The sequence below is a fragment of the Chionomys nivalis genome, chromosome 18 (genome assembly GCF_950005125.1).
Source record: "Chionomys nivalis chromosome 18, mChiNiv1.1, whole genome shotgun sequence".
Lineage (NCBI taxonomy): Eukaryota > Metazoa > Chordata > Mammalia > Rodentia > Cricetidae > Chionomys > Chionomys nivalis.
In genome coordinates this window covers 8,633,545-8,762,716 of record NC_080103.1, presented here as the reverse complement: position 1 = coordinate 8,762,716, position 129,172 = coordinate 8,633,545, and the positions used below count along the sequence as shown (strand labels likewise).

Below are 129,172 nucleotides of genomic sequence, written 5' to 3'. Positions count from 1 at the left end.
CTGGCTCACTCTCTAACCTCAGTGTGTCCTTTCTTGAAAGTCCATACCCCTCTGAACTCCAGGTGGGGTGGTGTTGTTGACTAAAGTCCCTTTCGGTTAAGAGTTTTGTGAGCCAATTGGGACTCTGCACCTCCAGGTTGAAACCAGCAGAGGGCAGCATGCCCTTGAGCACCTGGGCAGGTGATCCCTGTGAGCCCTGTAGAACAAACCGGAGGTCTCAGGAGCTTCCATGCTGTAAATACCTAATTTAATTTTTTATATTTTATTTTTAAGCAAAGGGCAGCAGTTGAATTAGGATTAAATGAGGGTTTTTTTTTTTTTTTTTTTTTTTTTTTTTTTTTTTTTTTTTTTTTTCAAATTAGGTCCAGCACCAGAAGAACAAAGGCCAGGCCTGAGAAGAAATTGGATTATAAGAGAGTAAATATCGTTTACAAACTGAACAAGTCTCACTGCCCTTGGTTTGAATGCTTATTTGTGTCACCAGAGGTACACCTCTGGAACATTCTTGAGGCTGGTAAACATTTCAGTAAAATGAAAGCTGATTTTAAGATCTCCTTTATAGCTAGACAGGATGAGACAGGCCTGTAGCCCTAGCACCAGGTGGGTTGTTGAGTCAGAGGCAGGAGGACATGCAATTCAAGGACACCCCCAGCTATGTAGCAGGTCTGAAGACAGCTGGGTTATATGATACCCTGTCTCAAAAGAGCAACTAAAAGATATCATATACGCCGGGCGGTGGTGACACACGCCTGTAATTCCAGCACTTAGAAGGCAGAGGCGAGTTCCAAGGCAGCTAAGGCTACACAGTAGGAAAAAAAAGAAAAGAAAAATCTCTTTTATAAGGCTTGATGTTTAATCTCCTTCTCTTAGAGATTCTGGAGGAATGTCATTTCATTTGATCACGTTAAATAAGTTCTTGGTTGCTGGGCGGTGGTGGCGCATGCCTTTGATCCTAGCACTCAAGAGGCAGAGGCAGGCAGATCTCTGAGTTCGAGGCCAGCCTGTTCTACAAGAGCTAGTTCCAGGACAGGCCCCAAAGCTACAGAGAAACCCTGTCTTGAAAAACCAAAACCAAACAAAAAAAGTCTTGCTCAGGAAAGACTCTTTTGGAGTTTTCCAGAAAGCTCTGTCAAGCCACATGTTCTCCCCTTTTCTCTAGAGAGGATGATGTGGCCGAGATTCTCATGTGCTCACCGGATGAAGATCACCAGCCCGAGCATGCTCAGGGGGAATCTCAGCGTGGGTGCTAAGGAGGGCTGGGTGTTGGCGTGGCTCACCCGGGGATGTGGGTCAGCCATTTCACTAACTGAACCCTAGGTTCCGATTCTCTCAAATAGCAGGTTGTCTGAGTTCCAGTCACCAACTATCACATTTTGTATAATCACAAGTGGCCTGAGGATTCAAGCGGGATGTGGTGGCACCGTGGCACACACATAATTGTAACACTTGCACTAGCACAGGAGGGAGTGAAGGTCAGAGGATCGAGAGATTAAGGTTGGGGGCTGGAGAGGTGACCCAGAGGTTCAGAGCATCCATGTAGGGTGGCTCACAACTGCCTGTAACTCCAGCGCTAGGGGATCCAACACCTTCTAGTGGCCTCCATGGGCAGTCACACTCATGTGTGCAAACACACATGCACACACACACACATACCCAAAAAACACACATAAAAATAAAATACTTTTTTTTTTTAAGCCGGGTGGTATCAGTACATAGTTTTAATCCCAGCACTCAGGAGGCAAAGGCAGGTGGATCTCTGTGAATTCAAGGCCAGTCTGGTTTACATAATAAGTTCCAGGACAGCCACGGTTACACAGAGAAACTCCATCTTAAAAAAAAACAAAACTACATTTTTTTTGAAAAGGGAGGTTCAGGTTGGGCTAGCGGGTCAAATCACAAATGCCCTCCACATGTGCATGTCCCCTCCCAAATAAAGGAAGAAATCATAAGCACCTGTTCAAAACCACCTGTGTTCAATGCCTGGCACCCATGTGAAAGCAGAGAGATTCACCTCCACGAAGTTGTCCACGGCTACACGGCCTTGGGATTTCGTAGAGACCCACAGAATGACAGCTGTATAGAGAGATAGTGTTGCTCACTCAACAACAGGGCTGAGTGTCACCCCCCAGGCCGTGGAGATGCGACAGCTGAGATTAAGCCTCACTGGCTCTGGTTTCTGGACTACTGTACAGGCTGTTTTAGGAGACACCATATACCTCCCCTCACTTTTTTCTGCCATTTGTTTTTTGTCTCTTCCAACCCATAATCAGAGGCCAGGAGAGGTGGTTCAGGGTTGGGGTGGGGGTAGGGTGAGAAATCTGTGGCCAAGGCTAGTGACCTGAGTGTGATCCCGGGGACCCTTATGATGGACAGAACCGACTCTGAAAGTCGACCTTTAACCTCCACACTCACGCTATAAATCAAAACAAGCGGGCAAAACCCTGGGCCAGCAAGGCAGCTAGCAGGGCAAGTGCTGCCAAGCCTGGCAACTTGGGCTCAGTTCCTGGGACCCAGATGGTAGAGAGAAGCGATTCTCAAACGTTGCCTTCTGACCTCCACAGATGCACATGGCAGGAATACCCCCTACCAAGTGAGTAATGTTAAAAACAAACAATCCTACTCAATAATGGTGTATGCCTGTAATCCCAGCACTTGAGAAGCGAAGGCAGTAGGATCGGGATTTCATGGTGAGCCTTGGCTACGTACTAAGTTGGAGGCTAGCTTCCCTGTCTCAGAAAACAAGGGCTGTGGATGCAGTTCAACTGAGACGAGAGAGTGCTTGCCTAGCACGCACAAAGCTCTGGGTTCAGTTCCTAGTACTGCATAAAGCCAAGCTCCGTGAGAAGTTTGATGCTGGCCTGATATATGTGAGACTTTGTGGGTGAATCCCCGCCCCAACCCCCGAGTCGGCCGGACAGTGCTAATCATCCTCTTCAATGCTCCCTCAGCCTGGTATCCAGTCTCCCACTCTGGGTCCCTGTTTGCCTCTGGCCTAGGCCGAGAAGTCCTAAACGGCAGGGGCTATTAGTCTCCTCGTCCCAGCACTGGTCCACACCTAGCGGCCGGTGGAGGAACTGCAGTGAACTCGTCTGGACTAGCAGGATGTTTTACAAGGTGGCTGTCCTGGATCACTGAAGAAAAGATAATCACTCCTGGAGTGAACCCTGGGGCACTTGCCTGGCACCCGGAGCTGAATGGAGAGAACTGGGTGCTGATATTTAGTGTCTGCACTGGAGGGCACATGTCATTTAGAAATGACAGAGCTGGGTAGGGTGTCCTATAATCCCAGGCAGCTGGGAGACGCATTGGTTATGAGTTCCGAGTCAGCCTTCGCTACGTAGTAAGAATCTGTCTCACGAACAGAAGCCAAGCGCTGGATTAGTGATGACATAGTGATTTCCGGGCCAGCCAGGGCCACATGGCCTCAGAAAACCAAACAAGCTAATTGAAACCTATTTCAGCTCCAGAAGAGGGCTGAATGAACTTTCAGGGGGCTGCAGAGATGGCTCGGTGGTTAAAAGCACTGGTTGCACTTCCTAAAGACCTGCATTCAATGTCCAGAACCCATGAGGTGGCTCACAACCAAAAACTGGGCAGTAGAGGTGCATGCCTTTAATCTTAGCACTTGAGAGGCAGAGGCAGGCGGATCTCTGTGAGTTTGAGGCTAGCATGAACTACAAAGTGCGTTCCAGGACAGCCAGGGCTGCACAGAGAAACCCTGTCTCAAAAAACAAACAAACAAACAACAACAAAAAGAACTTAGTGAGCTCCTGGGCTTGGGTTTGAGGGGTTGGGGAGGACTTAGTCAATGGTATTTTCTAGGAAAATTGCCTGGAATTACTGGATTGAAGTAAATAGACAATCTCTAATTCCGGGTTTATAGACTGGAGCCAGATAGGGCTTTTGCTCAGCCCTGGGTATGGGGCACAGGCTGGTTTCAGTAGTGTTGTCTGGAGTGTTCTCAAGGTCCCTGAGTGTGTCGGGTCAGATCCTCACTGCTATTCGAAGTGTGGCTCACAGCTGATGCAGGTGGGTCTTCTGTCTATGTGTTACTTTCATTGGTTAATAAAGAAACTGCCTTGGCCCTTTGATAGGAAAGAAAATTAGGTAGGCAGAGTAGGCAGAACAGAATGCTGGGAGGAGGAATGCAGTGAGGTAGACGCCATAACTCTCCTCTCCAAGATGGATGCAGGTTAAGATCCTTCTCAGTAAGCCACCACCTCGTGGTGCTACACTCATTATTAGAAATGGGTTAATCAAGATGTGAGAATTAGCCAGTAAGAGGCTAGAGCTAATGGGCCAAGCGGTGTTTAAAAGAATACAATTTGTGTGTAATTATCTCGGAGCATAAGCTAGCCAGGCAGCTGGGAGCCGAGCCGGAATGCCGCCTGCCGCTCCATCTACACACAGCTTTGCCTCATGCACACACTTCTAAGGGACTGTAAACATTAGTACATATATGTTGTCAGTAAATAGACTTTTCCAGAGTTGCGAACAGCCACCAGGCTTTGTGCCTGGGCTTCTCTGTGGCTCCGAGACTTCCTCTCTGCCTCCCTGTCCCAAAGGCTTTTTGGCATAGATATGAAGTGAGCCAGCCAGCTGTGTTGAAAGAGGACAAAAAAGAAAGGAATAAGTGAGCAGGTGATCTTCAAGGGGGATTTGATTCCATTCTGCATACAACATTCTCTTACAGTGCTTTTATTATTGTTGTTGTTGTTTTTTTTTTAATTTAGGGGTGGTTCTTGAATTGCATTTTAGTCAAAACAACTTTGGAAATGTAACTGGGTATGTTATCACTCACTGGTAATCCCAGCACCTGGGAGGCTGAGGCAGGAGGACGATACCAGCCTAAGAATGTGAAGCCATTGAGAACCCATCTCAAATAAGATTAACAACAACAACAATAATAATAAACAACCCTAGGGCTGGAGAGATGGCTCAGTGGTTAAGAATGCATACTGCTCTTCTAGAGGACCTGGATTCAATTCCTACCACTCACGTCATGTGACTCACAATCACTTGTAACTCTAGCTGCAGGGATATTTAATGCCTCTGGTCTCTGTTAGCACTGTATCCATGCATATAGTCACACAGAGATTCACACAAATATACATAAGTCAAAATAGAATAAATGTATAATAATAATAATACACCACATGTCTTAGTTACTTTTCTACTGTTATGACAAAACACCATGACAAAGACAACTCATAAAAGAGAGAATTTATTTGATGCTTACGTTTTCAAAGGATTGGAGTCCATGACCATCATAGTGGAGAACATGACAGCAGGCAGGCAGGCATGGCACTGTGTTACAAGGAGAGAGGGCCTGCTTTTGGTCCCAACCACCCTGCTAGCTTACACCCAAAATAAGCATACAGAAATTGTATTGATTAAATCACTACCTGACCCATTATCTCTAGCCTCTTGTTGGCTAACTCTCACATCTTGATTTAACCCATTTCTATTAATCTGTATATTACCATGAGGTTGTGGGTTACCGAGAAAGATTCAGCATGTCTGACCTGGTGGCTCCATGTTGGCTCTCTGTCTGCCCTTCTTCCCAGCATTCAGTTCTGTCTACTCTGCCTACCTAAGTTCTGCCCTATCAATAGGCCAAGGCAGTTTCTTTATTCAACCAATGAAAGCAACACATAAACAGAAAGATCTCCTACACCAGCACTGGTACAATAGCTGAGAGCTTACATCTTGTTTTTTGTTTCATTTTTTTGAGATAGGGTTTCTCTGTGTAGCCCTGACTGCCCTGGAACTCTCTCTGTAGACCAGAATGGCCTTGAACTCACAGAGACCCTCCTATCTCTGCCTCCCGAGTGTTGGGATTAAAGGCATGCACCACCACCATCCAGTGAGCACTATTGAGACACAATCTCAAGGCAGAGAGAGAACTAGGAACTACATAGCCTTTTAAAATCTCAAAGCCCACCCCCAGTGACTCACTTCCTCTAACAAAGCCACACCTCCTAATCTTTCCCAAACAGTTCCACCAACTGTGGACCAAGTATTTAAACATATGAGTTTCTGGGGACCATTCTCATTCAAACCACCACGTCCTAGCACTCAAGAGGCAGAGGATCTGAGTTTGAGATCAACCTGGTCTACACAGTCAGTTCCAGGCCAGCCAGGTCTAAACAGAGAAACTCTGCCAGTAAATACATTAAAAGAACAAATAAGGCTGGGCATGGTAGCACAAGTCTTTAATTCTAGCACTTAGGAGGCAGAGGCAGGTGGGTCTCTGTGAGTTTGAGGCCAACTTGGTCTACAGAGTGAGTTCTAGAACAGCAAGAGCTGTTTCACAGAGAAATCATGTCTGGAAAACCAATAAATAAATAAATAAATAAATAAGACATTAGAAAGCCCATGAAACCCAACTGAGGATCTTAGTAAAGGGGAAGATGGCACAAGGTGGAAAACAAGCAATGGTTGATGCTGGTAGATAGTTATCTCAGATAAAGGTGGGTGAAATTCAGCATAAATGGCTGTTAGAAACAACCATGAACTAACACAGTTTTCAAGTTTAGCAAATTTTTTTTTTTTTTTTTTTGCTTTAGATCTGGTAGCCCAGGTTGTCCTGAATTTTGCTATGTAGACTAGGCTGATTCAAACTTACTGAGCTCCACCAGCCTCTGCCTTCTGATAAAGGCTCTCTAATTTTATTTACTTGTTTGTTTTTGAAGACAGAGTTTCTCTGGGTGGCTTTGGAGCCTGTCCTGGAACACACTTCTTTCCCTTGATCTGGCTCCACTTCCTGTTAGCAGCTCTCCTCGGCAGGTATCCCAGGATGGGAATATCTAACATCTTAGGTTCTCCCAGGAGATCCAGGCTTCACCTTCACAGTTTCACAAATGGCCTCTCTGCTAGGCCTTCATTCAAGGATACAACTGAGAGGTGCCTGGCCTCAGGGGCTTTATTCCATAACTCCTTTCTCTGTCTTTAAGTCAGAACCACATGGCTGAAGCTGCCAAGTTCTACTGCTTGCTGGGGCTGTTTAGCTATATCTTCACAGCTTTCTGTTGCCCTTCACTGCCTAAGCTTGGCTGTCCTTGAACTTGCTATTTAGACCAGGCAGTCCTCAAACTCAGAGATCTGTCAGCCTCTGCCTTCCTAGTGCTGGGATTAAAGGTGTGCCAACACACCTGGCACTGAACTCTTCTGTATTCCATTCCACAAGTTAGAAGTTTACCTGGGTGGGATCTGGCCTTTAGGCCACCATTCCCTGTATTTCATTTCATCTGTTTATCTCCTTGAACCATTCTACTTTTTCACCTTAAAATTTACATCTTGTAATTTACCCTGCTCAGCTGGCTCTCCTTAGTTAGAGTTACCACTAAAACCACACAACAGAGTTTATACTGGGTTGTTTTTAGATTTCTTCTGCCATGGGAATTAATCTAAAACTCTTCACGTTAGCCACAGGCAGACTTTTTGTACAAGGGCAAAAGGCAGTCATTGTCGTCACCAAAATATCACAAAAACAATTTCTAGGCAACATACTAAAATTCTCCTCTGAAACCTCTTGAGCCAGCTCCTGACATTTCAAATCATTATCAGCGCCACTGTCTTCCATGCTCCTACTAGTATGGCCCATTAAGCAGCACTTAAAGCATTCCACTACTTTCCCAAAAGTACCAAAATCCAAATTCTACACACATGGTCAGGCCTATCACAGCTGTACCCCACTTCTGGTACTAATTTCTGTGAAGAGACACCATGACCTTGGCAACTCTTATAAAGGAAACATTTAATTGGGGTGGCTTGCTTACAGTTTCAGAGGCTCAGTCCATTATCATCACATCAGGGAGCATCGCAGCATGCAGGCAGATGTGGTGCTGGAGCTGACAGTCCTTACATCTTGACTCAGAGGCAACAGGAAGTCAACTGAGGGAAGCTTGAGCAAAGCTACCCTGTTGTAGCTTGTACTTTAAAAATTAAGCTATTTTTTGTTAAGTGTCCGGTACATTCTTTTTGTTTCTTGAAGCTTCTACATGAAGATGAGGTGGCACCATGTGGCAGCTTACCCAAACCCACCCTTCTTGCCATCAGCCTTTGTGTTTGCAGAGCTTCTATTCGACTCTGGTATTCACTGGAAGCTGTACATACAGTGCCAGGTCTTCTCTAAGTCCCAGAAGAAAGTCTTGACTAAAACTAGTTGTGGTAAAGCTGGGTGATGGTGGTGCACGCCTCTAATCCCAGCACTTGGGAGGCAGAGGCAGGGGGATCTTTGCAAGTTTGAGGCCAGCCTGGTCTACAGAGCAAGTTCCAGGACAGGTTCCAAAGCTACACAGATAAACCCTATCTCAAAACACCAAACAACCAAACAAACCCCAAGAAACAAAAACCTCAAAAAGCCTAGTCATGGTAGTTGTTTTTGTGTGTTTGTTTGCTTTGTTTTGTCAACGGTTGGGTTGGCATATTAGGTGTGAGACAGGAGAATGCTAAAGAAAGCTTGCTCGCTTTCCTTCCTGTATCTGAGATTCTCCTGTAGGTCTGTCTGTACAGCACTCTCATGTCTGGAGCCCTGGGATGTCAGAAGAAGGTGTGGGATCCTCTGGAACTGGGGTTATAGATGGTTATGGGGCACTATGTGGGTGCTGGCAATCAAACCCGGGTCCTCTGCAAGAACAAATGCTCTGACCACACAGGGCCAGTTCATTGCTTCCCAGAAGCCTACCTTCGGTTTGGGAAGGTAGAGCACAGCCAAATACTTGCTGTTGTGTCCTAAACCGAGTTGGGCTGGCCATAAATGCAGTAGGGGTTAGATTGATTTTTCTTTTGCTGTGTAACGAGTTACTACAGATTCAGCAGCTTAAAGCACATGGGCCCTCTGAGACTCAGATCTCACTCGGTTATAGTCAAGGTTGCTTTGTGGAGCTTGGATCTTCTTCTATGTGTTCGTGTGCTCGTTAGCAGACTTTCACGAGCGTATAAGATGGAGGGGCCTACTTATTTATTTATTTATTTACTTATTTGTGCTGTCCCCAAGAGCCACTCGGGTCCCGAAGTTCTCCGAGGCTTCACATGTGTGGCTTTCCCCCTAGGTGGCTCTCAGCCTTCCAAAAGCCAGAAGGGCCAGTCTTGCTAAGAAGGGACATTACACAACTCAACAGAACCATGGGTGTGGCACAACCGTCACCTTTGGCGTATTTTATTGCCCAGAAGCAAGTCACAGGTTCTACTCACCTCTGAGGGAGGGGGTTACACAAGCGCGTGACTCATCAGGAGTCCTCTGGAACTGCGCTGGCCTCAGGAATTTAGAAAAGGGAAATGTTAGTTCTAGCTGGAATCTTCAGGGACACTAGAGGAAGGCTCCAGCTGAGGGCTTGGACAGGAGAATTCAGAGCAGCGAAAAGCTTAGCTTTTCACAAGACCGAATGGCTGTGCGAGCAGAGGTGCAGAGGGGCTTCCCACCTAAGTATGCTGCCTCTGGGGTTCTGGGAACCGCTGCCTCTGCAGGGGCCCAGAAGGTAGGGAAAACTTGATGGACAGAGGAAAGAGAGGGGCCTGGCTTTGGTCAGAACGTTTGGGTTCAAGGTTCAATTCTTGGGTTAATTAGCAGTGAGTCAGTAGTCTGCTGTTATCTGAGCCTTGTTTCTTGGGATGATTTCTGTTTACACTGTTATTGTGAGCGTAAACTGAGCTCTGAGATGGGCCGTACTCTGCAAATAATGAATGGCCCAAGTGCGATGCCGAAGACGGCTTCACCGACTACCCAGGCTCCACTCCTTCTAGGTGCCCCAAGTCTCTGACTTCTCTTAGCTGTTCACTGCTCTCTTTCCTCTTTGAGCCTGCTACTTCAAGGGTGGATTTCCTGGGCTCTGCTATCAGCACTCAGCTCACTGGACGCTCTTCCTTCGTCGGTGATTTGTCGCCACCCAGAGCCAAAGGGTCGCAAACCTGTGCTGTGGCAGTGTCCAAACAAAGGCTAGACAGCTCCTCTTGGACATATCATAGGCCTCTCAAGTCTACCTGGCTCCAAGAAAACTGTCTCCTGCACACCCCCACTTCCTTGTGCCAGGTCTCAGGGGACTGCGAACCATCGCTTCCTCCCTGTTCCAGGGCACCCGATATCCTCCCAGGCTCCGAGCCTTTCCTCTCCCGTGTCCCCTTCCTTCTATCCCCACTGCTACTGCCCTAGTTTGAATCCCATTAATTCTCCTGCATTCCTGCAATTGCTTCTGAATGATCTACCCAGTTCGTTTTTTTCTTTCTTTCTTTTTTTTTTTGATTTTTCGAGACAGGGTTTCTCCATAGCTTTTGGTTCCTGTCCTGGCACTAGCTATTGTAGACCAGGCTGGCCTCGAACTCGCAGAGATCCGCCTGCCTCTGCCTCCCGAGTGCTGGGATTAAAGGCGTGCGCCACCACCGCCTGGCCCCAGTTCGTTTCTTGTAAGTCCTGCAGCATGAACGTCCTGAAGGACAAGTGGGAAAACGTTTGGATAATCTGCTCAAAGAGGCATTCGAAGACCCCCTATGTTCCGAGGACTGAAACTCCAGTTCCCAGGCACAAACAATACCCAGTCTCCAGAGCGCCCCCCCCAGATCTGACTCTCCTGTCCCCCTGCCCTGTGCGCTCTGCTCCAGTCCTACTGAGTTGCACATTCTCACCCCACACTGATGGTCTTGCAGACCTCGGTGTCCCCCACCATCATACTCTGTGTTGCGAACTCATCTGGTGAATAGCCACATCTCCCCTATGTCCTCACCTCCAGGTGCTTGACGGCTTCTCCTAGCAGCTTGTGCAGGCCTCTGGCTCATCTCTCATTGTGATTTAATTGTTAGTATTGTTTTGTCTTTGTCTTGACTGTTAGACTATGAGTGTTGGAGAAATTTTTTTCATGTAGCCCAGGTTGGCCCTGAACTTAGTATGCAGCTGAGGCTGACCTTGAAACCCTTCATCTACTTCTTCAGTGTTTGGAACACAGGCATGCACCATTGCATGGGCTTGGCAACTTATTTTCATACACACACATACACACACACACACACACACTTTTGTCATGTTGAGACAGGATTTCTCTGTGTAGCCCTGAAACTCACTCTGCAGACCAGGCTGGTCTTGATCTATTCACCTCAGTCTCCTGAGTGCTGAGATTAAATGTGTGCACCGCCACTGCCTGGCTGGAAATATGTTTATATTGCATTTATTTCTGTGTTTGTGTGTCAGTCAGAGGACAACTTGGGAGGTGACTCCTTGGACTGACCTTGGGCTCCTTTATCCACGGGGCCATCTTCTCTGCCCTTACTTTCTAGTTTGTGTGATCTGAGGACCTCTTTTTTCAGTTTAAACTTTTCTAAAATTAATTATCCTTTTTTGAAGCAAGATCTCACCCTGGGTCTGTGGTGCTCCTCTTGCTTCACCTTTTTGAGTGCTGGGATTACAGGTGTAAGCCACCACTCCTTGTAGTAGTGATGAGAGCGGGCAGGCCTGCTTTTCATCCGGCCTGGCTCCCACAGGCCTGGCCCATTTAAACACTGCCTGGCCCATTAGCTCTAGCCTCTTATTGGCTAATTCTCACATCTTGATTAACCCATTTCTAATAATCTGTGTAGCACCACGAGATGGTGCCTTACCGGGAAAGACTCGGCATGTGTGACCTGGCGGCTGACTCTGTGGCAGCTGACCTGGAGAGGAGAGGCATGGCATCTGCCTAACTTCCCTTCTTCCCAGCATTCTGTTCTGTTTACTCCACCCACCTATGTCCTGACCTATCAGACCAAGCAGTTTCTTTATTAATTAACCAATGAAAGCAACAGATAGACAAATGACCTTCCCACATCAACTCCTAGCTCATTTAATTAATGAATTAGCTTTTATAAGACAGGGTCTTTACGCCAGACCGTCTTTTTTTTTTTTTTTAAATATTTATTTATTTATTATGTATACAATATTCTGTCTGTGTGTATGCCTGCAGGCCAGAAGAGGGCACCAGACGTCGTTACAGATGGTTGTGAGCCACCATGTGGTTGCTGGGAATTGAACTCAGGACCTTTGGAAGAGCAGGCAATGCTCTTAACCTCTGAGCCATCTCTCCAGCCCAAAGATTTATTTACTTATTGATTTTTTTTTTTTCTGAAGCTGAGGACTGAACCCAGGGCCTTGTGCTTGCTAGGCAAGCGCTCTACCACTGAGCTAAATCCCCAATCCCTGCCAGACCGTCTTAAATTTGCTTTGCAGCCTAGATCCCCTTGAGCCTCAGATTCCCTGCCTCTACCTGCCCAGTGCTGAGATGATCAGAGGTGTGAAGCTGGAACCAGGGCTTCTTGGATGCTCAACGAGCCCTGTGCCAACTAAGCTACAACCCCTCACTGGTTTTCTGAGTAGGTGACACATTCACTCTACTGAAAATCTGGAAGTTAGAGATGAGCTAATGGGGAGGCAAAATGTGTAGAGTCTCGCTCCTACTTCCCCAGCCCTGCCCTCTCATCTCCCTTCCTAGTGGCAATCCATGCTATCAACTTCCTGTGAATATTTCTAAAGATACAGTTATATGGCTGCTCTTTTATACACGAGTGATATCATGTTCTACAGTCTGTGTTTTGTCTCGTTCTCACGTAACTGCACAATCTCTGCGAGCGCATTTCATGCCATAAAGAGCTTCCTTGTTCCTTTTGTTTAAAGTGATTCAGTTTTCCATTGCGAGTATCATAATCTAATCAGCGACTATTATTAGGCTGTTTCCAAACTACATTTACTACAAACAATACTGAAATGACTTTCTTCATAAAAGTGTTATTTCCCAGGTGTGCGAGTGGAAACGGGAACAGCTGTGTGAGGGGCAGGTGCAGTTTTATGTTTGACTATACACTATTGATTTTCTTGGAGTCGTTTATCTATGCATCCCTCATCTCTGTTATAAAGCCTAGAACAGAATGTACACTCAGTGTACACACAGTATACACTCAGTATACACACATACACACACACATTGAGAAAGGGTCTCTTATAGAGCTGGCTAGCCTTGAACTTGGTGCATAGCTGAGGGTGACGACCTTGAACTTTTGATTTTCCCCGAGGCCTCTATTGTTCTGAGTGCTGGGAGTGTATCACATCTTATGTGTTACTAGGGATTTAAGCAGAGGCTTCCTGCATGCTAGGCAGGTGGTCTACCCACTGGCTGACATCATTAGTCCCATTTGGTACATATTTTTTTAAAAAAGTTTATTTATTTATGTATATGAGTGATCTATTTGCATGTATACCTGCATGACAGAAGAGGGTATCAGCTCATTATAAGATGGTTGTGAGCCACCATGTGATTGCCGGGAATTGAGCTCAGGACCTCTGGAAGAGCAGCCAGTCTCTTAACCACTAAGCCCCCACTCAGTATAGACACACACACACACATATATGCACAATACAAACACATATACATACATATATACATGCTCTGGAACTTGCTCTGTAGACCAGGTTGGCCTCAAACTCACAGAGATCCTCTTACCTCTGCCTCCTGCGTACTGGGGTTAAAGGTGTGCACCACCACCACCCAGCATATATTTTTAATAAATAAACAAAGACTAAAAGACTACTAGATTTTTGTTTTTTGTTTTTTGTTTTTTTTTTAAAGATGGTCTCACCATGTAGCCCCCTGGCTGTCTTGGAACTCTCTATGTATACCAGGCTGGTCGCAACTCACAGAGATCAGCTAGCCTCTACCTCCTGAATGCTGGGCGTAAAGGCGTGGGCTTGGCAGAAACAACTAGTTCTTCTAGCAACACGTTCTTTACATGCAGTGTTCAATTCAAGCCAAATGATTCATGTTCAAACCAAATTCCAACAATATATTGGAGCAAAACTCATTGCCCCTTTTTTATTTCAGTATTTGAAAACTAATCAATTAGCTTTGTTTGTTGTAAAATAAGATCACCTTTATTCGTTTTGTTTATAATTCAAATCATTTTTTTTAACCTTCATATGCAGGCTCTAACAGTAATGACTTTGTGTCTCCAGTATTTTTCACAATCTCTTAATCCCTTCATTTTTTCCCCTACCTAACCTGTGATCCTAAGAACTCGGCATAGCCCATAAACGTTCTCAGAAGGGTGTTTGCTGCTTTCAGAAATCATCCGCCTCTTTGGTGTTCATTGTTTCAGTTGTGTGGCCTCTCAAGCCCCTTTATTCCTCCACATAGGGACTGAGATGGCGCTGGAGGTGGTTGGCGAGCTGTAGATGTAAGTGTTTGGCACATGGTAACGTTGAGAAAGAGTTCTTCCGCTCATCGTCTGCTGTGTGCCGAGAGTGCGGACTCCTGGCTGGTTACTCCAGCGGGGTTATTGCTCTGAGTTGTGGAGTTGTGCTAGCATGTGGCTTTGAAAGATGAAGAAATGTATCCCCTTAGGACAAAGAACACTAAGAACAAGTAAGTTCCCTTCCTTCCTTCCTTCTTTTTTTTTTTTTTTAAATTTTGAGACAGGGTTTCTCCGTAGCTTTTTGGTTCCTGTCCTGGAACTAGCTCTTGTAGACCAGGCTGGCCTTGAACTCACAGAGATCCGCCTGCCTCTGCCTCCCGAGTGCTGGGATTAAAGGCGTGCGCCATCACTGCCCGGCCCTCCTTCCTTTTTTTTTTTTTTTTTTCTTATTTTGTTTGTTTGTTGAGACAGGGTTTCCATGTGTAGCCCTGGCTGGCCTGGAACTCTCTCTGTGGTGCAGACTGGCTTTGAACTCAGAAATCCGCCTGCCCCTGCCTTCTGCATGCTGGGACAGGCCACTAGTTGATGTTCGTGATTCACTGCAGCCTTAAATTGTTCATTCATTTGTATATTCATCTTGGGCGATGACCTAGCAATCGAGACTTCGGTTCCTTATTTCATGTATTGGGAAACGGAACCTTAGCATGGCAAAAGTCAGCAATTATGTAACACAATCTAAAGCTCAGTTATTTTTGCACTTTTTTTCATGTATTGCAACTTTACGTAAGCTAAATACAGACATACAGAAAGCGTGTGTGGAAGAAAATAACAGTCTCCATGATTTAGAACTGGATATTAGAGTGGTCAATAATTTCAATTTAGCAATAGTTTTGAAGTTGTCTTTATCTCATTTATTTCTCCCAATAGCACCAGAGAATTCTTTGAAAACACAGCAATGGACGTTTTTGGCTACCTACCAAAATATAAACTGATGCTGGTCACAGCAAGGGGAGTAAGAACAGAAATAATGAAAATAGAAATCTGAGCAACTCCAGTCTGGTGTCTGATTTTACCCGACTGATAAGGTCCCAAGTTAATCTGCTACTGTTTAGTAGATGTTGTGGGACATCTAGGAGTCTACAAATCAAAGACAAAGGGAACACAATTAGCTTCAGCATGTTAGTTCTGACCCACCAAAGCAACATGTAACAGCTCTGATGAGTGTTATTTCCTTAAAGGATCAGGGACTAAGACACTCTTACTTGGAAATGTTGCATTCTACAGAAAGGAATAAAGTAAGCCAGGCGGTGGTTGCAGATGCTTTTAATTCCAGCACTTGGGAGGTAAAGGCAGGAGGATCTCCAAATTCGAGGCCAGCCTGGTCTACACAGTCAGGGCTACACATGGAAGCCCTGTCTCTAAAAACAAAAAAACAAAACAAAGCAAAAGATGTTCACCATCCAACCAAGAAAACACCTACCAGAATCCAAAGCCCAATAAACCACAACTCCCAGAAGGCTTTGTTCCCGGATGTGTCATGCACCCCCTCCCCCGAACTACATCTCCCAGGAAGCCCCACAGCACCCAACCGTCCACTTCCCCCGCCCCTGCTCCCCTTTCCCCCGCAGCGCGGTGGCCGGCTAGCTCCAGCGGTCGGCGGAGCGGGCGCGCGCCGGGGTCGCGCGGCTGCCGAAGGGGGCGGGCGCGCGCAGGAGTAGAGGCGTAGGGGGGCGGGGGACGGCTCGCTTGCTCGCTCGCAAGATGGCGGACGAGGACGGGGAAGGGATTCACCCCTCAGCCCCTCACAGGAATGGAGGCGGCGGCGGAGGGTCTGGGCTCCACTGCGCCGGGAACGGCGGCGGGGGAGGCGGCGGCCCGCGGGTCGTGCGCATCGTCAAGTCCGAGTCCGGCTACGGCTTCAACGTGCGGGGCCAAGTGAGCGAGGGCGGGCAACTGCGGAGCATCAACGGGGAGCTGTACGCGCCGCTGCAGCATGTGAGCGCCGTGCTGCCCGGGGGGGCGGCCGACCGGGCCGGGGTGCGCAAGGGGGACCGCATCCTGGAGGTGTGAGTATCGCGGCCGCCACGCCCCGTCCCCTTACCCTTCTCCTGTCCTGACCCCCCACCCTGTCACTCAGGCCGCACCTCCCCCAGCTCGCGAGCCTGCCGCGACCCTCGCCCCCGGCGGGCCTTCGCGGCTCGGCTTGGAGCCTTCTTCCTGGCGTCTCCAGTGTGTGCCCTTGCCCCACCATCCCAGTGCTCTCCCCGCTGTCCCCATGCCTTTGGCTGCTCGCAAACCCTTTGCCTTCTCCTGTGGCATGCTGCTTTCTGCTCTGTACTGACCCAGCCAGTATCCTCCCCAAGTTCTCATCTTTAGCATCACAGTTTCCTGGTGTCTGCCACTCCCCTCAGACCCTGTGGACTGTCCCTTCTGCCCTCTAGACCCAGTAGGACCTGTGGTCAGCTGCTTTTCCTCTGGAGGTATCGTCTCTTCCCCTACCTTAAGCCCCCCCTTTCTTTTCTTAGTTACTCCCTCGTTATGGTAAAGCAAACCGACATTTTTGTATCCACCGCTTGGCCTTTTCTTCCCTCTTTGTAGTCATACCATCTCGAGTATACCGTATCATCGCATGCGTTTTTTGGGGGTGGGGTTGACACTAGTTTTTCTTCCTATCCTGATAGTGCAACCTAATTTCCAATCTGATTTCTCCATGGCCATATTTCTCTGAGTGCGCCCCTTTTCTGGCTTCCTGTCTTCCCACGTGCACACTCCTTACACTTCGGTAGTGCTTTCCAGCTCCGACTCCCCCTCCCCCCCACTGCAATCGCCTTAGGTCTTTGCCTTCTCCATTTTCCTCCTGCTCTGTGCTGTTGCAATCCTACACTTTATCTCACTTGTTCCTCCAGAGATAGCTTTCCCTTCTCTTTGTAAGGCCTCTTCTGCTCTGGCAACTACCTTCTGCTGCAGCGGCTGCCTTCACCATACTCCTTTAGGTGGCTCACCGTCACCACCACAGCTCTTAAAGCTCCCTGGATATTGTCTTGTCTTGGCAGTTTCAACCCAGACCTCCACTGCTCTAAGCTGTGTTGTGCTAAAATTGTATAGTGGTTGTTGGTTGGCTTGTAGGTGCTGTATGCATTCATTGTCTCCATCCTCCTTCAACCCCGAATTCCTCTACTGCATCTATATTGTATCCCCCCCCCCTCAATACACACATGACACATGGGCTTACCCCTTCCATGATGGGATTTTCCCACATAAATCTTTTTAAACATTTCATTTTAATTACAAGTTTCACAGCTGCCTGTTTTCATTTTGCGAAGCCGATTCGCCTAAGGTCTGTACTGACTGTATCTTCCAGAGGAGTCGGTTCCCTTCCTCCACTTCTGTGAAATCATTCCTTCTGCTTCCTCATCTTTCCACTCCAAGAAGGAGCAGCTCACTGACGCGTGCGTTTGGAGCTTTTGTACATTTCCTCTGACCTTTCTGGAAATAGATGCTTGCTTTTTTTATTACTGTATTACAGACTATTTTCTAATATTCTCTGGCAGTGTATTCTTAGTCTTTGTGGGAGCTTTAAGATACTGAATGAAGTAATGACTTTTGATGCTCTGTACCTGAGTACCCAGGTATTTATTTTCTAGACAACCCCAGATCTGTGACTGATGATTTCTTTCCTTAGAAACTTTTAGAGTTATTTTGCTTTCCCTTTGGAAATTAACTCTGATTCACCCTTTTATTTTTAGATTTGCAATATATAAAAGTTGTAAGTGTATTAAAGTTCTAGGTCATTTGCAGCTAATGTCATCTACCATGAGTGCATAAGCCAAGAGATACAGTTGGTGGCTTTTTGCCTTTATTGCAGTCGGTAACAGAGAGCCCAGCTGTAAAGGAGTCATTGCAGCGAAGATATGAGTGATCCTGTGGACCCCTGGGAGAGGGCTTTGCCCACAATACAGGCCAGGAACCTGGAAGTAGGAGCTGATGTTTGGTACTGTCCTTGGGTGAGAGTAGTTTTTGTCATTTTAGGTGGCAGGGGAAAGAAACACTGCCTGGAGAAATTCTCTCTGGAAGGCCGATGGTGATAGAAAATCTTCATGGTATTGCTTTGTCCCCTTCCAGCTGCTGGTGTTCTGATCTCCAGAGCCTTTGAAACTTCTATGGTACTGTTGTAGAAGTAGTAGTAGTGACAATTCTAAGCTGGTCGATAACTTCTGGGACCTCAGTATGTCTCTCCCTCCCTTCCCTTATGTTTTCAAGTTAGAGGAGAGAAATCAGGTACTAATTTAGCTTTAGAGACTTATTTATTTGAGGCAGGGTCTCATGTAGCCCAGGCAGACCTCACACTCACTACGTAGCTTAGAATGACCTTGAATTTTTGGTCGTCCTGCCTCCACCTCCTTAGTGCTGAGATTGATTACAGGTGTGTGCCATTTTGTTGGCTTCATGTGGTGCTGGGATGGAACCCAGGGATGCAGGGCTTCCAGCTTGGTAGGCAAGCACTCTACCAACTCAGCTATATTCCCAGCCTGAGCTCTTTAATTTGTCTTCTTACTCAAGTTCTTAACCTCTCCGTTGTCTTGGGAAAGCGGTGGAGTCTGAGTTAGGCATAGCTGGATTATTACTGTGTACCTTTAGGATTATACACCAAGACACAGGCGGGTGTCTGGACCTTGATAACGGAGCTTGGAGAGTTCTCCCTATTTTTAAACTCTTCCCGATGCACAGCTTTTACTCCAGCCTTCGTGTTGCAGTTTGGACAGGTGGTAGAGGTGTGAGAGAAGAGTGCCTGAGATTGAAGTGGGCACAGACCTGAACGTTAGTAAGAGGACCCATTTCCTTGTGCTGCTCCTAGTCTGCTCATCAAGGCTCGAGTCCTGGGGTAGTTGTCAGCTGGAGCCAGTATTGGCTCGCCTTCTGCTTTTCCCTTTGGAGGCTGACTATATTGTGACTGGTTTAAGAGAGAATCATGTTCCAGGACTTGAGTGTGAAGAAGCCTGCTGGGCTCTAGATTTTATTACAGATGGGAGGTTTTCTTGACTAACAATGTTAGTCTCCACCTTATAGTTTTCCCAGTCCAATGTGTACTAAATGTCTTCCCTTTGATGTGCACATACCTTGAGGCCAGTGTGTGAAAGATGCTTTCAAAAGCAGAACCAAAATCTTTGCACTAATTATATAGTATGTGAAGTAACTAGCTTCAGGTTAATTTCTGTAAGGTTAGAATAGGTGTAAAGACACTTGATTGGTTTCTTGACAGTTTCTTTTTGGAGAGTTGCAGTATGTAGTGGATTTGGAGCTGCCTATTATGTACTCAAGGCTGCATTTGAGATTATGTTTTTGGCCAGGTACTGGGATCTTTGTGTGTGTGCACATACAAATGCACAAGGCACACTTTGAGGGCTTCTAAATGTTGGGGCAAATTTTCATGTCTCTACTTCCTATCTCCTCATGGGGTGGCTGGGGTTACAGACATTTTCACAGTGTGTCCAACCTTGAGGTGGGTTCCAGGAATCAAACTCAGGTGGTCAGACTTGCACAGCATGCACACTGCCAAACCTGATCTGGGGAGTGTGCATTTCAAGCACGGACCCTTAGGGTTGCCTTGTAGGCATTCAAAGTCATGATGCAGGTGAGAATATGTCAGAGAGTATGTGCCTTCCTCCTTAATAGATACCTGGTAATGTACCATCAGCCTTTCCTTATTAAGGTAAAGCATAAGATAAATTATGTTGTATGTGACAATTTGTTTATTTAGGGATTTTTTTCCTGTTCCATGTGAACGTTTGAAAATCATTGAACAAAGAGTTTGATGCAATAAGTATTTTTACAGTTGAGTGAGTCATGAAACATTAAGACCCTTTTAAAAAATTGATTTCTCTTTGGCTCAGATATTCCAGGTAGACTTGGGTAATAATGCTTGAAATGATTGTCGAGCAAAGGGAATGATGATGGCAAAGTTCTCACACTTTGGTATCACAAGAATCACCGGGGGCAGTCGGAAGCACAGGTTTGCAGGGACACTTCTTCGCCTGGTATAGGGAATGGAGCTCACATGCTAAGCCACATTCTCAGAACAACACGGTAGTTATGGACTGTTCTAGACTGTTCTCAGCTCATTGTGCTTTATCATTATGGTTATACTGGTAGTCAGTAGCTAGGACTTGGCTAATAAATAGTAACTTATGAAGCGCGGAACTCCAGAGTAAAGGGAAGCCAGTTCCTCAGCAAGTGGTCTGTACAGTTGTGCTTACTTCCGTGGAACTTGCTATTGTCCTGCCGCAAAGGTGCACAGTTAAGAGACAGAACAAAGGATGCTGATCGCTGTGTCAGCTTGCAGTGTCTGCTGTGTTACAGTTTGCAGTGTGGTGCCTATACATTGGAACTTCAGCCTCTTGTAGGGAGCTTCAGAGCTCCTCAGGGCAGGGACTGTGTTGACTGTTGTGTGTATTGAATCCCTAGCCAAAAGTGCAGTGGTACCTTGCCTTTCTTCTGTGAGTATTTGCTGAATGGATAGGAGTAAATTAGCCCTGTTTTGTGAGGAGAAAGGGTACTGCTTTGAGTGACAGCCAGAATTAAATCCAGCTCTTAAGTTTCCTTCCCATTTTTTTTTAAACTATTTATTTATTATGTATACAATATTCTGTCTGCATGTATGCCTGCAGGCCAGATGAGGGCACCAGACCTCATTACAGATGGTTATGAGCCACCATGTGGTTGCTGGGAATTGAACTCAGGACCTTTGGAAGAGCAGGCAATGCTCTTAACCTCTGAGCCATCTCTCCAGCCCCCCTTTCCTTCCCATTTTTAAAATATGTTTTGGTTATTGACTGCTAATAGTCAAGTTCCTTAATTTTTATTCTTTAGAAGTTACACAGATCTATACAGTATATCTTGATCACATCTATCTCAACTTCTCCCAACTCTACTTAGGAACCTCTCATGACATCTCCTTCCCAACTTCATGTCCTTCTATAGTTAATTAATTATATAATTTTAAAAAATTTATTTTTTTATATGCATTAGTGTTTCACCTGCATGTATGTCTGTGAGGGTGTTGATTCCCCTGGAACTTGAGTTACAAACAGTTTTGAGCTACCATTTCGATGCTAGGAGTTGAGCCTGGGTCCTTTGGAAGAAGAGTCAGAGTTCTTACCCACTGAGCCATCTCTCCAACCCCCTAATTTTTTAAAATTTTTAAAAAATTTTTTATTTTTTTCTGGAGACAGGGTTTCTCTGTGTAGCTTTGGAGCCTGTCCTAGAGCTCACTCTGTAGATCAGGCTGGCCTCGTACTCACAGAGATCTGCCTGCTTGTGCCTCCCGAGTACTGGGGTTAAAGGTGTGCGCCATTACCGCCTGCCCCCCTCTAATTATTTTTAACCCACTCAGTCCAATTAGTGCTGTGCATATGGGCATGGATGTAGGTCATCCGCTGGAGCACCAGGGACTCTCCCAGTGGTAGTGTTCCTGGCTGTATTTTTTTTTTTTTTTTGGTTTTTCGAGACAGGGTTTCTCTGTGGTTTTGGAGCCTGTCCTGGAACTAGCTCTTGTAGACCAGGCTGGTCTCGAACTCACAGAGATCCGCCTGCCTCTGCCTCCCAAGTGCTGGGATTAAAGGCGTGTGCCACCACCGCCCGGCTGGCTGTATTCTTTTTTTTTTTTTTTTTTTTAAATTTTTATGGTTTATTTAACTTTATTTTATGTGCATTGGTGTGAAGGTGTCAGATCCCCTGGAACTGGATTTTCAGACAGTTGTGAGCTGCCATGTGGGTGCTGGGAATTGAACCCGGGTCCTTGAGAAGAGCAGTCAGTGCTCTTAACCGCTGAGCCATCTCTCCAGCCCCCCTGGCTGTATTTTTTTTTTTTGTTTTGTTTTTTTGTTTTTTTGTTTTTCGAGACAGGGTTTCTCTGTGGTTTTGGAGCCTATCCTGGAACTATCTCTTGTAGACCAGGCTGGTCTCGAACCTGGCTGTATTCTTAAAGTAAGTTCCTCCCCCAGTCATCAGCTGCCTGTAGCTCCACAGCTGGGGTGGGGACTTTGGATAGTACACTATTCTTGATGGCAACTAGCCACTTAAAATCAAGTTACTTTCCTGTAAAAATGGATAGCAGTTGAACTTTGTTTCTATTTGTGAAATGTGACTTATGTTTTTATTTATCCTTTATATCATGTTGTTAATTTGGATGAGAGGCGGGGTCTAAAGCAGCTTTCTTTGCCCTTGCTATTGCTGCTTTTCTCTGTTCCTAGCAAAGGAGACATGACAGCCATCCTTGTTACTTCAGAAATACGTCTCGTCTCCTGAGTGAGGCTGCAGACAAGCGGTAGTGACCGAGAGTGCTCTTCAGAAATACGTCTCGTCTCCTGAGTGAGGCTGCAAACAAGTAGAAGTGACTGAGAATGCTCTTACCTTCCCTTGGAAATCACTTGTGTCGATTGCTGGACCAAGACAAGGACTTTCAGGCAGTGGTCGCGTTCGCCTTTAGTCCCAGAACTCAAGAGGCAGAGGCAGGCGGGTCTCTGTGAGTTCGAGGCCAGCCTGGTCTAATAGTGAATTTGAGGCCAACCAGGGCTACATAGAGAAACCCCATCTAAACTCTTCTACCCCACCTTTGAAAAGAGAGACTTTGATTAGTAGCATAAGAGCTAGTTTTTAATTTGTGGTGGACTTTTCAGCCATCACTATTAACCACTAATAGTTAATTTTGGTTTGTTTTAGGTGAGGGCTTTATTACCATGCTGTCTTGGATAAGTATTTTAGAAGCTGAGCCTCAGTGGGAATAATTCTTATGAAATGGTAGATAAACAGAGAGAGTTAACTGACAAGCAAACATTTTAATTTATGTTCACAGCAAAGTGCTTTAAGAACATAATCTGCCGGGCGGTGGTGGCGCACGCCTTTAATCCCAGCACTTGGGAGGCAGAGGCAGGCGAATCTCTGTGAGTTCGAGACCAGCCTGGTCTACAAGAGCTAGTTCCAGGACAGGCTCCAAAACCACAGAGAAACCCTGTCTCAACAAAACCAAAAAAAAGAAAAAAAAAAGAACATAATCTGTGGTAAGATTATTCATTGGTCCTCTAGGCGGTGGACCTTTCATTCACGCCTTTATCCCAGCACTCTGAAGGCAGAGGTAGGTGATCTATGTGAGTTCAAGGCCAGCCTGGTCTACAAAGTGAGTTCCAGGACAGCCAGGGCTGTTACAAGAGAAACCCTGTCCCAAAAACCAAAATAAATAAATAAAAATTATTCAATGGATGATGGCATTACTAACAAAAGGTGTATTAGTAGTGTGCATATGTGTGAATAGTGAATACACGCACACATGTATGGGTATTCATGTGTGCAACAACATATGTTATGATGGTTAGAAGATAATTTTGGAGTCCACTTCCTTTCCTTTCACCTTTATGTGGATACAGGGAAGAGAACTCGGGACAAGCCTTCCAGGCAAGATCATTTCCCAGTGAGCCATCTTGCCAGCCCGCTGTTTGGGTTTTGTTTGAGGGCTTGTTGGGTCATGTCCATCCTCTGACAAAACTGACTAGTTCATCCTGAGGCTGCTAGGCTGTATGCGTGCTAGGCAGGTGGTCCACCACTGTAAGTGTATTTTTTTTCTCATGTCGGCCCACTTCATGTCAGCTGGTTCCACTGTTAGGCACAAACTGTGTGTCAAGTATCACTAGGCTTGTGAGTCAGTAGTCTGGCTCTCTGCCCTTGAGAAGCTTGCTTTGCAGTGGGGGAGGTACTAGAAATAGTTTACTCTGTGAAAAGCAAAATAAAGTAATGGAGGTGAATGAGGAACGCAATGGGAATTCAGAGGAAAGAGTGGATATGCTTAAGATTGATAAGGGGTTAGATGGTTCACAGAAGGCTTTTATACAGTTAAAATTGTGTGTTGTGATCATGCGGCAGACACAGTGCTGTGTGTAGGTCAGAGGACATCTTTATCAGGAGTAAGTTCTCTCCTCCCACCGTGGCTTCCTGGGGTTGAACTTCTGAGGCAAGCGCTTTTTCCCATTAAGTCTTCCTCCCGTTGGCTCCTTCAGAGGCTTTTTTAAAAGGGAAACTGAGGGACAAGTGTAATCTCAGTAGTAGAGAAAGAGGAAGGGTTTCATAGGCTGAGGGTCTATGGGAGGAAGATGCAAGAAGTTCTTAAGATAGCAAAGGTCCTCAAGCTGCTGTTTGCAGGCTGGTGCCATAGAAACTGGAAAGGAAGGTTAAAATGAAATACAAAAAAGGCCTTGAAAGCAGTGCCAACAAGTTGCTTCCCTCTCTCCCCCACCAGACAGAGTTTCTCTATGTAGCCCAGGCAGGCCTGGAACTCAATCTATAGACTCAGGGATCTGCCTGCCTCTGCTGGGATTAAAGGTGTGAGCAACCATGCCTGGCTATAAGTTTGGATTTTGTTCTTATGTACTGAGAATACAGTTGTGTATATATTTGTACCCATAGTTTCCTGTACATTTTGCTTTTATTTGGTTGAATACATTTCCGTGGCTGGAGAGGAAAATTTGCTATTAGAATTAAAAGAATTTCAGACCATTTTTCCCTCTTGGACTGTCTAGGACTGTATAAGGATGGTAGCTGAGAAGAAGGAAGCTCTGAAACCCAGTGCTAGGAGCAGCTGATGAGAGGCTGCCTTTCATTTGATTCCACTTTCCTGCCTAGTGCGCCCAGCTTCTGAAATGTCTGTTTCCTGTCACTTTATGTTGTAAGTGACTGCGCCTATATTTATCACTGCATTGACAGCGTCTTCATCCTCATGTGCTGCGGGGGCCCTGCCTCTCATGCCTTGTTGTAGCTATGCTTTTCTCTGTCTCTTACTGCAAGATGCTACGTGGATTTAAATCCTTTTCATTGACGGTGCTGGGGAGATGACTCAGGGGTTAAGAGCAGTCACTTCTTTCCTACAGGGCCAGAGTTCAGTCCCCAGCACCCAGATGGCAACTACAGCCATCCCCTCCAGCTCCAGGGGTCTGATACCTACGTCTGGTTTCTGGGCACCTTTGTTGACCCTCATTTGTGTGAGCACACAGAGACGTACATAAAAATAAATCTTAAATCTTTTGTTTTGCCGTAGCCTGTTGGGAGTTGAGGTGACTAAAGATAAGAAGTTGATATGATATTAAAATATATACCTAAAGTTTGTCTTCAGGTGAATTTCTGCTGGGTCAGGAATGTGTTTGTGAAATGCTCTTAGTTAAACTTCAGGCACTCCACTGCGAGTCATGTCTTACTACTGCCTCTGCCGGCCCAAGAAGGCTCCCCCTGGAGCTGTTCCCAGCACTGGGTATTTGAGTTGCTAAATGAGGCCTAAATTGCTAAATGTGTTTGAGCATCCTTACGTTCATCCTCAGTGAACTTCTCTTATTGTGAAACTACTTACTTAGTAGAAGTGGTCTAGAACTCTTGATCTTCTCACTTGCATATTACCACATGCAACTTTGTTTTATTAGGTTGCTCAGACTTGCTGTGTAGCAGGTAGCCTGCCCTCGATGTTCTTCCATCTCTACCTGTTGAGCCATCACACCCAGTGGAGAAACATGTATGGTGATTTTTGTTTGTTTGGTTTTTGGTTTTTTGAGATAGGGTTTCTTTGTATAGTCCTGTCTCTCTTTAAATATGCTCTGTAGACTAGGCTGGTCTCTAACTCAGAGATCAGCCTGCTTCTGCCTCCTAAGTGCTGGGATTAAAGGCATAGGCTACCACCAATCAGCGAGAAACATCTTTTAAAAAAATGTTTTGTTTTTACTTAAGCTATCAAAAACTTGTTTTGGTGTGTGTGTTAGAGTTAAACCTAGGGTCTATGTATGCCAAAACACTTTTTTTTTAAGTCAAGATTGTTTTTCTTAATAATTTATTTTATTTTATGTATATTAGTGTATTTCCTGCATGTATGTCTGGGTGAGGGTGTTGGATCCCCTGGAACAAGTTTACAGACAGTTATTAGCTGCCATAGGTGCTGGGAATTGAACCCGATCCTTTGGAAGAGAAGTCAGTCCTCTTAACCCACTGAGGCATCTCTCTAGCCCCTCATTTTTTTTTTTTTTTTTTTAAAACTTTCTTTTTATTTACTCTTGGTGTCAGGGCCAACTCTTTCACCTGCCCGAGGTGTTGATGGAGGGGACACCCCCACCCCCGTGCCCATGCCTCCACATGACAGATGAGTAATGGGAAACAGCTCTTTCATGCTCACAACATCAGGGCTGGCTCGCTCACACCTCTGCCAGCAGGGTCGGCTCTACCGTGCTTGCTGCCCAGGCGAGTGTTGCAACTGATGAGGGGGTCAGGCGGCAGAGTAGGGGGTGCATCTTTCCTTGCCCTCACCACCACATGGCAGACAAGGGATGTGGCCAGCTCTTCCACTCTCACCCTCAGGGCTATCTCACTTAGATCTCTTCCAACACATCAGCTCTACTGAAAAACACTCATTCTATTGAACTCTACCCCCAACTTTTTCCTAAATGTGATAGATTTGAATGCCAGACCACAGATCAAGACTGAACTAATAGATCTTTGTATTCTATGGACTCCATATATAAGTGATTTGCTTATTTCCTTTTGAAAAGAGTGGACCCGTCTACTTTTAGGCTGGTTATTACAGAACCTTTCAATGAAAATAAGGAAATTGCTCCTTGATCCAGCAGAAGTTTCTTAAGTCTGTCTAGGTTTTAGTTAGTGTATTTTTTTTTAATGTGTTACTTTTTTTTTGTTGTTAGTTTATTTTAAAATTGGGAAATGGACTGAGTATTTGGAGCTTATGGAAGATGTGATAACCTTGGGAAGTTTGGAAATGCTCTTCTTTTGCTAGTTTTCTCATTTACAAAATGTGCAAGGTGTTTGTCTATTGAACATACTATGAGGGTTATTATGTATGTATGTATGTATGTATGTATGTATGTATGTATATTAAAAGATGCTATTAATTGCAAGAGCCATAAGCCCTGGGGGCTGGAGAGATGATTCAATGGTTAAGAACACTTGCTACTCTTGAGGATACAGGTTCAGTTTCCAGCACCCACATTGCAAGGGCTCAAACTCCAGGGCATCCATTGCTCTCTTCTATAACTTGTGGACACACATACTCAACATGCATATACATAAATCTTCAAGCTGGGTGAGGCTTGAATTTTGGCACTCAGTAGGCAGAGGCAAGTGGATCTTCAACTTTGAGGCCAGCCTGGTCTGCATAGCAAGTTCTAGGACATCTACAGTTTATATAGACAGACCCTGTCTCAAAACAAACAAACAAAAAAGAATAAGCCTGGAATTTTACGTTCTAGTGGGAGTGAAATGAATCAGTTTGGTTTTACTATTGATAACAAATTTTGGTTTCACAGGTAATTGCCAAACTTTTTCTTTCTGAATAACTTGATTATATTTGTATAGTAAAAAAAAAAAAAATCTTTTTTTTTTTTTTTTTTTTTTGGTTTTTTCGAGACAGGGTTTCTCTGTGGTTTTGGAGCCTGTCCTGGAACTAGCTCTTGTAGACCAGGCTGGTCTTGAACTCACAGAGATCCGCCTGCCTCTGCCTCCCGAGTGCTGGGATTAAAGGCGTGCGCCACCACCGCCCGGCAAAAAAAACTTTTAATCCCAGCACTCGGGAGGCAGAGGCAGGCGGATCTCTGAGTTCGAGGCCAGCCTGGTTTACAAGAGCTAGTTCCAGGACAGGAACCAAAAGCTACGGAGAAACCCTGTCTCGAAAAATCAAAAAAAAAACCAAAAAACTTAGAGCCTTATACTTATTTTCCTGAATGACAAATAGATTCATTTTCCAGAAATTTATATGCCTGAGTAGATTGTATTTGCAAATTGATTGCCTTGTAATTACAGATTTAAGGAACTTTTTATTCTTTCCTAAGCAATAAACCCTTGTTTGTTCTGCTGGAGGTGTTCATTTGGAGAACTGGTAAGCTTTCTGTCCTTCCCTTGCCTCAGGCAGGTGCTGTGGGAGAGCAGGCAGCCAAAGGCAAAGTCCTTGTGTAGCACATTCTTCTCCAGCTTGGGAGCGTCAGGTGCTGACCCACACAGTTCATTGGCTTTGCCAGGGCCAGTTTTTACTGTTGCTAAAATTCTCTTTGCCCAGTGTCAATTTTCTGCATGGAAATACTTTTTATTGTTTTTGCTTTGTTTTGTGTTTAGAGACAGGGCCTCTCTATGTAGTCCTTGGCTACCCTGGAACTCACTATACAGACCAGGTTGGCCTCGAACTCAGAGATCTACCTGCCTTTGGCCCCTGGAGTGCTGCTATTAAAGGTGTGTATCACCACACCTGGCTGGAAATGCTTTAAAAATATTGGTAAGGACTGGAGAGATGACTCAGTGATTAAGAGCACTTGATTTGCAACCAAGAGAACCAGAGTTTAGATCTTTTTTTCTTTTTCTTTTGGTATTTCTAGACAGGGTTTCTCTAAAGCAAGGTGTCCTGTAAAAGCTGTAACTCCAGCCTCTAGGGATTCGATGTCTTTGGATATGTCTCTACAATTACACGTATACATTTACAAACAAAAATATTGTTAAACCAGGCGTAGTGGGATACTCAACACATAGGAGACTAAGGATTGCCATGAGGCCAGACCAGTCTGGGTTATGTGGTGAAACTCAAGAACAAAAGGGAAATTTTTCTTTTGATACTTAAAAGACAAGGGAGAGCCAGTGCAGCCCAGTGAGGATCAGGGTCTCCAGTTTGAAGCCAGCCTCATCAAAGCAAAGCAGCAGAGGATCTGTAAAAGGCTGAGAGTGTGCGACTTGATCTGTATGCAGATAGCATTTGTTTTGTCCTCCTTTATCAAAGATGACACCTAATTAGATTAAGATGGGTGTTTTGGCCGGGCGGTGGTGGCGCACGCCTTTAATCCCAGCACTCGGGAGGCAGAGGCAGGCGGATCTCTGTGAGTTCGAGACCAGCCTGGTCTACAAGAGCTAGTTCCAGGACAGGCTCCACAACCACAGAGAAACCCTGTCTCGAAAAACCAAAAAAAAAAAAAAAAAGATGGGTGTTTTGTATTTGTACTGGTTATGTAGAATTTATTTTTGGTGGTTGTAGTTTGAATCAAGGTACCTTTTCTTTTTTGAGGCAGGGTCATTGTATAGCTCAGGCTAGCTTGCCTCTTCGAACAGTGAGAAACTTGGTTTCTCTTACCTGCTATATATTTTCTTGTCCTCTTTGTTTTTGTTAACAATTTTTTAAAAAATCATTCTATTCAAGTATATAGATATATTACAGTATTTAGATATACAATAGCTGAATTGTTGACTCGCACCCCTTGAAGAAGCAAGCAACTTTCCTGTGCTTCTTTTGATTTTAGGCTTATAGACTTCATTTCTGCTTATTTAGTTCCATGTCTTTTTCTCCACCCTATTTGAAGACCCTGGGTTTGTATAAAATATTCTGAGATAAAAGTAGGTTATTTTGTCATTGTCTGGAGTTCTTCTGGTTTTCAAAAATTATGTACGTTAAGATTCATTCTATTAAATAGCTTTGTGTCATGTGTGCAGTTGACGTAAGCTGCCGTGTGGGTGGTAGGAACTGAACCTGTGTTCTCTGCTGGAGCAGAGCAGTCAGTACTCCAGCCCCAGTAGCATATTTCTTTATTTCAGCAATCAGTAGTTAATTGTGTGGATGTCCCACAGTTTGCTAATTCATCCACCCCTTGAAGGACATCCTAATTACTTCTAGTTTGGGGCCGTTATGATGAAAGGTGCTCTAAGCATCTGTGTAGAGTCTTTTGTGTTGGATATGAATTTTTCTGTACACTTGGATCAACACATAGGAACTTGATTCTTTCTTTCTGTTTTTTTGGGGGGGGGGGCTTTTTCGAGACGCAGTTTCTCTGTAGCTTGGAGCATATCCTGGAACTAGCTCTTGTAGGCCAGGCTGGCCTCGAACTCACAGAGATCCGCCTGCCTCTGCCTCCTGAGTGCTGGGATTAAAGGCGAGCATGATTGTTTTTATTGCTATGAAAAGATACCATGACCAAGGCAACTCTTATAAAAGAAAGATTCAACTGAGGGCTTGTTTACAGTTTCAGAAAGTTATAGTCCATCATCATCATCATGACAGGGAGCATGGTAGCAGACAGGCAGACATGGTGCTGGAGAGGTAGCTGAGAGCTTTACATCATGATCCTCAGGCAGCAGTCAGAGAGAGAGAGAGAGACAGAGAGACAGACAGATGAGACGTGCTGGTCTTGGCATGGGCTTTTGAACCCTCAAAGTCCACTTGTAGTGGTACACCTCCTTCAGCAAGGCCATGCCTCTTTTGTGTGTGTGTGTGTGTGGGGGTTCCACAGAAGGTTTCTCTGTAGCTTTGGAGCCTGTCCTGGAACTAGCTCTTGTAGACCAGGCTGGCCTTAACTCACAGAGATCCGCCTGCCTCTGCCTCCCGAGTGCTGGGATTAAAGGTGTGTGCCACCACTGCCTGGCAAGGCCATACTTTTTTTTTTTTTTTTAAATATTTATTTATTATGTATACAATATTCTGTCTGTGTGTATGCCTACAGGCCAGAAGAGGGCACCAGATCCCATTACAGATGGTTGTGAGCCGCCATGTGGTTGCTGGGAATTGAACTCAGGACCTTTGGAAGAACAGGCAGTGCTCTTAACCTCTGAGCCATCTCTCCAGCCCAAGGCCATACTTCTTAATCCTCCCCAACAGTTTATTAACTAGAGACTAAGCATGTAAATATACGAGCCTGTAGGAGCTATTCTCATTCAAACCACCACACAAAGTGACTATGCCGTTTTATATTCTTACAGCAAGAATTGTATTTGTTCCACGTCCTCACTAGTACTTGGTATTTGACATAATCAATTTTGGCTTTTAGCTGTATTTAATGCCATACTATTGTTTTGATTTGGGATTCCATTCATTAGAATGTTGAATTTCTTTAGTAGATGTCTGTCTGTCCAGATATTTTGTTCTTTTTTAATTAGAGTTGTGGGACCAATAAGAAGGCTCAGCTGATAAAGGCACTTGCCACCAAACCCTAACCTTAGTTTGATCCGGGGGCCAATGTGGTAGAAGGAGAGAATTGACTGACTTCTGTGTGCACACAATGTCATATGTCATATATATCTATCAAGTCAGGGCTGGCCTCGAACTCACAGAGATCCTTCTGGTTCTGCCTCCCAAGTGCTGGGATTAAAGGCATGCACCACCTGGCTCATTCTTTAAGTTGTCTTTTATAGAGGCGTTTTTAATTTTAGGTAAGTTTAGCTTGTTACATTTTTTTTTTCATTTGTGGACCATGTCTTTAGTGTTAGATCTGAAGTCTCATTTTCAAACACCAAATCACATAGATTTTTCTACTTTTTGTTTTTCAAGAAGTTTTATAATTTTTGGAGACGGTCCTACTATGTATCTGAGGCTGGTTTTCTTAGTTAGGGTTTCTATTGCTGTGAAGGGACACCATGACCACAGCAACTCTTATAAAGGAAACCATGTAATTGTAGTGGCTGTCTTATAGTTCAGAGGTTTGGTCCATTGTTGTCATGGTGAGAAGCAAGGCATCATGCAGGGTAGACATGGTGCTAGAGAGGACTGAGAGTTTGCTGTAGAATAATCCTCTTATACAATCTAAAGATTTGTCACTTGAATTGGTTTAACAAAACACTCATTGACCGGTAGCCAGGCAGGAAGTATAGGTAGGGTGACCAAACTAAGGTTGATAGGAAGGAGCAGGGAGGAGTCAGGGGACACCAGCCAGATGCAGAGAGAGCAGGATGGGCACACTTGCCTGAGTGTACTGAGAAAAGATACTGCCAGGTGGGCGAGAGTAAATAAGGAAGGAATATGAGTTAACTTAAAATGTAAGAGCTAGTTAATAATAAGCTTGAACTATTGGTTGAACATTTATAAGTAATATTAAGCCTCTGTGTGGTAATTTGGGAAGTGGCTGCTGGATATTTGGGGCTGAGCAATTCTGAGACAGGAAACTTCTGCCTACAAGAGTTCTTATATCTTAACTCAATAGGCAATAGGAAGTGGTCTGAGACACTGGGAATGTTTTGGGCATATATGAGATCTCAAAGCCCGCCTCCACAGTGACACACTTCCTCCAACAAGGCCATACCTACTCCAGAAAAAACATACCTCCTAATAGTGCCACTTTCTTTAGGGACCAGTTTCTTTCAAACCACACCACATTATACTCCCTGGTCCCCAAAGGCTTATAGCCATATCATAATGCAGAAATGCATTCAATCCAACTTCAAAAGTTTTCGTAGTTTATAACAGTCTCAAACTTATTTAAGAGTCTAAAGCTCAAAGTCTCTCCTGAGATTCATATAATCTCTTAACTGTAATCCCCTGTAAAATCAAAATAAAAAAGCAGATCACATACTCCAACATATAATGGCTCAGGATATGCATTGCCATTCCAAAATGTGGGGAAGGGAAGTAGTAAGGAAATGCTGAACCAAAGCAAGACTGAAAACTAGCTGGGCAACTCCACACTCTGTATCTCTCTGTCTGATGTCTAAATGCTCTTCAGATCTCCAACTCCTTTCAGCTTGTTGACTGCAACATACATTTCTCTCTCGACATGGTTCTACTTCCTGTTAGCAGCTCTCCTTGGCAGGTATCCCACTCCTCTCTAGCATCTTGGTGTCTTCAGGGCAGTCCAGCTTCAACTTTTCAGCTTCATGCAAGGACCTCTCTAAGCTTCCATTCGGGATACTTCTGATATGTGCCTGGTCTTAGCAACTCTCTTTAGCCTCGGAAGCAAATTCCATAGCTCCTTTCTTCTATCCTTACTCTAAAGCCAGAACCAGTTAACTGAAGCTGCCAAGTTCTGCTGCTTACCAAAGCTAGAGCATGACCCTCTTGTTCAATTACATCTTCACCAGCTTTCTGTTTTCATGGTTTCCTTCACTTCCTAAGCTTGGCTGTCCTTAAACTGAATCTGTAGGCAAGGCTGGCTGGCCACAAATTCAGAGATCTGCTCGCCTTTGCTTCAGAGTGCTGGCGTACATGCAACACCACACACAACTCTAAACTTTTCTTTAATTTCTTTTTATTTGGAAATTTAGCTGGGTGGGATCTTGTCATGAGGTCACCATACCTTTTATTCCATTTCTTATTCTGTTTATCACCTTGAACACAGGGTTTAGCTCTATTCTACTTCCTGGTAGGCCTTTTTTCTCAGATTTTACATTTTGTTATTTACCTTGCTCAGCTTGCTCCTTTTCATTATAAATCTTCATTAGAGTTACTACTAATAACCATGGGACAGAGTCTATACTAGGCTGTTATAAGATTTCCTTTTGCAGACTCTTCGGACCAGGGTATATTCTTCACTAATATATCACAAGAATGATCTCTAGGCCACATATTAATATTCTCCCCTGGAAGCTCTTGATCCAGGCACACAGTTCAAATCACACTCAGCACCACTGTCTTCCATGCTCCTACTAGGATGACCCATTAAGCAGCACTTAAAGCATTCAACTGTTTTTCTAATCCATAGTCCCAAGGGCCATATTTCTTTTTTTTTTTTTTTTTTTTTGGTTTTTTGAGACAGGGTTTCTCTGTAGCTTTGGTGCTGGTCCCGGAACTAGCTCTTGTAGACCAGGCTGGTCTCGAACTCCCAGAGATCCGCCTGCCTCTTCCTCCCGAGTGCTGGGATTACAGGCGTGCACCACCACCGCCCGGCTTTTCCATATTTCTTAAGAAAAAAAAAAGCATGGTCAGGCCTATCCCTGGTACCAAGTTGTGTCTTAGTTAGGGTTTCTATTGCTGTGAAGAGATAGCATGACCATGGCAACTATTATTATTATTGTTATTATTTTGGATTTTCGAGACAGGGTTTCTCTGTAGTTTTTGGTGCCTGTTCTGGAACTAGCTCTTGGCCTCGAACTCACAGGGATCCGCCTGCCTGTGCCTTCGGAGTGCTGGGATTAAAGGCGTGTACCACCACCACCCAGCCACGGCAACTCTTATAAAGGAAAACATTTAGTTGTGGTGACTTGCTTACCTAAGGTTCAGAGGTTTAGTCCATTATTGTCGTGGTGGCAAGCAAGGCAGCATGTAGGCAGACATGGTGTTAGAGAAAGAATTGAGAATTCCTAACTCATCTGTCTATATTTTGCTTATTCTGTCTTTTAAACAAAAGCTACTTTATTTCACATATATAAATTATTTTATTTCATAGGCATTGGTGTTTTACCTACGTGTATGTCTGTATGAGGGTGTTGGATCCCTTACATACAGCTTACATACAGTTGGAGTTACAGACAGCTGTGAGCTGCTGTGTTGGTGCTAGGGATTGAACCCGGGCCCTTTGGAAGATCAGCCAGTGCTCATAATTTCTAAGTCAGCTCTCCAGCTTCCTACTCTGCCATTGTTTGTTTGTTTGTTTGTTTGTTTTGAGACAGGGTCTCTTATCCCTGGCTGACCTATAACTCTCTGTATAGATCACTACACAACTCACAGAGATCCCCCAGCCTCTGCCTCCTGAGTGCTGGGGTTAAAGGTGTGCGCTACCATGCCCAACTTGTTAGTTATGCCTTTTTATGGTAAAAAAAATTGATGTTTATAATCATGGTGAATAGTATTTTTAATTTTAAATGGTATAAGAAACAAAGATCTATTTTTTTGCATTTTTTTTTTTTCCGAGACAGGGTTTCTCTGTGGTTTTGGAGCCTGTCCTGGAACTAGCTCTTGTAGACCAGGCTGGTCTCAAACTCACAGAGATCTGCCTGCCTCTGCCTCCCAAGTGCTTGGATTAAAGGCGTGCGCCACCACCGCCCGGCTTTTTTGCATTTATAGTAAGTTTTTCTCATGTTTACATATCATCTTAAATATTTTTTTTAAATTAATTTACTCTTATTTATGTGTGTGAGTATTCTGCATATATGTATGTTTACCATGTACATGCCTTCTGCCATGGAATCCAGAAGGCATCAGATCCCTAGGAACTGGAGTTACAAATGTTTGTGAGCCTCTATGTGGGTGGCTGGGAATTGACCTGGGGGGTCCTCTGCAAGAGCGCCAAGTCCTTTTAACTGCTGAGCTACTTCTCCAGCCCCTACCTTCAACTTTTTGTTAGAAATTTAGGCTGTTTTTAATTTTGGAATATTGTAAATAAAGCCACAATGAACTGTTGAGCTATAGTTATTTGTATAGCATATTTTCATTTCTCGTGGTTAAACAGAAGAGTGGAATTGATAGATTGTGTTGTAGTGGCACAAGAAATGAATATGTTGTTTTATGTTCTTATTAGCAGTGTGTGAGAATTCTAGTTGTCCTACATCTTTGGTAAAACTTGGTGTCTTTTGTTGGTATGTTTGTTGCATGTGGACTACAATGTGCAAGCCTGTCCATCTATGGCTTGCAGAGGCCATGGGAAGACGTTGAGATCTTACTTTATTGCTATATGTGTTACTTGTTCTTTTGAGTCAGGGTCTCTCACTGAGCCAGACTGGTCAGGAGGCTTCCTGGGTGGGGTCTGCCTGTCTCCACCCTCCACTACTGGAATTACAGGCATTTGCAGCCATGCCTTGCTTTTTATGTGGGTGCTGGGATTTGAACTCAGGTCCTTATTTTTTTTTTTTTTTTTGGTTTGGTTTTTCGAGACAGGGTTTCTCTGTGGTTTTGGAGCTTGTCCTGGAACTAGCTCTTGTAGACCAGGCTGGTCTCGAACTCACAGAGATCCGCCTGCCTCTGCCTCCCAAGTGCTGGGATTAAAGGCGTGCGCCACCACCGCCCGGCCTCAGGTCCTTATTCTTATATAGCAAGTGCTTTACTCACTGCGCCATCTCCCCAGTATTTTTGTCACTTAAAAGTTTAGCTCTTGTGGGCACATTGCCATTGTGTTTTAATGTATAAAGTTGAAAAGCATCTGATTGCTTACGATGAATTTATTGTCTGTTTTTAAAGGACTGCTTCTGAGGGGCTAATTCTCATCAAATTACTCTTGCATGTAACAGGGGTTCAAAATCTATGTGCTTATTGTGTGGGGATGGCACCTTTCCCCGGTATGTATAGCAGTTGCTTTGTTATATTTCTACCCATTATGTTTCATTACGTTCCGCTCCCTTCAGTAGCAGGGTACAGACTCTATTTAGAACTTTTCTCCTTCTGGAAGTGTTAACATTAGCTCTGTAATTTCCTCAGCTGGCTAACTTTGGTTGACTTTAGTAGCTGAAGCCACTTCCCTTAGCTAAAAGCTTCTCCATTGGAGTCAGATGTTGAACTCAAAGTAAAAAATGAGAATTTTCATTAAAATTATCAAGTGTATCTTTACAATGCTGAAAACACACAATTAATTTGAGTACCACTTAGATTCCCAAGGAAACAAAATTCTGGTCTTATTTATGAATTTCATTATAAAGCATTTTCTTATGAAAAATTTCAAACACCAGGAAGTTAAATTTTAAAGGGTACCGGTATGCTTAGTAGCTTTTAATAAAATGTATTTATTTATTGTTTGTTTGTTTGGTTTTTTGAGACAGGGTTTCTCTGTAGCTTTGGAGCCTGTCCTGGAACTAGCGCTTGTAGACCAGGCTGGTCTCAAACTCACAGAGATCCGCCTGCCTCTGCCTCCTGAGTGCTGGGATTAAACGTGTGTGCCACCACTGCCCGGCTTATTTATTCTTAATTATATGAAAGTGTGTGTGTCTGTGTGTAAGCATATGTATAATTATGTCCATGCATGTAAGTGTCCAGGGAAGCCGAAAAGGGGTTTTGGATCTCCAAGGAGCTAGAGTTATAGGCAACTGTAAGCTGCTGGATGTGGGTGCTGGGTTCTGAACCTGGGTCCTCTGCAAAAGCAGTTAGTGTTCTTGACTGCTGAGCCATCTCTCCAGCCCCTATACCTACCCTCTTTATTCTCTTTGTTTTCTTTATTTAATCACCACATATTGATTGAATAATTTTAATAGTTCATTTTGAAGATATGGGAAATCATAGATTAATATATCTTATCCAGCCTCAGATCCTTTTGTGTTGTTTGTGGAACTTGTGTGATTCTCTTTTGCTTATTTTGTGATCATTTATTTTCAGATGAATTTCTGATAGATTGTGTTACAAAGAAAGAAGGCTAGCAAAATTGGTGGAAGAGGTTTTATCATGATGGAGAACTCAGTTCTGCCCGCCCCTTTGCTGGTGTGGCTATCAGTTCTGATAACTTTATCAAGAGGCCTTGCCTTAGAGCCACAGCTCACTTTAGTTCTAGTAGCCAGTTCATTAGCCGTAGGTGTTAGTGGCAGCTATTTATATGAGTTGGGGGAACTGAGACATAGTGAGACCAAATAAGTTTCCTAATACTAAGTATTTGTTCAATGGTGTCATTGGTATTCAAGTCGCAAGCATGTCTAATTCCCCAGAGCACATGCTTTGAATCAGATGTCTGCACTGAAACTTCCCTTTTCTCCTTTCAGTTTTTATGTCTCATGTTTGTACAACTTGAATCTGGTTTAGTATTCTTGTGGAAAACAGTGTTATGACTAATACTTTAAAATATTTATTGTTTTTAAGTGTGAGTGTGTGCATGTGTATGAGTTTGGGTATGTGCATGTGATGGCCAGTGCTCTCAGAGACCAGAGGTCATGTGCCTCTGGAGCTAGAGTTACAGGTGGTTGTGAGCCACATGATGTGGGTGTTGGGATTGAACTTGGTTTTCTGCAAGAGCAGTATACACATGCACTTAGCTCAGCTTTCCCGCCAGCCTGGGACTTTTATGATTGTGAAGTCCTTGAAATTCCTGAGGAGGGAGGGCCCTGTTTCAGATCAAATGTCCTGGAGTTTTTTGCTGACTTTATTCTCTGGAGAATGAAAGAATTTCTTTCTTTGTATTAAGTTGAGGCGTATATAGCATTTCTTCTGTAGTGGAGCCAGGTAGCTGTGTTTAGTGTGTGACACTAAACACTAGAAGTTCTTTCCTGTTTTTTGTTGTCGCTTTCTTTTTGTGATGTTGGGGGTTGAATCTAGGGCTCACACAAGCTGGGTAGTGTTCTGCCACTGAACCATACCCGCCCTTTGACTGCATTTATTTCTTACTGAAGCTTTTAGGATGTTAGCCAGTTGGAAGTCCATTCTTGATGACAAAGACAGGGAACTGAAGCTGCTCCCTTTGCTCTCTGCTGTTCAGAACACTCACTAAATTTTCCCTGAAGTCTTTCCTGGATTTATTTATTTTTGACACAGTCTCACTGACCTGGAACTCACTATATAGAGCAGACTGGCCTTGAACTCACAAAGATCTGTCTGCTTGCCTTTGCTTCTGGAGTGCTGGGACTAAAAGTGTGTGTCACTGCTGGGCAGTGGTGGTGCACGCCTTTAATACCAGCACTCTGGAGAAAGAGGCAGGTGGATCTCTGTGAGTTCGAGGCCAGCCTGGTCTACAAGAGCTAGTTCCAGGACAGGCTCCAAAGCTATAGAGAAACCCTGCTGGAAACTCCTCCCAAAATAATAACAATAATGAAATAAAAACAACCCCTCCTCCCAGAAAACATGCATGTGCCACTGTGTGGCCAGTTTCAGGGAGAATTTTTTTTTTTTTTTTTTTGGTTTTTCGAGACAGGGTTTCTCTGTGGCTTTGGAGCCTGTCCTGGAACTAGCTCTTGTAGACCAGGCTGGTCTCGAACTCACAGAGATCCGCCTACCTCTGCCTCCCAAGTGCTGGGATTAAAGGCGTGCGCCACCACCGCCCGGCTCAGGGAGAATTTTTGTGAGTGACTCAAGGGGCAGTTCATTTCTGTTGACAACTTGGTAAAGTTGTGTTTTGAAATCAGTAGTTTTTTTTTTTTTTTTTTTTTCCTTCTTCTTTTGGTTTTTCGAGACAGGGTTTTTAACTAGCTCTTGTAGACCAGGCTGGCCTCGAACTCACCGAGATTTGCCTGCCTTTGCCTCCTGTGTTTCAGGATTAAAGGTGTGCGTCACCAATGCTTGATTCAAATCAGTAGTTTTTAATTTTTTTGGAGACCCACATATTCCTTTTTGAAACTAATGAAAGCTATGGAACTCCCCCCTACACACACACACAAGATACATGATACAAATACACTTTTATCTATAAATTTTGTAGGGTCACTAACTCCCAAGCCTATACAAAATACTCCAAGACTGAGTGGGTGACGCGTGCCGGTAATGCCCACACGAGGGAAGCTGTAATAGCAGAACTCAAGTCAGGGTGTGGCAGATTGTCAGATCCTGTCTGGGAAAGCTGGGGAAATGTGTTCATTTCTCCCTTGGAGGCCCTCCTACTCTTGGTTTCTTCTTTAATAAATCCATGTTTGTTCTGCAAAAAAACAAACAAAAGAAGCTCTTTAAAGGTTAAAAAAAACACAACGGGGCTTTGGAGAGAGACACTGTCTTAAAAAACAAAACCAAACAAACAAAAAACCAAAAAAAAAGAAAAAAGAAAGAAAAAATCGGAGACTAAAAAAAAGGATACAGAGAAACTCTGTCTTAAAAAATCAAAAAAAAAGATTAAAAAAAGGGTAAGATTTGAGGATAAACTTAGAAAAAATTTTGTTAGCATGTAGGATATTATGTTGTTCAGTCCCTGAGATGTCTTGTGTCTCCTATTTTATTGAAACATTAAAATGGATATTTGTGAAAAAGCTAAGGTTCTTAGGGATTTTATGCTGATTACTAACCTTTTCAATTTGGTTTTCTCTGAAGTGCTAGCTAAAGAATAGATGAACTTGGGGCTGGAGAGATGACTCAGCGGTTAAGAGTACTGCCTGATCTTCCAAAGGTCCTGAGTTCAAGTCTCAGCAACCACATGGTGGCTCACAACCATCTGTAATAAGGTCTGGTGCCCTCTTCTGACCTGCAGGCATACACACAGATAGAATATTGTATACATAACAAATAAATAAATAAATATTTCAAAAAAATTTTTTTAAAAAAAAAGAATAAACGAACTCCTTTGTCAACCCCTAAGTTTAGGTTTCAGTTTTTTTTTCTTTATCCCAAATGTGTTGAAGCACAGTGTGATGCCAGCCCCCAACTCTGATTGAGCCCAGCAGGCTCTCCACTGCTGAGCTGGACCCTGCTCAGTTTTCTTTCCTCCTTGTTTGCATCTTCTTGTTGGCTTTTCAAATGGTGGCATAGCTCCTGTTGCCCTGGAAGTGGAGATTCTTGCCTCTGCCTCCGGAACCGAGGTTATTTGGAAAGTGGGAATGTCATATTCTGGTTTCTCTTCAGATTCTGCAAGTTGGGACTTCCATCAGCAAAAGGACTGACTGTTTTTGGTTAAATTCCTACTTTTAAGGGTTTCCTTGTAACTAGGATTTTAGTTTGAGAAATGTCAAGAGTTTTGAGGATTACTGACTTTTCTTTTCTTTTGATAGAGTCTTGCCTTATAGCCTGGTCTCAGAATTGAGGCAATTCTCCTGCTTCAGCCTCCTGAGTGCTACAAATGTGCCCTACCATAGACAGCTGAATTTACTTGCTAGATTGTTTTTTCACTCTTTTTTTTAAAAAAATTTTATACATTCTTAAAAAATATTTATTTATTTATTTATTTATTTATTATGTATACAATATTCTTTCTGTGTGTATTCCTGAAGGCCAGAAGAGGGCACCAGACCTCATTACAGATGGTTGTGAGCCACCATGTGGTTGCTAGGAATTGAACTCAGGACCTTTGGAAGATCAGGCAATACTCTTAACCGCTGAGCCATCTCTCCAGCCCCTACATTTTTTATTGATATTTATTGAGCTCTACATTTTTCTCTGCTCCCCTCCCTGCTTCTCCCCTCCTCCTTCAGTCCTCCCCCAAGGTCCCCATGCTCCCAATTTACTCAGGAGATCATGTCTTTTTCTACTTTCTACTTCCCATGTAGATTATATCTATATGAGTCTCTCTTAGTGTCCGTATTGTTGTCTTAAGTTCTCTGGGATTGTGGCTTTCTTTGTTTTATGTTTGAAAACCACTATGAGTGAGTACATGTGATAATTGTCTTTCTGTGTCTGGGTTACCTCACTCAAAATAATGTTTTCTAGCTCCATCCATTTTCCTCCAAAATTCAAGATGTCATTTTTTTCTGCTGTGTAGTACTCCGTGGTGTAAATGTACCACGTTTTCCTATCCATTCTTCGGTTGAGGGGCATTTAGGTTGTTTCCAGCTTCTGGCTATGACAAACAAAGCTGCCATGAACATAGTTGAGCACATGTCCTTGTGGCATGATTGAGCATCCTTTGGATATGTACCCAAAAGTGGTATTACTGGGTCTTGAGGAAGGTTGTTTCCTAATTTTCTGAGAAATCACCACACTGACATCTAAAGGGGTTGTACCAGCTTGCATTCCCACCAGCAATGCAAAAGTGTTCCCTTTTCCCCACAACCTCTCCAGCATAAGTTGTCATCAGTGTTTTTGATCTTGGCCATTGTTACAGGTGTAAGATGGAATCTCAGAGTTGTTTTGATTTGCATTTCTCTGATGACTAAGGATGTTGAACATTTCCTTAAGAGTCTTTCAGCCATTTTAGATTCTTCTGTGGAAAGTTCTCTGTTTAGGTCTGTACTCCATTTTTTTTTTTTAAATTGGATTATTTGATCTATTGGTGTCCAATTTCTTGAGTTCTTTGTATATTTTGGAGATCAGACCTCTGTCTGATGTGGAGTTAGTGAAGATCTTTTCCCATTCTGTAGGCTGTCGTTTTGTCTTGTTGACTGTGTCCTTTGCTTTACAGAAGCTTTTCAATTTCAGGAGATCCCATTTATTAATTGTTTCTCTCAGTGTCTGTGCTGCTGGGGTTATATTTAGGAAGTGGTTCCCTGTGCCAGTGTATTCAAGTGTACTTCCCACTTTGTTTTCTATGAGGTTCAGTGTGGCTGGCTTTATGTTGAGATCTTTGATCAATTTTGACTTGAGCCGGGCGGTGGTGGCGCACGCCTTTAATCCCAGCACTTGGGAGGCAGAGGCAGGTGGATCTCTGTGAGTTCGAGACCAGCCTGGTCTACAAGAGCTAGTTCCAGGACAGGCTCCAAAACCACAGAGAAACCCTGTCTCAAAAAACCAAAAAAAAAAAAAAAAAAAAAAAAATTTTGACTTGAGTTTTGTGCATGGTGATAGATATGGGTCTATTGTCATTCTTCTACATGTTGATATCCAGTTATGCCAGCACCATTTGTTAAATATGCTTTCTTTTTTCCATTTGATATTATTTGCTTCTTTATCAAAGATCAGGTGTTCGAAGATGTGTGGATTGATATCCGGGTCTTCTGTTCGGTTCCATTGGTCCTCCTGTCTGTTCTTATGCCAATACCAGGCTGTTTTCAGTACTGTAGCTCTGTAGTAGAGTTTGAAGTCAGGGATTGTGATGCCTCCAGAAGTTCTTTTATTGTACAGGATTGTTTTGGCTATCCTGGGTTTTTTGCTTTTCCAAATGAAGTTGAGTACCGTTCTTTTGAGGTCTTTGAAGAATTTTGCTGGGATTTTGATGGTTATTATGTTGAACTTGCTAGTTTGTTAAACTGAAAATAAGGGAGGAAGATAGCCAAGGCCTCTCCTGTCCTGTCTGCTGTTTATACACATGGGTGTTTTAGATACCAGACTCCGACAGAGGTGAAGCTGTGACTGGGAATTGCGGAAGGCTTGTTGCTAAACTTAGCATTCTTCCTTTTCAGGAAGGGAAAACTCTATAAAGGTTTGGAACCTAACTGAGAACAATAACCTAACTCTAAAGGGCAGATAAGCTTTAAATATGAAGGTAGTCGAGGCTAGGTGCATTTTCCTTTCCTTGTGAGAGCCACGGTAGGGCCGTCCAGGCCAGCTGCCCAGTGGCTTTTGCTGAGGTAGCTCATTAGGTCAGCATGGGGGAAGGTTGTTCAGTTTTTGGGTGCTGTGAGACTCAGCATCTTTCTTGACAAAATTACTGTTCTTTCAATCTTACACTTTTCCTTATTTCAGTTTTGCGTACAAGTGAACGGGCAGGAAAATGAGTAGGTTGATTTACTGTATAACTGTAGGTGTGTGTTTCTTGGTTTGGGTAGATTATACATAGTTTTAAGGCAAATGTATGGAGCAGAAAATGTGTAGATTAAATCCTGAAAGATTATCCAGACCACAAAAAAGAGAAAAAAAAAAAGATTATCCAGACTGACTTGAAGAGCAGAAGAAGTTGTGTTATAGAGAAGTATTGCTCCTTTAAAAACCAGGAGATCAGTCTACATGCAGATTAATACTTTTTAAATATCATGATAATAACTTGATATAAAGAAAGATTAATTTATCTGGGCTGTGGTGGTGCACGCCTTTAATCCCAGCACTCAGGAGGCAGAGGCAGGCGGATCTCTGTGAGTTTGAGGCCAGCCTGGTCTACAAGAGCTAGTTCCAGGACAGCCTCATAAGCTACAGAGAAACCCTGTCTCAAAAAACTGAAGAAAGAAAGAAAGAAGGAAGGAAGGAAGGAAGGAAGGAAGGAAGGAAGGAAGGAAGGAAGGAAGGAAGGAAGGAAGGAAAAGAAAAGAAAAGAAAGATTGATTAATTTGAAGATATGGGGGAAAATGAAAATATAATGTAAAAGAACTGTCTTGGGGATGGACACACATGTGTACATGCACACACACGCACGCACACACACACACACTTTAGTTTTATAAAGGGAAGTTTTTGGTTTTGGTTTTTCAGGACAAGGTTTCTCCCTGTAGCCCTGGCTGTCTCTTAACTTACTCTGCAGACCTGGCTGGCCTCAAAGTCACAGAGATCCACCTGCTTTGCCTCCTGAGTGCTAGAATTAAAGGCATGAACCACCAGCTGACTGAGGGAATTTTTTTTTTTTTTTTAAGAAAAGTCCTGGGGTTGGAGATAAGACTTAGTGGTAGAGAGTACGTACTGCTCTTGCCGAGGACCCAAGTTTGGTTCCCAGCACCCATACTAGATGATTCATGACTGCCTGTAACTTTAGCTCCTGGCCTCTGGCTCTGCAGGTACCTGCACTTCCATGCACACACCCACACATACACATAATTAAAAATAATAAAAATAGATCTTAGAAATTTCCACGAGGTGTAGGTGGACAGACTAATAAAAATGGGAGAATTGCCCACAGCACTTTTGTGTTGTCCATCACTGGGTAGGATGAGGAAAGGAGACTGCTGAGCTGAAAGTTCGCTGCTTCCCAGCAGCACTGTCTTTGCTCTGTGCTGTCCTGACTCAAGCAGTGTGTCGGGTTCTAGACTAGAGGAAGAGTCGGTCTCTCGCTGTTTGCATCTCCTCTCCCTGTTCTAAGTTCACCAACAGCTTTTCACTTGAGAGTCTAGAAAGACATTAACGATTTTCTGGAGCCAGATGAATCTTTTGATTTTTGTGGTTCATACTGTGACGCTGGGGTGGGGACAGGAGGGTGGAGTTACAAAGTGTTTGGACCCTTCTGGTTTATGGGATTGTTTTTTTCCTTTTCCCCTTAGGAACGGCGTGAATGTTGAGGGGGCGACACACAAGCAGGTGGTGGACCTGATCCGAGCAGGAGAGAAGGAATTGATCTTGACAGTGTTGTCTGTGCCTCCTCATGAGGCTGATAACCTAGATCCCAGTGACGACTCCTTGGGACAATCATTTTATGATTACACAGAAAAGCAAGCAGTGCCCATATCGGTCCCCACATACAAACATGTGGAGCAGAATGGTGAGAAGTTTGTGGTGAGTGTCAGCCCAGCTGGATCCTCAAAATTAGCTTTTATTTCCTTTACTCTCATGAATGTACTTCAAGCACTAAAATAAAAGACTGCAACCTAGGTTAGTTTGTCTGTTAGGAAGTTAAATTCACTTCGAGACGGTCTTGGCACTGATTGATTTGTGCAGGGATAATCTTCAGGAATGAAGAGTTCTATTTCTGCTTACATACGGTTTCATCTATTTCCTCACAGTTTCAAGTTTGTATTCTGTTCTTTTATGAAAACACGTGAGTTTCTTTTGCCATATGTCTTTGCTAATTGTAGTCTGATTTACTATTGACTCTGGAGTTATAGACTGAGATTAATTTTGAAAGGTATCTTCGAAAATATTTGGATAATCAGAGGTTTGTCATTTTGAAACCTATGTATCTCTATTCTTATTCCTTTCCACATCTTGATGTCTGTGTGCATGAATAACTCTTTAGTTTTCCCCATGGTCCTAACATACTCTTGACTGCAATGTCCATGAGCTGTTCTACACATTTCTATTTTGTAGCTATTATAAATAAGTAGAACTCATCTTGAATTTTAGATGATATGTAACAGCTTGTTTCCTGATGCTGTTTGGTCTTCAAAACATACTTGCTATTGATACCTCAGACTGTTTATTTTTCTCTTGGTTGTACTATTTTTTTTTTTTTTTTTTTTTTTTTAAATTTTCAAGACAGGGTTTCTCCATAGCTTTTTTGGTTCCTGTCCTGGAACTAGCTCTTGTAGACCAGGCTGGCCTCGAACTCACAGAGATCCGCCTGCTTCTGCCTCCCGAGTGCTGGGATTAAAGGCGTGCGCCACCACCGCCCGGCATGGTTGTACTATGTTTTATTTGCCTTTGACTGTTTCAGAAACGTTGACATACGAAGCATTAATTCTTTTATTCTTTGTGGAAATGCAGTGGGTTCTGTTAGATATTGGCAAACAGACCACAGGTGTTTAGAGCTGTAGGGCTGGGAGTAGAGCTCGGGTAGAGTGCTTAACTAATATGTCAATGTTCTCGGTTCAGTATTCTATAAAATAAAATGCTGATCTGTTGATTAAAGTTATCATCTCTGAAACTAGGATTTATCTCTTCTGTTGGAATTAACCACTAAATGCTTGTGGCGTTCTTCCCAGTGGTGAGGTGAACCAAACATGGAAGTTAACTGGGGATAATTGAACATGAGTTTTGTATCAGCATGGTTTCTGTATTCTTAGAGCTACACACAAAGTTTAGAAATGAGACCTGATTGGTTGTGGAACCTTTTGAGAATTACCTAAGGTTTTAGCAACTTCTGTAGCCTTGGGACAAGGAATGAAACTACTAATTGTTCTTTTTTTTTTTTTTTTTTTTTTTTGGTTTTTCGAGACAGGGTTTCTCTGTGGTTTTGGAGTCTGTCCTGGAACTAGCTCTGTAGACCAGGCTGGACTCGAACTCACAGAGATCCGCCTGCCTCTGCCTCCCAAGTGCTGGGATTAAAGGCGTACGCCACCATCGCCCAGCCCTAATTGTTCTTTTGTAAAAGGTCAGCTTTATTAGCCAGATTTCTGTATGTTTAACTATTCATCTAGCTAGATGTCCAGTTTTATGTTGTCAGTCTTTTATCTACTACCACAGTAAGGAGAGAATATTTTCATCACTCCCCAAATTTCCCTACTCTGTTTTGCAGTTATTTTTCCTTGTTAACCACTGATGTATTTTCTGTCTCTATATTTTGTTCTTTGTATTGACTGTCAGACACATGGAAACATATAATATGTGCTTGTATTAGCTGCTGTCAGACACATGGAAACATATAATATGTGCTTGTATTAGCTGCTGTCAGACACATGGAAACATATAATATGTACTTGTGTTAGCTGCTGTTTTTGTTGCTGCTACAAAATAACTGACTAAAATAAGATGAGGAATTGAAGGTTTAGTTTGAGAGTGCTGTTGTGTTAGGGAAGGCATGGTGGCTGGGGTTGTTCTAGTTGCGGTGATTGGGAGCATTAAGCAGTTAGTCACATTGCACACATACTCAGGAAGCCAGAAGAGATGAATGCTGGTCCTTAACTTGCTTTCTTTTTACTTTTTATTTAGCCTAGGAATGGTACCCACATTCAGGGTAGTCCTTTTCTCCAGTTATACTTCATTGGAAATGGAAGGTTATCTCTAAGGTAATTTTGTATCCATTCAGGTTAGCGATAAAGATTAATTACTAGAGTTCTGTGTGTGTGTGCGTGTGTGCGTGCGTGTGTGCGTGCGCGCGCGCATGTGTGTGTGTGTGTGTGTTCGCGCGTACACGTGCAAGCATGTGAGCATATGCATGTAGAGGCCTGAGGTCATCATCCTTTTCTCAGTTACTTTCCACCTCTGTTATTATTAATTTTTACATTATTTATGTGTTGGGGGTGAAGTATGGATGAGGGTATGCGTGGGTGTGTGGAGGTCAGAACAGTTAGTGGGAATTAGTTCTCTCCTTCTACCGTGTGAGTTTCAGGGATTGAACTCGGGTCATCAGGCTTTGTGGCAAGCAACCTTGTCAGCTGAGTCATCTCACTAACCTTCTACCTTATAAGAAACTGGCAGAGCTGACAAGATAGCCCAGTGATCAAGAGTGCTTGCTGCACAACCATGAAGCCCTGAGTTTAGAGCCCAGCACCTGTGGAACAAACCATATGTGGTTTCTTGTTCACCCGTAAGTCTAGCACAGTAGAAGGCAGACAGGACTATTACTAGGACTTATTGGTTCCCTGAGAAATCCGTTGCCTGTGACTAACAAGACAGAAAGTGATGGAGGATGACATTCAGTGCCCTCTGTTGTCTGTACACCCACATTACCCAGGTACGCACGCATGCACACACGCAGGGACACTCACTCTGGCATCCACTGCACACACACACACAAATCCTTGTCAGACTTGGATTGGAGGTGTGGCTCAGTGGGGGGAACTATGCTGAGCTTAAATGAAGCTCTGAGTTCAGTCCCTAGTACCACAGAAACCCGGTGTAGTAGAATATGCCTGTGATCTCAGGAGCCAGGAGCAGGAGGATCAGTAGTTCAAGGTCATTCTCAGCTATACAGTAAGTTTGAGGCCATTCTTTAGGAGACCTTTTTTCAAAAACTCAAGAGAAACTGACAAACTGCTTTTCAAAATACTTTTGTCATATTTTCATTCTCATTTGTAGTAAAGAATTGTAGTTTTTCTATAACCTCAATATGTGGTATTTTAATACTTTTTTTCCCCAGGTAGGGACTGGCCATGTATCCTTGGATGGCATTTAATTTGTGGTGGTTTTGCTTAGACTCCCAAGTGCTACTTGACCCGTCCCTGTCCCCCTTTTTTATCCTTTGTTTTTTTTTTTACTCATGCTGGGGACTGAACCCAGAATGTTTTTTTTTTTAAATATTTATTTATTATGTTTACAACATTCTGCCTCCATGTATGCCTGCACACCAGAAGAGGGCGCCAGATCTCATTACAGATGGTTGTGAGCCACCATGTGGTTGCTGGGAATTGAACTCAGGTCCTCTGGAAGAACAGTCAATGCTCTTAACCACTGAGCCATCTCTCCAGCCCTGAACCCAGAGTGTTGTATGTGCTAAGCATAGTTTGTCCCCCTGAGTTACATCCTTGAACTTAATTTTTTTTTTTTTACTCTTATGCAGCTTTTTCAAAGATTTATTTTTGTTATTTTTGAGATGGGGGCCAGAAGGAAGAGAGAGAGTGTGTGTATGTTGTGTCTGTGTGCCAGTGTTGAGGCCAGAGGTGTCAGATCCCCCAAGAGTTGGTTGTGAGCTTCTGGATGGAACCAAACATGGGTCCTCTTCAAGAGCAGTTCATTCTTTTAGCCATGGAACTATCTTATCAGTTCCTATTACTGGCCATTCTGGTTGTGTGTGTCTGTGTGAGTGTGTGTGTCTGTGTGAGTTTTTGTCATCTGTTAGTAGGTGTCGTGCCTGCAGAGGTGAGAGGAGGGTGTTAGATCCCTGGAGCTGGATTTATAGGAGGTTGTGAGCTGCCTGGTATGGTCCTTTGCAAGAGCAGCAAGTGGACTTAACCTCTGAGCCATTTCCCAGCCCCCACTATGGGCATTCATGTAGGTACAGTGGTATCTCAAATTGATTTATTTATGACTAACTGACATTCATCTGTTTCATTGGTATGAAGATTCTGTTAATTTTCTGTCCACTTAAAATTTTGAGTTGTTTTATTATTTTGTTAATAAGAATTTATTATCTGTAATGGATATAAATTCTCTAGATGTTTTGTATTTCTCCCGTCTGTGGCTTGCCCTTTTATTTTTTTTTAAGAGTGTTTTAAAGAACAAAAGTTAGAAATTTTAATGAAGCCCACTCTGCCACGTTTTAATTATTGGTAATGCAATTCATGTTTTAATAAAACGTCTTAACTCCAGAATGCCAGCCCTCCACCCCACAGCTCTCTTCAGCAGGGTCTTACCACAGAGCTAGTTTGGCCTTGAACTCATGATCCTCCTGCCTTAGTTTTCTGAGAGCTGAGGCTACAGCTATGTACTACCACACTTGGCTTTATTACCCTGCTATCCTATAAAAGCTTTAGGCTGGGCGGTGGTGGTGCACACCTTTAATCCCAGCACTTAGGAGGCAGAGGCAGGTGAGTTTGAGGCCAGCCTGGTCTGCAAGAACTAGTTTCAGGACAGGCTCCAAAGCTACAGAGAAACTCTGTCTCCAAAAAAAAAAAAAAAAAAAAGTTTTAGCGTTATTTTAACTATTTTTAATAATGTATAACCCATTACCATAATTGGTTTTATAAATTTTATTTAGTTTGGTGGTATTTGAGTGTTTACAGATTGTGCTGCTGTGATCAGTTTTACGTTTTTACTACTTTGATACATTACACCCTACAGCCGTCATCCCTCTAAGCCTTCCTCTTCCTCCAGCTCCAGGTCATGCTAGTCTACTTCCTGTCCTATAAATTGACATATACTGAACATTTCATATGCGTGGAATCATATGGGATTTTTGTGTGTGACTTGCTTCTTTCATTTAGCTGTTTTCAAGGCTTACCTGTATTGTATTGTTTTTTTTTTTTTTTAAATTATTTATTTATTATGTATACAACATTCTGCCTCCATGTATGCCCACATGCCAGAGGAGGGCACCAGATCTCATTACAGATGGTTGTGAGCCACCATGTGGTTGCTGGGAATTAAACTCAGGACCTCTGGAAGAGCAGCCAGTGCTCTTAACCACTGAGCCATCTCTCCAGCCCCTGTATTGTATTGTTAACCTATATTTTACCTTCCATTAGCATTCCATGGCTTGGTGTACTTATTAGTCAGGGTTTTCTTTTTTTTTTTTCCTTTTTTTTTTCTTTTGGTTTTTTGAGACAGGGTTTCTCTGTGGTTTTGGAGCCTGTCCCGGAACTAGCTCTTGTAGACCAGGCTGGTCTCGAACTCACAGAGATCCACCTGCCTCTACCTCCCAAGTGCTGGGATTAAAGGCGTGCGCCACCACCGCCCGGCTAGTCAGGGTTTTCTGAATGAACAGAACTATATTATTTTATATAGTATGTATACTATATATTTATACGTGTGTGTGTGTATATATGTATATATATATATATATATCCTTGCGTGTGTGTGAGAGAGATTTATTAGACTGGCTTACAGGATGTAGTCTGGGTTGTCAACAGTGACTGTCTCACAATGGAAAGGCTGAAAATCCAGTAGCTATTTTATTCATGAGGCTGATGTCTCTGCAGTCCCAGTTTGGTGCAGGAGCCCTGGAGGATTCCTGGAGAGCTGCTAGTCTTCAGTCTACATTTGCAAAAGACAACACTATCTTCTTTCATGTCTGTTTTTGGTGGTAGTGTGTAGTGCGAATAATAAAAACCCAGAGACAGACATTGGGGTTCAACCTGAAGATCAGAAAAGCAAAACAGGCAGCCACTGGCTTTTAACTTTACCTTGAACCATAAATGGGCAATCATGTCTCCTCGAATCAGTCCTCAGATTGAAACTGAGTTGAGAGCTGTCTTCCTCCTGTTTTATATTCCTCTTTAGTGCTGGGACTAAAGGTGTGCACTGCCACTGCCACTGCCCGACCTCTGTGGCTAACTAGTGTGGCTGCTGGGATTAAAGGTGTGGCCACCACTGCCTGGCCTGTGTGGATGACTGGTTTGGCTGCTTTACACTGATCTTCAGGCAAACTTTATTTATTAAAACACAAATAATATACCACTATATTTCCCTTTTTTGTCTAAAATAAAAAAGGCTATAACTAATATAAGAAAAACTATATACAATAAGTACAATAACTATACAATATGTACAGGCAATAAATATATCAACAGTGTCTAGTCCATTTGCATTTGACAAATGGAGAGAAAGCACTCCATTATCAATCCTATCTTGATGCGTCCAAAATCTTCTGCCTAATTTGCTTTCTATCATAACTTGCTTTCTGTGTCTGATAAATAAGGAAAACTATCTAGTCTTCAGTCAACTCCCTCAGAGACCCAAGAAAGAAATAATATTAACTAAGTAAGCAAGAAGTGTGAGCAAGCCGGGCGGTGGTGGCGCACACCTTTAATCCCAGCACTCGGGAGGCAGAGGCAGGCAGATCTCTATGAGTTCGAGACCAGCCTGGTCTACAAGAGCTAGTTCCAGGACAGGCTCCAAAACCACAGAGAAACCCTGTCTCGAAACCCCCCCCCCCCAAAAAAAAGAAGTGTGAGCAAGTGACTTCCGAAAAATGTGAGAAATGACAGAAATAGCTGGCTGCCTGGACAGTCACCCAGAGTTCCTCTGCAATGTTGTGGCATCTGTCTTTGGCCTACAGGCCTAGAATATTTGATAGATTTTTCTGTGAAGCAGGATATTCTGAAGGTCTGTTCCACCTTTGTCTCGACAATATTTGGCAGACATTTTCTTTTGTGTTTGTGTTCTGCTTGTTTAGTCAGGGCAGCATACTGTCAGCAGTAGAGGTAAGGGTATTTTGCCCATTTTGCTAAAAAGAAAGTAAACTCCATGTGGAGTTTCTTCGATGCCCATTATCCTCTCTAAAATAGATTGGTGCTGCTAGGAGAAAACAAAAAGAACTTGTGTTATTAAACATTTTAAATGCCATATTCTGTAGATCTCTGAAGTGTTTGAAGGTGACCTCTCTGTCTAAAATATATTTTTGTTTGACCTTGAAACATACCTAATCCCAGCACTCGAGAGGCAGAGGTAGGTGGATTTCTGTGAGTTCAAGGCCATTCTGGTCTACAGAACTAGTTCCAGGACAGGTTCTAAAGCTACAGAGAAACCCTGTCTCGAAAAAACAAACAAAACAATCCAAAAAGCAAAAAAAAAAAAACCTAATATAACTGCAAGTTCAATTATAATAGGTAATTAATAACTAGCCTGCAATTTATTATTCTAAACAGTGGATAATAATAATTTTCAAGGACTCAGAATTTGAATTATATTGTTAAATGAGTTGTATAGGTACAATACCTTGAATGAGAGTAGAAATATATATACAGTATGTTCTAACAAAATTAATCTCAAATTTATATCTGTATACACAATTTGTATACAATATACAAAAGTCCAGTCCAATGTAAAACATTTAAAAGTAGTAGTTGCTTTCTAAAAGTAGATTCAGTAATCTACCTTTATATCTTGTCTCTATATTTCCCCATTTTGCTTTTTAGAGTAGATTCAGTAATCTACCCTTTTATCCTATCATATCTATATCCCTTTTTTCTTTTCAATACAAGACCTCTGAATCTAATCTCTTTTGCTCAACTTTCCTCCTGGCTGTAACCAATAACAGCTGGTAACCAACCCCTCTAACCAATGACAAATATCCATAACCTATTGAATGACTAAAAACCACCCATCCCACCTCTTGGGAATGTGGACGTCATAATCTTAAATTTACTTTCTGCTGTTGGGGATGGGGAGTGATGGTATTTTTAGGGGATCCTGAAAAGAAAAATTGGGGTAAATTGTCAAGTCCTTGGAGAGGTATCATTTGTTGTCCAGTCTCTGCGTAATGGGAAAGTACAGGGCTTATCTCAAGTCCTGGCTAGAGTAGTCTGTTAGAATGGATCATCTCAGTTAGTCACCTTGAAATTGTTCTGAGCAGTTTATAATCCAAAGCTGATCTTTAGGTGGTGTTTTTCAGCTTAGTGGTGTTATCATAGTCCTGGAGGGATTGTCATTGTGGGGCCTTATTCTCCTTTTAGAGACTTTAAAAGTCTCTGTTAGGTTTGCTCATGGTTCACTGCAGAAAACTGATAAGAGACTCAAACTCGAAATCATGTACAGGAAGGTAGGTGAAACCTTTTTCTAGAATTAGTTAGTACTCTATTTGACCATTAATATCATGATAAAAAGTATATAAAATTATATATATTTAATTCATCCCTTAAGAAAAGTTGGTAAAGAGCCAATATAAAGCCAAAGGATTATGAGATTAGTGGCAATAAAATAGTCCTTAAATTTTTTTTTCTTCTGTCCCATATCAGGTGGCTCTTCTGACATGAGACAGAGATTTTGAATTTCTCTTTAATAAGCATGCTTGGGTTTAGAGGAGGAGAGAGCAGCACTCCAACTCCAAAGTCATCTTTAATCTTTAATTGGTTGGAACTACAAAGACCATTTGCATAGTCTGTAGAGAACAGCAGAAACACACATTTAGGAAGATTTATAAAATTTTATCCTGTTGGAAATGTGATATACCAATAGGCCAATTCATTCTTTTCCTTGAAACATTTTTTCTGGATGATTTGTTCTTTTTCTTTAGATGTCTCGTTTGTCTGTTGGTCTTCAGATTCCTTAGCTGGCTCTCTTTATTCTCCTGAAAAGACAGAAACAAAACCCCTCCCCAATCCTAGTTTTGGGGAGATTCTCTTTTGGCAGATTATATCTGATCAAATGAAGAACATTTGCTAGTTTTATAGGTTAGTTTAAATTAAATGGCCATGGTACTTAATGAACTATCATCTCTTCTAATTAAGAGGTGTCTCATGTTCAAATTGAATTTTTATCAATTTTGATGATATCCATAGCTTTCCTTCTCCTGTGGAAACAAAGCAAAACCTCTTCCTCAACATAACATATGTCATGTTATCCATTCTGAGGTCAGTACATCTTGAAAGTATATTGGCTGATCTAATTCTGTAGTTTTTCTATCATCCAATGTTTCTCCACAGCTGTTGTTCCTTTCTTATTAGCATTTAGAAAATTCAGAGTTAATAAAGCATTATGCATTCTATTTCTGGGAGTATTTATCATCCCTTTCTGTTTATTTAACATATCCTTCAGAGTTGGATTTGATCTTTCTATTAACTGCCTGCCCTGTAGGATTGTGTGGTATATTTGTAATGTGCTTTATATTATAATAAGTATAAAAAATGTTTCACTTTTTAAGAGACATATGCTGGAGCATTGTCTGTCTTTATTTATGGCCATGAAGGTCATAATTTCTAGTAAATGTGTGATTACTGAATCAGCCTTTTCCAAACTCAAAGCAGTTTCCCATTGAAAACCTGACTGGGTGGTGGTGGCGCACGCCTTTAATCCCAGCACTTGGGAGGCAGAGGCAGGCGAATCTCTGTGAGTTCAAGACCAGCCTGGTCTACAGAGCTAGTTCCAGGACAGGCTCCAAAACCACAGAGAAACCCTGTCTTGAAAAACAAAAACAAAAACAAACAAACAAAAAAAACTGAATAAGTACTAATGGTGTGGTGTACATATTTTAGCTTTCCAAATTCTGCAAAATGAACACACCCATCTACCAGATTTCATTCTTTTGCGTACCATTTAGGTTTCTTTCTGAAGGTAGTGGTGTTTGGTTATACAGAGAACTAGTTGGACATTTCCTTATAATTTCTTCGGCTTGTTGCCACATAATGGAAAAGTCTTCTTATAAACCTTTGCTATTGACATGATGTTTTTTATGAAATTCTGAGGCCTTCAGCACATTTCCAATCAATAATTGATTGATTTCTGTATTACCATGTGCTACAGGACCTGGTAGACCCGTATGGAATCAGATGTGTGCTATGTATATGGGGCTCTAGTTATTGGTGTGCCCCATGCAACGTAGAGAAGGATCCAGTTTGTTCTCTTCATAAGTTGAATTTTCTTGCTTTTGGGATAGTTATTTTTAATCTCTCCCAAAGAATTACTACAAGCTCTTTGCCAGGGTTCACTTTCTTCCCATAATTTGTCAATTTCACCATTATTGAAAGGTACTATAATTTCTGCTAGGTCTATTCTTGCTAATTGATGAAGTCTCAGTTTTCCTTTTAATTAACTTGGAGATCTTTTCTACATAAATTTTAAATTTTTTACTCGGCTTATGTGATAAAAAGATCTATTCTAAGATAATATCTTCCCTCTGCATTAAAATTCCTGTAGGGGAAATGTTTGGAGGGTAATATAATAATACCAGAATGCAGTTAAGATTTGGATCCACATGATCCACATGTACCTTCTAAACTTCCTCTTCAACCAAAGCCAATTCTTTCTCAGCTTCAGCTGATGATTCCCTGGGGTTAAGTTCTTGTCACTATCTAAGGAAGTCATTAATAGTCTGCATTCAGTCTCTCCTAATTTTTTTTTTTTTTTTTTTTTTGAGACAAGATTTCTTTGTAGCTTTGGTGCCTGTCCCGGAACTAGCTCTTGTACTCACAGAGAGCTGCCTGCCTCTGCCTCCCGAGTGGTGGGATTGAAGGCATGTGCCACCATTGCCTGGCTCCTAATTTGCACCTTTTAGGGTCCTTTTTTTGTTTTGTATTCTCTGTGTAGCCCTGGCTGTTCTGGAATTCATTCTGTAGACTAGGCTGGCCTTGAACCCACAGAGATCCTCCTGCCTCTGCCTTCCAAGTGCTGGGATTAAAGGTGTGTACCACTACCACCTGGCATGGGTCTAATTTTTTATAAACCTATTGTATAACCTAAATAATTAATATAATCTCCTCTTTGTATTTTTTTCAGGAGCAAGTTGTAATCCCCAACAAGGCAAATTTTTCTTCTTCAAACATTATTTCTAAAGGTTCTACATTTGAATCAGATAACAAAATGTCATCCATGTAATTGAAAGCTATAGATTGAGGAAATTGCTTCCATATCATTTCCAATGGTTGACTTGTAAAATATTGGCACAGGGAGGGGCTGTTTAACATCCCTCGTGGAAAGACCTTCTATTGCTATCTTTTAGCAGGCCGAGAATTATAAGTAGGCCCTATGAAAGCAAATTTTTCTCTTGTCTTTTTCTTGTAAAGGTATAGTGAAGAGGGGCTGGAGAGATGGCTCAGAGGTTAAGAGCACTGCCTGCTCTTCCAAAGGTCCTGAGTTCAATTCCCAGCAACCACATGGTGGCTCACAACCATCTGAAATGAGATCTGATGCCCTCTTCTGGCTGCAGACACACAGACAGAATATTGTATACATAATAAATAAATAAATATTTTTAAAAAAAAGGTATAGTGAAGAAACAATCTTTTAAATCAATAACTATAAGAGGCCATCCTTTAGGCAATAGAGAAGGCAAAGGAATTCCAGACTGTAGAGAGCCCATTGGCTGAATCACCTTATTAACAGCTCTTAAATCTGTTACCATTCTCCATTTTTCATATTTCTTTTTAACAACAAATACAGGAGAATGCCAAGGGCTTGTTGATTCTTTGATATGCTGAGCATCTAGTTGTTCTTGTACCAGTTGTCCTAAAGCCTGCAGTTTCTCTATTGTTAAAGACCATTGCTTAACCCATACAGGTTTGTCTGTCAACCATTTTATTATTTTTTTTTTTTGTTTTTTGTTTTTTTCAAGACAGGGTTTCTCTGTAGCTTTGGAGCCTGTCCTGGAACTCCCTTTGTAGACCAGGCTGGCCTCGAACTCACAGAGATCCGCCTGCCTCTGCCTCCCGAGTGCTGGGATTAAAGGTGTGCGCCACCACCCTGTCAACCATTTTAAAGGTAGGACTGTTGGTGTCTTTGAATCAGCAGCTGTTGTGCCTTGTTCTTGTACAACCTGAATGGTCAGTGACTGTTCTTTATAATATCTTGTAATATTTTTTTCAGAAACATAAATTAATTTATGGTTTGTTTCTAAGATTCGGGGAATGTTGGATCTGAGTACTCCATTGCTGTAACAAATCCTGTCCCTACAAATTCATTGATGTGTTAGCCACATACAGTTTTAATATTCCTCTCTGTCCTTTGGCCCTATACATTCGACCCATCTCGTGCTCTACTGTACCTGAGATAAAGTTCCAGTCCCTAAAAACTGAACATTTATATCTCTAAGTGACAACTTGGATGCCAAGATTCTGATGAAATTACTGTTACATCTGCACCTGTGTCTATCAGACCTTTAATGACAAATTCACTTATTCGTATTTTAATTTTGGTCTTTGTGCATTTATAGAAGTTTGCCAAAATACTCACTTCATGGTTTCTTCTGAATTTTTTGTTCTTTCTTCTACAGTTGTTCTACTATACAGAGCAGTATGATTCTTAAAAAGGCATTATGTTCCTTAATTTTTCTAAGAAGGCGTTTCCTTTATGCTGACAGGAAAGGACTGAACTGGATTTGGCATAGGGGCCTGCGAGAGGCTCCTCACAGTTTCCCAATGGCAAAGGGTTACCTTGAATATTTCTCTTTGACCTATATTCATTAGTCCAGTGCCCGCCTTTGCCTTACCTTCTACATAATACAGACGGGAGGAGCATTCTGAATGGATTATTCTTGGAAAAAGCACTGTTTCTAGGAATACCATGTCTACCGTCCCTTTTAAGGTGACCTTGTTTCCCACAATTATAACACGATATTTTTCCTCAGACCCCTGGAAATTTTCTATCCATGCATTTTCATGGTCAGGAGAGTCAATATTAATTATATCTTGAATCCATTCTTCCAAAGGTGTTGATCTTGCCTTTAATGGCCTAATTATTCTTTTGCATAGAGAGTTGGCATTTTCTTTGTTTTCTTTTTTTTTAATTTATTTATATTTTCTGTATGAGTGCACTGCAGGCCAGAAGAGGCCACCATGTGATGCTGGGAATTGAACTCAGGTCATCTGGAAGAGCAGCCAGTGTTCTTAATCATTGAGCCATCTCTCCAGACCTCGAGAGTTGGCATTTTCAAAAGCCAGAGATTTAATTATTATTTGTCTAGCTTCTGAATGTGGTATCATTCTATTTACTGCTGAAGTCACTCTTTGTAAGAAATCAGTAAAGGCTTCCTTTGGGCCCTGTATAACTTTAATAAATGACTCATTTCTCCCCCCTATTTCTCCAGTTCTGTCCCAAGCATTCAAAGCTGATGCGCGACATAAATCCAGGGTGTGGTCACCATATACAGCCTAACTTTCTATAGTAGCATAATTTCATTTTCCAAGAATTTTTTTTTTTCTTTTTTGGTTTTTCGAGACAGGGTTTCTCTGTGGTTTTGGAGCCTGTCCTGGAACTAGCTCTCGTAGACCAGGCTGGTCTCGAACTCACAGAGATCCGCCTGCCTCTGCCTCCCAAGTGCTGGGATTAAAGGCGTGCGCCACCACCGCCCGGCCTCATTTTCCAAGAATTTGATCTTGGTAGATTTCCCCACCTCTAGTTTCACTCTGTTGTTCGATAATGTTAGCCTCTTCTTTTATCTAGGTACTCCATTGTAATTGTGTACCTGGCTCTAAAACACCTTTAACCAATTCTTCCCAGTCTTTAGGGATAATTCTATTACAAACTGTCCACAAGTTTAACATTTGTTTCACAAAAGGTGAATGTGTGCCATCTGAAACTGTTGCTTTCTTGAATCTTCTTAAATCTAACATTTAAATCTAACAGGGGTCCAGCTAGCTATAACAGGCTGGTTGTCTGAAAACCTTAGCTGCTCCTCTCTATTATTATAATGCAATGCTGAAATTGATTCTTCATTAAATTTCTCTCTCTGGATTTGAATATCTCTGATCTATTTTATTAGGTTTTTGTAAGGCCTGTATCTTAGCACTCAGATTAACCAACTTTTTAGTAATAAAGCAAAAATGATAAAGTTGATAATGTTTAAAATTGACGTTACATAAATCCCATTTAATTATATATCATCTCGTTTAATCATTCCATTTTCAAACTATCCAGTGTATTATCATACAAAGACCCAAATCCCTTCGTTGTAAGTGTTTCCCATTCTTTTTTTTTTTTTAAATATTTATTTATTTATTATGTATACAATATTCTGTCTGTGTGCATGTCTGCGGGCCAGAAGAGGGCACCAGACCTCTTTACAGATGGTTGTGAGCCACCATGTGGTTGTCGGGAATTGAACTCAGGACCTTTGGAAGAGCAGGCAATGCTCTTAACCACTGAGCCATCTCTCCAACCCCCAGTGTTTCCCATTCTTTATGTGGGGGAAAAACTCTCCCTTTTAAATAATTCCTCCCTTTAAGAATTCCCAATTGTCTTAGGAAATCTGCCAACAATGTTGTTGAAGATGTGAGGCTTGTTGTGTAGAACAGTACAAGCCTGACTGGATTTCAAGGCAGCCACCTAGTTTGACAGGATGCCGAGAAGGGAGTTCAGGGAGAGCCTGCCAGGTGACAAAAAAGAAAAACCTAGCCTAGTAATGACTCCAACAGTGTGTAGTTCTGGCCTATGCCAGTGGCTGTAAAGCCACAGGCAGAAGGCTTTTTCATGAATTTGTACCCCAAATGTTGGCACCAAATGTAGCACAAATAATAAAAACCCAGAGACAGACATTGGGGTTCAACCTGAAGATCAGAAAAGCAAAAGCAAAGCAGCTAGCCACTGGCTCTTAACTGGCTCTTAAATGGGCAATCATGTCTCCTCGAATCAATCCTCAGATTGAAACAGAGTTGAGAGCTGTCACCTCCTGTTTTACATTCCTTTCTAAGGGCTCAGATTAAAGGTGTGCACCGCCACCACCTGATGTCTGTGGCTAACTAGTGTGGATGCTGGGATTAAAGGTGTGTGCCCGCCGGGTGGTGTCGCCGCACGCCTTTAATCCCAGCACTTGGGAGGCAGAGGCAGGCGGATCTCTGTGAGTTCGAGACCAGCCTGGTCTACAAGAGCTAGTTCCAGGACAGGCTCCAAAACTACAGAGAAACCCTGTCTCAAAAAACCAAAAAAAAAAAATTAAAAAAAAATAAATAAACAAAGGTGAGGTGTGTGCCACCACTTCCTCACCTGTACAGCTGACTAGTCTGGCTGCTTTGCACCGACCTTCAGGCAATCTTTATTAAAACACAGATAATATGCCATTGTAGTGGTGGGGTTGAGACAAGATTTCTCTGTGTGATCCTGGTAAAGTGAGTTTCTTTTAGGTAGCATAATGTTGACCCTGTTTTAATATACTCAACCTGTATCCCTTTTTTTTTCCTAGATAGAGTTTCTCTGTGTGGCCTTGGCTGTCCTGGAATTCACTATGTAGCTCAGGCTGGCCTCGGCTCACTGTGTAGCTAGCTGAGAGTGGTGCTGGACTCCCTGCTCTCCACCCCTGTCTTCAGAATGCTGAGATTACAGGAATGCTCCACCACGCCTGGCTCTTATTTCTAGGATTTCCCTTCTCTATCTTGTTCATTTGACATTTGTCCATAAGGTGCCTTTTATCTACTAAATTTTTAATTATCTTCCTTAAGATTTGAAAGTTTTTCATCAATTCTTTTATTGAATAGGGTTTCTTTTTTTCAATTATGTGTGCATGAGTGTTTAGCCAAATGGGTGTATGTGTACCACATGGATGCCCGGTGCCCAAAGATGACAGAAGAGGGCATCAGATTTCCTGGAATGGGAGTTACAGATGATTGTGAGTCTCCATGTGGGTACTAGGAATTGAACCTGAGTCTTCTTCAAAAAACAGGGGCTCTTAACTGCTGAACCATCTTTGTAGCCCTGTAATTGTTATCTTAAAATTAGTTGAGGCTGGAGTTAGTGAGATAGATAGCTCAGCAGGAAAAGGCACGTGCTGCCAAGGCTAATAATGTCCTGAGGTTAGTCCCCAGAACTCACATGATAGGAGAGAACCTACTCCAAGTTTTCTTCTGACCATGCATACGTGTGCACACGTGCATGCCTGCCTGTTTAAAGTATTAGTTAAGGAAAAGAATTAATCCTTTGAATCTCCTCTCAGACGTTTTGCTAATTTTTCCTCATTTGGGGCTTATGCTGAGAGTAGCTGTGTTCCTTTGGAGATATAATGTCATAGTGCCCTATTTTTTTTCATGCTCTTTGTTTTTCTGTGCTGTTTATCTGTCTGGTATGTCATTGCTTATATCAATTTAAATTAAAAAAAATTATTGTGTGTATGATATATGTGAGTGTGGGTATGTACCACAGTGTGCTTATAGTGGTCAGAAGACAACTTTGAGGAGTCCATTCTCTCTTTTCACTATAGGGTTGGGAATCAAACTTAAGTTATCAGGCTTGTGTGGCCAATGCTTTTTACCCACAGAGTCATCTTGTCAGCCCTGCCTGTATCAATTTTACAGGGTGGCTTTCATTAAGAAATTGAGAAGAATTTTCCTGGCATTGTGTCCTACACTGTCATTTGAGTAGGTTGCATTGATTGGTTAGGGGTAAGTGTTTTACCGTAATGTCTGTGTAGCTTCTACAGGTGTAATCAGCTTTGGTGTTGTCTGAATGTTTTAGTGTTGCATAAGTTAAATGATTGTAATGCAAGCCAGAATGCAGCTATTTTGGGCAGGTAGGTTTGGGCGCAGAGTGTGCCTATCATTTTCTGTGGGTTGCATAGAGGTGGCTTTATCTTAGAAGGACTGTAGAATATAGGTGAGATGTAGCTGGTACATCAGCAGAGGTGTGTTATCATCATGTTTTAAGGGCCTTACTTGGGTACCATCATGTTTGCCGGGTTCCACCCAACATATTTGTCCGTGCTTGGGGGGAAAAGAGTGAGGAAGTAGATAAGAGACAACAGATAGAGTCGGGAGGGCATCCAGTGACTACTGAGATTGACCTCAAGTTTATTTCTCATAGCTTTTATAAACCCCAATCCATGATACAAACAGTACCCAAACATCAAGTAACCTCGCCTAGGTTAAAACATCCTGTTAGTAGCCACACCTAGGAGCAAGAATAGGTCTGAACTCTCTGACCTTTAGTCAAGGTGGAATGGATCCCCTTCTGTGGGCTCCCACGCGTGTTGATAAGTATAGTATGCATACCCACAACATGACTGCTAACAGAGTAGAAAATGTACCAATATCTAGTTCTACATGGGCACCAGGTGGTACCAGTGAGTCCAGATGAGGTACCGGTCAATATCTGAGGGCTGCATGAGTGCCTTTGCAGGGCTTCTCAAGGGCTCATTTGCATAGCTACTTCCTGGGGCAGAGGCAGAAGGAAGGTGGGTACCCAGGGCCTGTGCAAGGTGAATGAAATCATGTTCACAGGGCTGGACCCATCGAGCTGCCTAAGGGCAACTACTTTGCTGCTTCATAAGGCCCAGGTATAGAAGTCTCAGGATGGCAGTAGGAGCTGGGTAGGAATGGGTGAGTGCAAATGTAATTACAGTCTAATGAACAGTGATAATTATAACTGGCTGCTCCCCAAACTGGGCCCAGGGCCTGTGTTGGTTGCAATCTGTTTACCAGCAAATGTTTCAGGTATCCATGGAGATAGCTAGGGACCTCCTACTTACCTTTTCTTTTTCTTTTTCTTTTTTTTTTCTACACAGACCCTTTTGGCTCAGGGTTAATCTTGAGAGATAAGATGATAAATACTGGGAGCTAGAGAGATGGCTCAGAGGTTAAGAGCATTGCTTGCTCTTCCAGAGGTCATAAGTTCAATTCCCAGCAACCACATGGTGGCTCACAACCATCTATAATGAGATCTTTTCTGATATGAAGGTATACATGCAAGCAGAACACTGGTTACATAAGTAAATATACAAAAATAAATAAATGCTGTGTTCTTAGTTCTCTTTTGAAAATTTATTTGTTCATTTAATTATTAGTTTTGGAGATAGGGTCTCACTGTGTAGCCCCAGCTGGCTTGGGAATTGGTTTGTAGACCAGGCTGGCCTTGAAGTTAGAGATCCCTATCCTTTTGCCTTCTGAGTGCTGGGATTAAAGACGTGTGCCATCCATATTCTGCCCCTTTTAAATATATATATATATATATATATATACACACACACACACACACACACACACACATATATATACACACACATAAAGTATATATATAAATATAAAATATCCTGCCCTATAAATACATAAATATATAATTTTTGTTTGTGTGTGTATGAGAGCTCATGGAGGCCAGAAGAGGGCATTGAATCCTCTGCGCCTGGAGTTACAGGCAGTTTTGAGCAAATCCTGGGAACCAGCTCCCAGCCCCTTCATTTCAAGGCCATTGTATGTGTCTGTGCTGTCCAGCGTCTCCGTCAAGTGCGCTGCTCTCCAGTCAGGTTGTCCAGCTGCTTCCTGGGGCAGGACGCAGTAGCTGTGCTTCAAACAGCACCAAGGTTCTTTTATCTATTTTTAAGCAGATAGCCAGTTGTTTCTGCAACTTGTTTAGAAGAGAATATGCTTTCCCTCGTTGAAGTATCCCAGCATTATTGTTGAGAATGCAGTTCTTTTTCTGGACTTGTTTCTGTTCCCTTGGCTGTTTATATTTGGACATTTCAACTTTTCTATTATTTTAGGGTTGTTCTCAACTAAGTGGTTTTCCCTCGAGAATGGACCATGTCCTAATTTTGATAGTAATTTTGAATAGTATCCTGAATACTGTGAATGTTAAATGTTACATGTGTAGATTCTGGTTTTTCGAGACAAGGTTTCTCTGTAGCTTTGGTTCCTGTCCTGGAACTAGCTCTTGTAGACCAGGCTGGTCTCGAACTCACAGAGATCTGCCTGCCTCTGCCTCCCGAGTGCTGGGATTAAAGGCGTGCGCCACCTGGCTATTCTTTTTTTTTTTTTTTTAATAACTCTTCTACCTCTTTTTGATTTAATAGAATATTTGTTCCTACTATTGTTTTACTAGGTGTAATTTATCCTATTTTCTTTTTTTAAATTTCATTTTATTGATATTTGTTGAGCTTTACATTTTTCTCTGCTCCCCTCCCTGTCTCTCCCCTCCCCCTTTCAATCCTCCCCCAAGGTCCCCATGCTCCTAATTTACTCTGGAGAGCTTGTCTTTTTCTACTTTCTACTTCCCATGTAGATTAGATCTATATAAGTCTCTCTTAATGTCCGCATTGTTGTCTAAATTAGTTGGGATTGTGTTTTGTAGGCTGGCTTTCTTTGCTTTATGTTTAAAAACCACCTATGAGTGAGTACATGTGATAATTGTCTTTCTGTATCTGGGTTACCTCACTCAAAATAATGTTTTCTAGCTCCATCCATTTTTCTGCAAAATTCAAGATGTCGTTATTTTTTTCTGCTGTGTAGTACTCCGTGGTGTAAATATACCACATTTTCCTTATCCATTCTTCGGTCGAGGGGCATTTAGATTGTTTCCAGTAACTGGCTATGACAAACAAAGCTGCTATGAACATAGTTGAGCACATGTCCTTGTGGCACGATTGAGCATCCTTTGGATATGTACCCAAAAGTGGTATTACTGGGTCTTGAGGAAGGTTGTTTCCTAATTTTCTGAGAAATCGCCACACTGACATCTAAAGGGGCTGTACCAGCTTGCATTCTCACCAGCAATGCAGAAGTGTTCCCTTTTACCCACAACCTCTCTAGCATAAGTTGTCATCAGTGTTTTTGATCTTGGCCATTGTTACAGGTGTAAGATGGAATCTCAGAGTTGTTTTGATTTGCATTTCTCTGATGACTAAGGATGCTGAACATTTCCTTAAGTGTCTTTCAGCCATTTTAGATTCCTCTGTTGAGAGTTCTCTGTTTAGGTTTGTAATCCATTTTTTTAAATTGGATTATTTGATCTTTTGGTGTCCAATTTCTTGAGTTCTTTCTATATTTTGGAGATCAGACCCCTGTCTGATGTGGGGTTAGTGAAGATCTTTTCTCATTCTGTAGGCTGTCGTTTTGTGTTGTAATAGGAGCGACGGGCTAAGTTCCTGGCACCCGGCCACCCGCACAGCTAGCTTTAGACCCGAAATAATTACACGGAAATTGTATTCTTTTAAACACTGCCTGGCCCATTAGTTCTAGCCTCTTATTGGCTAATTCTCACATCTTTGATTAACCCATTTCTAATATTCTTTTTTGCTTGTTTGTTTGTTTTTTAAATATTTATTTATTTATTTATTTATTATGCATACAATTTCTGTCTGTGTGTACGTCTGCAGGCCAGAAGAGGGCACTAGACCTCGTTACAGATGGTTGTGAGCCACCATGTGGTTGCCGGAAATTGAACTCAGGACCTTTGGAAGAGCAGGCAGTGCTCTTAACCACTGAGCCATCTCTCCAGCCCTGTTTGTTTGTTTTTTGAGACAGGGTTTCTCTGTGGTTTTTTGGAGCCTGTCCTGGAACTAGCTCTTGTAGACCAGGCTGGTCTCGAACTCACAGAAATCCGCCTGCCTCTGCCTCCCGAGTGCTGGGATTAAAGGCGTGCGCCACTACCGCCCGGCCCCATTTCTAATATTCTGTGTAGTACCACGAGCAGGCTTACCAGGAAAGATCTTAACCTGTGTCTGTCTGGAGTGGGAGAATCATGGCGACTGCCTGACTCGGCTTCTTTCTCCCAGCATTCTGTTCTGTCTACTCCGCCTACCTAATTTTCTGTCCTGTTAAAGGGCCAAGGCAGTCTCTTTATTTAACCAATGAAATTAACACAAAACAGAAGACTCTCCCCCATCAGTTTTGTCTTGTTGACCGTGTCCTTTGCTTTACAGAAGCTTCTCAGTTTCAGGAGGTCCCATTTATTGTTTCTCTCAGTGTCTTTGCTGATGGGGTTATGTTTAGGAAGTGATTCCCTGTGCCAATGCGTTTAAGTGTACTTCCCACTTTCTCTTCTGTGAGGTTCAGTGTGGCTGGCTTTATGTTGAGGTCTTTGATTCATTTTGACTTGAGTCTTGTGCATGGTGATAGATATGGGTCTATTTTCATTATTCTACATGTTGATATCCAGTTATGCCAGCACCATTTGTTAAATATGCTTTTTTTTTTCATTTGATATTTTTTGCTTCTTTATCAAAGATTAGGTGTTCGAAGGTGTGTGGATTGATATCCGGGCCTTCTCTTTGGTTCCATTGGTCCTCCTGTCTGTTCTTATGCCAATACCAGGCTGTTTTCAGTACTGTAGCTCTGTAGTAGAGTTTGAAGTCAGGGATTGTGATGCCTCCAGAAGTTCTTTTATTGTACAGGATTGTTTTGGCTATCCTGGGTTTTTTGCTTTTCCAAATAAAGTTGAGTACCGTTCTTTCGAGGTCTTTGAAGAATTTTCCTGGGATTTTGATGAGCATTGCGTTGAATCTGTAGATTGCTTTTGCCTATTCTATTTTCTTAGTGTTTGTTCTGTACACAGTATACATTTTAATTTATAAGCATCAACCGTCAAAAATTTAATTTTTACTATTTTACCTTTTATTTTAGTTATTATTATTATTAATGTGTATAATAATAATAATAATAATAATAATAATAATAATGTGTGTATGGAGGGCACATTATGTTCACATTGCTGTGTGCTTGTAGAGCCCAGAAGACAAGTTTTGGAGCTGATTCCACCTCCTACCATGGGCTTTGAGGAGCAAACCCCAGTTGTCAGGCTGCCTCAACACTTTTTATCTGCTGAACCAAACTCAATTACTTTTTTTGTTTGTTTGTTTAGAAACAGGCCTGGAGGGCTGGAGAGGTGACTCAGTGGTTAAGAGCACTGGCTGCTCTTCCAGAGGTCCTGAGTTCAATTCCCAGCAACCGCATGGTGGCTCACAACCATCTGAATAAGTTGTGGCGCCCTCTTCTGGCGTGTGGGCACACATGGAAGCAGAATGTTGTATACATAATAAATAAATTAAAAAAAAAAAAGAAAGAAAAAGAAAGAAACAGGCCTGGAACTTTCTGTACAGACCAGGCTCGCCTTGAACTCACAGTGATCTGCCTGCCTCTGTTTCAAATGCTGGAATTAAAGGCATGCAGAACTATACCTGGCTCTACCATTACTTTTAAAGAGACTTTAGTTTAAAAAAAAAAGAAAAAAGTCTATTTACCGTCATACCATATTTGGTGTGATTTATTACTTTCTATAAATCTAATTTTCATCTGGTATCATATTCCCTGTGCCCGAATAACTTCAGTTAACATTGCCTGTAAATCTGTTGTAGATAATGTGTCTTCTTCAATTTTTGTGGGTCTGAAGTTTAAAAACAACAGTATCTTCTATATCACAGGCTGGCCTCCAAGGATGCCCTTGGACTTGTGGCCCTCCTGCCGGAAGCTCTTGAGTGCTGGGATTACAGGAGTGTGCCACCATTCTCAGTTTGTGTGATTCTAGGGAGTGATCCAGAGACTCACAGGGCGGCTAAACTGTCTGGCTGAAAAAGTGTTGAGAGCCAGTTTCTGTAAGCCTATAATAATACATAGGGAGTTCTAGGCCAGCGTAGGATATAGTGTGAGACCCTGTCCCAAAAAGGAAAAACAGAAGCAACAAAAGTTTTGATTGCATATTGAATATGGTGATACACACCTTTATTCAGTACTTGGGAGTCAGAAACAGGTAAATCTGAGTGTGGGGTCAGTCTGGTCTATATAGCAAGTTCCAAGCCAGTTGGCTGGCCTCAGACTCATAAAGATCTTCTTACTTCTGCCTCCCAAGTGCTAGGATAAAAAGCATGAAATACCTTTCCCAGCTTAAAGATTTTTTTCTTTGCTTCCTTTAGTTTTTTGAGACAGGATTTCTCTATAGACCTGGCTATCCTGAAACTTGTTCTGTACACCAGACTGGCCTCAAACTCAGAGATATGATTACCCTTGCCTCCTAAGTACAGGAATTAAAGGTGTGTGCCACCACCGCCCAGCTTGGAAGATATTTTTATAGGACACAGAATTATGGGTTAATGTTTTTATTAATGTTTTCTTTTACTATAAAAAAGCCACTCCATGGGCCAGGGAGATTGGCTCAGAGGGCAAAAATGTGCCTGCTGCCAAGCCTGACAACTCAAGTATCCACATGGTAGAAGAGAACCAAGGCTCGTGTGCAACACACACACACTGTAGGCTTCTGGTTTGCATAATTTGTGATGACAATCTTGTTTGTTTTACTTTTTTAGTCTTTTTATATAATATTTTAGTTCCCTCTGGCTGCCTTCAAAGTTTTTCTTTATCTTTGATTTATCTAAGTCTTCTTAAAAAATAATTTATTTTTATTTTATGTTCATTGGTGTTTTACCTGCATGTACATCTGTGTGAGGGTGTCAGAAGCCCTCGAACTGGAGTTACAGACAAGTGTGAGCTGCCATGTGGGTGCTGGGGATCAAACCTGGGTCCTCTGGGAGAGCAGCCAGTGCTCTCAGCCATCCCTCCAAACTGATTTATCTAGGTCTTAAGTGGATTTTAGAAATTTTTCAGCTGGTGTGTCAGTATTTCTTTAGCTCTCCATTCTTTTTCTCTTTTCTTTCTTTAAGAAAATTTTTAGCCGGGTGGTTGTGGTGCATGCCTTTAATCCCAGCACTCGGAAGGCAGAGGCAGGCGGATTTCTGTGAGTTTGAGACCAGCCTGGTCTACAAGAGCTAGTTCCAGGACAGGCTCCAAAGCTACAGAGAAACCCTGTCTCGAAAAAACAAAACAAAAGAAAAGAAAGAAAAAAAAAAAAGAAAAAGAAAAAATTTAAAAGATTGTATATGGGTGGTTTGCCTGCATGTATGATGTATATTTGTGCACTACATTCATGCCTAGTATTCTCAGCGGCCACAAGGGGGTGTAGAATTCCTTGGAACTGGTTACAGAGGATTGGGAGTTACCATGTGGGTACTGGGAACTGATTGTGGATCATCTGGAATATCAGCTAGTGCTCTTAATGCTAATATATTTCTCTCCAACCCTCTCATCTTTCTGAGAGTCCAGTTTTATGTTTGTTATACTGGTTCTGTGCTAGAGCTTTCGGATGCTCTGCTTTATGTCTTCTTTCTCTTGTTTCTAGATGGTTTTAACTGGTCTATCTTTTTAAATATTTATTTATTTATTATGTATAAAATGGAAGAGCAGGCAATGCTCCTAACCGCTGAGCCGTCTCTCCAGCCCACTGATCTGTCTTTAAGTCACTGTTTGTCATCATTGCACTGTCTCGCTGTGCTTTCTATTTCTGCCATTTTCACTTGATGTTTGCACCTGGTTTTCATATTGCTTTCCTATTGTTGATATGTTCATGCCTGTTTCACACTTCTCCTTTAAACATTAGCTCTGTCAGCATGCTAACCACACCTGCTCTAATACCCTTGCTAGTGTCAGCGTCTGTCTTGGTCACTGTCCTATTGCTGTAAAGAGACACCATGGCCCTACAACTCTTAGAAGAGAAAGTATTTAACTGGAGCTTGCTTACAGTTTCAGAGGTTTAGTCCATTGTCATGTTGGGTAGCATGGTGGCGTGCTGGCAGGCATGATACTGGAGAGTACCTGAGAGTTCTGCCTTTGGATCCACAAGAAGAAAGAGAGCCACTGGGCCTGCTTGGGCATTTGAAACCTCAAACCCCCAGTGACACACTTCCTCTAACAAGGCCACACCTCCTAGTCCTTCTGAAGCAGTGCCAATCCCTAATGACTAAGCATTTAAATATTTGAGCCTGTGGTACCATTCTTACTCAAGGCACCAGAGCATCTGTGTTCTCATGTAGGTGCATTATCTCGTAAGGAAGGGGAAGGGGAAGGGGAAGGGATACTCAGCTTCGCTGTTGTTTTTTAGTATTTGACTCCAAACCATCATGTGTGGAAAAACTGTCAGCACTGAAATCAATATTTGAACCTCGAAGTGGCTGGGCCTTTTCTGTTAAGGAGCTGAGCAAGTAGTCAAATATGTTTGGGTTTTGTTGGAGCTATCCTTATTGACTGGGTGCAGCTCCCCTTGAATGGCCGCTGTTCCTGGTGTTTGGCTGCTGGGGAAGGCATTCAGGGGTTCTCAGTGTTCTATCTCCTGAGTGTCTGTGCAACAGGCAAGTTCTTTCTCTCTCTGCATTTATTTGTTTGTTAGTTTATTTATTTGCTGTAGGTGTATATGGGTGTCAGAGGATGTCTCAGAGTTTCCACCATGTGGATGTTGAGGCAATATCTCAGACTGTTAGGTTTTTGTAAGTACCTTTACCACTGGACCATCTCACCAGACCCTGTTCACCTGCTCTCTGTCATGGCAGAGGTAGATATTGTTTGGTCTACCTTTTGTTTTAGGTTAGTCTTTGTCTCTGGTTTTTAATTCTTCTGCCTTTTCTCCTTATTGAAGTCAAACCAACTCTGCAGTGTTTTCCCTTCATCAGACCTCTTGGTGTTAATGTCACAGTAGGAACGTGGGCTGGCTTCCCTTCACTCCCAGAAATAGGGAGTGACTCTCTTTTACATTTTCCAAAGTCTTGCCCATGCCCTCTGCATCACGGGGTTTGCTGCTGTCTTTTCTTAGTAGACAAAAAGGAACTGGGTAGTGGGTGAACTCAACCATTGCTAACTCACCTCTTGCATGCTTGAGCCACCAGGGGAAACTCTCTTTAGTCTCCTACAGTGTACCCAGTTTTTGTTGTTAGAGACCCATGGAAAAGGCTTGCAAGTCAGTGGAATGTATTGTGCCAGTGTCCAGAGAGGTGCCAGGCTCTTGTTTGGTAGGGTGAGGATTTGGACAGAGATGTGGATACTGGCAGAAGCAAAGACATTTATTTAGAGATGGCACACTTTGAAGAAGGGGATGCAGGCTGGAGCAGAGAGTTTAATACCTCACCAGGGTCGCTGCACAAGGATGGCTTTCTGGAGACTTAATGCATCACACGTCTGATAGATATCTTAGACTCTACCTTCAGATACTGCAATATTTCCAGTCTCTCTCTGCCAACTGGTTTCTTTTCTATGCTCATTTTCAGCTTTTGATTTGGTCTGTTAGACCTCGGTGCTCTTCTACCTCAAGTGGTGAAAGTTTTCACAGTGCTTCCTAAATCCCAAATAGAAGCTAAAGCCATGTGTAACAGTTCCTGCCTACTGCCTTCTTGTTTCTGTCTCTCCTGAGGCCCTTCCTTCTGGCTGTCTATAAAATTTTCATGCTTCTTTATATGTCTGTTAATTTTTTTGTTGGATACTAGATGTTGAATTTAATGCTATTAGACACTAGATTTTGTCAGATTCCCACCCACTGCACCCCCAAGACAGGGTTTCATTGTGTTATGTAGCCGTGCTTGTCCCGGAGCTTGCTCTGTAGACCAAGCTGGCCTCAGACTCGGAGATGCACCTGCCTCTGCCTCCCGAGTGTTGGGATTAAAGGCCTGCACTAACATACCTGGCATTGTATAGCTTTTTTAAAAAACATAAAAAAACTTATAAAGTAAGTGTTAATGATCAACCTGAGGTCCTAGAGCATGCTGGACAAGTGCGGGATGCATGAGAACATCCCAGCTAGAGGAGCTCTTGGCCTAGAGCTAGCTTAGACTCCTTCCTAGAGTAGCCTTTTGAGCTGTCTTCTAAATGCCAAAAAATTCAGGGAATTCTGTTTTTTTCTGGTTGGAAGAAAGTTGAATTGTTCTAAACCCAGTGTGAACTCAGAGTTGTTCATTTACGGCTCCCCTAGGTGAGAGTTTTTTCCTTGGATTGCTATTCATTCAGAATTCAAGTGACCTGGAGGGGATTTCTGGATCCTGCGTGTTTTTAGCACCTTCTTGTGTGCTTAGCCTTACCAATTGAGCTACTTGGGCCTCTCTGCACTTTGTTCACGTGTCCTCGAGCCTTACTTTAGAAGTTACCCAGGCAGAGAGCTGCGGAGCTGTGGTGCTCATCTTCCTTTTTTTCTTTTCTTAGGGATCACAGGTCCTCATACTGCCTGTTGTCCCATGACTGGAAAAGAGTTGCTTCCTGTCTTATGTCCAGCTTTCTATTATTTATAGTAAGAAGTTGATTACAGACCACCTAAAGACATCCAGTTTGGGCGGCTTATATTTATTTTTAGGGAAAACAGTTAAAATTAATATGAATATTTCTGACTTCAAAAGAAATATCAAAAGTTAAAAAAGAAGACAATGAAAAAAATTGCCAGTAGAACTCCATATTATAGAAAAAATTACACGTTCTTAGTAGTAAATATTGGCAAATAGTTTTTAGATCTTTCCCCCACTTTGTAGATATGGGTTCTTACTAGCATTCTTGGCTGTCCTTGACCTTGCTGTGTAGACCAGACTGACCTTGCTCTTGCCCTGTAGACCAAATTGGCCTTGGACTGGACTTGCCTGGTGTTAGACCAGACTGGCCATGAATTTGCTGTGTAGATCGGGTGGCCTTGATTAAATTTGCAGTGATCCCCCTGCCTCTGTTTCTTGAGTGCATACATTACCACACTCTACTTAAGGTTTGAATCTGTGGGTAGAAAAAAGTTTGTTTAGGCACAAAAGTGTTCTCTATAAAGAAGAAGAATAAACTATACTCTTAGGCCGGGCGTTGGTGGCGCACGCCTTTAATCCCAGCACTTGGGAGGCAGAGGCAGGTGGATCTCTGTGAGTTCGAGACCAGCCTGGTCTACAGAGCTAGTTCCAGGACAGGCTCCAAAAAAAAAAAAAAAAAAAAAAAGCCACAGAGAAACCCTGTCTCGAAAAACCAAAAAAAAAACAAAAACAAAACAAAAAAAAACCTATACTCTTAGACTTTAGAGCTTTTTGCTGTTCTTGGTGGAACTGATACCAAGAAAGAAAGGGTTGCTATCTGGGCCAAGTCTGGTGGCCTAGCCCAGAGAAGTAGAAACGGTAGGATCCGGAGCTGAGAGCCAGCTTCAGCTAGCTACATAGGGAGACCATCACAAAACAAAGACACCCCAAAACCAAATAAATAAATACAATTAAGAGCTTTTATTATTCAAAAATTATGAGAAATGGGAGAAGATAGTCACACTGCACATGTGAAAAGGGTCGGCAAGAACAACAACACCAGCTGGACGCGGTGGTGCACACCTGTGATCAAATTGCATTTGGGAGGCAGAGGCTAGAGAATCTCAAGTTTGAGTTCAGCCTGTGCTACACATTGAGTCCTTGTCTCAAAAACAACCCAACAAAAATCCCAGTGGAAAAACCATCCAGAGCTTGGAGTGGTGGCTTGTTCCTTTGGTGCTAGCAGGAGAATCACTTGAGCTCAGGAGTTTGGGGCCAACTGGGCAACATAGTGAAGCAAAGAAACATCTCAAAACAAAGGACTCCAGGAGTCCTACCAATCCATGAGAAATGCACACAAATTTAAGGTAACAGTAGGTGAGCCACAAGAACTGGTATTTTACCAAAAAAGGATACTCTAACAATGAATATAGGAAGAAATGCTCAACATAGAGACATTTCAAATGTTGAAAGACACTTTGGATGTTTTAAAGAGACTGAATTCTTAAAGACTGTAGTACTTTTTTATGTTTTATTCCTGAGACACGGCTTCTCTGTGTAGCCCTGGCTGTCCTGGAACTCCCTCTGCAAACCAGACTGCCTCTGGCTTTTGAGTGCTGAAAAAAGTGTGCCTGGCCAACTGTGAACTTTGAAAAGTTGGACTTTTCAGATTGCGATGCTGATATTAATATGAGATTTTGGAAATGATGAAGAAAGGCCTTAGTAAGTGATAAACTTGTGTGTCATGTTGACAGACTATCCTGGCTAGTAACTGGGGAAAAATAAATTAGGATCATTCTGAAGTTTTTTCATATTCTTTCCATTGGCAGAAATACATTTCTTTTCGCATATCTCAGACTGGCCTTGAATTTGCTGTATAGCTGAGGGTGACCCTGAACTTCTGTCTACCTCCTGAGTATTGGGATTATATTATGCTCCACAGTGCCTGGTTTCTCTGGTGCTGGTCTCCTCCTGCTAGGAACTCAGGATTCCTGCATTCAGCAAGCATTCTACAAATTATACTTCCTTCCCAGCCCTTAAAAGGATTTTTTCCCTAGATGCTAAGGAAAGGAGTGTAAGTTGTTAAAAATCCTGCGGCTTAGTTGGACACTGTCTCCTTAGGTTAAATGTACATATCTTTGAAGCCTTGGTTTAGTTCCCATTTCTGTGTGTACAACAGGAGACTTGTATATAGACATTTATAGTAGTATTGTTCACATTGCTAGCTAAACTTTCAGACAACCCAAGTGCCATCTGTGAGAGAAGAAATAAAACAGAAAGGACCATGATTGGTGAGATGGCCAAGCAGGTAAAGGCCACCTAGCTTGAAAACCTGATGACTTTGCCTGGGACCCACGTGACTGTAGATGACTGTGACTTTCTTGTTCTTCTGTCTCATCAGGTGTACAACGTTTACATGGCAGGGCGGCAGCTGTGTTCTAAACGGTACCGGGAATTTGCCATCCTGCACCAAAACCTGAAAAGGGAGTTTGCCAACTTTACATTTCCTCGACTCCCAGGAAAGTGGCCATTCTCATTATCAGAGCAACAGCTCGATGCCCGGCGTCGCGGACTGGAAGAATATCTAGAGAAGGGTAAGCCAGACTTGATTTCTTGTAGGTAAGGGCACTTGTCATCAAATCTAATGACCTGAGTTCAGTCTCCAAGACCCATGTGGTAGAAGGAGAGAACCAGTTCACACAGGTCGTCCTCCTCTGACCCGTCACTCCTTTGCAGTGGTAGGTGTGTGCCCCACCCAAATAAATAAATGTAAGTTTTAAAAATGTTTCAAAGGGGAAGGGGATAGCACACGCCTTTAATCCTAGCACTCGGGAGGCAGAGGCAGGTGGATCTCTGTGAGTTCGAGGCCAGCCTGGTCTACAGAATGAGTTCCAGGACAGCCAGGGCTACACAGTGAAATCCTATTTCAAAGAACCAAAAGACCAAAAAAAAAAAAAGTAAACTAGTCCATTAAACTTTACTATGCTAAAGTAAAGTGGGCATTACTTCTGGTCCCTAAATTGCACACCTGTGTTTCATGAAAACCAGTAGTGTGAGGAAGCTATGTTTCAGATGAGAAGTAGTAGATGACCTAGGCTCTGAAGGCCAGAATGTGCTCTATGGCAACAGTGCTCTGTTTCGTTAGCTTGCAGAGACTTCCTAACAGAAATGAATGCTTTTGGTAGTCCTTGATGGGCTTTTATTTAAAGGGTTATATTTACCTATAAATACATATTATGCTGCATTGATGATTGATTCTTGGCTCATAGCACTGTTGTATATAAAAATTCATTTTATAGCTGTAAAGGTTTACTCAGCTGTTGGCCATCTAAACTCTCCTTGTTCTCAGCAGCCTATAGGTAGAATTAATGAAACTTTGAAATGGTTGATGGAGGTGGGTCTTGTATTAATCTGTTGCTTTCATTGGTTAATTAATAAAGAAACTGCCTAGACCCATTTGATAGGCCAACCCTTAGGTGGGTGGAGTAAACAGAACAAAATTCTGGGAGAAAGAAGCTGAGTCAGTGAGTCGCCATGATTCTCTCGCTCCAGACAGACGCAGGTTAAGATCTTTCCTGGTAAGCCAGCTCGTGGTGCTACACAGAATATTAGAAATGGGTTAGATCAAAATGTAAGAGCTAGCCAATAAGAGGCTGGAACTAATGGGCCAGGCAGTGTTTAAAAGAATACAGTTTCCGTGTAATTATTTCTGGTAAAGCCATGCGGGCGGCTGGGTGCCAGGGACGGAGCCCTACCGCTCCTATTACAACAAATGATAATGTGGGTTTGTGTGGATGTAGGTACTAGAATCTGTGTTTTTCTAGAAAGGCAAAGAAACGACACAGATCTGAGTAAGATAATCTCGTGGTCATGAGAAGAGACTCGCTTGGCTGTTTTGTCACAGCTGATTATTATTGCTAGCTGTGTGTCTTAGTCACCGTTCTGCTGCTTTGAGAAGACACTGTGACCAAGACAGCTTATAGAAGAAAGCATTGAATTGGGGGTTTGCTTACCGTATCAGAAGGTAAGCCACGGCCGTCATCATGGCCGGAGCATAGTATCAGGCAAACAGGCTGTCAGGCATGGCACTGGAGTCAGAGCCATAGTTGAGAGCTTACATTTCATCCACAAGAGAGGCATAAGCTATAGAAACCTCAAAGCCCATCCCCAGTGTGACACTTCCTCCAGCAAGGCCACTCTTCCCAGTTTCCACCAAACAGTTCCAACAACTGAGAATGTAGCATTCGAATGCATGAGCCTATGGGGGCCATTCTCATTCAGACCACCACATTGTGCAGTGGGTTCTTTAGAATATTAGTTTGAAGGAATAATGTGTAAAGACTAACTGACCTAATTCAGTTTGGAATTAAAACAAAACAGAACACCCTGACAAAATTAACTCTGACAGTGAACCTTATTCCTGAGGAACTATTTCCCACATTGAAGTGATGTTTTCCTACAGTAGCCTGGCCTCTGAACACGCCATGGGCACATTAGAGAGGGTACTGTGCCATAAAGTTCTCAGTGTTGTTTATCTTCCTGGGGTGTTGGGTACCTTCCTTCCTTCATCATCCTGGGGTGGTGGGTACCTTTCTTCTTCATCATCCTGGGGTGGTGGGTACCTTTCTTCCTTCATCATCCTGGGGTGGTGGGTACCTTTCTTCTTCATCATCCTGGGGTGGTGGGTACCTTCCTTCATCATCCTGGGGTGGTGGGTACCTTTCTTCTTCATCATCCTGGGGTGGTGGGTACCTTTCTTCATTCATCATCCTGGGGTGGTGGGTACCTTCCTTCATTCATCATCCTGGGGTGGTGGGTACCTTCCTTCATCATCCTGGGGTGGTGGGTACCTTTCTTTGATTAGACAACTAGTTACTTATTACCTGCTTCTCTCCTTCCTTCCTTTCTTCTTACTTCCTCTCCCCATTGTCTTGCTCTGTGTTCCTCTCTGTCTTTCTGTCTGTCTTCCTTAGATCACTTTGTAGGTGAAGTTAGGTGCTTTGCTGTGCTCAAGTCCTTGGTTTACCTGTCCCGTTTCCAAAGTGATGTTAGATGTTCTCTGACTTGGACAATTAAATGTTTTTCCTTTGCATTTCAATTTGATATTTGGTTTATTCTTACCTGATCTTTTTCTTTCTTCCATTGCCTTTTTCCCTATGTTCTGACTTGATAATTGATCCCACAGGACTTAAGATTTAAATGTGCTATGTTTTTTTGTATTTAACATTTTTAGCAAACTACATCTTTATATTTCCTTTTATTGTACTGTTTTATATCATTTAGGCAAATTGTTTGTCATGCCTTAGGGTTACATATGCTAAGTATACATATACTAGGTTATAGTTGCCTGTTATCGATGATGTAAACATTTTTCTGTATACTTTTTGATACAAGGTCTTGCTGTGGTTCAGTCGACCTTAAACTTGCAATGAACCTTTTGCTTCAGCCTCCCAAGTACTAGAATTGTAGATGTGTGTAACCATGCTTAGCTCTGACAATTTAAATGTAAACCTCTATATAATATTCTTGATTTCGGGCCTGATGCTAGATACTGTTTTTGTTTTCTTCAGTGTGTTCAATCCGAGTCATTGGTGAGAGCGACATCATGCAGGAGTTCCTGTCAGAATCTGATGAGGTAGGTGAACATCCACTGCACTAATAATTTTCTGCTTAGCTCCTCGAGGGCAGAAATGTAGATACTGTTTGTGGGGTAAGTTGTAATTGACTCTCTAAACAGCTGTATTTCTTCCATTTCTTTTTCATATATATCTACCATTTAAGACCTAGAGCCAGGTTTACCTTCTCTTCTTTTTGTTTTAATTGTTTTTTTTTAGTTATTCTATAAAATAATAAATTTCATCATGGTATTTTCAATTACACACATATATATGTGTAGATGCACACGCACACACCTTTGTATTCTGTCCAGGTTCACCTTCATTGTGTTTCCTTGTCTTTTCCTCCTCCAGATAGTCCCCCTTCTGCCTTTGTTTTTCATTTATATTTATGTATTTGAGTCTGCAGATGAGAGAAAAATGTGACACAGTCTTTTTTCCCCAGTGCATTGTTCTCTTTTCTTCCCCTTCCTCTTTCCTCTACGTCCATGTCCTGCACAAATGTTATGCTATGAGAGAGAGCATGCAGTGCTTGTCTTCTGAGTCTGGTTGACTTTAAACAGGAAGGTCTCCAGCTCTACCCATTTTCCTGTGAGTCTTCTGTTTTCCTCTCAGTTGGAGCTAGAAGATGCTTGCTTCTTTTCACTGTACTGTTCCTCTGCATGCCTACCTGTCTGTTTCTCTCTTTGTTTGCTGTTTTTGAAGTTATTTTAAAGGTAATTTTTTTCATCTGATGACAAATGGCAGCCACAGTGGTTATTCTGGACCTGCATGTTATGTTAGTAAATTATTTCTTCTTGAGATTTAAGTTTCTTTCTGTATTTCTGAGATAATGTTTTGATTATTTCTTTGTTGTCTGGTGGACACTGATGCATCAACAAATATCAAATATGATGATTTGCTTCCTTTAGAATGCTGTAAGGTTATGTAGAAGTGACATAGTGGCCTGCTGATTCCAAAGCTCCCAAGGCACTGGGTTTAGGTCTCTTATGGTGGGGAACTGTTTTAATGGTGTGTGTGGCAGAACTAATTGAGAATTCACTGCCATAATTCTGCTGCTGTGAGAAAATGCTCCTCTCTTTTCTCCCCTCCTCTCCTATCTTCTCCCCTCCCCTCCGTTACTCCGTCCCTGCTTCTCTGCCCCCTGAATAAAAGCTTGGCTCTTTCATGTTAAAGAAAAAAACGAAATTTTATTCTTTGTAGTAACCATTTTTCTTTGTTCACAGCTAAGTTTCTAGAGGACTACTCTATTTTGCACCACTTTCCTACTTAAAAGTTTGAAACTTGAGCCAGGTGGTGGTGTATGCCTTTAATCCAGCACTTAGGAGGCAGAGACAGGTGAATCTCTGAGTTTGAGGCCAACCTGGCTACACTAGCTAATTCCAAGTTTAAAACTTTCCCACAGTTTTCAGGATTTAGTTTGAACTCCTACAAGACACTCACAAGGCCCATTGTGATCTGCCCCCCTCCCCCATCTCATCCATACCCCTGTCTGATACATTGTTATTCCAGTACTTTGGTACTTTTTCCTTTATGATGCTATGAAACCTATGAAATACGCTTTTAACATTTGTTCATTTATTGTGTGTATATGCCTGTACATGCAGTGTGGCACATACAACATGGTAGACACCTTGGGGAGCCATTAATTCTTTCTTCCAGTCATGTGGGTTTTGGGTACTGAACTTCTCAAGGTCATCAGGTGTGGTGGCAAGTGCCTTTATCAGCTGAGCAAACCTACTGACCCTCTCATTGCTCTGGAGTACTTTTTATTTCTTTAATCCATGGCATTCCCTAGAGTTTATGTCCTCTTCCACCTTTCCTCACTGTGTACTGCTAATTCTTTAGAGCAGATCAAAGTCACTCCTCCCTGACTTCCCTGCTGGGTCTCCATCCTTTTCAGTTGTTTGCACCACCCATGAGCTGCTCTGTCTGTCTGTGGAATGGAGTCTGTTCTTTGTTACTCTGACTTTCCTCATTCACTGTGCTCTGCAGAGGCAGTTTCTAGCCTGCCGTTTTCCAGACTTGTCTTTGAAGTCTTTTTTCTCCGATAACACAAGTCATCAATTTTTCATCCTACCAAGAACTTCTACAGTTAATACCACTCAGTCATCATGTTATTGCCATTTCATTTTCTAATTTTTATACATATAATCAGTTTGTCACTTTATATTTTTAGCTTACAAGAGTGTGTGAGCTACCAGTAGGTAAGAGCTAAATCTTGATTATCTTTATATCCCCAGTGCCTTACCACAGTATAACGCATGTTGGAGGTGCTTAATAAGTGTTAATTGGATAGAGGGATGAATATGTAATACTAATGTGTTGTCCATCAGTTATTTAATGTGTACGTATCTGGTTTTTCTGACTAGATTATAGGCTTCTTATAGAATAAGGGTATAAAGAATAATAGTATCCTCCCCTTGTCCATGGTTTAATTTGTTATCTGTGGTCAGCCATAGTCTAAAAATATTAAATACAATATTCCAGAAATAAACACTTTGTAAGCTTCAAATTGTGTGGCATTCTGAGTACCATGATAAAACTTTATGTCATCTGTGCTGTCCAGTATATCTACTCCACATAGACCACCTTCCTGATAGTCACCTAGTAGTCTGGTCAGTTATCAGAGTGCCTGCTCTAGTATCACACACAGTGCTTGCTACATTCAAATAATCCTTAATGATGCCCTCAATGCCTGAGAATAAGGTTAGCAATCACATAGACCCAAAGGAAGCCATAGAGTACTTCCCTCACAACAGTAAGAAAAAGAATCCTGGTAATATTGCCAGGGTCTGTAGTAGGATTGTCCCTTCTATCTGTGAAATTATGGACAATAAAAAGTAAATTTGGGGCTGGAGAGATGGCTCAGTGGTTAAGAGCACTGGCTGCTCTTCCAGAGGACCTGGGTTCAATTCTCAGCACCCATATTTCAGCTCACAACTGTCTGTAACTCCAGTTCCCTGGGATCTGGGATCTGACATCTTCATGTCAATGTACGTAAAATAAAGTTAAATTGAAAAAAAAAGTAAATTTATGCTGGTTTGCTGGAGCACCTTAAGCTATAAAAGTTACAGCTACAGTGCATGATAATTGTGTGTTTCAGTACCAACCACAGTTCCTGGCATCCATTGTGGATCTTGAAACATAGCCCTGTGGGTAAGGAGGAAGCTATTGTAGTGTTTAGTGTACTTTTAGACAAAGAATAGTAATTTTTTTAATGGTCAATGAAAATGAACTTATTCCTAGGTGGTTATTTCTCAGTAATAAAAATTAAACAATTTCGGGCTGGAGAGAAGGCTTGGCGGTTGAAAGTACTGACTGCTCTTTCTGAAGAGTTCAATTCCCAGCACCTACATGGCAGCTCGTGACTGTGTAACTCCAGTTCCAGGGGACTGGATATCCATGGCAAAACACCAATGCACATAAAATAAAAATAAACAGACATATATATATATATATATATATGAGAAGAGGAAAAAATGACAAGATCATGTCTATAAAATCCCAGCATTCTAGAGACCAAGGCAGGAAGATGGCTTTGAGTTCATGGTGAGTCTGGGCTACAAGGCAGAACTATTTTAAAAAAGCAAAACAGAAAGACAAACTGTATTAGAAAAATATATTGAGGCTAGAGAAATGGTTAGCAGTTAGGAGCCTTTGTTGCTCTTGCAGAGAGCGTGGTTTCAGTTACCAGCAACTGAATGGTGGCTCCCAGCTAATCTGTCCTCTGGTTCCAGAGGATGCAAAGATCTTCCTGATCTCTGTAAGCACTGGACATGCACGTGGTGCACACACATACATGTAGGCAACACCATACACATAAAATTAATCTAAAAAATACAAAAAAGAAAAATGTGTCATTATCAAAAGCCATGAGGTTTTTTGTATGTGTGTGTGTGGTACTAGAGCCCTAAGCATTGTAGGCAAGCATTCTTGTACTGAGCCATATCCCCAACTCTGTTTGTTTTTAATTAAGTAAAATAAGAATTGTATAGTCTTTGCTAGAAAATTGGGCATGACACTAGTTTAGATCCCTAAGTCTCATCCATTTTTCCTCTTTATCAAGGTTCAGAAAGGATACCAGCATATCCCTTAAGCAGATCTACTGCCTAGTTACTCAACAGGTGTTGAGACTGCGTCTGTCTGTTTCTCTCCTCTGTGGGTTCTGAATGGAGTGACAAAGAGTGACCCAAAATCTCATCTGGACTCCATCTAGATTTTCTCAACAGTATTCTGTTTTGAAATGGGAACATGAGTTAAACTTATGTACCTAAAGTTAGCTGTATGAGTTGTAAATATATTAACTTTTAAGACTTTATTTTTCCTCATTTTAATAGAATTTATTTCCTATTTCTTACATTAGATTATTGTTTTGCTAGCATTGTAGCAAGGAGTGAAAATTTACTGGGCTGCAAATGTTTTCTTTTCCTTTAGAATTACAATGGTGTGTCTGATGTAGAGCTGAGAGTAGCTTTACCGGATGGAACAACAGTCACCGTCAGAGTTAAAAAGAACAGCACTACAGACCAAGTGTACCAGGTAAGTTAAACCTGAGCAAGTCGGCTTGACATTGGAAGATGTGTCGATGAGTAAAAAATTAAATGAGTTAATATGTACAAAATGTTCAGGGTATACTTGCTAATTCATATTGCTAATGTGAAGTATTTTTGCCCTTCTTAAAAGAAAGGTATATGAGAGCTGGGTGTATTGATGCATGCTTGTAATCCTAGCACTTGGGAGGCTAAGGCAAGAATGTTGCAAGTACTAGGGTAGCCAGGACTATAACAAAACCTGTATTTAAAAAAAAAAAGGGTACAATAAATATCCCAGAGTGCAGTGGTTATAATTCTCTGTTGTTGTAAAAACAAAACAATCCTTTTTTAAAAATGCTGTGTGTGCGCCGGGTGGTGGTGGCGCACGCCTTTAATCCCAGCACTTGGGAGGCAGAGGCAGGCGGATCTCTGTGAGTTCGAGACCAGCCTGGTCTACTAGAACTAGTTCCAGGACAGGCTCCAAAACCACAGAGAAACCCTGTCTCGAAAAACCAAAAAAAAAAAAAAAAAATGCTGTGTGTGCTAGGTGGTGGCGGCACACGCCTTTAGTCCCAGCACTTGGGAAGCAGAGGCAGGCAGGTCTCTGTGAGTTCGAGACCAACCTGGTCTACAAGAACTAGTTCCAGGACAGGCTCCAAAGCTACAGAGAAACCTGGTCTTGAAAAACCTGAAAAAAAAAAAAAAAGAAAAGAAAAAAAGAAAAAAAATGTTGTATGTAGCCAGGCAGTGGTCGCACACACCTTTAATCCCAGCACTCAGGAGGCAGAGGCAGGCAGATCTCTTGAATTTGAGGCTAGCCTGGTCTACAGAGCAAGTTCCAGGATAGCTAGAGCTGTACTGAGAAACCCTGTCTCCAGAAAACAGAAATTAAAAGAAAAATGTGTACGTGTGTAGTATGTTCAGGTTAATGAGCAGGTTTGCATGTATGCATGTGTGTTTGTGCACGTGTCGACTTGTGCATTCTTGTACTTGTGGAGATCAGAGGTTGACATTGTTTTCTTCCTAAATATTAGGAATCACTCTCTGTCTTATTCCTTTGAGACAGAATCTCTAGGCTGTTGACCAGCAAGCTCAAGCAGCCCTCCTGACTTCACCCCTGATGATGCTGGGTTACAATCTTGAGTGCATATAGGTCATCTCACCCTTTTATGTGAGTGCTAGGGATTCAGACTCAGACCCTCATGCTTGTCCAGCAAGTGCTCTTACCCACGAAGCCATCTCCCTAGTCCCCTCAAAGCTTGTATGCGTGTGTTATATGCTCATGCATGTGCTTGTAGAGGTGCATATGTATGTTGTAATGTACATGTATGTATGCTTGTGGAAGCCAGAGGTACCTTCTTAGGTTGCCCCTATTTTACAGACTAGGCAGGGTCTCTTGCTAAATGATTTAGCAAGTTTTTCTAGCCAACTTGATTTTGGAATTCCTTGTCTCCGCCTCCTAGGGACGTGGTTAAAAGTAGCCCCTGCATTCCTATGGGTGTGAGAGACTGAACTGTGCTTCTCACACTTGCACAGCGACTACTCCTTTACCCACAGAGCCATCTTTCCAGCCTTGCAAAACACTTGTTTAATATATCATACATTTCTCCATACGCTTCTTTTTATGGTGTTAGGGCCTTGGGCAAGTATTCTCCCACTGAACTACTCTCCTGTTCTTCATCAGTTATGTTTAGTAATTATCAACATCAAGATCTTGCCACATTTACACCATGTACCCCTTTCCCTTTCCTCTGAAGGTCTTCTCCTTCTCCTTCTTCCTTCTCTTTCTTTCTTCTTCTTCTTCTTCTTCTTCTTCTTCTTCTTCTTCTTCTTCTTCTTCTTCTTCTTCTTCTTCTTCTTCTTCTTCTTCTTCTTTTTTTTTTTTGGCAAAATCCATACAGACCTGTGTCTACCCCAGCATACATCTAAAACATGCACATTCTTTATACATAACCAATGCCATTATCAGATTTCAAAAAGGGCACCATGGGGCTGGAGAGATGGCTCAGTGGTTAAGAGCACTGACTGTTCTTCCAGAGGACTTGGGATCAGTTCCCAGCACCCACATGGCAGCTCACAGCTGTCTATAACTCCAAGATCTGCCACTCTCACATAGAGATAGGTGCAGGCAAATACCAGTGCACGTAAAATTAAATAAAATAAATTATTAAAAAAATAAAAAGGGCACCATTTCTTACTATTACTTAACTCTATAGTTAGAATTTTTCAATTGTCAAAATAAATTTTGTCTACGGCTATACGACCCTGAATGTGCCCAATCTCGTCTGATCTCGGAAGCTAAGCAGTCGGGCCTGGTTAGTACTTGGATGAGAGACCACCTGGGAATACCAAGTGCTGTAGGCTGGGGCTGGAGAGATGACTCAGAGGTTAAGAGCACAAACTGCTCTTCCAGAGGTCCTGAGTTCAATTCCCAGCAAGCATATGGTGGCTCAAAACCATCTGTAATTTGATCTAGTTCCCTTTTCTGGCATGCAGACTGAACACTGTATAATTAACAAATAAATTTTTTATAGTTGGTTTGTTAAAAATCTAGTTGAAAGCCCATCAAAATCCCAGGAAAATTCTTCAAAGACCTCGAATGAACGGTACTCAACTTTATTTGGAAAAGCAAAAAAACCCAGGATAGTCTGGAGGCATCACAATCCCTGACTTCAAACTCTACTACAGAGCTACAGTATTGAAAACAGCCTGGTATTGGCATAAGAACATACAGGAGGACCAGTGGAACCGAACAGAAGACCCGGATATCAATCCACACATCTTCGAACACCTGATCTTTGATAAAGAAGCAAAAAATATCAAATGGAAAAAAAGAAAGCATATTTAACAAGTGGTGCTGGCATAACTGGATATCAACATGTAGAAGAATGAAAATAGACCCATATCTATCACCATGCACAAAACTCAAGTCAAAATAGATCAAAGACCTCAATATAAAGCCAGCCACACTGAACCTCATAGAAAACAAAGTGGGAAGTACATTTAAACGCATTGGCACAGGGAACCGCTTCCTAAACATAACCCCATCAGCACAGACACTGAGAGAAACAATTAATAAATGGGACCCCCTGAAACTGAGAAGCTTCTGTAAAGCAAAGGACACGGTCAACAAGACAGAACGACAGCCTACAGAATGGGAAAAGATCTTCACTAACCCCACATCAGACAGAGATCTGATCTCCAAAATATAGAAAGAACTCGAGAAATTGGACACCAAAAGATCAAATAATCCAATTTAAAAAAATGGATTACAGACCTAAACAGAGAACTCTCAACAGAGGAATCTAAAATGGCTGAAAGACACTTATGGAAATGTTCAGCATCCTTAGTCATCAGAGAAATGCAAATCAAAACAACTTAGAGATTCCATCTTACACCTGTAAGAATGGCCAAGATAAAAAACACTGATGACAACTTATGCTGGAGAGGTTGTGGGGAAAAGGGAACACTTCTGCATTGCTGGTGGGAATGCAAGCTGGTACAACCCCTTTAGATGTCAGTGTGGCGATTTCTCAGAAAATTAGGAAACAACCTTCCTCAAGACCCAGTAATACCACTTTTGGGTATATATCCAAAGGATGCTCAATCGTGTCACAAGGACATGTGCTCAACTATGTTCATAGCAGCTTTGTTTGTCGAAGCTGGAAACAACCTAAATGCCCCTCAACCGAAGAATGGATAAGGAAAATGTGGTACATTTCCATCATGGAGTATTACACAGCAGAAAAAAATAATGACATCTTGAATTTTGCAGAAAAATGGATGGAGCTAGAAAACATTATTTTGAGTGAGGTAACCCAGACACAGAAAGACAAGTATCACATGTACTCACTCATAGGTGGTTTTTAAACATAAAACAAAGAAAGCCAGCTTACAAACCACAATCCTAGAGAACTTAGACAACAATGCGGACACTAAGAGAGACTTACATAGATCTAATCTACATGGGAAGTAGAAAGTAGGAAAAGACAAGATCTCCTGAGTAAATTGGGAGCATGGGGACCTTGGGGGGAGGATTGAAAGGGGGAGGGGAGAGGCAGAGAAGGGAGCAGAGAAAAATGTAGAGCTCAATAGATATCAATAAAAAAAAAGAAAAAAGTGAAATAAATGATGGAATATCATGCAAAATAAAAAAAATCTGGTTGAAAACAGGTCCTTTTTATCACATTTGGTCTTAATTTTGACTCAATATAAAGCAGTCTCCCTTTCCTGCTTTTGTGTGTTCACAGAGGTTGGGTCATTTTGAATTTATTTGCTTGTTTCCTTGTAGGTCATTTACCATGTCCTTACAGTTCCCTGTATTTTCTATAAATAGAAATTTACTCTAGAGGTTTGATTATATTTAAGTTTTGTTTTTAAATACTATCTATGTATAAAATAATTGCCGGGCGGTGGTGGTGCACGCCTTTAATCCCAGCACTTGGGAGGCAGAGGCAGGCGGATCTCTGTGAGTTCGAGACCAGCCTGGTCTACAAGAGCTAGTTCCAGGACAGGCTCCAAAGCCACAGAGAAACCCTGTCTCGAAAACCCCCCAAAAAAAAAAATAATAATAATAATTAGGCTGTAGTAATACAGTGTGTTGCCTCTCGGTAGGCACTCTCGGTCTCCAGTTGTCCATTCAGCGTTAACGTGCATAGTCAGTAACTTGAGAGTTTACCTAGACTTTTCACTGCAAAGTTTCTATTGTCCATTGATAATCGTTGCCTTAATCAATAATTCCACAAAAGTTGCTTAGTGCTGGTTTTCAGTTCCTTCATTTTTTTCATATAACTAGAATTCTTCTGTAAATAACTTTTCCTTATCAATTAAGGCTATTAATTGAGTCTGAAAGGCTGTTTGTGGGAGCGAAATGTTAGAAATTTAATTCTTTCCTTTATTAACAATTTTCAAAGTAAAGAATTGATGCCTTAGTTGTTTCCAGTGTTGTCCGGTGCAACAATTGTTAATAGTTTATTTTTAATTACAGGTAAATTTCTAATTAAATGTGATTTAATAAAAAGCATGTTACTATTTCTTCAATGCTCAAATGATTGCATGTTTGACCAAAGGAAGTTCCTTCATGTCTGTTCCTATGTACTTTTGGTACCATCCATTAGCTTATGCGGCATTTCATTAAAACAAGGTATCTTGGTCTCTTATGTAGACATGTCCTGCCTTGCTCTACCAGTCTTGGTTCTCCAGTGAGAAATGCAGTCAAGATCACAGTCTGGGTGTCAGGTGTCAGCACTGCTTGCAGGCCCATTTATTTGCCTGAACTTGATCAAGATTTTCAGAGAGACAGACAGATTTCTGGTTATCAGTAATTATACAAAGCATTCCTTTTATGAAACAAAAAAATCTATCCTTCATTTAATCTACTGCAATATACCTTAGCAATTGACTGTAGGACTCCAGCCATCTTTGAAATTTTATAGTACTGGAATAACTGAAAAAAGTTTGTTTTTACCTTTTTTTTCTTTTTCTTTTTTGGTTTTTCAAGACAGGGTTTCTCTGTGGAACAGCCTTGACTGTCCTGGAACTCACTATGTAGATCAGGCTGGCCTCGAACTCACAGAGACCCACCTGCCTCTGTTTCCTGCATACTGGGATTAAAGGTGTGCGCCACCACCTGGCTTGTTCTCTACTTTTTTCAGTGTTACTTTAGAAAAACTTAGGGTATTTTGTTGTTTAATTTTTATATGTTTGTATATCTGTGAATATATGTAAATATTGTGTGTGGTTATCTGGAAAGGCCAGCAGAGAGCATTGGGTACCCTGGAACTGGAATTCCACTGTGGATGCTGGCAACGAAACTCATGTCTTCTTTTGTTTTTTTGTTTTTGTTTTTGTTTTTTTTAGGTTTTTTAAGACAGGGTTTCTCTGTAGCTTTGGTGCCTGGCCTGGAACTAGCTCTTGTAGACCAGGCTGGCCTCGAACTCACAGAGATCCGCCTGCCTCTGCCTCCCAAGTGCTGGGATTAAAGGCGTGCGCCACCACCGCCCGGCCTCATGTCTTCTTTATAAGTGCAGCAAGTGTTCTTACCTGCTGGGCCATCTCTCCAGCCTGGACCCCCAGGGTATTTTTTATTTTTTTATTTTTTATTTTTTTAAAATGATTTTCTTGGCTTTTTAAAAAATATTTATTTATTTATTTATTATGTATACAATATTCTGTCTGTGTGTATGTCTGCAGGCCAGAAGAGGGCACCAGACCTCATTACAGATGGTTGTGAGCCACCATGTGGTTGCTGGGAATTGAACTCAGGACCTTTGGAAAAGCAGGCAATCAATGCTCTTAACCACTGAGCCATCTCTCCAGCCCCTAGGGTATTTTTTAATACTCTCCCTTCTCCGTCATACTGAATCTTGTAGATAGAAGCCATTTTGTAAACCCTAGTTGAGAGTATTCTAGTTTTGATCAATGCAGTATAGAAGGTTGATTTTGAATACCTGTAATTTCTGGTTCCTACACAATATCAGATGAAGCTAGTCTGGGTGTGTGAGCAGATATAGGAAGAAGAGATACAGTCTTTTTTGTTGTTGTTGTTTTTTGTTTTTTGTTTTTCAAGACAGGGTTTCTCTGTAGCTTTGGTGCTCGTCCCGGAACTAGCTCTTGTAGACCAGGCTGGCCTCGAACTCCCAGAGATCCGCCTGCCTCTGCCTCCCAAGTGCTGGGATTAAAGGCATGCGCCACCACCGCCCAGCTGAGATACAGTTTTATTTGGTTCAGTCTTCCAACATCTTCTAGCTGTTTTGTGAACACCTTGCCTATATGGGAAATGCTCTTAAAACCTGATTTTGTTACTACTGTTTTCTGCTGTGTGCTTTTTTTGTGTTACATATATGTAATTTCACTGTGATTTATTTGCACATGAAATCTTTCAGCTTCTCATTTGTCATGTTAGGCTCTTAGTTTTTAGAGAGGATTGGTTCTTGTGAATATGCTGCTTGTCAACGTTTTCTTACTTTCATGGATATTGGGGACTGTAATTCTTAGGAAAGAGAGGTGTCCCCAGTTTATAACATAGATCATCTAAAAAATAGAAATAATTTGTGAATTCTAAATAGAATTGACAATGCTTTAAGCCCAAGAATTAAGCACAGAAATACACATATATAGATCCAAGTACTTAGGAGACTGAGGCAGGAGAATCCCTTGAATCTAGGAGTTCAAGGCCATTGTAGATCCTGTCTCCAAAACAAACAAGTAAGAGTCAGAGGTTGGCAGATCCGGAGAGATGGCCTAGGAGCCAGCACTTGCTGCTCATCCAGAGGGCCCAGGTTTGATTCCCATCATCCACATGGCTGCTGTTAACCGCCCGTCACTACATTCTTTGTGGATCTACATCTTCTGGCTTCCATGGGCACCAGTCACACAGATACACATGCAGGCAAAACACTCATACACATAAAATAAAATAAAAATAATTAATCAAAGGTTGAGATCTTGTGTGTATAGTAAAGTAAGCTCAGTCTGTGAACCTAGGTATCCAGTGTGGTGAGATGACTCAGTGGGGAAAATCTTTTTCCTCTAAGCCTCACAGTCTGAGTCTAATCCTTAGAACTGATTCTCTGACCTCCAACATGGCTCATCTCCCTCATCCCCATACACAGAGACACATACACACACACAAACAGTAAATATTTTAAATATTTTTTTTAAAATTGCTTTCATTTTATGATCTGTCTTATCAAGTATACTTTTTTTGTTTTTGTTTTTTCGAGACAGGGTTTCTCTGTAGCTTTGGAGCCTGTCCTGGAACTAGCTGGCCTTGAACTCAAAGAGATCCGCCTGCCTCTGCCTCCCACGTGCTGGGATTAGAGGCCTGCGCCACCACTGCCCGGCAAGTATACTTTTTTTTTTTTTTTTTTTTTTGGTTTTTCGAGACAGGGTTTCTCTGTGGTTTTGGAGCCTGTCCTGGAACTAGCTCTTGTAGACCAGGCTGGTCTCGAACTCACAGAGATCCACCTGCCTCTGCCTCCCAAGTGCTGGGATTAAAGGCGTGCGCCACCACCGCCCGGCTTTCTTTTTTTTTTTTGTTTTTTTTTTTGTTTTGTTTTGTTTTTCGAGACAGGGTTTTCTCTGTGGTTTTGGAGCCTGTCCTGGAACTAGCTCTTGTAGACCAGGCTGGTCTCGAACTCACAGAGATCCGCCTGCCTCTGCCTCCCGAGTGCTGGGATTAAAGGCGTGCGCCATCACCGCCTGGCAAGTATACTCTTTTTAAGTGATATAAAACACCCATGTTGGGACTTAAGAGATAACTCAGTTCTAAGCTATCCATTGTCTTTTCTGGTTTCTGTGGGCATCCTAATATATGTGGCATTCATTCACACAGACACACATACATACACATTAGTAAAAAGAAGTTCAAAAAATACCTTTGTGCGATTAATTCATATTTGAAAAAAGAACATTGGCACCACAGACAAAATATTGTCAGCTTGTGTTGGGAGATGTTCACAGAGGACAGCTATATTTGGGTTCACATGTATGTATCCATGAGCAGCTTAAGGAGAGCTGAGGGCCATGTAGTTTTTATGAAGCCAGGATGCAGAGTGTTTCCCTTTCCCCTTCTCATGCTTATACCTGCCCCATAGCATTGTCTGAACTTACTTTTTCTGAAACAACTCTCTCATGTTTAAACTTCAGGCTATTGCAGCAAAGGTTGGCATGGACAGTACAACAGTGAATTACTTTGCCTTATTTGAAGTGATCAATCATTCCTTTGGTAAGTGCTAATGGCTGTTACTATATTTTGTTTGGGGGTATTTTATTCTAATACTCGTGGACAGAAACTGCTTTGCCAAAGAAGAGCTTTAGGACTCATAGCTTGCCTTCAGCAAGCAGACTCAGCAGATCTTGCAAAGGATTTCTGATCACTGTCCATCCAGCATCTTCTTTTGTCAGTAGACAGCAACTTTGATTCCAAGGGAGCAGCCATCTTCTTAATATTTTTCTTACTAACTCTCAGTGGCCTAATACACAGATAAAAAGAATTGGTAAGATATCAGTATGCTTAGATTCTAATTTTATCCTTTCTAAGCTTTAACCTCACTCTCTATAAAGGAGAAATAGAACAAGAACCGTCTTTTTCAGTGTTAGAAAGCCAAGAAAGGACTTAGCAAGCAAGTGTAGGGATTAGGAGTAGTAAACTGAGGGTGGTGGAACACGCCACCCGTGGTCCCACTCGGGGGGTGAGGGGAGCCAGGCTCTTCAGATGCTACTCAGAGGATGGCTAGACTGTGTAAATGCCTTGAGGCTTGGGAGTGGATGAGAAAGAAGTACTTTTCCTTTCTGCATAAATAAATGCAGTACATTGAGAATGGCCATTGGAGAGAATCCAGATGCCCAATAACTAGGTAAGAGGAGAGGCTGCTCTGAAGACGTTTGGTGGACTTAGCATGTCCACTTTGATGTTTGTAACTGAGCAGTTCATAGATCAAGCATTTTAACTGAATTTGGAGTTGGCGTCCATTGCAATCATGTTAGCTGGAAGACTTGTCATTCAAGCAATAGATTTCAATCATTTGCTTCACTGGCCAGAGTCTTAGTTAGGAAGGGTAGATTTGGCTGGATATGCAGTTATGTGTTCCTGAGGTAGAGTTTCTTGATGAGTTTGAGCTGACGCTGAAAATAATGGCAGCTACTATGTTAGTCTGCCTTGTACAGCTCTACTTGGGAAGCTCCTAAATATCTCTCTACTTGAGCTTGCTTTATTTTGTCTTCTTCAGTACGTAAGCTGGCACCTAATGAATTTCCTCATAAACTCTACGTCCAGAATTACACGTCAGCGGTGCCCGGCACCTGCCTGACTGTCCGCAAGTGGCTCTTTACCACAGAGGAAGAGGTCCTCTTAAATGACAATGACCTTGCTGTTACATACTTCTTTCATCAGGTGGGTAAATAAGGCTTCCTCCTTTGTCTGTTGGTAGATAGCTGGTAATTTGACAGTTCAGCGTGAATCCTTGAGTCTGAGTAACATTTAAAATACAGTGTATCTTGTTTCATAGGAGATAAAGGCTAGAGCTGTGCCAGAGTGTTTAAAAAGTTCACAGTTTTTAATCAATAAGATGAGTTCAGGGTTTTTAAAGCAGTATTATATATGCTATGTGTCTGGGAAAAGCAAAATATCTGGGTTTTTTTTTTCTTCTGTATTCTCATATAGTCAGCACAAAAGACTTCTGTGGTGTTAGAGGGTATAGTGATTTCTCCCCACCAGCAAGTGTGTGATTCTTCAGTGGATACCACCCCAGGCATCATTAAGTCTAATTTAGTTCTGACACTGTCTTCCTGAAAATATCAAATCTAAAGTTCTTAAACAGCCCCCATTTTAGACCTCGTTACAAGCGCTCTGAAATTACTCAACCCCTGGCTACAAATTGAGGTTCCCATGACCCCTCCCCCACCACACACACTGCTTCTGCTTTGAACAATTTGCTTAAACTGCTCCCAGACCTCAAATAACTTAGTATTACAAATACTACATATATTACAAATACAAATAACTACTGTATTTACAGAGGATATTTTGAAGAACATAAGGCCGGGCGGTGGTGGCGCACACCTTTAATCCCAGCACTTGGGAGGCAGAGGCAGGCAGATCTCTGTGAGTTCAAGGCCAGCCTTGTCTACAAGAGCTAGTTCCAGGACAGACTCAAAAGCTACAGAGACCTGTTTTGGAAAAAAAAAAAAAAAAAAATAGCCTAAAATGGTCTAGAGCATAGGAACTTCCATCTTGGGAGAGCTGGAAGTACACTGCCCTCCTGGCAGATGGATGCCCTCCTGGCAGATGGATGAATTCTCATGTTCCCTGTCCTGCAAACTGGTCATGTTAAGTAATCCAGAGCTCCATCTTTTGGGTCTGTGTGTGTGTGAGAGAGAGAGGTACGTGATACATACACTCAAATGTGGTACAGATACTGTGGTTCAAATGCCCGTACACAAATATGCTGAGGCCAAGGCAGCACACAAGTTCCTTCCTATGTCATTCTCTGTGTTGTTGTCTTGAGACAGGCTTCTTCTTTTTGTTTTTCTTTTTCTTTCTTTGGTTTTTTGAGACAGGGTTTCTCTGTAGCTTTGGAGCCTGTCCTGGAACTAGCTCTTGTCGACCAGGCTGGCCTCGAACTCACAGAGATCCACCTGCCTCTGCCTCCTGAGTGCTGGGATTAAAGGCGTGCACCACCCCTACTCCCCTATCCCTCCAACCCCCCCCCCCCCCTCGACAATCCTTCCCCAGTGAAATAGGATCTTTCACTGAAACAGAAGCTCACCAGTTAGGCTAGGTTGACTTGCCAATGATCTCTTGGGATCTGGCTCCTCCCGTTGATGCTTGGATTACAGGCATACATAGCCTAGCTTTTTTTTTAACATGGGCACTGCAGATTCAAACTAGGCCCTCATGCTTGTAGAGCAAGTACTTACCCACTGTGCCATCTCCCTTCGCGTGTGCATGTGTGTGTAGAGACTTAATATGTGAGTATGACTGAAATATAAGCAACCGTATTAAAATATGATTGGACATAACAGGTTTGGTTTAATGCTGTTAGGTGGAATGGTGATACCCAGCTTGGCCTCTGTACAGCATTCCTTTTTCATAGGGTCCAGGATGCCCTTCATGAATAGGGATCTTGTCATGAGAGGGTTTTGTTTCATTTGGGTACGTATTCCTCTGTAGAGAGTGGTAGTGTGGGTAACCGTATGAGCCTGTGTGTGTGGAGGCCAGAAGTCAACTTTGGGTAGTGTTCTTTTGGAATTATCTACTTTAGTTTTGAGGTGGGGCCACTGCCTCCCTAGCACTGGGATTACGCGCATGTGCTACGCCTGGCTTCCCCCCACCCCCCTTTTGTAGTGTTTATGAGTGGTCTGCCTGTATGTATGTATGTGTACCATATTCTTGCCTGGTACCCAAGTAAACAAAAAGAGGACTTCAGATTCTCTGGATGTTACAGATAGTTTTTGTTGTTGTTGTTTGTTTGTTTTGTTTTGTTTTTTTGAGACCAGACTTTTCTGTAGCTTTGGACACTGTCCTGGAACTAGCTCTTGTAGACCAGGCTGGCCTCAAACTCACAGAGATCCACCTGCCTCTGCCTCCCAAGTGCTGGGATTAAAGGCATGCGCCACCACCGCCTGGCTTTAATGTTACAGATAGTTATGTTACCATTTGGGTGCTGGGAACCAAATATGGCTCCTCTGTAAGAGTAGCAAGTGCTCCTAAACAGTGAGCCATCTCTCCAGTCCTGCATGAAGCTATTTATTTGTATGGTTTCTATGCTCACACAGCAAACAGTTTACCTGAACTCTCTCCCTAGGACCTTCAGAGGGTCTCTTTATAGCCAACTCAAAGATAGACAAGGGAAAATTAGCACAGCCCCTCTAAGGACATTCAGGGCCTGGGAAATGGCTGGTGTGTAAGAGCAGTGGCTCTTGAGTCATAAAGACCTGAGCTCTAATCCTTAACACTGACATTAAAAAGGTGAACATGCATATGAACTCACAGACTGAGGTAGCATACACAGGGCCTGCTCGGGTCTGCACCAGGTCCTCTGTGTGTATTATGGCTTCCAGTTTAGTGTTTTTATGGGATTCCTGAATGTATCAACAGGTTTTTTGGGCTTTTTTCCTTCTGTTTGTTTTTACCAATTCCGATGTATTAGCAGTTTTTGTTTTTCTTACATAATTTATTAGTATCCCTTAGAAGCCTGTTTCTTTTCTAATGAGAGACAGAAAGGGAGTGGATCCAGAGGGGAGGGAAGGGGAGGAATAGAGGGAGGGGAAACTGTAGTCAGGATATATTATGTGAGAAAAAAAATCTTTATTTTGTTTATTTGTTTTTGTTTTTCAAGACAGGGTTTCTCTATGTAGCTTTGGAGCCTGGAATTAAAGGTGTGTGCTACCACCACCCAACTAAAGAAATCTATTTTTAATAAAAGAAAGGGCAGAGCATAGCTGGGCATGGTGGCATAAAACTAATCCTAGCACTCTGGAGGCAAAGGCAGGTCTCAGAATTCCAGGACAGGGGCTGGAGAGATGGCTCTGCGATTAAGAGCATTGCCTACTCTTCCGAAGGTCCTGAGTTCAAATCCCAGCAACCACATGGTGGCTCACAACCATCTGTAATCGATTAAGAGCATTGCCTACTCTTCCGAAGGTCCTGAGTTCAAATCCCAGCAACCACGTGGTGGCTCACAACCATCTGTAATGAGGTCTGGTGCCCTCTTCTGGCCTGCAGGCATAGACGCAGACAGAATATTGTATGCATAATAAATAAATGAATATTTTTAAAAAGAAAGAATTCCAGGACAGCCTGGTACACATAGTGAGTTCCAGGCCAGCCAAGGCTAAATAATAAAATCCTGTCTCAAAAAAACCAACCAGATGGGGACTGAAGAGATGGCTCAGTAGTTAAAAGCATGTACTGTTCTTCCAGAGGACCTGAGTTTGATTCCCAGAACCCTTGTCAGGTAGCTCACAACCACCTATAATTCCAGCTTCAGGGAATCTGACACCATTGGCCTCTTTAAACACCTGCACCCATGTGCATATCTCCCCCTCCCTCTCCCAGACACATATGCATCCACATTTTTTTTTTTTAAGTTTTTCGAGACAGGGTTTCTGTTTGTAACAGTCCTGGCTGTCCTGGAACTAGCTCTTGTAGACCCAGGCTGGCCTTAAACTCACAGAGATTCACCTGTCTCTGTCTTTCAAGTGCTGGGATTAAAAGGGTGCAGCAGCACCACCCAGCTGATTTATTTACTTCTCTGCCCACACGTATGGCCTGCAGGCCAGAAGGGGACACCAGATGTGAGTACTGGGAATTGAACTCAGGACCTCTAGAAGAACAGCCACTACTCTTAACCACTGAGCCATATCTCCAGCCCACCAATGTGATATTTTGTGGAAGAGACAGATGATCAAGATCTTGTCAAACCTAAGTTATGACATAGGACTGGATAGTGAAGATACCTTTGAGGTGAAACTGAAAGCAAAGAACTTCTGGTGGTCCGTATGGCATTTGCTAGATCAGTAGCTGCATACCATGTGCCAGAAGATGTGTTAATCTGTTTAAGTAAGGACACCACATCTGGTACAGCTGCTGCAGGCAGAGTCACGTTTGCTTGAGTTGGCATAGTCAACTGCCATTCTCCGTCATCCACCTGCCTTCTGAATGAGATGCGGAAACCACCTCCCCTACAACTTTCAAGTCCTGGATGGTGGCACAAATTTCTGCAATTCCTCCTGGTACTTAGTACTGGTTTGGGCTCACCATTTCCCTGGTAGGCAATTTCAGAGACTTTCATTTGGCCTTTCCAACCATAATAGCCCTTACTCCACAGGTCAGGGAAGCAATGGGGAATTCTGCCAACTTCCATCTATCCCAATTATACAATATAGAACTGAAGAAATAACCACAGACTGAGTTCTGAAACCTACTGAACCCACTGTGAGTTGGACTTTAGCCAAAACTCTATTAATTACCTGACCTCCATAAGCCCCTACTTTAACTGGAGGGCTACAGTGTTCTTGTTATCTCCAGGAATCAGTGTTCATTTAGAACGAGGATCTAATAGAGCCTGGAATATCCGAATGTTCCCTTTCTCCCAGTGTACAGTTACCCTTGTAAAAGATCTTATGTCTGTCTGGAGAAGGACTGGAGAATGGCTAACTGTAAACCTTTAAGGTATTTTATCAAGTTCCTTCCTCAAGGGAACCAGGCTACCCCTTCATTCAAGGGGTTCTGGGTCTGCAAACTGGTTCAAGTCCGGTATTGGGTCACAGACTGAGATTTCCTCCTGCCAATGTACCCTTTCTTACATTTGTTTGAGAATTTTTCTGCTTATATAAATTGAGCAAAAATGCAGTAGGCTTCTTATCTATTTCAAGTCTGGAAACACTATGGCTGATTAGTTAGTACCAAAGTCCATTCAAGTCGTGCCACCATAAAAACCATTGTGCCTGTGCTGACCATTGCAGGACCATTATGGACCTTTCTTTGCCTGGGCTACCCATTATGGTAACTACCATTACTTTGCCTTTAGTGACCTTGAAGTGGACATTGGCAGGGTGTAATGGGCCACCAACCAGCTCCCAAATAAAGACACAGAGACATATTACTAGTTATGAATGCTCAGCCTTAGCTTACATTTGTCCCACTAGCGCTTACAACTTAATTTAACCTGTTTTCATCTGTGTTTTGCCTCGAGGCTCTTACCTTTCTTTCATTCTGTATGCCCTACTTTCCTGCTTCCTCTGTGTCTGATTGACTGGCAGGTGCCTGACTGGCTGTCCAGGGGCATCTCCCCTTTTCTCTCCCTCATTCTCTCTTCTCTCTCCTCCCGCCTAGAATCCTCCTACTTATTCTTTCTGCCTGCCAGCCCCACCTGTCTCTCTCCTGCTTAGCTATTGGCCATTTGGCTATTTATTAGACTAATTAGGCAAGGTGAACTGGCAACACATCTTTACATAATTAAACAAATGTAACACATCTTTACATAGTTAAATAAATGCAGCATAAACGAGTGCAAAGACTTTTACATAGGTAAAGTATTATTTTGTAACATAAACAAATGTAACACATCCTTCCACAGTTAAAGTAATGTTCCACAACAGCTGGGAATAGAACCCGGAGTTGATCCAGTTTCTTGACTTCAATCTGAACTCATTCTCTTTTCAGAGATTCTGGTAAGCCAGGTGTGGTGACACACATCTGTATTCCCAGAACTCAGGTCTGAGGCAGGAGAAATATGAGTTAAAGACCAGTCTAGTCTACATGGTGATCTCCAAACAGGCCTGAGTGAGAAACTTTCTCAAAAAAAAAAAGAAGTAAAACTATTAGAAATGATTTTTATCTTATTGTTACAACATCCTTGATTGCCGCTATTATTCTATTCCTTCCTCATTTCTGTGTGTATGCACATGTACAGATCCATATCTATCTCTATATGTATGCAAATATATCTGTACACATATGTGCGTGCACCTATTTGGAGAGAGAGAACAAACATGCTTATTTTAGCTCCATTGCCTTAAGTTCAGCAGGTCTATTTCCTAAATGTATTTAGGCCACACCTATTTCTGTTCCTGACTTCATCTGGAGACACTTTCTTACTCAGCGCGCCCAGGGGTGCCTGCCTCTGGCTTCCCCGTAACCATGGTTACAGCTGCTTCTCTTCTGACTGCACATTGCACACTTGCACTTGGTTGTGTCATTGTTACCTTTAATAGATAATGTGTTTAAGTTTGCTCTTGACAAGAGAGTTCTCACATGCACCCTCCTTAAATACTAGTTACTCTAGTAAATACACCTGTGTGATGGCATTCACTCTGCAGCGATGATGGGGGGCTCCAGGTGAATGCAAGCTTTTCTGAAAATGCACCTGCATAATTTTCTTTCTCGGCCTTTGCTTTGTGATAGGCTGTTGATGATGTGAAGAAAGGTTACATTAAAGCAGAGGAGAAGTCTTACCAGTTACAGAAGCTGTTTGAACAAAGGAAAATGGTCATGGTAAGTCTGCGTCCAAATACTTTGATAAAATACCCTCATTACCTCTTAAACTTCTTGTCCTAGTCAGTTTTGAAAGGTACCACAACCTGTTCAGAGGCTTGATTAATTAATAGAGGGAGCCTATAGACTTTGATGCAAAATCCCTTTGTATCTCCCCATTAATTACATCAGAAACTTAGATTATTATAATTCAGTACATAATGTTGTTAATAATAACCAAACAGTATTCTTTTGTATGGAGATGTCATAAGACAAAACTGGGAATAGTGATCCAGTCTGTAATCCTAGCACTCTGGAAGTGGGGATGGGAAGACAAGGTTGTCTTAGCTGACTAGTGAGTTTAAGGGTCACATGAGTCCTGTCTCGGACCAGCACCAGAGTGATGTCTAAAACAATATGGGCTGCAGAGTTGGCTCCGTGGGTAAGAGCCCTTGTTGATGTTGCAGAGGATCTAAGTTTGATTCCCAACACCTACATGGCTGCTCACAACCGTCTGTAATTTCAGTTCTAGAGAATCTGATGCCCTCTTCTGACTTTCTTGGGCAGTAGGCACACACATGGTGTACTTGTATGCAGGCAAAACACTCATACACATAAAATAAATAAATCTAAAAAAATCCTTAACATTATAATATAAATATTCTGTAAGAACCTAGTATTTGTATTTTTTTTAAAAGCTTTTAGTATTTATCTATTCTAGAGCATGTCTTAGTCCTAGAGCTTGGTATGTATCCAGGCTGGCCTCAAACTCTCAGTGTAGACCCGGTTAGCCTTGAGCTTATCTTGGATTTCCTATTTCAGCCTCCCGTGTGGTGAGACTACAGTTAGGTTTTTAACATTAACATTTAGTTTAGTTATGAGTTAGCAAAGTCATTACTTTTACAACTTATTTTTTCCATTTGTTTAGATAGTTATGCTCAGTAGAGCTTTTTTAATGTGTGATTTCCTAGAATTGTATTTGATTTAGATACTACTGGCTTCGTGTATTTAAATCTAAATTGGAAATTTAAAAAATTTATTTAAATTTATCTTATATACATTCATCTGAAGGTGACAGATCCCTTCGAACTGGAGTTACAGACAGTTGTGAGCTGCCATGTGGGTGCTGGGAATTGAATCTGGGTCCTCTGAAAGAGCAGTCAGTGCTCTTAACCACTGAGCCATCTCTCCAGTCTCTAAACTTGATTATTTAAAATTCATTCCTTTGGTTACACTGGCCACATTTTAAGTGTTAAGTAGTTAGATGTGGCCAGTGGCTGCCATGTTGGACAGTACATGGATAGATCATTTTCAGCATTGCAGGAAGTTCTGTTGGATAGCACTATCTAACATGTTCTTTAAATGTTTTAAAGTTAATTTTTATTTTGTATCTGCTGTAAATACAGTGACCGTTTTAAAAAAAAAACTAGTAAAAAATAATAAAAATAAAATGTAAAGAATACAAAAATTTCAGTCTTTATAAATTTATAGTTATATATTTATAATATCATTATATAATTATATATAATATAGTTATAAATATATAAATTTATCAATTTCTCTCTTGGCAGATCACTTATAACTGTAATTTTTTTGGGGGGGGGGATTTTTCGAGACAAGGTTTCTCCATAGCTTTTGGTGCCTGTCCTGGAACTAGCTCTTGTAGACCAGGCTGGCCTTGAACTCACAGAGATCCGCCTGCCTCTGCCTCCCTAGTGCTGGGATTAAAGGCGTGTGCCACCACCGCCCGGCTATAACTGTAATTTTTGCAGTATTCCATGTGTGTCACACAGGACAGTAGGTGCATTAGTAATGATTCTGATACATTACGTGAATTATTTTTTTATCTTCTGTGTACTCATCCATTTAAGTTAATTTAATAGGGCCAGGTATGGTGGTATACACCTATAATGTCAGTCTTCAGGAAGCTAAGGCAAAGGGATTGTTATTTAGAACCAACCAGGCTATCTATCGAGTTTCAATTTGAGGTCAGCCTAATCACATAGACCATGTCTTGACTTCATTCATCGCCCCCAGATACATACACAGAGAACCATTAAGTTAGAAGGTAAATACGGTCAGCATTAATCTTAGCTCATAGCCTTACATCTAGAAAAGATAGCTGTCTTATCACTTACATGATAAAAAATAATCTCTTTTCCATAGAAAATCACTAGAAATACAGGAACTATTTTACCAATACATACAAGCAAACTAAAATAGAAAATCAAAAATCTTATAATTAAATATTGGCATGATTTTGGCTAAGGCAATTTTTCTGTCTATGAAATAACATTTTAAAACACAACTGTTCTTTAAGATTCTAGCACTGGGGGGCTGGAGAGATGCCTCAGCAGTTAAGAGCATTGACTCTTCTTCCAGAGGTCCTGAGTTCAATTCCCAGCAACCACATGGTGGCTCACAACTATTTATAATAAAATCTGGTGCCCTCTTCAGGGGTGCAGGTACACATGCAGGCAGAGTATTATATTCATAATAAATAAATAAATAATTTTTAAAAAAAATATTAGCACTGGGACCACGTGTGATGGCACACACCCACAGATCACTGTGAGTGTGAGGCCAGCCTGCATAGGAACTCCAGGCCAGCCAGAGCTACTTATTGAGGTCTTCTTTCAAAAAAAATAAACAAAAATCCATTGTCCTGGGAGTTGGAGAGATGGCTCAGTGGTGAAAAGCTCTGGCTACTCTTGAAGAGGACTGAGGGTCAGGTTCCAGCGCCCACATCAGCAGCTCACAACTATCTAACTGCATGCAGGTCAGGGGATCTGATGCCTTCTGCCCCCACAGCACCAGGCACACATGCGGTATATAAGCATACATACAATAAAAGTAGAAAATATATTTTAAAAAGCATACTTGGAAGCTGGGCAGTGGTGTACACCTTTAATCCCAGCACTCAGGAGGCAGAGGCAGGTGGATCTCAGTGAGTTCTAGGCCATTTTGGTCCACAGAGCGAGTTCCAGGGCAGCCAGGGCTGTTACACAGAGAAACCCTGTCTCAAAAAAAAAAAAAAAAAAAAAAAAAGGAAAGAAAGAAAAAAACATACTTAAGATTGTGAAACCTGAAGAGCTTCAGGATCTCAATTCGAGTGGGGAGACTTGGCTCCCAGGGTTCCTCCATATTTCCATTAGACCTTTGGTTTGACCTTAGACAGGTGAGCTGGGAGAGCACAGAATTCTTTAGAATGGACCCTTCGCCCATTCACCTGAACTGTACTGCTCTGTTAGGTACTACACCTCTCTCTTATTAACTACTGAACATTTATAAAATGTCCTTTACTATACTTTTCCTCTTTCACCCAAGTGGTCACTTACCTAAGTCATATGTAATATTTAGCTATTCAAAATAGAGAATGGACAGAATAATTCTGTGTGCTTGCTTTGTTTTTAGGCGAGGCCTCCTACCCAGGCTAGGGTTTTACTTGCTATCTAGCCAAAGCTGGTCTTGAACATCTTCTCACTTCCATCTCCCAGGTTCTAGTATCAGAGATGCAGACACTGTGCCTAGCTTTAACGTTTGTTTTTTTAGATATATGTTGTCAATGTTAGAAAATAAAAACTTACCTTTTCTAATTTTAAATTCATGTAAAGTGTCAGTGTTTCTTTTTTTTAAGTTTGCTACAAATGCAGCAATATTAGGATTGTATACCTAAGATTGTGTACCTAAGAAATAATACCAACCCGAGAATCTCCGAAGACCGGGTCCCTGTAAGACTGTATCTGACTTCCTGTCAAGGACATGAGTGCCCTTCGTTTCCCTTAAGATTATCTTTAGAATTTAGGCCAATAAGGACTGTCTTTGAAGGTCTTTTGCTTTCAGGAGTGACATTGTTGAATCCAAGGATAAGAAGAGGAGATTTGGTCTGTGCTGGTCCATTCTAGACTGGTTATGAAGTATTAGCCCCATTTTATAAAGTACACTCAGTGCAGTCCTTACCCAGTATCCTAGTTACTTTTCTTGCTTATTGTGACCAAATACTAGACAAGAAGTGATGTAAGGGAGGAAAAAGTTACCCTGGCTTACAGTTAGAGAGGACCTAGTCCATCCATCATGGTGACAGGAGTGAGAGACTCCCTTAGGGACCCACTTCTTCCAGCAAGGTCTGCCTCCTGAGCTTCCTTCCACAGCCAGCTGGGGACCAAGTGTTCAAACCCATGGGCCTGTCTGAGTCATTTACATTCAAACCAGTTTGTAGGATCATGTGACTCGTCAGAGTAGAGCTGGGGTTAGGAGTGGGGTTAGAACTGCCGCTCATGTTGCATGTTTCCCCGGAGTCAAGGGAGAGACGGTGCCCTTTACTTCCAGGCGACATTTTTCCAGTGAGAGAGGCCCCAGGAATAATATTTTCTTAATATCACAGAGCTTTCAGAATATGCAGAGGTCCATGTCTCTTCTGGTGGCTTTTTCTTAATCTTTGCCTTTATCTGCATGCTGCTTTTTTAAAAAAAAAAAAAAGAAAAGAAAAGAAAAGAAAGAGGGCCTGGGTATGGTGGACCAAGTTTGTGATTCTAGTACTCATGACAGAGACAGAAACAAGTTTAAGGCTAGTCTGGTGTACTTAACCTGCTCCAGGTTATCCTACCTGACCACATAATAAGACCCTATCTGAAAGACAAAAAATCTGTACAGTAAAATGCCCTATTAGGAATATACAGATATGTTTGTCAGAACAGCAGAAGACAATTCTCAATGAATTTCTTTTATGTCGTGTTGTCTGAGGGTTTCTGTCCTGCCCAGTTTCCACAGTCGTTAGGTCCCAAAGAATCACACAGAAGTTTACATTAGTTATAAACTGATTGGTCCATTAACTTCTTCTTATTAACTCTTATAACTTATATTAACCCATTATTCTTATCTATGTTAGCCACATGGCTCAGTACCTTTTTTAGCGGGGCAATCACATCATTCTTCTTCTGTGGTTGGGACAGAACTGGGGAGGAATGGGCTTCCTCCTTCCCAGAATTCTCATGTTGTCATAGACCTGCCTCTACTTCCTGTCTGTTGTCCCACTTATACTTCCTGCCTGGCTACTGACCAGTCAGCGTTTATTTAAGACATAATTGATAGAATATAGACAATTGTTCTGCACCAGTGTCAACTTTTTTTTTGTGAAAGAACATGCAGAACTCATCTTCAGGTTCTGTGACACCCACCTGCATTACAGGTTCTGAAGCACCCTTGAGCAGAATAGCTGTGTGTGAGCCTGTCAGTATTTCTTTTTTTTTTTTGTTTGTTTTGTTTTGTTTTGTTTTTCGAGACAGGGTTTCTCTGTGGTTCTGGAGCCTGTCCTGGAACTAGCTCTTTTAGATCAGGCTGGTCTCAAACTCACAGAGATCCACCTGCCTCTGCCTCCCGAGTGCTGGGATTAAAGGCGTGCACCACCACCGCTCGGCTCAGCATTTCTTTTTAAAGATTTACTTATTATGTATACAGTGTTCTGCCTCCATGTATGCCTGCAGGCCAGAGGAGGGCACCAGATCTTATTACAGATGGCTGTGAGCCACCATGTGGTTGCCCAGAATTGAACTCAGATCCTCTGGAAGAGCAGCCAGTGCTCTTAACCACTGAGTTATCTCTTCAGCCCCCACCTGTCAGCATTTCTAATGACTGTGTTAGGAGTATGGCTTGGATTGGATGTTGGGAGCCTGGGTTCAGGGCACTCTTTTTCCTCTACCATTTTATCCTAAGTTTCTAAGCACTCAGAGAAGCTGAAAGGATGGCACATGTACCACCTGCTACACTGGCTGGCTGTCCTCACCTTATAACCTGCATGCTTTGTTTGGCTCTGTCTTGTACTGGAGTTTTTGTTTTTTTTATTTGCTTCCCTCTCCGTAATGCTGAAGGTTGAAACCAGGACTTCACACGTGTTTGGCAAGTATTCTTTCACTGAGCTAATCTCCCAGTCTCTACTCTGGAAGTTGTTTTTGTTTTTAATGTGTGTTTGTCTGCTTGTCTGTATGTGTACCATGTGCATGCAGTGCCCAAAGAATCTAGAAGAGGTTGTCATATCTTTTGGAGCTAGAGTAATAGACAGTTGTGAGCCCTGCAGTGGTGGTGCTGGAGACCAGACTTTGATCCTCTGCCTGCGCAGCAACTGTTCTTAAATGCTGAGCTATCTCTTTAGCTAGCACCCTGCTCTAGAGTTTTTAAAAGTAATTTCCAGATCTGTCATTTCATAACCATTCCTTTTTGTACTCCAAGTGGGTGTACTGCCACTCCTTGAGCTCTTAAGACATTTTTTTGTTTTGTTTTGTTTTTCGAGACAGGGTTTCTCTGTAGCTTTGGAGTCTGTCCTGGAACTAGCTCTTGTAGACCAGGCTGGTCTCGAACTCATGGAGATCCACCTGCCTTTGCCTCCCAAGTGCTGGGATTAAAGGTGTGTGCCACCACCGCCCAGCTCTCTTAAGGCATTCTTGAGAGCAAAATGATTAAGTCCTTTGGCTAATAATAATGGAGCTTTAAAAAGATTTTTAACTACTGAGCAGTGGTGGCCCACACCTTTAATTCCATCATTCAGGTGGCAGAGGCAGGCAGATCTCTTGTGAGTCTACAGAGTGAGTTACAAGACAGCCATGGCTACACAGAGAAACTTTGTTGGGTGGTGGTGGCACACGCCTTTAATCCCAGCACTTGGGAGGCAGAGGCAGGCAGATCTCTCTGAGTTCAAGGACAACCTGGTTCCAGCCAGGACTACACAGAGAAATTTGTCTTAAAAAGGAAAACAAAAACAAAAAAAATTTAAATTATCATTTATTAATTATACAATTATGCATTAAATTCTGTGCTTAAACATTTTATATTTGATGTTAACAAATAATATTATGACATAGTTGCTATTATTCTTTCCACTTTATAGAGTAAGAGACTAAGGGCCTGGATTGAGTAGCTTGTCTAAGGTTCTATAGCTAGGAAATGATGCAGTTTGAGTTCCAGCGCAAGGTGATCTGAGCCAGCCCAGTGACCCAGTCACTCCCCTCTCTGCTCTATCCCCAGGCCTGTTACTGGTTATAGCTCAGAAGAGTTTCTGCCCATTCCAGAGCACCTGCCTCTTGTCATATTTGCCTGTATGTAGCAGGCTTTGCTCTTCTTCTCATAGTGCTAGAGTAGCAACCTACATCTGTGTCCGTGGGCACAGGAAGGACAGTAAAAAGGGCAGAGGTGGGTGGAGTGTGACGGTGGGAGGACGAGGGGAAACAGGCTCTTCTGAACTCACCTGCCTCCGTTTTCGTTTTTTCCTCTGTTCTTCTTCATTGTAATTTCCCATCTTTTCACTTATTTTACTGAAGAAGAATATAAAGTAGGCAAGGTGAAGCCGGGCGGTGGTGGCGCACGCCTTTAGTCCCAGCACTCAGGAGGCAGAGGTAGGCGGATCTCTGTGAGTTGGAGGCCAGCCTGGTCTACAGAGTTCTAGGACAGGCTCCAAAGTTACACAGAGAAACCCTGTCTCAAAAAACAAACAAATAAACAAAAAAGTAGGCAAAAAACCAAAAATGTGATCCCTTTCTCCCTGGACCCTGAGCCCCTAATAGCAGTAGCAGAGCCGCAGATGCCTGGTGTCCTTTGTTGTGCTTGTGTTATCTCTTGGTAAGAGAGAAGGCAGCTAGGCTCTCAAGTGCTGAAGTCACCTAGGGTGGTGCCCTGGTCTTCTGTGACTTCCTGTGCGCGTGTGGGAGTAATCCAGTATGCTTATTTCCGAGGCAACCCTTTGAAGGACACCAGCTCAGAGATTGTGAATCTTATTTCCTCCTTCATCCCCCTTTGTCTGCGCGCTTTCGTGTTCTGTCCATGTGTCTTCTCACCTTGGAATTGGGAGTTGAATCAGAGACCAAGGGTAACAGTAGATCAGGAGCAAGGCCAAGTGAGCTTCAGAGTTCACAGGCGTCTCTGGATTAACCTTGAGAGGATCATGTATTTGTGTATTTGGGTCCAGATGCTGTACAAGGAGGCTCACGGTCTTAGTTTTCTCTGTGCTGCTATGATGAAATGCCCTGACAATCAGTGGAAGGTTTATTTGAGTTCGTAGTTCAGGCTGTGGGACTTGAAACAGCTCGTCCCAGCACACCCGCACAGTCCATAGCACGCATGCCTGCTCAGCTCACCTTTCCCCTTTAGACAGTCTAACACCAAAGCCCGGCAGTTGTGCTGCTCGCATTTAGGCTGGGCCTCCCACATCAGTTTATTTATTTATTTATTTTTAGTTTTTCGAGAAAAGGTTTCTCTGTAGCTTTGGAGCCTGTCCTGGCACTAGCTCTTGTAGACCAGGCTGGCCTCGAACTCACAGAGATCCGCCTGCCTCTGCCTCCCGAGTGCTGGGATTAAAGGCGTGCGCCACCACCGCCCGGCTCCCACATCAGTTTAAACATGTAACCCCACCTCCACCACAGACGTGCCCATGGACAGCTCAGTCTAGACAGTTCCTCACGGAGCCCCTTTCTCAGTCGGCTTTAGAATGTGTTGAGTTGGCAATTGAAACTAGCTACCACACTTACATACTTGAGACTTGTAACAACAGAGTCACTTAGGAATTCATTGATGGTGAAGAAAGGAAAGTCTAGGGATCTGGTCTGATTGTTCCATTTCTGACAAATAACCTCACTCTGGGTTCTGTAGAGTGACAAGAGGACGAGCTGGGCCATGGGTGTGAGCTGTGTAGTAGTTTAGTCTCCATCATTAAGATCGGTGTAACTTGGTTAGTAAAGATGGGTAGACTAGATTCCCGTGCCTGAAGTGCACTGGAGGGAGAGGACCACACTGGCTGCCGTCAGGAGTTCCTTTCTGAAGCTGGTGGTCTTGACAACAGTGTCTTTCCTGTCTCTTTAAGTGAAGAACTGGTGTTAGGAGGGTGGCGGTAGAAGCTAAGAATGGGATAGAGGAGTGCACAGAGGCCTGACCCAGCGCAGGGACAAATGCGAGTCAGAAGCCAGGGCTTTGGGCAGTTTCGGTGAAATACTCTTGTCCATCCAGTAACTCTGCATTGTGCCTCAGTGTCTTTGTGACATGGTTTTCACTTTTGTTTATTTAGTACCTCAACATGCTAAGGACTTGTGAGGGCTACAATGAAATCATCTTCCCACACTGTGCCTGTGACTCCAGGAGAAAGGGGCACGTTATCACAGCCATCAGCATCACGCACTTTAAGCTTCATGCCTGCACTGAAGAAGGGCAACTGGAGGTAGGCGTTTCCTTGGGGCTGGGCCAGGAGCTCTATGATACTTTCTGTGTTTTAGATCCTCTTTGTGGGACAATTGAAATCAAAACTGTGTTGATAATCAGTGAATCCATATTGATCCTTACTTCATTGACTCCTTACACCAAATTATTCATTTTGATTATTGTATGGTGGGTGTGTGTGTGCACATGCGTGTGCATGTGAGTGTGCGTGTGCATGTGTGTGTATGCTTTCGTTCATGTATGTGAGTGGGCATGCATGTGTGTATATGTGTGTATGTGTGCGTGCGCGTGTTGTATGTGTGCATGCACACATGCATGTCATGGTGCATTTGTGGAGGTTTTAAGACGACTTTGTGCTAGAGTCTTTTTCTCTTTTTCCACCTTTGTTCGGGTTCTGGGACTCAAACTCAGGTCACCTTGCCCAGCAAGCACTTACCCACTGAGCCACTGTCCCAGCCTCGGTTTCTCTTGTCCCAGCCTTTCCCTGAAGCGCTAGTGTTTCTCTGTCAGAATGCCTTTGCCTCAGCTAGTCTGTAGTCCTTACTCAGATGTTCTTGGCTGTCTAGAACCAGGTAATAGCATTTGAATGGGAGGAAATGCAGCGATGGGACACAGATGAAGAAGGGATGGCCTTCTGCTTTGAATATGCACGAGGAGAGAAGAAGCCTCGATGGGTTAAAATCTTCACACCATATGTGAGTGGGAGATGGGGGCACAGGGGAGAGAGAGTGGACTTTAAGTAAATCCTAGTGGGAACTAAAGGGAAAAGCGCATGAATCTGGGGCTCTAGGAAGCAATGAAGTTATGATCTCAGAGAATTCTTTCTCTCCATTGTCTTGCTATAGTTATTGTTTGTTGGGTTTTTTTTTTTTTTTGGTTTGTTTGTGACAAGATCTCACAATGAAGCCATGGTTGGCCTGGGACTTGCTAATGTAGACCAGGCTGGCTTTGAGCTCAAATCCACCTGCTTCTGCCTTCTGAGTGCTGGGATTAAAGATGAATGCCATCACAGCCTGGTTTCTCTGGAGTATTTCTATAACCCTGAACACATACTTTATTCCTTTACTTTATTCCTTTGTTGATAGCCATAAGATCAAAAGGAATAGTTGTTTTGTCCAGCTGGGATTGTGAAATTTGCATCCATATGTCATAGTCACCACTAGGAGGAGCTCGAGAACAATAGATTGCCAGGTCTGTGTTTATGGTTCACAGCAGGATCTTTTTCTGTCCTGGGTGGGTTTGGTAGGTGGAGTGATAGATCTGAAGTTCAAAGGCGAGGTCTTGTGTTTGCTCTTGGGAAGTCAGTGAGTATTGCTACCTTTTTTTTTCCAGTTCAATTACATGCATGAATGCTTTGAGAGGGTATTCTGCGAGCTCAAGTGGAGAAAAGAGGTAATTGTAAAGAATTCTTGAATTAATTTCCTCATCTTCTTATTTAAAATTTATAGGTCCATGACCAAATACTGGGACCCTCACCTCCATTTCTGTCTTTCTAGGAATATTAGTTAGAGACTGATTGTCCCATGTGAGCCAGGACATTCTCCCAGCAAGGCTGGCCTCTGGATGGTGAATGGGCTATGCACAAAGCCCTGCTTCTCCCCTTGTGTAGGGGTGGACACTGGCTGCAGGCTCTCCCACCTCTCATGGCTTCATGGACCCTCTTCTGCCTGTTTGTTTGATTTTTATTGTTGTTGTTGTTTTAATCAAATAACCCTCCATGCTGTTCCTGACCCAGGAGAGCACCTGCCCTGAGTTTTAGCCGTCTGCCTGGATAAGTCACAGTAGGGTCTTTCTTCACTAACCAAGAACATACATGTGGGGGAAATTTGTTGCACTGTTGTTTATAGTATCCGTGCTGGAGCAGAATTTAGAAGACTTAGCTACTTAAATTCTCAGAGAAAATCAGGAAATCAAAAAAAGGTCCAGTCAGTCATGCGGAAGTTGATGTTCTTGCTCTAGTAGAAAGAACACTGGGCCCTGAAAGTCACCTGGGATTTCTCCTGCTTCTTTGGTCTGTGATTTTGGGCAAAGCAACTTCCTTAGATCTGAATTGTCTCTTGTAAAACAGGAAGACTAAGCCAGGTGGTGGTAGTGAGAGAGAGTTCTCTGTGCTCAAGGAGGCTGTGGTTCTGGATGGGAAGCTGGTCAAGCTGTCCGCTAGGCTTGCTGCTCCAGTTCTGTCTGAGGATTGTCTCCAGATCGGAGGCCACGCTGCTCCTCAATAACTCTTCTTTTTTTTTCCTTTCAGAATATTTTCCAGATGGCGAGGTCACAGCAGAGGGATGTGGCCACCTAGCCTTTCCTCATCCCATCCCTTCTCCTTGCCCTCATCCTCTTGGCCCTCTTGTCTCCCATGTCAGACAGTAACCATTAACACAAAAGAAGAAAAAAAGGTCGTTATATCCCAAAGTCCTAAGCTAAATATTAATAACTCCCTGTGAACTTCACGTCTCTGGAACTGAGCTGGTAGAGAACAGCTGGTTGATAGTGCCAGAAGTCCACTGAGATCAGACAGAAGTAAGCCCAACCAACTCACCAAAGGCACCCTTGTCGTTTCCCCAGGCCTCGTACCAACAAACTCTCCTGTACTATATTTTTAAAACTGGAACTATGAACTCCATCCGTTTGCACTGTTCGAGCATATATATGTATGTATGTAAAAAATTATATATACACAAATTAGCTGCACGTATATACATATATATTTCTTTTTAAATTTCCTATTGATGGCAGTACCTTTTTTAGCTTGTGTTTTTACACACCTTTCACTGAATTCATGACCTCTCTCTTGCTCTCTTTATTTTGAAACAAACTTTAAAAAGGAAAAAAAAAATTACAGGGAAAATACCTCTCCTCATGCAGGACTCAGAAAGTTTACAACCTGCTTGGTTCCCCCCTTTTTTTGTGTTGAGTACAGTTTCTGGCTATTGGTTTGCCATAGAGTCCGAGGAGCAAGGAATGTATGTCTTTATCTTCAAGAGGGTGCTGAGGAGGAGAAAGGCTGTTTCTCAAGAGCAACTAGGCTGCAGGTCTACAGGGAGTCTAAAGACCTATGGTCTCCATTCCAAGTCATTGTGACTGACTAGTCCATTCTGCATCTCCTTCCTGTTTCTTTCGGGCCTTTTATATGCTTCCTTTCAACTGGCCCAAAACAGAGATGAGGGTAGTGTCAGGGAGCTGTCACCATAGGAAACTTCTCTTCTGCGACAGGGACAGTATGAGAAACATACGGAGGGAAGGAAGGAAGCAGTGCCTCATGTTTATAAGGGTTTACCTCCTCCGTTCCTGTCGAGTAACTACCTTTATTTTACGCCCTCCATGACTTCCTTAAGCAGTTTTGTGGGGAGGGAGTGACTTGGGGAAACTTAGAGTCTGGGTCTCTGTCAACCAAATCATAGTCCTGTTCATGCCAGCTCAGGGCCAGGAAGAAGTGGAATGTGCTTGATTTCAGTTGGTCTCCACTCTTTGCTTCAAAGGGGACTGGAGAGAAGTCTCTCAGAGTTCTTCATCTGGGGCTAGATTGGGCCTCAGTGGGCAGAGTGCTTGCCTGGTGTGCACAAAGCCCTAGGTTCCACCCCAGCACAGCATAAATCTGGGTGTGGTGGTGCACACCTGTAATCTCAGCACTTAGTCAGAAGTTCAAGCCCATCCTGAGTTCAGGGTTATCCTTGATTCCATGAGACCCTGTCTCAGAAGTAGAAGAGGTCCTTGTCTTCCCTTGCATATGGACTTCTAGGACCTAAGAACTACATTAGGGGCACAGGCCAGGGCTGGCACTAGGGTAATATTCTCAGACCTTGAGTTCCTGCTTCCCCACTGTACCTTCCAAATAGAAGCCTCCATAGGCTGGCATCTGGGCTTTATACAGCTGGAAGGCAGCCGGAATTGGGTGTTGTTGGTAGTGTTGGGTTTGGTTTAAAACTTCATACTGCTTTCATACTGATTTTGCAGATTACTAGGAGACCACTTTTCTGTCTCTATTATTCTGGCAGCCACTTGTCCCAGGAAGGTGTGAACCTTTTAGGACAGCCTATTCCTTCCTTCAGCAAATCTGTGGGACCACGGAGTATAAAATATAAGAGTGGTGAGTGTTTAACGTTGGAGAGGGTGGTACTTGATTTGAAGGCTTTGATCCAGGATCAACTCTTCCTTCTGGCTTTAATCCTTAGTCTGAGTACCTTAAAAGTAGATGCATTGATTTCTACTCCAAGGTACTTTGGAGGTCATCTTTGTTCAAACTGTAAAAATAGCAACAGTGTGCTCCTGTTCCCTCAGTGAGAGAGGCATGAAGGAGTCTACTCAACAGCCTTCTAGAGAAGAGACAGGGTTTTTTGGAGGTCTCTAAGTATGAGCCCCAAAGGTGTTGGCCTGTTAACAGAATCTGTGTAGGAGCAGCCTACTTGAGGCAGTCTCATAGCTGCAGCAAGGAGACGGGAAGGGGGAGACCCAGAGGGCTCAGAGTGGGGCTCCAGTCATGGAGGCAGAGGCCACCACGGCCAGAGACCCACAGCATCCAGCCCCTTTGCATGAAGCAGTGTTAGATGTAACTCTACCCCATCTGCCCATTTCCCTGCACTCTTTCTTCAGTCCCTACTATGTTTTGTAGTCCTGGCTTCTGCCCAGGGTGGCATCTGTCTCCCAGTCTTCTTTTGCAGTTTGTCTCTGAGAAAGGGAATCCGCCTCCCCATCTTCCTGCTCTCCCATTGTCTCCTCCATGTTGAGTTTCTATGAGACAAAAATTCAAAAGATTTTTATGGACCCTGAGAAACCTGACCCATAGGAAGCTTTGTTTGGGTAGTGCTTTGAGCTTGCTGCTCTTTGTATTTTTATCCTGGTGCCCATTTTCCTGCCCTCCCCATGCCGAGGCCTAAGCTCAGCACAGCTACATATACTTTAGTGCTCAGGGCAGCTCCGAGGCCTGGACAGAGCTCTCAGGGAGGAACGAGATAAATATTCCAGCATCCTCTTGCCTGGCCCATTTAGTTTTATCCTTTAGTTACCTGGGCCAGTAGCTTTGAGTTACCCCTTTTATAGCCCCAACCCCATGCTTGGAGCAGCAAAGTAGGGCACTGAGAAGAGGGGACACCTCTTTCATCTCAGAATTTCCAGCTTAAGGGCCAGCTCTTAGAAAGCCGCTTTCTTAAAGGGACCTGCATGCATATGAGTTGACCTGAAGTCTCCCGGACTGGAGGGTCTCCCTGTCTCCTGTCCATTAATATGTCTGGGGTTGGCCTCAGCACATGGCGGCTCCTTCGCCAGTTTCGTGGGTTACTTTAACTTCGTTTTGGAGGAGGGAGAGCGTGGCCGAATACCCAGAACTAGTGGGAGGGAGAATGCTTCTTTAGCCCCCCACCTTGGTTTCCTCTTAATCCAACCTGAGTGCATCTGCCAGGCTCCCTCTACCTAGACCGCAGCAGCTTTTTCAGCAGTAACTGAGGTGTACGGAAACTGGGCTCTAGGAAGGAACAAGACTGAAGAGGGGCTGACTCTGGTAGGAGTACCTGGCCAGCTGCTAAACATGGGCGCCAACTCGATATCAGGCCCCCTTTTAAGCCAGTGAGCTGGGCTTCAGTTTTTCCCAGGCCATGCATCCTTTTAATTTATTTGAGAGAAACTCTAATTGTATTTTCACTGCAGTATCTTGTATTTTTATTTGTGATCTATGAAATGTGAAGAGAAAATGCAGAGACCACACTGGCTCCAGTGTTTCTCCAGCCCCTGCTCTAGAGCTAACCACTCTAAGATTGTTTGGTAATGTCACTTAGTGTAATTAATTGTAACATATTCTTTTAAATAAATTGATTTATTGATGAAACAATTCTTTGGTTTCCTAGACTACAAATCCTTTGGGTTATGTGGGAAGAACTAAGGAGGGGCCCTTGAGAGTTTGGTTGGAACGACTAGTCTGAAAATGAGAGGGACCATCTGACTGGTTTTCCCAGGTACCCGGAGAGGCAGGGAATAGAGGCAGGAAGGGACAGTTCTTTTCCCAGTAGCTCCCTCAGAAATCCCACCTGCTTCCTCAGCTCTCAGTTTGTTGAGCTCTCCTGCACAGAATCTGTGACTCTTCACCAAGCACAAAGGAAAGCCTGGCAGAGCCTCTGGGACATAGTATTAGGCCCCACCTCGCCCCCAGCATGTGTGGATCTCCTAAGTAAACAAGGAGACATTTTTAGATCACCCCTAACGAATGCCTAGGCAGCACCAGGTCTGGGGGCTGAGAATAAGGGTGATCCTGCTCTCCTTGCTCTGAGGTACCAGGCCACCTCCTACTCAGAAGCTCAGCATTTGTAATGGGTCAGACATCTGTTTTATGAATCTTTGTTTTTTCATTATTTTCATAACCTTTACCACTTGCTTTTCTTCCTTAGCTGACCCTAAGAGCAAGGACCAAGTTTGATATTTGGATTTGGGAAGAGATGATATTCACAGTCTCATTCGCCCAGCCACCAATGTCTAGTATTTGGAATCCGACACTGACCACTAGACATTAAAAAATCTTTTTTTCTTTAATTAGGAGAGATCCATAGAAAGGTAGAATTATAGAATTAGAATTACAGAGGTTAAAGCCAGCTCCATTAAGAAATACCATGTGTATGGGACATTGTGTGAGAAACTACAGTAGATACAGGTATGGTCATAGCCTTAAGAGGAGACAGGACAGCCCCGTGATGCACAGTGGAAGATTTCAGGGCTATGAGCATTCCAGTTAAAGGCCCAGACATGGTGGTGCACGTCTATAACCTCAGGACTCAGGAAACAGGAGGATTAGGAATGCAAGACCAGACTCAGCTACACAGCAAGTTCACGGCCAGCCCGGGCCACATAAGACCCTGTCTCAAAATTGAGGGAAGGACCAAGATGGTTCAGTAAAGATGCTTGCTGCCAAGCCTGACAACCTGAGTTCGATCCCTGTGTCCCACGTGGAAAGAGAAAACTTGATTTCCACGAGTGATTCTCTGCATACACATGAGTTGTATTGCATGCACATATGCAATAAATATAATAAATATTAGGACTTAAAGATGAAGGCAAACGGAAATCTTAATGTATTTAATGTGAATTATTTAACATGAGTAGAATTTCATCAAGCAGGTCTCAAACAGTATTGGGCTGTTATGCATAAGACACTGCAGCAATGGAGGATGAAGAAACCTGGGGTAAGAAAGACCAGACTTGTCCAGAGCACAGTGAGAACACTGTTTCAGCGGAACAGAGGGTATGTACAAGAATGCAGTAGGAGGTAAGGGTTCCCCCAGCCCGTTTTTACAGAGTGTGTGTGTGTGTGTGTGTGTGTGTGTGTGTGTTGACATGCACAAATCACAGTACACATGTGGGAGGTCAGAGGGCAATTTGTGGCAGGTGATTCTCCTTCCACTGTTCAGAAGACAGGATCAATTAGGAGACGATTCTAATTATTCCATTAAGAAGCAGACACGCCGGTTGGTGGTGGTGCACACCTTTAATCCCAGCACTCGGGAGGCAGAGGCAGGCGTATCTCTGTGAGTTCAAGGCCAGCCTGGTCTACAAGAGCTAGTTCCAGGACAGGAACCAAAAAAAAAAAAAAAAAAAAAAAAACAAAACTACGGAGAAACCCTGTCTTGAAAAATCCAAACCAAGAAAGAAAAGAAAAAGAAGCAGACACAATGATAACTGAAAGGAAGGAATAGATTAGAAATGAAATCTTCAATGGTGTAGTAACATTGAGTTTACCTAGGAGTGTGACTAGAGATGCAAGAGTTGAGCCAGGCCAGGCAGAGACACCTGCAATGCCTGTTCTTAGGAAGTAAAGGAAAGAAGGAGGATTAGGAATTCAAGAGCATCTTTGGCTACATAGCAAGTTCAAGATCATGACTACAAGGTCGGACGGTGGTGGCGCACACCTTTAATCCTAGCACTTGGGAGGCAGAGACAGGTGGATCTCTGTGAGTTCGAGACCAGCCTGGTCTATAAGAGCTAGTTCCAGGACAGGCTCCAAAATCACAGAGAAACCCTGTCTCGAAAAACCAAAAAAAAAAAAGGATCATGACTATGTGAGCTCCCATCTCAGAAAATCAAGTGGCCTAGAGAGATGCCTCGCTGGTTAAGGGCACTGTCTATTCTTCAGAGGACTCAGGCTCAGTGCCCAGGACATGGAGACTCAACTGTTTGTAACTCTAGTTCCAGGCTCTCCAGTCCTCTCTCTGGTTTCTTTGGGCACCGGGAAGATGTGGTGCAGAGATACACATGTGAGCCCTCACATAAAAACCCTACAGTCAGGCAAGGTGGCACATGCCTCTAATCCAGCATGCAGGGGAACAAAGAAAGATCTGTTCCGAGTTCGAGGCTGCCTGGTATATAGAGCACGTTCTAGGCCAGCCAGGGCTACACAGACAAACACCCTGTCTTGAAAAACCAAAAATCAGTCAATCTGTAATCTCTAAAAATAACAGCAAGAAGCCCTGGACTGTGGAGGGAATGTATTTTAGTATCAGACTGTTCAGTTTGGGCACAGGTGGGAAATCCAGTGTAGCTGTCTAGGAGTCATTTAGAGGTATTTTATGTGTATCGTGCGAGTTGGGACTAGCTGGCACTGGAGTTACAGAAAGTTGGGAGTCATTCTGTGGGTGCTGGGACCCAGAATTGAGTCCTCTGCAAGAACACTAAGCACTTTGAGCTACCAAGCCGTCTATCAAACCCCGGTAGTCGTTTCTTCCTTGATTACTAAATAGCTTCTGGTGTTCAGGGCACCTGTTTAGGGCAGTAGCAGTGAAGAAAGCATATGAAAGTCACTCAGCAAACCTTAGTGAACTGGAGTTGACGCTGCCCTTGGAGAGCAGGTGGGGAATAGAGGCAGAGGAGCACCCTGCAGACTTCTGTAGTGGGGCAGTGGGTATGGACAATAATGATAGTTGTTGTGTGGGAGAAGCTGAGTGCAATGGCCCCTGTCAGTAGTCTCAGGACTTGAGAGGCTAAGGAGGGAAGACTGAGGCCACCTGTCTCAACCACCCCTCCCAGAAATGGGGGAAAGAAATGGAAAGGTTGTAATCCAGACTTGGACATGAGTGGGTAAGTGTGGTTATGTTCGCTAACAGGAAAACTAGGGGGAACGGTGTGCAGGAGAAAAGCAAGGGTGTGTGGCAGGAACTCTTATTGAGCAGGAGAGAGGATGCAGTCCTTTGGATGGAAATTGGAGAAATGGACAATGAGCCGTGTGGTCGTACACATGTGTGACCCCAGCACTGGGAGGTGGAGATGAGGAGCAGGAGTGAAGTTCATTCTTTGCTATGCAGTGATCTGGAGACCATTCTAAGTTACCTGTGGGCCACCAGGATGACTCAGTGGTCGCCATTCAGTCCCCGAGGACCCACATGGTGAAAAGAGAATCAGCTTTTCCCAGAAATTGTCCTCTACCCACCACGTGCCTTGGTGCATGCTTGTCTGCATGCATGTGTGTGCACATTGAATAGTAAATGCTTAAAATAGAGGCTGAGCCTGGTGGGGGCGGGGTGCATGCCATTAATCCCAGCACTGGAAGGCAGCCTGGTCTTCAGAGGGCTCCAGGACAGCCACGGCTGCACAGAGAAACCCTGTCTTGAGAAACCTAAATACATAAATTTTAAAAATAGAGGCTGAAAGGTGAGAAAGCAAAGCTTTTCTAGAACCAAGACATTGGGTTAGATCTCTTCAGATTCTCCTTGAAGGGAAGCTTGGCCTTCAAGGGAACTCTTGGGTCACAAATACTTGAGACCCAAGAAGTAAAATGCTTACTCAAAAAGACCAGGCCTTTTAAATCACGTGTGTGTACATTCCCCAGCTTTGACATTATAGAAAGGGAAGAGGAGAATATGCGCTCATCCAGGGCTTTCCCCTGCTGTTCCCTGTCAGCCCTAGTTTCCCTACCAGGATATTTTCCTCAGTGTTGGGTCTTTGGTTGCAGAGTTAAAATGACATCTGTCTCATCTGTTAATGTGCCACCTGCACTCCTCTGCCTCAGCAAGTTATTAGAAGGCCACACTAGACAGTAACCAAGGTGCTGCCACATCCGCCTACAAGCAGGCCAGGAACAGGAGGGAGGGGACACAGTCACCCTGGGAGATTCTCTTGGTCTGAAACTCGCCTCTCATCTTGGTTCTGACCTACAAACTGTTGTAAAGCTGAGATAGCTCTGGGGAAACTCCGAAATACTAGCTGCCAGCTCCTGTTGGCCTTACCCTGACTTCTTGTCACCACGTGCATGCACGCACACGGCCGACCCATCTCTAAGATTTCAGGTGCCTTATTAACCGAGCGTCCTGCCTGAATCCTTCCTCTAAGTGGTTGGTCTTCATTGCCAGTTTGACTGGATTTAAAACTGACCTAAGAGCATGTCTTGAGAGGATGAACGAGAAAGGGTACCCTGGTGTGGGTGGGTGGATGGGTGGCACCATCCCATGGGCCACAGTCAATGAAAAAAAAAAAAAGGTGATCTCAAGCAGCATAAACCAGCCACCTCCTGCTGCCACCAACATGGGCTCTTCTCCTGCCATGTGCATGTAAGCCTCGGCCCTTGAGTTACTGCTTGTCACAAAAGGAAGGACTATAGAAAACAGCACCCCATTCTTCATCTCTACCACACTGAGACTTGTTTTTCCTTGAAGCCACACCCAAATGCATTTCCATAGTGCTGTGTGTGTGTGTGTGTGTGTGTCTGTCTGTCTGTCCCAGGCTGGCCTCAGAACTTCCGAGTCCTCCACGTCAAATCTCCCACGTGCTGGAATTACAGCCATGTGCTGCTGTGCCTGCCTTCTAAACTATGGACCCTGCTAAGAGGAGAGGGGAGGGGGAAGGTGGGGTTAGCTCTGAGGAATTACACATGGCTGTTTCTCTTTTGCCCTGATATTTACCCCCACCCCACGATTCCTTCTCTTCCTTGCTTTCTTTCTCATTATCTCTGTGTGGGTGTAGAGGGCCCTGGGCACCCTTAGCAAGTGTTTTCCCACTGAGCTACATCCCCAGCCTGCAGTCACACTTCCACTGAACAGCTCTGGTCTGAGGCCAGGTCATTACTGGATGAGGGCAAGTCTGTAAGAGCCTGGGGAGAGCTGCTGCCTACCAGTGGGCCGTGCCCAGTGAAGGGAGCCCACACCACATGATCCCTTGGCGTGACAAGTAAAAGCATTCTTGGGAAAGAATCATAGGAATTGACTTTGAGACCTGCCAGATGAAGCGCTCCAGCACCCTGTTTGACACTGCTGGTGCTCTTCACCTCAGGAACAGGTGAGAAGACAGCGGCTGGACAGGTGTTCAGCTTCCTCTTTTCTGGCATTGTGACTCTGGGAAAAGGAGCTACCCTTCCAAGCATCTTCCCTGCCTGCTGCTAATTACCTCCTGCCCATAGGGCTGCTGGAGAATGAGGAATGAACGCGAAGGGTCAGCACGGGACCACAGGCACACAGCAATGGTAGTGTTAGCCAGCTCCCAGTGTCACCGGAAACAAGACCCCAACCTTCAGAGAGGCCTGCTGACCAGTACACTCCTGTACTCAGCTGCAGGTCCTTCCGCTGTGCTTGACTCTGAACAGCATTCTAGAATCAAGCCCCCAAAGATGAGTGAAGTTATGAGCAAGGCTTGACCATAGCAAGGGCTTGACCTTCCTCAAAGTTCTGTCTCCCTAACCCTAATCTTCCTCCCTCTCTCCTTCCCTCCCTCCCTCGCCCTCCCCAGTGTGAACACCCTACTCTCAACCTTCCAAGACTCATATTGGGTGCTTTTAAACTTCTTTCTTTATTTAGACAGAAAAGACCAACTTTTCAAAAGTAAAACTGAATAAATAAGTAAAGCATAGAGAGTGTCAGAAATTGACTCCCCTTCTCGCCCGCTACCATCCCACCCCCACCCGTGTTCTTTTCCCTAAAACTTCTTCCTAAAGAAAATGATATGATCAGGTAATAAACCCCTTTAACCCTCCCCACACCCTTCCTCCCAAATACCCAATTACCCCCAAAGCAAAGGGAGAAAACGAGAAAAAAAAAAATCCAAGGGCAACATTGTCTAAACTCCCAGAAAGAGGGTGGCAGCGCCTGGCTGGTTGGGCTGGGTGAGGCCCTGGTGGTCCTGGTACTCACATGGAGGCCAGCAGAGACTGTAAACATTTTAGGGATTCAGGGAAGGTCTTTTCCTCATGAAAGGAGGGTCTCTGTGACTGGCTGGCAGAGAGGCAGCCCTCAGGGCTCCCCCACACCCTCCTTTGAGGGGCTCTTGGGGGAGGCAATGAGTGTTAGGGCTAGGAGCCTGGGATTTGGAGATATCCTACCTCTAGCTGAGGGTGGAGGGAGAAGTGAGAGCCAGCTTCTGAGAAGCCCCTACAGTGGGGAGGAGGCTGGGGTGAGAACGCTTGGGAGAGCGGATGCCTGGCTGCCCTCGGGGGCACAGCTACTCCAGGCCCACTAAGGGGAGACAAGTGCGAACGGTGGGTGCAGAGGCCCAACTCCGGAGCCTTAGCAGAAGGCAGATACCCCAGGGCCTTCAAGCCTATTCCTTGCTTCCTCACAAAGGCCAAAAGGGCACTGGGGAGGAAATAGGCTCTGTGAGCCAGGGAAGCAAAACCATGGCCCTTCAGAGAGGCAAGGTGGTGGGAGTGAGCCAGGTCCTGGACCCTTAGGGCCATGAAGCAGCTTTTGCCCCAGAGTCCAATCAAGGCCCAGGGCAGATGTGCAGAGAAGGCCGGGGCCAGTCATGGGAAGAGAGTGCCCTTCCTCTGGTATCTCCAGACCTGTGAAAAAAGGAAATCTGGGTGACGCACAGGGAAGATGGCTGATACTGGTCATGGGTTCCGGGAAGGGGGCGGGTGGTGGCAGGGAGGGCTGGCACCTATGATGGGGCTACTTGAGAAAGGCAGGCCATCAGAAAGGCCATGTCCCAACAGAACCATCCACTCACCTCCCCCATCCCTCCAGCTATGAGGGCATAGAGCAGGGAGAGAGAAATGGGGAAGAAAGGGTGGAACAAAATAGAAGCTGAAGCTATTAGGAAGAAACACCAGACAGAGCTAGAGGGGAGAGCAGCAAAGGAATGAGACAAACAGGCAGGCAGAGATAACTAGAAGGAAGGAGAAGAGGGTGCACGGACAAGACAGACACCTGGAGAGGGGAGCATCCGCAGAGACTGGGGTGACCCAGAAGGGCCTTAGGGATGGAGTGACACCACTCCTAGCCCTAAGGTACTGTTCTCATTCCTTTTTGGAAAGGAACAAAGGAAGCAAGAGAAAAATGCACAGACAACAGACCACAGTCACCAACCACTGTTGACCAAGCACATCCCGCGAGCTGCCCCCGGCCCTGAGCCTGGGCTGGGGGGGCGCTTCCCTCCACAGCCCCTCCCCAGATAACAAACAATTGGCTCCAAAGACAACACGCTCGTTCCATGCAACTTACAGGGGCCCGGAGCAGGGGTCCGGGATGGGGGCTTCAGCCGACAATGGACACGGACCCTGGGCTGGGGGCCCCCAGGGTGGGGGGAGTTAAGCAGCCAGGATTGGGGGGAAAGGGGAGAAACAGAAATGTGGGTATTGTTCTTGGGTTGTGATTCTTTTCAAGGTTTGGTCCAAAGGAGATTTAAACAAATCAAAAGTAGCCAGGGTTCACAGCTCTGTGCCCCAAGTCTAAACGGCAGCCTCACTGGGGTGGAGGGGCCCTACTCAGTACAAATCCCAGGTCGGTGCTATTCCACTTTCTCCACTAAGCCAAGCCACGCCCACTCCCATCTGTATTGTGTTCTGCCCCAGAGTCCACTGCCCTGGGAAAATCACCTGCAGTTAGGGCAACAGGCAACAGGACCTGAGTGTCCCCACTTCTTGGGAGACAAGGTTTCCAAACCAAGAGGCTCTGTGACCCTCCAGTTCTCTAAAGCAGCCTCCTGCCCCCCCCAAACCTACTTCACTAATTACATCCAACCCAAAGGAAAACCAGAAAAGAGAAAGACAGACACACAGACACTGACCAGACAAACAAGACCAGATTCTGTGGAAAACTCTGGGAGCAGACACAGGTGTAGACTTGGCTCTCCCTGGGGTGGTGTGTTTGTGTGCACACATGCTCACGCATGGGTGTGTGTGTGTGTGTGTGTGTGCACGCACGTGCGCGCACTTGCAGGAGACACAAATGACTCAGTAGCTGAGGGAGTGGTCCAGATCCCACTTTCTTTTGCCCAGCATCATGGTGGGTCGGTAGTAGAAGGGTGGGGGGTTCACTTAAGGGGTCTGACCCCAGTGTGTGGAGTCTGGAGATGAGGTCACAAGACAAAGCAGCACCCACCTGAAGCCCTTAGTAGGGCCTGTTTGCATCCTTAGGCCGCTTTAGCTGGACTTTGAGGCGCTTCATGCCAATCTGGAAGCCATTCATAGCCTGGATGGCAGCCTGGGCACTGGCCGGATTGTCGAAACTCACAAAGCCTGGGGTGAGAAGGGCATAAGGCCGGCCTGGCCCCACAGCGCTGTCCAGCCGTAGCGCCAGGGCTACTTGTTTGTTTCCCAGCACCACCCTGCTCCTTCCGAGCAACTCTAAAACCTAGAGACCTGCCTGACACACAGGAGGCAGTCAGAAAGAAGTGGTTTATGATAGGTTTAATGAGTGAATCTAGTCCAGCCATTCACAATCTAGGATGTGTTTCCCAGTGTTCTTTGCATGTGTGTGTGTGTGTGTGAACATAGGACCTCATGCTACTACACGTGTGTGTGTGCATGTGTGTGATGTGAACATAGGATCTCATGTGAACATAGGATCTCATGCTACACGTGCTCAGTTTTCTGAGCTACATCTCTAGCCTGAAGGTTGGTTCTTAAGGAGGAAGATGAAGCTCTGATGTTTTTACAAGAGCCGGGCTTGGGTGGCAACTGTATGGGCTGGTAGGTGTGTCGGAGATCGTTCTTTTGTGGTCTTATATAATCAGGCTTTCAAATGCTGAGCTCATTGAGACCCTAAATGCCTCCAAATGTGGCAAACTTTGTTCTAAGTTAGAGTTCAAACAAAAATGTCCATGGGGTCTTTTGGATCATCATGTTCTTACCAAAACATTTGCTCTGGTTGGTGGCCCGGTCAACAAAGACTTTGGCTGAGATGACGTGACCAAAAGGGACAAACATCTGGAGGATCTCTGAGTCCGTGAACTCCTGGGGCAGGTGGTAGATGAAGATGTTGCAGCCATCAGGGCCTGGGTGGCAGCAGAGATAGAAGGGATAGCTCAGAGACTGGGAAATGCAGACTGGACCATCAGAGGTGGGGGTGGGCTGCTGCAGAGAGTAGCTGCCGATCCAGGCCCCCGGCAGTGTGGGACCGGGGTCCACATTCCTTCCATCCTCACACATAAGGCCAGAGCTGAGTTTGGCGCAGAGCCATCGGGAGTACCCAAGCCCACAACATGGGTGGTTCACAGCTATCAGGACCCTGCCCCTGGCTGGCACCTTCCCGTTGTTGCTGTTGCTGTTGCTGCTGCTGCTGCTGCTGTTGCTGAGGTGGTGGTGGGGGCTGCTGGGCGACCAGGGCTGGAGGCTGCGGGAACGCAGGTGCAACCAGGCTGTAGGCTGCAGGATAGGCTGCTAGGGTAGTGAAAACAGGAAAAGCAAATGGGATTCCCCGACCCCTCACAGCCAGCCTTGTCCCCCTCTCCAGCCCAGTACAGTGGAATCCACAGTACTGAGAGTGTCAGGGAAGGGGCTTCCTCGGATCAAGTCCCGGGGTGCTTCCTCAAGCATCCACTCTCACAGGCATAGCTTGTCAGGAAAGCCTGAGAGCGTGGTTGGCAGAGAGCGTCGAAGGAGGCTTAGATGTATATAGTTTCTAGGTCTGCTTTCCTCACGCCGTCCCACCCCCCTGCGCATGCGCAGGCCCAGGCCCGCATCCTCACCTGTGTAGTGCTGCATTCCCGCATAGGCCTGCTGGAGAGGGTCCACAGGGGCAGCAGGGCTCTGGGCTGAAGGAAGCACCACAAGCCATGAGTGGGTCTGGAATGGGACATGATGGGAACCCCACCAGCGTCCCTCTCAGCCAACAGAGCCTCGTGGAGTAGGGGTGAGGGGTGAGGTGAGAAAGGGGAGATGCTTATGGCAGTAGGAAAAGGGAAAGAGCCCAGTGTCCACAGACAGGTCTATGACTGACTATGGCCAAATCGCTCTACCTCTCAGTCTCAGCTGCCCTAGCAAAGAACGTGAAGAATGCCAGGTAAAGTAGCACATGACTTTAATTCCAGAACTTGGGAGGCAGAGGCAGGCGGATCTTTGTGAGTTCCAAGCTAGCCTAGCCTACATAATGAGTTCTGGGAAAGCCTGGGCCGCACAGAGAGACCCTGTCTCAAAAACACTAAGAAAAGAACCCAAGGAGCACTCCTGCCCAGGAAGAGAGCAAGAAAAGCACCTTAAGCCCTGGGGTTGGAGAGGGAAGGTGTGTCATGACTGCCAGCGTGGGAATGATGGCCTGGATGGTTGATGGAGCAAGGTGGGCAGGCAAAGAGCCCCACCTGGGTAAGGGTGAACCCCGTTGGGATACAGAGCATCAGGGGCAGGCTGCCCTGCGGGCTGGGTGGGCACCGGGCTGTAGCCGTTGACGCCCAAGGCAGCAGGGATGGCAGAGACAGGCGTGGCAGCAATGGCAGGAGGGGTGCTGGTTCCTAGGAAGGAGAGAATGGTAGCGACGGAGCAGAGACAGGCACACAGGTGCAGAGAACGAGCTGGCACATCGGGGGCAGGGTGGAGCAAGCGGCCCTTCTCTGACCCCAGCACCTCACTCACGGCCACCATGCCGTGTGCCCAGCTGTGTTTCTCCCTAGCCCTAGCTGCTCAGCACAGGCCTTACCTGAGGATGGAGTGATAGGGGTGGCGATGAGGCCGTTGCCATTGATGGCAGCCATGTGCTGCATCTGTACGGCAGCCATGGTGGCCATAGGGCTGAGGTAGGCACTGTGAGCTGCTACCAGCGCTGCCTGCTGCTGCATCAGCTGTGGGATGGGGAGAGGAGAGTAGGGCCAGGTCCCCAGCACTGCTGTCCACCTCCCTCCCGAGCCCTGCTTTGGTGTTTTGGGGATGGAAAGGGGGGCATGCTTACGGCCTGGGTGTAGGCGCTGTAGGCTCCAAACTGGAGGGCGATAGGGCTGAACATGCCCAGTTGGGTAGCCACCTGCTGCATTCGGCGGAGACCTCGCTCCTTCTCTGTGTCAGCAAACTTTACCACCAGGCTGGATGAGGCACCCTGGGCACGGGCGCATGTGTCACAGGCAGAGTCAACCCTGCTCCCTAGGGCCTCAGCACCTGGTCGTAGGCCTCTTCGGGAGCACAGCCGTCACAATGCCCAGTCCAAATGGGATCCTAATCTCACTGTCTCCCTGCACTGGGTTTGTAAAAGGCTAGATAGAATTGAGGAGTGTGAAGTTAAATGTTCAGACTGGACGGGTCTGTGGGGATGAAGAGGACAGTGCCCACAGTGGATTAGCCGTGGGGAGTGTTAGTCTGCCAGCTGTTAGTCTGTCATCTCCCTGCTGTGACTCCAGCCCCACTCCCCAGGTCTCACTCCACACTTTCCTGCTAGCCTGAGCCAAATCAAATTTCAATTGGGATGTTTGCAAGGGTTGTCAGAGTCCTAGACTCTCTGAGCTGAAGGGCCCAGGGTTCAGTTCTATCAGATCCTCTTCTTGTCTGATGCCCACCCTGCCTCTGCTAGAGAACCTTGAGTTGTGGGAAGCCCCACATCTTTTGGAAGCACCTAGTTAGGTTCCGGCTAGCACTCAAGTGACCCAATGCTAACATTCAGTGTGTGCTGGGCAGGTGGGGCCTCTAAGCAAGGCCACCCCAGGGGAGGGAGGTGGGGGGCAGGGGAGGGTAGAGAAGAGATGGGAGATAAGACTGAGAAACAGGAGGCTGGAGGAGAGTAAGAGAATTCGGACTGGAGATGAGTAGGTATGGGGGTAATATTTAATTCATTGATTCTTTTGCAAAAACTTAAAAATAATAAATCAGAAGTCCTATCTTAAATAGAATCTTGCTCTGTGCGAGGGCCTGGTGGGTGGGGAGTGGGTGGGGAGTGGGTGGGGAGTGGGTGGGGAGTGGGGCTCACCGGCAGGGTCCGGCTGCTATGAAGGGTATTGATGGCTGCCTGGGCCTCGGCATGAGTCTGGAACTTCACGAAGGCACAGCCTGGGGTGAACGAATATTGGGGTGAAGAAGAGAGTGAACGCCTACCTCTGGGCGTACCTCACGTGAGGGCGTCCTCTGCGGTTCCGTGGACAAGGGGAGCTGTGGGAGGGCTACCTTTGCTGGTCCCATCTGGCCCCCGAAGCACAGTGCACTCGTCTATGGTCCCAAATGGTTCAAACATCTTCCGGACGTCCTCATCTGTCTGCTGCTTTCCTAGCATCCCCACAAAGAGCTTCCGGTCTTCTGGGGGCGGGGCATGGGAGGGGAGTAAAGTTCAGACCCCCTGACCACTCTCCCAGTCTTTCACCTTCTATGTGTATTTGTTGCTCCTGACAAGACTTCCCCCGTCCTGGGGGACAATAACTCTAGGTGTAAAGGAGTGATAGCTGAAAATTGGGGTTTAGTAATGAGCAGTACTCTCATCTCAGGTCAAGAAAGAAGGACTTGAACCTTGGCCTCATTTTTGTCATCTTTGCGAAGGGGTCAGATTTCACCTCCTACCACACACTCGCCCATCCCTTAACCCCAGCCTGAGACAATTCTCTAGTACCATCAGCCTTCCTTCCTTAGGAGGGGTCACCCTTCATCTCTCTCAAACCCTGGGCCTGGGGGTAAGAGGAAAGGGGCTAAATTTAAAGTTGTAGAACCTACCTCCTCGACTCTCGCTGTCGGCCGGCTTGACCTGGATCGGCCTGTTCATCTATCGGAGAGAAAAGAAGGAAGCTGGCAGGACCTCCTTGGAACATCCAAGAGCCCTCCCCAGCTGAGATGGCCAGAGACTGACAGGAACAAAGTTGCCTCAGCCCTCTAAGATGATGGGAAGGAAAGGGCAGGGCTTGTCTAGGATTCAGACCTGAAAAGATTAAAGGTACTGAGGAGAGGGGATGTGTTGGAAGATGCTCATGGGGTACAGCTCTGGGCTCAGGTTGGCCTCAGAATGCCTGGGCCATCACCCATAGGTGTTGCTCTCTTAGGTGAGAAATGCCCATCCATAGGACCCAGCTCTGAAGTCAGAGCTCAGCCAAGGGCCTGGTCAACCAGAGCTGCCCCCATCTGCAAAGTGGAGCAGACAGAGGCTATCCCATAGAGAACCCCCAAGAAAGGATGAGGGAGACCCCCACAGAGGCCTAGAATTCCTTCTAACCACTGGAGGTGTGTCTGCCTCTCTTTCTGCTCCCCTACACCCCTTGACCCCAGGGGGAAGGCACTCGGGCAGCACAAAGGGAGCAGATGCCCAGTCTCCGTGGCAACGGGAGAATGCGCACCATGGCAACCGCCCACTCAGCCTGATTTATCCGTCCCCGTCGCCCTGGCGACCGTGGTGATGTCATCACTTCTGCTTCTCCACACACACCCAGAGAAGGACTGGAGGGGGGGTGGGAACAGGGTATGCTGGGGTGGAGGACTGGGGAGGGGCTGGGAGATGGGGGAGGGGCCGGGAGATGGGGGAGGGGCCCAGGAAAGCTTCCTGGTCCTGGAGGGAGGGAGGTGAGTGGAGTGAGCCCTGTAGGGGCCACACTGCTCGTTCTCCTGCTTCCTCCTCCAGAACCAATCCATGGTCTGAAGAGCTGAGAAAGCACTGAAGGAGCGGAGGCTCTGTGCTCCCTTTAATCCTCCCTGGCTTCCTGGTACCCCAGAGCGCTACCTTCTCCCCAACACCCACAGTATTACCCTTTGTTCAGTGTGGGTAGAAAAATCCCTACTACTATTCCCCGTGTCTTGTTTGGTGAATGGACTTGGGAAACTCCCACAGGTTGATTTCCTTAACCAAGATGGCGAGCGTGGTAGCGGCTGGGAAGCGAAAGCGTTCAGGATTCAGCACTGAATTTCTGTCACTAGTCAGGACTTTGACTGCTAGGGTCACACCCGGTACCCTAACTCATGTGGTGGCGGGACAGTCTTTTTTTTTTTTTTTTTTTCGAGACAGGGTTTCTCTGTGGTTTTGGAGCCTGTCCTGGAACTAGCTCTTGTAGACCAGGCTGGCCTCGAACTCACAGAGATCCGCCTGCCTCTGCCTCCCAAGTGCTGGGATTAAAGGCGTGCGCCACCACCGCCCGGCATGGCGGGACAGTCTTAACTCCAGAGACCGACAGTCTGCTAAGACTGAGGCTAAGGGTAGGCTAACGAAAGTCATTTAACGAGGAGACCTAGGTCCTAGGAGCCCTGCCTTTAGCTAGGAGCCATGGCTAAGTCGTTTCTCTCCACTGGGCTTCAACTTCCTCAAGAAGACAGACTAGGCATTCTGTAGCCAGGTGCTCCTTACCTTTGGTCCTCTAGCATTTGGAGACCTTGAATGATTGGAATTAACAAGGAGAAATACAAAAATACAGTTCCTGGCCAGACTCTGCCAGCCAGGTGTTCAGATCAAACCTAAGACTCATCTTCAATGATATTCCTGCCCCAGTCTCCCTCCCCCAAATCTCTGGGTCTATGAGCAGCTGGTGGGGGGTGGGAGGGTCACAGTCTCATAAATCCTCCTGCCAACCTGCCCTCCCCCCCAGATTTTACCTCCTACCAATCTGGGATTATCCCATCTGAGACTCAATCTCCTCAGGAGAGAGAGAGAGAGAGAGAGAGAGAGAGAGAGAGAGAGAGAGAGAGAGAGAGAGAGAGAGGGAGGGAGGGAGGGAGGGAGGGAGGGAGGGAGGGAGGGAGGGAGGGAGGGAGGGAGGGAGGAGAGGGGGGGGGGAGAACGTATAGGGGAGGTCTGTGGGCTAGAGACTTATGGTCAGTCACCTTTTCTGTACTGTAACCAAAACAGGAGATTCTCTCCCAGGCCCCACAGCAGCTACTTCACCCCCCCCCCCCCCAAGATGTGGAGACAGTCCAGTCAGGGCCACAGCATGGACATTCTTACGATTGGCACTAGGCCCTTTCCAACAAGTCTCCAGGGAAGTTGCTGTTCTCTCAGAGACTGAGAACCTGGGAGAGGAATGATGTCGTGCCTGCCCAGGCTTCCAGCACAAAAATAGCATGTCAGTAAATACCCGCGGCTGGTGTCCATTCTCGCAGAGATTACAGCACAGACCACAGTGTGGACAAACCCCCCACAACACCTCACAGAGGACTCCTCAGCACTCCCAATGCACATTTCCAGTCCCTTTCCTTCCTGGCCTGGCACTTCCTGCGGGAAGCTCAGTTTTGTTAGCTTGCCTGGGCACACCTGCCCCCTCCCCTGAGTCCAGCTGCGCTGTGTTTACTCGGCAACCAGGCAGGCGCCTTTCCCTAGTTACCACCCACCAGGGGCCTCCCAAAGAAGAAGGGGCTATTGACACTCCAGCCAAGGTGCTCTGAGCTGCTTTCCCTAACAGAACCACTGTTCAGTCCATCCCTCTCATAAACAGTCAAGCTCCCACCTCCAAAAAGAGCTCGCTCTTCCTCAAAATCTAATTCTCTTGAGGGTGCAGATCAGGAGCCCTGCCACTCTGAGCTCCACAGTTCCTGGTGCCCCAGAGTCCACCCTCCCTGCTTCAAGTTGATGGGAATGCCTACATCTCCAGAGTGGGAGTTTGATC

The 129,172-nt window shown here is 43.7% G+C and overlaps 2 protein-coding genes and 1 pseudogene across 8 annotated transcripts in view; 2 read left to right on the top strand and 1 right to left on the bottom strand.

The window, feature by feature from the left end:
• Nucleotides 1-15,730: 15,730 nt before the first annotated feature.
• Nucleotides 15,731-113,330, top strand: Snx27 (sorting nexin 27). 2 transcript variants are annotated; one of them, XM_057793434.1, is made up of 12 exons: nt 15,731-16,214; nt 44,515-44,746; nt 74,095-74,287; nt 77,264-77,328; nt 81,746-81,850; nt 90,493-90,571; nt 91,575-91,738; nt 98,255-98,344; nt 107,370-107,519; nt 108,085-108,213; nt 108,851-108,910; nt 109,767-113,330. In XM_057793434.1, exons 1-12 carry the CDS (start codon nt 15,910-15,912, stop codon nt 109,812-109,814), a joined length of 1,620 nt encoding a protein of 539 aa, XP_057649417.1. In that variant the 5' UTR covers nt 15,731-15,909; the 3' UTR covers nt 109,815-113,330. The 2 variants fall into 2 exon arrangements, with proteins under 2 accessions (XP_057649417.1, XP_057649418.1); XM_057793435.1 differs by having other exon boundaries at nt 15,732-16,214; nt 109,015-113,330.
• On the top strand, nt 84,091-84,207 carry LOC130890280 (5S ribosomal RNA; annotated as a pseudogene).
• Nucleotides 113,331-119,365: 6,035 nt separating the features above from the next.
• The window catches only part of Celf3 (CUGBP Elav-like family member 3), a 13,878-nt gene continuing 4,071 nt past the window's right edge, over nt 119,366-129,172 (bottom strand). For 2 of the 6 annotated variants that reach the window (XM_057793561.1, XM_057793564.1), the window contains exons 3-13: nt 126,309-126,357; nt 125,772-125,900; nt 125,578-125,657; nt 124,573-124,716; nt 124,324-124,465; nt 123,989-124,138; nt 123,380-123,445; nt 122,937-123,071; nt 122,543-122,686; nt 121,792-121,928; nt 119,373-120,251 (exon numbers count right to left, since the gene is read on the bottom strand). In XM_057793561.1, coding sequence (XP_057649544.1) covers nt 121,801-121,928; nt 122,543-122,686; nt 122,937-123,071; nt 123,380-123,445; nt 123,989-124,138; nt 124,324-124,465; nt 124,573-124,716; nt 125,578-125,657; nt 125,772-125,900; nt 126,309-126,357 — 1,167 coding nt within the window. In that variant the 3' untranslated portion in view covers nt 119,373-120,251; nt 121,792-121,800. Of the gene's footprint in view, nt 120,252-120,912; nt 121,929-122,542; nt 122,687-122,936; nt 123,072-123,379; nt 123,446-123,988; nt 124,139-124,323; nt 124,466-124,572; nt 124,717-125,577; nt 125,658-125,771; nt 125,901-126,308; nt 126,358-129,172 lie in introns of all 6 variants that reach the window. The other 4 variants (XR_009058621.1, XM_057793562.1, XM_057793565.1 and 1 more) reach the window with 4 other exon arrangements.

What these genes read in the sequence shown, in the direction of transcription:
- Snx27 (XM_057793434.1), top strand. Translation starts at nt 15,910, where the DNA reads ATGGCGGACGAGGACGGGGAAGGGATTCACCCCTCAGCCCCTCACAGG. An exon ending in GGAAGAATATCTAGAGAAGG is followed by an intron (nt 74,288 to 77,263) that starts GTAAGCCAGACT and finishes TGTTTTCTTCAG; the next exon opens with TGTGTTCAATCCGAGTCATT. An exon ending in AACAAAGGAAAATGGTCATG is followed by an intron (nt 98,345 to 107,369) that starts GTAAGTCTGCGT and finishes TTGTTTATTTAG; the next exon opens with TACCTCAACATGCTAAGGAC.